The following is a 134,537-nucleotide window of genomic DNA, read 5'->3' as shown; positions in this document are numbered from 1 at the left end:
AAAGTTTTGCCCTTTTATTCGTTCACAGGACACTCCCACAAGGCATGTCATTCATTCGAGTGACTTCGATTATCATCAATTACCAAGGATTCACCAACTCTGTCTCCAGCCCAGATTCTCTTTGAGGTTCCAGACTCAGGTTGACAGGTGCGTCCTGACATTTCCTGCCTTCTCACAAACCATGCTGCCTCTGAGCTCACCAACTTCCCCCAGACTGAGTGGCGGCCATATGGCCCAGACCCCTGGCAGCGGTGCTCACATTCTCCCTCCCCTTGCCCCAGTGACAAGTCTGGCCTCTTTGCCTGGGCATCTCCCCAGTCTGTTCCCCAGTTTCCACCCCATGCTCCCCACCCTAGCTCAGGCCTCGGCCCCTCTCCTGTGAACCTTCATGCCAGCCTCCTCCTGGCCCCCCGCCACCTCTGGCTGTTTACCTTCAGTTCATCTTCCTTCATGACTTTAGAGCGGTGTTTCTAGCACCCAGAGCTCATCCTTAAGTCCAAGCAACCCAGCATTCAAAGTCCTTCTCCATCTGGCCCGTCAGATCCTCCAGCAACTTCTCTCCTCCTTCCCAGACACACACATTTCATGGTTCCCTGGCTATGACATGTGCCTTTGTACCCCTGGGCCTTTGCATATGCTGTTCCCTCTGCATGCAACGCCCTTCCCCTTCCTGCTGCATCCCCTGAGGCCTTCCCTTCTCCAACAAGCCTTCCCAGATCCCAAAGCACACCTGTGCCCCCCTGATCCCCCTTGCTATCTCACTGAGGTCTGACTCCTCTACTCAAAACCTTCCATGCCTCCTCTACTCAAAACCCCCCATGGCTCCACAGGGCCCAGGCTTTCACAGCCCCATGCCTTCTTGCACTCTGCACTCCAGCCATAATGAAATTGGCACCACTGCCCACACCAACCCAGAACTCTCCTTCTTGTGCTCAGATCGCAGCCTCCTTGCATCTCCAAGCTTTGGCCCCAATCTCACCTCCTCCAAGACCCTCCGCCCCCATGAGCTCTCATGGTCTCCACAGATCTGCTTATTTTAGGACTCTCATCATCAGAATGACCTGTGTCTCTGTCTGTTCCCTGAAAGCCTGGCCTGAATCCAACCACTGCACCATGCATGCACCCTGTGAAGCTTTCTCCTTTACAATATCCCTCCCACCTCCTTCAGCTAGTGAACTCTTCATCCCTCAGGACTCTAGCATCACCTCCTCCCCTGGGAAGCCTTCCTTGACTGCCTAGGGCAAACATAGTACCTTCTTGTGTGCTACCCTCACTGTATCTGGGTCTGTTTCACCAACAGAGCAGATGGGTTCTGATATACCAAACACCAAGGGAAGTTCTCTGGACAATTGGCTGACAGAACAAATCCCTGCCCTTTCCTGCTTCAAGGGCCCCACTCTCCTTTTCTGCTTTTCTTACACCCTGTCTCTAGGGGTGGGGGGTACATATTTAGGAGGATGTGATTGGGATGCTTAGCCCCTAGGATCTCACCTTGGTTTGGGGCGCTCCTCTTCTAGTGGGGAGATACAAAGAGATAATTAGCAAGAGTTCATGGGGGTGGGCCTGATACACCCAGAGGAGGGAACTCCCCTCCAAGCCATAGACCCCAGGAGCAGCTCTGGGGGAGAGGCATGAGTAGGGGGGGAGAAGAGGGAACAAGGGAAATCAGGAAAAGGAGGATCACACGCATCAGATATACATTCAGAACTGGTGTGGGGTCCCCCTCCCACTTCTCTGGGAACCCAGGGCTCCAACCCCCCCAGACCTTCCTCTTACATACCAAAGCTCCTGCTCTTCTGCATTTACACCTAGCACTTCAGGGTGCCCCCAGCCCCTCCCCTCTGAGGACACAAGAATCCAGACGCCCAGGGAGAGCCCTTTCTGCAACTCACACCCCAACCTTTGAATGTATATGAAGGAGAAAAGTGACAGGGTCGGGGACTTAGATGGGGGTGGGGGGGGGTGTCTGTCCGCAAACATCCAACCCTTCTACAAGAATTCCTCCAGGCTGGGGAAGAAGGCTTGGGTGTCGGTCCCTTTAAGAAGGAAGGGAATGGGTTAAAGCCTCGGCGAGGCCGTTTCCCTTCGTGGACACCAGAGGGCGCGCGAGCTCTCCGGGGCTTAAAGGACCGGGCCTGGGCGGGTTATGCGGGCGCAGGGGTCCTCGCAGGGCTCGGGGCCCGAGGAAATCCGTCTCGGGAAGCGAAGCAGCCGCGGTTACCTCGCTCTGCCACGGGCTCCGGCTCCTCGGCGGCTGGGGAGGAGGAGGCAGGGGGAGAAGCGAGGAGGGGGTAGCGAGGGGGAGCGGCCACGCCGGGGTGCGGGGGGTGGGGGGGGGCAGGGAGGAAAGAAAGGGTAGAGGCTGTTAAAGGACCTGAAGCCGGGGCGGTCGGGAGCCCCGTGCCCGCCGGCCCCGCCACGCCCAGCGCCCCCTCCCCACCCAGCCCCGGCCCCGCGGGGCTGCCTGGGCCGCAGACCTGCGGGTCCAGGCCTCACCTTCCTCCTCCTCCTCCGCAGCCTCCTCTTCTGGAAGGGCAGGGGGCAGAAAAGGCAGGGTTAGAACCCCACAAGAGAGCACGCCCAGGGTGCTGCGACCCCGAGGGTGGCCGCCCAGGGGGGCCGGGGGCGATGGGCGACCCTTGTCCTCGGGCCTCCCGCGCGTGTCCCCAGGCCACCGAGGGCCACCCACTCCCCACTCACCTTCGGGCTGCTCCCTGAGGACACAGGAAGAGGACAGAGAGGCAGGGTTAGCGTGTTGGAGGTGGGAGAGGGTCCCACCTCTCCATACCCCAGCCCTCCCACCAGCACCACTCACTCCTCATACTCCTGCTCCTCGGTGTCCGACATCCTGTGTCACCTAAGGACCAAAGAACATGCGACTGAGGTGGGGTCCCGATGGAGGAGGGGCTGGGGGCCAGAGTCCTGGGTCTGAGGGAGGAGGGAATGGGGGCCTGAAGTCCTGGGTCTGAGGGAGGAGGGAATGGGGGCCTGAAGTCCTGGGTCTGAGGGAGGAGGGCCTGGGGGCCTTGACCCCTGGGTCTGAGGGAGGAGGGGCTGGGGGCCTGGACTCCCCAGTCTCAGGAAGGAGGGGCTGGGAGCCCTGACAGGGAAAGGGCTCTGGGAGGTGTGGGGGGAGCACAGCCCCAAAGCTGCAGCTCCTGCCCCTCCACCACCACAGCTGTCCTCCTTTGTCTTATGACATGTCCATGGGAACCTGATCTGAGTGGAGATTAGGAGAAGGTATTTGGGAAGGGACTGTGGCCTGAAGACAATAGCTGCCCCACCCCCCAAAGGCTATTTTGGGGGGATGTCGTAGATGGTGAAACAGAGGACATTTCCTAAGAAGGGATTCAAGGGGGGAGGCTCCTGGGAGAATTAGTCACACAGGCTCCCTCTCCACCCCTCCCCCTCCCCCTATCTGGTTATCTTCCCACCTGGCCCCTCCTGGCCCCCTACCCACAGCCTTGAAGGAAGCTGGATTCATCAAGAGCAGTGAAGTCCACACATCTCACCCTGACTCCTACATAGACACCACATCATCTTTGGGATTCCCCCAGGACCAACAGTATCCAGGTTAAGAGCACCCCCAAATCCTGAGACCCACAGATCCTGAGCCCCTCCAACTGATGATGCCCCTAGTTTCTGGGGACAAGCAAGACCTCATGTCTCCAGATTCTGAGAACCCCATTCTTGAGATTCCAGCGTCTGGGCTCAGACATCCCCAGATCTTGACACTCTAGGTCTCGACACCTACATTCTAAAGCCTCAACGTCTTGAGACCCCAAAATCTAGACGCCCAAGCTCAGAGGTACAATTCATGTTGCCCCAAAATTTGGTACCTCCAATCATATGGCTTCAGACCTGGAGACCTCAATTCTCAAATCCCCAGAGTCTGAGGCTCCCAGTCCTGACACCCAGCCCATAAATGTCCAAGCCCAGATATCCCCAATTTCTGAGATTCCCTCTGAGCTCCTAGGTCTGAAGGTGTTATATTCTGGGACACCCCAATCTCGGCACCTCCAGACTCCATAACTCCCAAATCCTAATACCTCTGTCCTCAGGCCTCATAAAGCCTGAACTTCCCAGGAATTCCCAAGCCTTAAGTTTGTACCACCTCCACCTCAGTAGCCACCCCTCCTGTCGTCTCCCCCCCCACACCCCACCCCCGTCTCCCCCCAGTACGAAGCTCCTGGAGACCATTACCTAAGGCTGAGTCTGCAGAGTCGGTGAGCAAATGGGCAGGGCAGATCTGTTGCTGACCCAGCGAGTGGAAGCACCCCTGGTTTATAGTGGAGTCTCAGCCCCGCCCCCCAGGGGAGAGGGAGGGCCTGAGAATTCCTCTCTCAGACCCAGAGTCCAGCTCAGAGGCTGCCCTGCCCCCGCTCTGGCTGCATATTCAGGATCCTGGCACCTCCTGGGGGTCTAGGGACCCCTTCACCCCATCAGCATGGCCTCACACCTAGACTGGGTCAGGTGACCTCCAACCTCCGGGCTCCCCACCTCCCTTACAGCACGCTGAACCCGATGCTTTGAAGTCCCTGGGCTTGGCACACAGTAGGTCCTCAGAGAATACTTACTGACAAAAAGAGCACAAGGGGTGCTTCCTCTTATAAGGCTCTTGTCCCAGTTTCTGTGTCTCTTCGGGCCTCTCTGCATCTCTGATACTGTCCATCTCTCCTTTGTCTCTGGGACCCTCCACCTGTGTGTCTCTGTCTCTGTCTCTGTCAACCCCCTCCCACCCCCACCCCTTTGTCTGCCACCAGGATTCCATCCTGGTGACAACAGGCGCTAAAGCCGGGAAGCAGGTGTGGGTCGGGGGAGGGGAGAGGGTGTGGTGTCAGGCCCATGACCTCACACTCCCCCACCTTCATCTGACACTGAGCTGTTGGGTATTCCTGCCCCCCTTACCCTTACCCACAGCCGGCCACGACCTTGAACCCTAAGGGAGCCAGCCACCCCTCCTGCTTCTCAGTGTCTCTGTCTCTCCCTGCCTATCATCTCTGTTTCTCTTTCTGGGCATTTCTCCAGGGGCTGTCTCTCTGGGTCTCTCCGAGTCTGTGTTTTCACTCCCTGTGTCTCCCCATGCATTTTTGTCTCTGCATTTCTGGGGGTGAATCTGTCAATTTCTGTGAATCTGTCTACTGGCATATGAATGTGTGTGACCTCATTTATGTCTTTCTTTGGCTCTGCATCCGTGTCTTCCTCCATGTCTCTGCATTGTCCCTCTTTCAGTCCCTATTTCTGCCTTGTTTGGTGGTCTCTGATGTGCTTTGTGCACATCGGCCTCTCCATTTCCCCTTTCTTTGCAGGTCTTTCTAGGAATCTCTGTCTTTTCTCCCTCTCTGTGGGTCTCTGGCTGTCTCTGTGTGTGTGCATGTCTCTCTCCTTGAACCTCGGTCTGGGCATCTCTGCACACCCTGCGTGTGAGGCATAAGAGCTGGGAACGCCCCCTACTGCAGACCCAGCTCTGCTCCTGCTGTGTGGTGTGGCTTTGGGGGACTCTCCCCTCAGTCTTCTCATCTCCCTCACACCGGACCCCCAGGTAGCAGACTTGCAGCCATTTCTAGCTCAGAGAGAAACTTTATTCCTCAAGGACACCTTCAGGGCCAGGGCAGGGGGCAGCCAGCTCAGCCTTCAAACTTTTTCTTGCGGCCCTCCATTCCACTCAGCGCATCGATGTTCTTACGCCAGTCTCCCACCTCCCGGTTTTCCTGGAGGAATGGGGCCAGGAGTGAGGGCTTCTCTCCCATCTACACTCTCTCAAATAGCCTCCCCCCAATCTTTGGCCTGCTGGGCCACTCTGCTTTGGATGTCCATTTTGAGATCTGCTTCTGGAAGGCTTCTCATCCCCTCAGGCGATCCCATCAAAGTTGCCCCCATGCACATCCTATCTCCCTCATGCACTTCTGGCCTCCTTGCTACTTCCTTTCTCCCTAATGCACTTCCTGGCTTCCCCTTCTACTTTCTGGCTTCCCCTTGCACTTCCTATGCCCCTCCTATACTTCCTATTGGGGACCTCTTACCAGATTCTTCTCCCCATAACTCCAAGTAGCATCTGCCCTGAGCTTAGGCCCAATGACTGTTATGTCCCACACCCTCTCCTCTGAGCACCCCCTTTCCTGGCTCTAGCCACACTCACCTTCTCTGTGTCCTCCTTCTTCACCTGCTTGAGGTGGGCCCGCAGGTCTAAGGACTCCTTAGCCCTGGTGCCCAGCAGCGCCTGCATCATGGCATCTGCAGAGATCCTCACCCTCCGCAGGGTGGGCCGCTTAAATTTGCCCCGAAGGTCAAAGATCTTCTGGGTCAGATCTGCTATCTGGGGGCAGCCATAAGGGAAGGTAGAAACCTCCACCAGACCCATTCTTCCACCCTATACTTCCCTCTGCTCTCTTTCCAGGCCTATGGAGGTCTCATCCAGGCTCCTCATCCAGTAACTGTAAGCCCTCCCGACGGGCCCAGCCTCCTCTCTGAAAAACACTTGACACCTCCTGGTGCTGCTGCATGCATCCCACAATTTCCTGACCCATGCCTGAGCTCACCTATCAACAACACCCGATGCTCCAGCTACACATTTCCACGAATACAGCTTCTGCGTTCCCAACTCCTGGCTTTTGTGTGCTATTGTCCCCTCTGCCTGGAACAGCCTTCCCTAACCACTTTATACTCATTCTTCTGCCCCATCCCTGCCAGGCCCAGCTGTCCTGGATCTCCTGGTGTCTGCAGTCAACAGCAGCTGCAAGGGCGTGGACTGAGACCACAACCCCCCGGCACCAGACTCTACCCGAAGGGACCAAGACTGCCCAGGGCCCCCCACCTCTGTGATGTTCTTGGTGACTTTCGCCTCCACATCGTATCTCTCTTCATCCACTTTGTCCACTCGGGCGTGGAGTTGTCGGCACAAGTCCTGGTCAAGAATGTGGTATGTGTGGTTGGGGGGCCGGGGTACTCTGACTCCTGAGTCTGAGGGAGGAGGCCCTGGGGGCCTGGACATCTAGTCCTAGAGGACTCTGGGGCAGCTGGAATAAAGGGTGCTGGGAGCCAGGAGTCCTGAGAATCTGACAGAATTGGGGCTGGAGAGCCTAATCTCTGGGTTTTGAGACTGTAGGCAGCTGCAGGCCATATTTCTGAACTCCTGAGGGTAAGGATTAGCAGACTGGATCACAAGGTCCAGAGCAGAGGTAGGGGACAGTGACTAGACCGGTGAGTCCAAACCATGCAGGAGCGGACACTAGGTACCTCGGATCCCCATCTGGGCAGGAGTCCCTGATGAGAACGGTACCTGCAGCTCCGCGAAGCCCAGCCCGGCTAACTCCAGCGGCTGGCACCGCGTGCTCAGAGCGCGCCCTTTCTCTCCGCGCCGCTCCTCCGCCTCCCTCTCCAGCTCTTGCTTCGCGATCTGCAGCATCAGGGTCTGCAGAGGCGAGGCCGGGGACCGCAGCCCACCCGGGGAGGCGGATGAGGGCTGCGCGGCATCCGCACCGGGGAAGCCGCCCTGGCCAGGACAGCCCCCCAGTTCCAGGCAGGGTCCGCGGTTTTCCAGAGACGCTCCCCTTCAATCCGAGGCTCCGCCCCCGTGGCGGGGAGGGGGTGGGTGCTGCTCACCACAAGCCACGCTCACTCCCCACTGAGGCCTCGTCCTACCCCCTCCCGCACCCGACCCTCCAGCTCCACCCCCTGAGGACACCTAGGCGCCCCCTCCAGGCCCACCAGCACCTTCAGCTGCAGTTTCCTCGAGGCGGAGATCTTGGACTTTTTCTGCCGGGGTGACATGGAGCAAGGAATAATCAGGGCGGGGAGTAGGAGACAGATGGTCGGGGGCATGGGTAGGTTCCAGATTTGGACTCGCTTCCCGCTGAAACTGAGCCCCTCAGCCCCATCCACCAACCCTGACCCCTGACTGCTTAGGCAGTTCCCATAGGCAACGAACTCCGCCCATAGGCAGGCCACACCAATCCGAGCCCTCCCTCCGCAAAACCCCGCCCCTAGGGCGCAGCTTCCTCCTAGGCTCCGCCCACAGCCAAAGCCCCGCCCCAGCCAAGGCTCTGGCACCGCCCCTCCACCCCTGGGTCCCGCCCCCTCTGCGGACTGGGAACCGAGCCCCGCCAGCCCCAAGCTCACCTTGGCGTGCGGCTCCGTGGCGTACGCGCGGTAGTTGGCGGAAGACTGGCGTCGGATCGGGGCCGGAGCGGGGGGCGGGCACCCCGCCTGGGGTTGGGGGGATGGAGCCACGTCACTGCGGCCCCCCCCAGCGCCCCTCTACGGGTGGAGCTGCCACCTCCCGCCCCAGGGCCCACCCTGCGGCTCCCTCCCCTGCCGTGGACCCCGGCCTGCGCCTCCTCTCACCGCATCGCCGCTCCTGAAGGAAGAGACCGGGAAGGGGGGGTTAATGGTGGGCCTCTGTCCCGTCCAGTCTAAGGGACCCCAGGGGCCGCCCACCAGCTGCCCAGTCCTCGGGTTCCAGGGAGTCTGGTTCCCAAACCTTCCTTCGTGCCGATAGCCAGGAGTCTGTCCCCACCTCCCTCCTCAGGCCTCACAGGCCCACGTCCCACCGCCTCGGGCCCTGCAGGTCCGAGTTCCCTAGATGCACTCACTCATCCGCCATGCGCAGACTCAGGCCAAGGCTTGCAGGAGGCAAAGAAGGGCAAGGGGCGATTGGAAGGTCAGTGAGGGGGCATCCGGGATGACCTTGAAGGCCCCCAGAGCTTCAGTCTGTCTGCACTGCTCAAGCTTCACTGAAGACACTGAGATAAGGGGCGTGGACTGAGACTAAATATACTGCTGCCACCTCCTCCCCCTGCCCAGGATGTGAGATAACCGGGGCGCGTGAGGGGTGGGGTGGGCTGTGCTCCAGCTGGATCACCCTTCCACCTTGGAGGCCTGGAACCCAGCCCCTCCTCCCTCACACGCAGGGGTTCAGGCCCCCATTCCCCTCCTCCAGCAGACACAGGAGATCAGGCCCCCAGCCCTTCCTCCCTCAGATGCAGGAGTTCAGGCCCCAGCTCCTTGGTTCTTCAGACCCAGAAGTCTGGGGCTCATCCCCACACTAAACAGTGATCTCCATGAGAGCTATGATCACTTTCTGTGTCCCAAACCTGTTAGCCACTCAATAAATTTTGTTGATTTATGTGACGATCCAGGTATGGTCCAGACTCTCAGGCAATAACAGCCCAGAGAAATCCACTTGGAACTAGGTCTCCTCTCTTAACCACCCTAGCCCCTTCCCTGTCCCAGCCCTGGAGACAAAAGTGAAGACAAAGACACAAGGGCACATGAAGAAGAGGACACCACTCTTTTTATCTGGACTATGTGGGTGTGGACCAGCCCTGGAAAGCAGATTCCCCCAACCCTCAGGTAAAATAGGACCTCTGAGGACAAGAAAACCACATAGAGGGCCTGAGACTCAGGGCCGGATCTCTAGAGTCTCAAGAATGGAATGTGGAACCCTGAAAGAACACTCTAGAATTCTAGGAACAGAATATAGAATCCCAGGAAGGTAATCTGAAATTCTAGGGACACCGCTGGAGCTGTTGGAGAATATTGAGAGTATACCCGAGTGAATATTCTAGAGGCAAGCTCTACTTCCAGGACCTGACCTTAGAGGTCAGAGATGGGGGACTGGATATCTGGGAATGGGGTCAGACTCTCTGTGGGTGGAGCCAGAACCTTGGGGAGTAGAGCTGGAGTTTGAGGGGTTCTGAGCGCAGTTTGAGGGGCTAAGAGGGTGGGGTCCCGCCTTTGAGAGGCTGACTCTGGTTCTCAAGGGCTGGAGCCAGGGTGTCAGGGGGCGGAGTCATGGATTCCGAAGCTGAGTCAGTGTGCTGGCCAGCAGAGTCCAAGGCTTTGCAGAAGCGCGCAAAGGTCTCCGAGGGCCTGGCCTGGGGTGGGGGCGTGAATCCAGCCGCCTGAGCTAACTCTCCAACCCGGGCAGCAAAGCCCTGCAACTGCTCCTGCCTCAAGTCCACCAGGTACCTGAAACAAGGAAGGGGTGTGTTAGGGGGTCCCCGGCTGTGAGCCCAGGGCTGGATATTCCCTGCCCTGTGCTCCCACTGGCTGGCTCACCGGGCCAATTCCACCACCAAGCGTCCTCCGGGGGCCACACAGGCCCCGAGATCGGGGCTGAGAAGATGCACCATCCTGAGTAGAGAAAAGTGAGGGCTGAGGGCTGAGACTTAGACTTTCAGGTCCTGAGGGAGTAGTGGGGCCAGGGAATCTGGGTGCTGACTGAGGAGGGGCTGAGGGCCAGGATTCCTGGGTGTGAGGGCAGAGAAGCCAGAGACCTCTTTCTTACCCACAGGCCACATAGAGCAGCTGGAACCGTCCCTTGTAGCAGCTCTTGTGGTGAAGGGTTTCTGCAGAGCCGAGAGGCAGGAAGTGCACAGTGAAGAATCCCGGGGCAGAGGCAGCTGGGGATGAACCCACAGTTAGGCAGGCACACCAAGCTTGGAGATAATGCTCCTTGCCTACGTGTCTTGAAGCCCTTTCTCATCATCTCTTGTAGATGGATTCCTGGAAAGTTCTAGGAAGGTCAGCCCAGCAAGCAGAGATCCATTTTACAGACTAGGCAACTGAGGCTCAAGAGAGGGAAAGAGCGGGTGGCCCATGGCCATAAGGGTCATCCAGACACTCAGGAAGAGCCAGGTTAGGTGATGGTTACCAGGGCGCAGGACCAGAATCAGGGCAGGGGAAGGGTCTCTCCACGGGTGGGCTGGGCCCCAGCATCCTGTTAGAATACTCTAGCCGCAGGTAGGATTAGAATTCTGTTGGAATTCAGAATGATAACAATGGTGTCAAGATTGAGGAAAGGGAAAGAAATACAAAAAAAGAAAAAGACATATCAGGAACAGGAGATCACTTGTCCAGTCGTTGGAAACCATATCATTACGCACTTGGAGCTGAAAGACCTGGAACCTAACGCCCAGGATGGGGGTCCAGGTCCCACTCTTTCCCTGGGGGATGATGTGACCCCTTTACCACCCAATTCGCATTTCAAGGGGGTCAGCGAACCAGGACGCTTACTACGCTCTGGGCTTGCAACCTCGCCATCCTCGCGATCCCCGCGATCCTCGCCCTGGCACATCTGCTCGGGGTTTCCCTGGGTGTTTCTCGGGCGCCCCCAGGCGGCCATCTCTCGGAATAGCTCCGTCACGTTGTGCTGAGTGATCTCCCCAGCAGTCTGGGGAGAGAAGGGGCGCAGCCAGGATGACGCGGCTGGGCCTAGAGTACACCATCCCTCCCCGGAACGCCCAGTGCGAGGTGTGTGCTGGCGAGGGGAGCGGTTAAAGTACAGAGGGGCGAGGCCTCGAAAGCCCTCCCTCAGCCCCAGCACCTGCAGTCACACACCTTGACCGGCTGTCCGTTGCTGGTCCGCAGGAGGCTCTCATCGTCTGTTTCGATGCCAAAGGCCACGAATGGCCCCGTGGCGATGTCCCCCCAGTAACCGCGTGCTGCGATACGCTCCCCGTGCTGGAGAGAAAAGGCACGTGAGGTCAATGTTGGAGACCCCGGTTCCCGTGTCACTGAAAAGAAGCACTGGCCCGGGCAGGGAGAGGACACGTACATGGCTCAGGAAGCGACCCGACGCAAGGGTCCGGTTTGGCACATGATAGGCGCTGGAGTCTCTGAGTTCAAAGGCGACACCCGTGTCCCTCCAACGCCGGAACTCGCGAGTGTGGATGACTCGGGCCTGGATAGAAGGCCCGAACGAACAGGTCTAAGCAAATCTGGTATATGGGCCCCCAGTCCCACCTCCCTCGGACCCCGGAGTCCGGGCCCCCAGCCTCCCAACCCCCTCACCCCGCGATCGTGCAGCTTCATGTGCAAGTCCCAGTCGCTGACACCGTGCCGGGCGTCGTAACGGGAGCCCAGGTAGTGACGCAGCCTGGAGTCCCAGAAGCGACTCATGGGGAAGGCTTCGGGCTCCTTCTCTCCGCCCGCCCAGAAGCGGAACACAGCCTCCAGGGCGTCGCGCTCACGGAACTGCACGGCCGGCACGCGGGAGGTTGGGGGGCGGGGAGAGAGTAAGGGGGAGGAAGCTGCAGGGAGAGCCGGATCTTCTGCTTTACCCTCCCTCCCACCCCAGGGCGCGAGGAGGATTCTCCCATTTCTCAGAAGAAACTGCAGTTCCGAGAGTAGAAGCCACCACCTAGGTCACATCCCCCAGTGACAGCTGGGGGGCTGGGGTTCGAACGCCATCAACGAAAACCCTTTTGGGCTTCCCATTTCCATTCTTCCCGTGGCCATCGGGATCCTGGGCAGTGGCGGCACCTTGAGGGCGCCTAGGCTGAGCCAGGGCAGCTGCTCCTCCAGGCGGTCGGGCTCCGGGACCAGGTGCGCCAGGCGGTCGGCTTGCGCGCGCACGAAGGCGGCCACCTGGGGGCGCAGCAGCGCGTTCCCCCACACCTCCAGGAAGGTCTCGCTTCTCTCTGGGGTAGGGGTAAGGGGGCGGGAAGAAGGAGAGAGGGTTAGTGGACAGAGCAGTCGAGTGAACCCAGAAATGAGACCCGTGTGGCTGACGCACACCCTCTTTAATCTTATTATGTCATAGTCATGTGAGTATAAGGGACACTGGCCAAATCCCCATCCATCCCCCAGACTCTAAGAGTCACTTACACCCAACCTAAGTCTCCTCCTAGTCTTCCCCACCCACCAGATGAGCCCAGTCCTGCAGCTCATGTTTGAATTTTCCTCACCTTATAAAAGAAAAAGTTATGTATAGATGGAGATGGAAATGGAGATTTATGCATGTTAAAATATTATAGTGTTAAATTGTTCCTTTTTAGTTAGGAATCTTACCAGAGAACTATTCATCTTTAGTTGTATACAGGTTTATATCTATATCAATGTATCTCTATCAATATGTAAATTGTTTCATTTAGTGGTTTAAGAATCCTGTAATAGAGAACTATATACCTTTAGTTAGATAGCTAGGCTCAGAGCCTTTTATGAGGTACACTGTGACATGTGTGCAGTGTATTCTGAATGCTCTGAGCTATTAACAACTACCCTCCAAGGTCGTGAAAACAATGATGATCAGTAAGAGGTACTGATCCTATATCATAAGCCAGGAGCTATGCATTGTTTTTGGTTTTGGTTTTTTTTTTTTCTAATTGAATCCTCACAAGAACTCTATGGGGAAAGAACTTTTAGGATCTCCCTTTTATCAATGTAGAAACAATGTGGGCCCAGAAAGGGACAGATAGTAGCCCCAGGTCACTCAGCAAGCAGAGCCAGAATTTGAACAGACTGTCTCAAGTCCAGACTTGGCTCCAGACACTGGGCCAAAATCATTGCCATCATGAGATCATGATTCCTGCCACCCTGCCCCTTCTCTTCGTCCTCCTCCTCCCAGGGCTGCGTCTTCAAGGCAGACTCCCTGAGATTCATGCCTCCAACTGAGGACATTCGGACCTGTAGGAAGGCTCTGAAAAGGACTGAGCTCAGTTCTGCCAAACCTTCCCCACATCTGGGGGACCCACTACCTCTTAAGAAGTCCTTTGATTTCTTTTGGTCCTCTCCTGTGCTAGGAGCTTTTGAATGCTTACCCTGTGCCATGCATTGTGCTGACAGCTTATGTGCATTTTCTCCTGGAATCCTCTCTCTCTCTCTCTTTTTTTTAAAGATTTTATTTACTTATTTATTCATGAGAGACACACAGAGAGAGGCAGAGGGAGAAGCAGACTACCTGTGGGGGAGCCCCATGTGGGACTCGATCCTGGGACCCCAAGATCACAAGCTGAGTCAAAGGCAAATGCTCAACTGCTGAGCCATCCAGGCATCCCTGGAATCCTCTCAATGGCTCTAGGAGGTATATTTAGCCCCATTGTACAGGTGGGAAGAGTTGAAGCCCTAAGCCTGACAAACTAGTGAACAAGTGATGCAGTAGGTAGCTAAAATGTTTACATATTGATATGCCAGAACCCCTGCAGGCAGGGGGAAGAGGCTGCGGGCCAGAATGTCTGGGTCCTTGCAACTGACCTTGCAACCCCATCTTCTCAGGTTCCTCTAAAGCTAGGCTGAAGATCAGCATGTGTCGGGCCACAGCTTCCAGATTATTCTCTAGCACATAGAACTGGAAGATAGATAGAGCAAAATGACTCTGAGATCTGTATCCCTGGCTCCTTGGAGACCCAGGGATGGAAGACTTCAGCCTCCTGCCTCCAGAGGACCCAGGCATCCTGTACACTGGCCCCTTTCCTTCAAACACAGGAGTCTGGGCACTCAAACCCTCCTCCCCACCATTATTCAGGGACCGCGAATCCTTAGGCTCTTCCTCCCACTTGAACTCGAGTCCCCAACCCTGAAGTCTAGGTCCCCAGCTTCTACCTCCCTCAGACCTAGCAGTCCAGGCCTCCAGCTCTCTTTCCCTTCAAGGACTCAGGAATCTGGGCTCTCATCTTCATCCTCCTCCCTCCCCAGAATCCCAGCTCACGTGTAACCTCCTGCGAGGCCACAGCGCCGCCCGGGCCAGGGTCCGAAGCAGGTGCCGCCCATCCACGGAGCCCACGAGCAGTACATCTAACTCGGGGGTCCTGGGCTCGGTATTGTCCCGCAAGTCTGAGTCCACAGGAGGACCTGGCAAGATGACACGGGCTGGGGTCTGTGGCCTGAAGAGTGCCCCAGAACGGTGGACTACAACTCCCAGTAGGACTCGCACGCCTGGCCTACGTTCCCAAGGGAGCTGTGCCTCTAAGCATTCTGGGACTCGTAGTCCTCAGAGGCCACTTGGGCTGCCCAGTGAGGGGCTGCGGCGCCATTGGAGCCTCGGAGAACGTTAGGGCGCCGCCTGCCAGGCTGGGAAGGCAGCCGCCTTGTCAGATATGGTCCAGCGTGGGGACTCACTCTCAGCCTGCAGGTCCAGCGCCGGGGACAGGCCCCACCAGGATACGGAGCCGAAGCCTGCGCCGGAGCCCGCCGGCGTGGTCATCGCCCTGCAGAACAGACATCCTGGGAGTCCCCAGACATGATCCTTGCGTCGCCCCGCATGCCCCTCTCACCGCCCCTCACGTCTCGGCCCTCTCCTCCAAGTGACACCCCCCTCACCTCTACCCTTCCAAAGACTCCCTCCCTGCTCGGTGCTGCGCTCGGTTCCGCACCGCGTACACACACTGCCTACCCCCCCCTTCCTTCTCGACCAATCAGCCAATGGGAGTACGCGGGTTGGCACCGGTGCGATCAACTGACCAATGGGAGCGAGCGAGGCACGACTGCTATGAACTTTTGGCCAATGGGAGAGCTCGCGGACGTGGAGGGTGTGTGGACGCGGTTGTCATGACGATGGCGCGGGCGAAGAAAGAGGGGGGCCGGGGGAGGCTGGGGCGGGGCCTGGGGAAGTCCACATCTCTGAGATGGAGAAGGTAGGAGCCGATTCAAATTGATACACAACTGAAAAAAAAAAAAAAAAAGAACTGAACAGAATATTGATTAATTCAAATTAAAGTGAGGCTGCCTGGACCTCCTCTGTGTCCCCTTCCACCCCACACCGTGATCCTACCACCCAGGCGGGAAATGCAGCAAGGTGCTGGTGTTAGCTAGACTGGCCCCTGGCTGCTCAATTGTCAGGAATTTTGCAACCTGGCTGTTACCCACAGTCGTTGCTAAAAATTAAACTGACTTACTAATTCCTAAAATTAAACTCAAATTAAATGCATTATCTTAAAATAAAGGCAATACAGGGATCCCTGGGTGGCTCAGCCGTTTAGTGCCTGCCTTCGGGCCAGAGCATGATCCTGGAGTCCGGGGATGAGGGATCGAGTCCCACATCGGGCTCCCTGCATGGAGCCTACTTCTCCCTCTGCCTGTGTCTCTGCCTCTGTGTGTGTGTCTCTCATGAATACATAAACAAAATCTTTAAAAATAAATAAATTTTAAAAATAAAATAAAGGCAATACATACTCAAAACTCATCACATCTTATTTTACTATATTTTCCTATTGCTGGTGGTCTTAAGGTTTTTTTTACATCAATTGTATTCAAATGAAGGAAATAATATTTTATTTTAACGCAATCGTTTTAAAAAATCAAATTGGCAAACTAGGACCACTGGCTGCCTATTTTTCTAAATAAAATTTTATGAGAACCAGGGCCAGGAGTAGTATGAAGAGGAGTGGTCCAAGTGCACAGTCAGACCTTGTCTTTAAAATTTTTATATTTTATCCATCGTTGATTTCTTTCTTTTTTTCATTTTAAGTTTTTATTTAAAGTCACTTAAGTTACTTTACTCCTGCATCTTCTCAATGGTTTCTTCCTTATATTTGCCCTTTTCCTCTCCTACTTGGCGAGATTTGGCTTTATGCTCAAGGATCTTTTTGCGGTCTTTGTCCAGTTTTAATCTAGTGATAACCACTTTGCTAGGGTGAATGCCCACGTGGACAGTTGTGCCATTTGCCTTCTCTGCTGTACTTGTTCAATGTAGATGACATAATTCTTCCTGTAAACCTGAACTATTTTGCTGATTTGCTGACCTTTGTAGTGTCCTCGCACAACCTGCACTTCATCATCCTTCCGGATGGGCATGGACCGCATGTTGTACTTCTGCCTTGGCTCTTTGGAAAGCGGGGAAGACATGATCTTCCTGCGAATGTGGGAAGGCGCATTGAAATGCCGCTTACGATTTTTGCTTCGGTCAGAAGTCACAAACGGATTGAACTTCATATTGGCCGCTGGCGCCTCGGCGATGGCCGCCCATCGTTTATTTCTTTTCCCTTTTTTTGCGTTTTTTTTTAATTTTAAAAATATTGTATTAAAATTCTATTTATCTTGATGAATGGTGTTGTTTTTCTTTTTTTAAAGAGTCCATGCGGGACTCCATCTCAGGACCCTGGGATCAAGTCCTGAGCCAAAGGCAGACGCTTAACCACTGAGCCACCCAGGTGCCCACCACTGAGCCATGCAGGTGCCCCTGAATGGTGGTTTTGTTTTGTTTCCTCAGCTTTGCCTTAAAATGTGGAACCTTTATCTTGACCCTGGGAAATACTATGTTACTGTATGATAGAATACTAATAGACATCACCTCTGGACTTTATATTCAGTGACTTCATTTAGACAAATCAGTCACTTTTTCTGTGCCTCAGTTTTCTGCTCTGTAAATTATGAATGGTAACATGCAGCATGATGTGATGCATTGAAAGGGGTCCATCTGAGGACAGAGGACACTCTGAGGACAGTTCTGGGCACTGGGAAGTGAAGCTGAGGTCTCTGCACACCATGCAGGACTCACTGGCCTTCTGGCTCTTTTGAGAACACACCAAGCCTGTTCCTGCCCCAGGGCCTTTGCAATTTAGGGTTCCTTCTGCCTGGAATTCTTTTTGCCTTCATCTTATTCTTATTGTGGTAAAATACATGCAACATAAAACTTTTTTAAGGATTTTTTAAATTTATTCATGAGAGATACACAGAGAGAGAGGCAGAGACACAGGCAGAGGGAGAAGCAGGCTTCCTGCAAGGAGCCTGAAGTGGGACTCGATCCCAGATCCTGGGATCATGCCCTGAGCCAAAGGCAGATACTCAACCACTGAGCTACCCAGGCATTCCATGCAACATAAAGTTTAATGACATTTAGTATATTGACAATATTCTGCAGCCAACACCACCATCTACTTACAGAGCTTTCTCATCGTTCCGTAAGGAAGTCCTGTATTCATTAATCAGTCACTTTCCATTTCTCCCTCTCCCTAGTGCAGCAAACCACAAACCTACTTTTTTTTCTCTCTGTGGATTTGCTTATTCTGAATATTTCATACAAATGTAATCATATAATCTGTGGCCTTTTATTTCTGACTTCTTTTGCTTACAATCAAGCTTCATTTTGCTGTACCATGAAATTGGTACAAACATTCCTTTTTATGACTGAATAATATTCCATTGTATTCCCCTCTTATCTTTGCAAGCCTCATTGCTTCTTGTCATTCAAAGCACAGCTCAAACATTACCTCTTTAGGAAATTTGTCCCTGATTGCTCTTTCTAAATTATCTCAGCTCTCACTAGTTTACTTCCCAATACAGTCCACTATTTGTAATGATTTTATTTTTCTCACTTGTCTGCTCTCTTGAGACACAATACCAGGGCCCCCAATGTCATCATTTAACTCAGAACATATTCGATCCCAAGATTTAGAGACAGATTTCCTGGCTGTATGAGCCTAGGCAGGTCCTGTTACTTCTCTGAGGCAATGTCTTCGTTTGTCAACTGGGAATAATAATCATGTCTATTTCATGGGGTGGTTGTGAAGATTATTATTAGCAGGAGTAGCAGTAATAGTAACAATAGTAATACCTCATGTTGTTTTCATAAAGATGTCCCCTCATTCACTCATACATGAGAAATTACCGCATTTGGGATGCCTGGGTGGCTTAATGGTTGAGCGTCTGTCCCTGGCTCAGAGTGGGATCCTGGGATCCTGGGATCAAGTCCTGCATCTGGCTTCCTGCAGGGAGCCTGCTTCTCTCTCAGCCTACGTTTCTGCCTTTCTCTTTCTGTCTCTCATGAATGGATGGATAGATAGATAGATGATGATAGATAGATAATCACTGCACCCCCTTGAAGAAATTTCTTAAATCGCATGGACATCACAATCTGTAACTGACCAGATTTCCCTTTTCCCTGATGGTTGGCCATCAAGGAGCTCAGTGCAAATTAATACTTTGCCCTTTCTTTAGTACATGGGGCAAACTTTTGTCTCATTTCCACTTAACCTGCTGGTCCAAGAGCTCTCTTGCCAAATTTCATGGACCTTTATCTACCACCTGAAAACCTGTCTGAGATGAGAGGAGGGAGAGGCCAAGGAAATGACTGTCTTTCCTAGACACAGGTTAGGAAGCAGAATTTGTTGAAGGAAGGAAGAGGTGGAACTGTTGGCTTTCCCTGCATAGTTCTGTTATTTCTCCCAGTCTCTGGGTATTCCCAGACTCTGCATATCTACTTTGTCTCGGTGATGAGAGTACATCGCTTGGAGGTCAAGTCCAGATCTACAACAACTCGGGGTTTCCAGCATCTAACAGAAGCTGCCACAGTGAAGATCTCGGAAAACAGAATGGATGAATGATGGAAGAAAGAAGGGAAGAGGGGAAAATATGAGTATGAAAATCTTTTTTTGGGCAGCCCAGGTGGCCCAGCAGTTTACCGCCACCTTCAGCCCAGGGCCTGATCCTGGGGCCCCGGGATCGAGTCCCACATCAGGCTCCCTGCACAGAACCTGCTTCTCCTCCTTCTGCCTGTGTCTCTGCCTCTCTCTCTCTCTCTCTGTGTCGCTCATGAATTAAAAAAAGAAAAAGAAAAAGAAAGAAATTCTTTTAAAGATTTTATTTATTCACGAGCGATAAAGAGAGAGAGAGAGGCAGAGACACAGGCAGAGGGAGGAGAAGCAGCCTCTATGCAGGGAGCCCGATGTGGGACTTGATCCCAGAACTCCAGGATCAGGCCCTGAGCAGAAAGCAGACGTTCAACCGCTGAGCCACCCCGGCGTCCAATGAGTATGAAAATCTATGTAAGGTACAGGTGTGGGAGCGGACTAAATTTGTGAGCAGTAAATGATTCTCATGGACTCCTCATAACAAACATACAGGAGGTATTGTTACAACTATTTTTTCACCGGAGGAAACCCAGGCTCCGAGGGATGCTTGAATGAATAAATGAATACATGGATGATGGGTGGGCAGGCCAGGTTCCCTCAGTATGTTTCCAAGATGGGCAGCCCATCCTTGCCCTTGGGGGATCCCACTCTCTTGTTCCCCTGGCCCCTGCCCTGCCCCCTCCACCCCATCAGTAAGCACCAGGCCAGGCCACCAAAGTTGCTGAGTATTTATTTGGTCCCAGGAATGGTGTAGAAATCTGACTAGGGATGGGAGCGGGTGATCCAATGCAGGAAGAGGGGCACTGGGAGCAAAGGGGGTAGTAGGCTGGGTCACTGATTGTCAAAGCAGAGAGTGGGAGGCTGGGGTGGGGGCAGGCCAGACTGTTCCCCTCCCCCAGGGGTCCCTGGGGCTTCTGAGTATGTGCTTGGTGGGAGAGTTGGCAAGTCACTGCGACTGGTACAAAGGGGAATGGGAAGGCAGGAATGGGGCAGGTTCGGCTGGTCAGCGGTCAGAGAAGGCTTCAAAGTAGACCTGGGTGTGGCTCTGGCCAGGAGTCTGAGATCAGGGGCTCAGTCCAGGCTTGGCAAGGGGCTTGAGGTGGGGATCAGGGTGCAGGCAGCGGCCTCACTCGGTCAGGGGGCCGCAGAGAGTGCCACTGGGCAATGGGCCGCCGGGGGTTGGCCAGCATGTCTGCCCAGTGCCGCAGGCCAGCTCCCCCAGCCGCTGCCCCAACAGCCACCCTCCCGATGGCCTCGTTCTTGCCTAGCTTGTCATAGTCCAGCACAGTCAGCTCCACCTGGACCTTCTGGAGACAGGAAAAGACAGGGTTTGGGAAGAAGGCATGGCAGAGAGGGGCTCAGGTATCATTGCCAAGGAGACCCTGTCCCTAACAATCTGAGGTCTTAGGGGACTTGTTAGCACCCTGAGCTAAGGCCTGTCAGGGGACTCTAATGGTGGAGGGGATGGGAGGTGAAAGGAGGGACAGCCTCTATTACAGGGATGCTCTGGAGTCTTTCTTCCTCTGCCATGAGACTTCAAAGGAGCTAAACCCTCAGGACCCCATTGGTAAGGGGTTGTTAGGAGCCTTAGGGAACAGTCCTAAGGGGGGTAAACCTTCAGAACTCTGAAATATGTGCAGTGGCCAGGCCTGGGTCCTGGCTAGGCCCTGTTCCTGAACAGTTGTGGGGAAATCTTTTCCTTAGTACCCATAACTCCTGAGGGGGGTGCCCTTGGGGTGTAAGGCATTCTGGTCTTGCTGGGGGTCAAGGTATCCTGGTTTTACTTGGAAGTGGGGCATCCTGGTCTTACTCGGAGGTGGGACAACCTGATCTTGCTTGGGGGTGGGGAGCCCTGGTCCTCTGAAGAGGAAACTGACTTCAGAAACACAACCTCAGGCTCCCAGGACCTGGTTTTAACGGTTGTTAAGGAGTCTCTCTTTCAGGCTGCTCTTCCAGGGGCTTTGGGTAGGTCTGAGCTCACCTGCACCTGGTCACAGGGCACTTCGAAACTGAAGGCTTCATTGTAATAGGGGTTCAGAGTGTTCTTCTTGATGGTGGTTTTCTTCTTACGCACCTTTTTGCCCCCCTGCAGCAGATGGACCTTGACATACGGATCTGGGCAGAAAAAGGAGTCTTATAGTCCCCCAGCTACAGAGTCCCTGGGATCATATTGAGGAGGATGCATGAGACTCTGCTTTGGAACAACACAGAGACAGTCTGTGCACCCCTCAGCTCTCTCTTACTGTGTCCAAAGCAAATCCATATCCTCCAGGGCAGTCTTGGACTCTCTCCACCAAGGGACTCCCAGGACCCAGAAGCTGCCAGAACCTTTGCTACAGAGCTCCCCATTACCACCATTTCCTTGCTTCCCACACACCTGAGAGCCCTCCTACGTCCATCTTCTTCAGGTTCTTAGCCTCCAGGACAATGACGGTAAGCTTACCGGCCGTAGGGACGTAGCGGAGGGAGAAGCAAATGTCACCTAGTTTCTCCTGCTAAAAGATGGAGAGGGACCCATCGCTGGAGCCCTGCTTCACGTCCATCCCCTCTCGGACCTTCCTTCCCTCCCCCTCGCCTTAGAATGGAGTGGTCCAGTGAAGACCACAGTGGTACAATCCAAGGAGAAGTGGAGATGGTGACCTACCAGGACAGGCCCTGGGACTACCATCCGCATCAGGTGTAATGACTGGAGCCCTGAGAGGCCTCTGATCTGATTGGCTGGGCTCACAGTGGGCTGGCTCAGCCGTGGGAGCATGGCCACACGTGCTCACCTCCTCCCGTGGAGCAGCCTGCAGCTCGCGCCAGGCCAGCACTGGCCGCCCCAAGTCCACCGAACTCATGGGGACCCGCACCTCCCCAATGGCATCATTGCGGGAGAAGCGATCGAAGTCGTACACTGCCATGACGAGTACCCTGCCCCCCAGTTCCACGTAGGGGACCTAGATAAGGGGGCCACAGAGAAGAGAGCACAGGTGAAGAGTAGGAAGTAAGAGGGACAGGAAGCCGGGCACAGCACATCCAGGCAGAAGGTGGCAAGTTGGGCAATAAGGGTTCAAGAGAACAGTTGGGCGGAAATCTGTGGAACCCAAATGGGACAAAGGAACAGCCTGGGGGTCAGTAGTGCCCCAAGGGGACCGGGTCCTGTGTAAAAGTTCTCAGAGCTTGGGCAGCCCAGGTGGCTCAGCGGTTTAGTGCCGCCTTCAGCCCAGGGCATGATCCTGGAGACCAGGGATGGAGTCCCATGTCAGGCTTCCCCGCATGAAGCCTGCTTCTCCCTCTGCCTGTGTCTTGCCTCTCTCTGTGTGTGCGTGTGTCTCTCATAAATAAATAAACAAAATCTTAAAAAAAAAAAAAAAGTCCTCAGAGCTGGTAGCTGCTATCTGAGCTGTGGCTGCCTCCAGAAAAAGCTGAAGGGGTCGCTCCCCAGTATCTCAGGGACTGGGAGCAGGTTGCCAAGCCTGGAGCACAGAGGCCAGGAGCTCACCTTGAAGGCAAAGTTCTCCCCAAAGTGTGGGTTCAGTGTCTGCCGATGCACCTTGGTCTCATGCCGCCTCCGCTTGTCTGGCAGCAGGTACACCCTCACGTAGGGGTCGGAGGAGCCACCCAGGTCCAAGGCAGCCAATCCCTCAGCTTGTACAATGCCCACCAGCAGCTGAAAGGTGATGAGGGGACTTTAGTCTCGGCTTCCTTTCTGGAGCCTCCTCTAAAAGGGAGTTAGAACTCTCCGACCCTCCCTTCCACACCATCTCCCTCCTCCACACCCACCTGGCCACTCTGGAAATCATAATCAAGTGAGTACTGCAGCCGTCCTAGCTCATGCTTCTCTGCTGCCTGTGACCCTGGCCCAGATGGTGCTGGCTCCAGCTCCTCCACTTCTGGCTGCACCTTAAGGAGCCAGGAGCAAGAGTAGGTGAACTCTTCCCTTGATAGTGGTATCCTCCAGGCCCAGAAGCCAAGGGAGACTCACTGATCCCTCAGGCTACTGCTGAGCCCTTGCAGGCTAAGCAGAGCCAGTGTTTGATTAATGATGTCTGCCACAGGCAGGGCCTAGTCATAGTAACATGGATGCAGTACTTAGTCGAAGTTTGATGAATGACATCTGCTATGGGGGAGAACAGATACAGTGACATGTATTCAGTGTGTTTGTCATGCCTAGACTAGAAAAACAAGTACCAATCACACCTTGTTGTGTACAAGAAGGAGGCAGAAGATTTTATTTCACATGCTAATGGATGTACTAGGGTTGTTGTCCAAGTTGACATGTTGATTAATGACCTTGTCACAGAAAAACATGAAGGAGAAATGGTATATTTACCCTGTATTTGCCATTCTTTTTTTTTTTTTTTTTTTGTATTTGCCATTCGAAGCTAGAACAAGACTTCTCCTTAACCTAAGCCACCAATTTTCAAAATTCAAGTGATCAGAATTTCCCTGAGAAATGTGGTAAAATGCCTTCACTTAGAGATTCTGATGCGGTAGGTCTGGAGCAAGACCCAGAATTTGTGTTTCCACAAGAACCTGAGGTGAGTCTGGCAGGTGGTCTTTGGACATCATTGGCTTGAGGGACAGGGATGGAGGCTGGACACCAGGACCCTAAAGGGTGATATTTACAACAGCCTTATGGGGTTATAATTACAACAGCTATTTGTTATGAAGGGAAGAGGGGAGATACTGGTTACAGACCATGAATGTGAGGCTCAGAGAAGGATAGTGAATTCCCCTAGGTCACAAAGCTGGGGGAGTGGTTTTTCTGGGTTGGAAACGTAGGATTGCCTGGTTCTGTGCTCAGACTCTTATATCTGTAACCTCTAATTTTCCACTCCGGTGGTTTCTTCCAACTCATGTTTCTTTCATTCTCTTGGGGCTGCCACACTAGCCTCTTCCCTGGCCTCCTTGCCCCAAATCTGGGTTCCAGAGGATTCATTCCAACACAAATTTTCTATGGTTCCCAATTGCCCTCCTGACATGGGACCACTGAGCTCTTCAGACATCTATTCTAGGGTGCAGTATATTTATATTCTGTGCTCCAGCTATTGTGAGATGCCTCAACATCTAAATTCCAGGCCTTGGCTCATGTTCCTCCCTCGAGCTACGATGTCCTTTCTGTTCTTGGCTATCTGTGTGTGTTCCTTGGGTCTCAACACAGGAAATACCTCTCTTTGGGAAGCATTCTTGTGCTCTCTAGGCTATCAGGTGGTTTCTCTGCACGCCGATACGCTCTGAGCTATCCCTAATGTGGCACATAGCACCCCGAATTGTGAGTGTCTGGCTTCCCCACCAGACTGGTTCTCACGAGAAGTGACTAGATGCAGCCCAGCTACAGAACCCCAGGGTCCAGGTCAGGGCTAAACACCTGGGGAGATGAGTGAATGAGGTGGGCATAGGAGGGAAGAGTGCAGGACAGGGCAGGGCTGAGGGGCCAGGCCAGGCCACACCTTGTCTATGTAACTCCGGCCCAGTTCTTTCACTTCCTGAAGGTGGACCTGGGCTTGGGCCTGGCTCTTCTTGCCCAACCGCCTCCGACAACGCTTCCGGTAGAGACAGAAACAGCAGCCAAAGAGGAGGAGGCCTGAGACCAGAAGGATGGCAGCCAGGGCCCAGGGTGGTACTGCAGAGGGCATGGAGACAACACTCATTGAAGCCCTAGGAAGCAAGCTGACTGATTCAGTCCGAATTACACGTGGAAGCTGGAATCCTGGCCTTGCTTCCCCTCCAGCCATTTCCAGTCCGTTATATTATCGTGTTTTCCTTCCCACTGCTCTCACCTCTAAAGCGATTTGATACCCTATTCTTGGCTGACACTATCCAGATGTTTTTGCCTGTTACCGGCACCTCCCCTTGCACCCCCATTCTAATTTCTACTCAACCCCTGACGCTTTTAAAAGCCATGCCCCTCCCCTGCCTCAGTTTCTCTATTTCTAAAAGAAAGCAAAAGTGACCCTTCCAATTCACAGTTCAAGATCCCATTCCATTACACACTCTGATTTGGTGCTCGATTTCCTTGCAAACCTGTTCCTTTCTACTTGACTTAGAGTCAAGTCCAGGATTCCGACGGCAATACCATTCGGATTTTCCCCGCCCGCCAGCCGAGTCCGAATCCCGCCCCCGAGAATCCCAGCCGGGCTTTCCCTCCGCTCTGGCCCCGAAACTCGCTCACCTGGGCCGTGGCGGATGCGACTGGAGTCAGGAGGCGTGTCGGGCGCTGGAAGCCCCGGGGTTGGGGGCTCCGAGAACATGGCGGTGGGGTCCTACGGTCCCTTCTGCGGAGGCACCCAAGAGCCCTAGCCCCCCACGCCCACCCCGTGCATTCATTGAAGCCGAACTGCGTTCGGAACAACGCGGGACTCCAATTCCCATCAGGCCCCTGGGCGACTGGCCGCCTAGGAATTAGCCAGCAGCCGCGAGGCATGCTGAGGGTTGTAGTATCAGCCTTCCCGCGGCGGAGGGCGGGCGCGGGGGGCAGGTTCCAGGACCTCGTTCCATCCCACAGGGACGCCCCCGCCCTGCCAGCCCCCCAGGAGTCCCGCCGACTTCTACCGCTTCCATTCCCTTCCACTGGCCTGAACCGGAAGTGGGCGAAGGCAGGCGTGGGAACCGGGGCCCTGGGTCGCCCCGAGCAACGGGTGGCTGATTCGGGCGGGGCCGGAGCTAGGATGGTTGCCCTGGCTGTTGCCAAGACAACGGGCGGGGCTGACGTACAGATGCAGAGTCCAGGCGCCGCAGGCTCGCTCCTCTCGCGGTCCGGACCCCAGCCCCGGACCCCGCGCGGAGCGAGCGTGGGGAGGGGGCAACCTCGGCCGTCTGTCCACGCGCCCACGGCTGGCTCCTCCCCGCACATCTGGCCCTGCGGGCGGAGCCTCGGGCTCCCCGGCCTCTCCGGCTCTGCGGAGGGCTCCCTGCCTCCGCTGCCCCGGCGGGGGGTGCGGTGGGGGGGTGCATGGTGGGGGACGCGCATCCTTCCCGGCCTGCTGTCTCTCCAGCGCATCCCAAGCTCGGTCTTCACACCTGTCCTCGTGACCGCCTCGGCGCCCACCCCTCTCTCTCCATTCCCTATTTCTGTCCATTCCCCCACCCGCCTCTCGCCGCTCCTGTCTCTGTCTCCCTTGCTCTCTGCCTGTGGTCCGGGCTGTGTCTCCAGGGGTGTCCCACTCTCGCCCCCTGCCTGTGCCCCCTTCCCCTCTGCTCATTGTCTCCACACACCTGTCCCTAAATCCCAATCTTCCCTTTGCAGTCTCCAGCCCTCCCACGCCCTCTGTCCCCCCACCTCGCGCATACACACACACACACACTCACGCCTCGTCTCTCCAGGGATGGGGATGAGGAAGGGGCTTTGGGAGGGGGTCCCCAAGACTCCTACCTGCTCGGCGGCTGGACTGGACCTTCTCTGGAGACACTCCGGCGCCAGCCCCGCCCGGACCCCGCCTCCGCACGCGGGCGGATGGCGCTGTCCTGGGTGCTGATCGCTGAACTCGGTGGGGCGGGGGCGCGGCAGAGCGGAGCCAGCCCGGGAGTGGTGGGTGGGTGTGTGTGCGCGCGCGCGCGTGCGTGCGTGCTAGGACTCGGGTACTGGGAGAGCCCCGGCCCGCCCCTCGGCCCGCCCCCAGCCAGGAACCACTAGGGCGTCCACGGATATTTTTCCTGGTCCCCGAGGATTTTCTGCTTTCTGATCCAGCTGTCTGGCATCCAGGCCCCATCTGCGCACCTCCACCCTCACCCCCGCCAGAATACCTGGTCCTAGGACCCCGGACACTCTCTCCTAGGACCCAAGGAGTCAGATATCCACACAAGACTGAGACACAAGACTCAGCGCGAAAGCCTCCAGTGAGTCTACCCCAGACCTCACTCCAGCACGAGGCCCAGGAAGCAAGCCCCCTATGTTCCTACTCAGGAAACGGCGTCCACACTGCCCAGACCCGGGACACAAGTGTGGACCTCCAACCCTCTCTGAAAGACTCAACCATCCAAACACATTTTTGGGGGGTGCAAAACTGTGGATCCCTCTAGCTATCCCCTAGGACATTTACCTCAGTTCCTGAACATTGGGAATCCAGGCCCACTCCCACCCCAGTATTATTTCTAGACCCAGAAATCCACAATAGCAAGCATCTGTAGGGAGAATAGTGATTTAATAAATTATGGGATAGAAGAAAAAGATATGTACAGGCAGTGGGGTGCAGGGAAATCTCTGATCCTAGAAGACTGATATGGTTTCTGAAGTAAAACATGGCATGGATCCTGCCTACCCTTGGTCCTGGGGGTAGCTAGCATTCCAGACTCTAGTTTCTTCTTTCTTCAGGATGCAGCTTACATCTCTAAGACCCTACAGCCTAGACCCCAGCCTCCTTCTCTCTCAAAGAATGAGGAAATCCTAACTCCCATCCCTCCCTCCTTTGAGGAGTCAGGAATCCAGGATACCTGCTTCCACCTGCCCTCTCTCCTCTAGGGAAACAGTTGAGGCTGTTCTCTACCCTCAGGACCCAGGAGTTTGGGAACCCAGCTGTCTGCTCTGCTGTCCCAGAGCTCCAGGAATCTGGGCTGAAGTGGGGATCCAGAGTTTATGTTTGGCTGGGCTGGGGTCTCAGCCTTCCTGAGGCTCAGATATTCTTATACAGTGGGTTTTCATATGCGGCCCCATTTTCTGTCAGGGCTTGGTCTGGCTGCTGGAGAAATCGTAGGATGCACTGGTGTAAGAAGACATACTGGGCCTGGGGAAGGACACGGGGTAGGGGGTGAGCCTTGGCCTGCTTTCCCCCAGGGCTCCCTCACCACCCGCATTGTGCCCTCAGAAGCCCCATCACCTCGGTCTGCACCATTAGAGGCCGGCTTTCCCTCATCTTCCTCACATAGTTGAAGGGCCTCACACATCGATCACGCTCCAGCTGCCGCAGCAGGACATCCAGGGCAATGAGAGTGCCCGTGCGGCCCACACCAGCACTAGGCAGGAACAAGAAGGGGTCAGGCCCCAGGAAGGGGGAGTCTTGGCTGATTGGAGGGATCTGTGTTTGGAGCTCCCAGAATCAGGGTATTGCTCAGCAAGGTAGCATTCTGGGGGATACGGTGTGAGTGGAGGTTATTTAACCGAGCGAAAACCACTGTGTATGACTGTGCTTTGAGTTCTTTCTGCCTGCTCGGTCTGGCCTCAAGTGCCCTAAATGCCCTTTTCATTTTCCTTGAGAAGTAGGAGCTGCCAGCACGACCATTCTACAGATGGGAAGTGGGGTCTGAGTGACAGGAAGTCACTTCTCTGTCCTGGGTCAGTCAGACAGTAAACCACAGAGTTGGAGTTCACAAATGAGAAAAAGAACTCCCAAGCTGATCATTCAAAAAAAAATGTTTAAACATGTTAAAGAAAACAATTCTGTGGCATTTACGATATTCACATTGTTGTGTGACCACCAGGTCTAATTAGTTCCTAGACGCTCCCATCTCCCCAGAAGGAGACCCTGTACCCATTAAGCAGTCGGCTCCCCCTGCACAGCTGTCCCCATCCCCTGGTGACCATCAACCTGTTTTTTGGCTCTGTGTGGATTTACCTATCCTGGACATCTCATGCAAATGGGATCCTACTATGTGTGACTGTTCATGTCTGGCTTCTTTCACTCAGCATCAAAGTTCCTCCACATCGCGGAGTGAATCAGTATTTCATTCCCTTTTAACGGTTCAAATTAATCCTCTCAACCACTCTGCAACGTCCCTTCTGTGCTTGGGAGGGGGTTGGGGTGGGGGAAGGATGACCCCCTGCTGGGGACACCTCCAGAGGGCACTCTGGGGACAGGGACGGTGTTAGGACACACTTTAGCAGAGTTTAAGAGTGCCACCACGGGCCACTCCCTATCAGCCTCGAACCCAAGACGAGCTTCCTGACTGGGTTTTCCCAGCCCTGCTGTGGGGAGGAAACCCTTTTGGTCATGAGGGTGCCCTGAGGACCAGGAAGACTGAGGCTGGCACGTGGTATGTGTTGTAGAAGTGCTGGCTATCATGGCAGCCAAGACCCCATTGCAGAGTCTGTCCGCCACTCTGGAGCAGGTCCCTTCTATTCCCCCCATAACCTCATCTACAGAGGCTGCAGGGTCAGTATCAGGAGAATGGCTGATGGGGTGAAGTCCTGGGCCTACACTGGAGGTGTTTCAAATGTTCCTCTAAACCTCTGGCTGCTTGTTCCTCCTGCTCTTCACCCCCATCTCCTGCACCCCATTGCCGCATTCCTCTCCTTGACCTTTCCATCTGGCTTTCTTGTCTTGTCACCCATCCTCATTTCCCTCTGCATTGCTGCCCCTTCGCCTTCTGCCTCCACCTCCTCCATCCTCCTTCCATCTCCTGTAGAAATGCCCAAGGACCCACAGAACCCCGGTTCCTGGGTCCCACAGGAAGGGTGCTCTCCCAGCGAGGAGGTCCTCACCTGCAGTGAATAATGGGAGGACCTCCCCCCACAGTCTGGTCCAGCCACTGCCGGAGCATCTTCCAGAAGGCCAATATGGGGTCTGGGGAGTAGGGGACGCTGTGGTCGGGCCAGGTCATGTAATGGAACTGACGTATGTGTAGCATCTTCTGCTCTTGCATCTGGAAGGAGAATGGGTTGGGGAGGGAGAGCTCAGGACCCCAGAGAGGGCTGGTTTTAAACCAGTGGGGGCAGCTCTGGGCACATTGTGGTCCCCTGGGAGAGTGATAGAAGGCTCGGCTTCACCACGGTTTCTGAGGAGCAGAATTAGGAGGAGGAATTGAAGATCAGGACACGGCTGGCAGAGAACAGCAGACTCACGTGCCAGAGCTTCAGGTCCCGGACTGTCCAGTTCTCCAGCACCTCCTCACCCTCCAGGGTCACTTGGAGATGCCCATATGTGCAGGGCTTGGTGTCTAGAGGCCAGTAATGCTCACACTTCACCTGAAGGGCAACTGGGAGGTCAGGAGGCCCCAGAGAGCCCATCCAGGTACCCATCTGCACTGTGGCCTTTGCATTCAGTGCCTGGTGATAAGGCAAGACCTTCGGGAAGCCAGGTTAGATTCACCCCCGCCAGGAGGACCCCTCCTTCTCAAAGCCATTGGGGCATATGGACTAATGGATGGGCTTGGGGGTCAGATAGGACGGAATCAGCGAGATCTAGGTCAGGGTCGACAGTGGGATCAGTTTCGGGATTGGAGCTCTGGGGTCACCCACAAGACCCTTGCAAGTCTCTCACCTGGCCGGATTCCACACAGTTGGTCAGCATGACCAGGGTGTGGCTCTGCTGCTCCCACACCAGGCGCCAGAAGTCACCCACCGTCTGGGGCAGGGGCCCCTGGGCGGCAATGAACTCTTGGGGATTCTCGAGACCCTTGTGGAGGGAAACAAGCAAGTCGTGACGCCCTCCAGCTCCTCCCTTGTCAGCATCACTCAGCACCCTCCTGGCTCCCAATAGCAACCTTACAGGCATGAAGCTGGCGTTGATGTAGTCAGAGCCTGGCTCATCCTGGAGGGGCTTCAAGGACACACGGGACCAGTCATCTAGGGGAAGAGGCCAGCATTTGTGAAGCGGGGCAGGGGGGTGGAGACCCAGGGACAGAAGTCATGCTGAGGGCAGACAGGCATTGGGAGCTCTGAGAGGGGCCAAGGGACCTCATCTGGGAGGACTGGGCCAGGGGAGCAAGAGTTTTGTGTCTCACAGGGGATGGGGATGGGGTCGGGGATGGAGTGTTGACAAAATCATGGCTGGGGATTAAGTCAGCAGAGGCTTAAGACTCACAGGGCAGCACGTTTCTGTAACGGTTCTTGGCACCATTTTCAGGAGCTGAGGCCACCGTTTGAGACTGGTTGTGGCTCTCCAGATACAATTGCTGGGGGCAGAGACAGAGGGGGTGGACAGGCATTACATTTTCTCCACCTTCCTCCAAGGATACTCCCCCTCAGCACACCCAAATCACCCCCCACACCCTGGAATTCTGCAGCACCCACAAAAATAGATCATGTGGACCACCCTCACCGTAGGGCACTTGGGAGGATTTGGAGGACAGTGGGGACTGGGGAGGTAGTGAGAGAAGAGGCATCAGGGGAAAACCAAGATGTTTCTTTAACTGACCCAAGGGCCCATCATAGTGTAAGATTTCCATGAGGAAAAAAAAGAATCTCTCATTGTGTAAGCATAAAAATAGATGGGGCTGCTCTTGTAGAATTCCAAAAAGGTGTGGCGGGATCTGGGGTGGGCATGTGGGGCTCAGCTCAGCCCCTTTGCTTCTCACCCACCTGGTATTCCTTTTCAAAGCCATAATTGCTGTCCATCTCATTTTTCCTGATGTGGTCAGCAAAGTCTTCTGCTAGGATGTCCTTTGAGAGGCTGTAGGAAAGGGGCAGAATTAAACTTCCACCAATCCTGTGATCTTGGAGTAAAAGAAAAGCCTGTTTCCCTCCCTGGTTGTTGTTAACCGCCCCAGAACCTATATGCAGCTTTTAAATGGAAGTTTGCACCTTCTGAGCCCCTTTGCCCAAGTCACCAGCCCTCCACCCTCTGCCTCTACCAACCAACATCTATTTTCAGTTTCTATGAACTCAGGGTTTGTTTGTTTGTTTGTTTGTTTTTAACTTCAAGTACAAGTGATGTCATGCAGTATTTCTCTTTCCCTGTGTGACTTATCTCACTTAACATCATGTCCTCCAAATCTGCACATTTTGTCACAAATGTCAGTATTTTCTTCTTCTTTTTTTCAAGACTGCATAAGTACGGGGATCCCTGGGTGGCTCAGCAGTTTGGCGCCTGCCTTTGGTCCAGGGTGTGATCGTGGAGTCCCGGGATCAAGTCCCACATCAGGCTCCATGCATGGAGCCTGCTTCTCCCTCTGCCTGTGTCTCTGCCTCTCTCTCTCTCAGTCTGTGTCTCTCATGAATAAATAAATAAAATATTTTTTTAAAAAAGACTGCATAAATACTCCATATATATACACCACATTTGCTTTATGCACTCACCCATCAGTGGCTACCTAGGTGCCTCCGAGTTTTGGCTCTTATGCTTGATGCTGCATCAAACGTGAGGATTGCTATCATTGAGATAGTGATCTCATTTCCTGAACATAAATACTCAGAAATGGGGGCACCTGAGTGGCTTAGTGGTTGAGTATCTGCCGTCAGCTCAGGTCATGATCCCGGGAGCCTGGGATCGAGTCCCCGCATTGAGCTCCCAGCAGGGACCCTGCTTCTCCCTCTGTCTGTGTCTCTGCCTCTGTCTGTCTCTCATGAATAAATAAATAAAATCTTTTAAATAAATAAATAAGTTCTAAGAAGTGGACTTGCTGGATCAAAGCGGTGTTTTTGATTTACCAGTTCCATTCCTGAACAGAAAGCCAGGTCTCAAAGAGACAAGGGTGCCCCCATGTTTGCAACAGCATTATTCAAAGAGCAAAGGTGGAAGCAGCCCAGTGTCTACCCTTCATCCACTGCTCACTCACTCATCACTTCGTTTGTCAGTGGAGGCACCGATGGACAAAATGCAGTCTGTACAATGAAATATTACCCTACCTTAAAAAGGAAGGATGTTCCAACATAGGCTACACCACGGATGAACGTGGAGGACATTATGCTGGGTGAGACAAGCCAGTCACAAAAGGACAAATACTATAGGAGTCACTTCTCTGAGGTCCCTGGAGGAGTCAGATTCATAGAGACAGAAGGTATAGTGGCACCAGGGGCTGGGGAAAGGGGAAGGGAAAGGACGTTTACTGGAGACAGAGTTTCAGTTCTGCAAGATGGGAGAAGTTCTGGAAACGGATGGTGGTCATGGTTGCATGACAGTGTGAATATGCTTAACACCACTGAACTGCACACCTAGAATCAGGTAAGATGGCCAAATTTATGTTATATGTATTCTACCACAATTAAAGTGGTTTAATTTTTAAATGATAAAAAGGAAAAAGGTGCTTCTTCTCCCATTTCAGGCCACTCCCGGGCTCTGATTCCTTCCACCCTCCTCAGCATCCAATCCTCCTTCTCATCCTCCTTCTCATCTGCATATCTACCCTGTCCTCTTCCCTTTAGCTGGTCAACATGCTAATCTCGATTCTATATTAAAATAAAACAGGCTTTTGACATCATATAGCTCCAGCTCTAACTCCTTGTCACTCCTCTCCTTGTAAGAGAGCTTTATGAACACTGTCTTGACCCAGTTTTGAGGCCAGATGAGAGGCCAATCTGTCCCCCTCCTTGAGCAGTGGTTAAACCCACACACCCACCAGCTCCTTCATGGGGGCCTCACGCTCTCCCCCACGGGGACCAGGCACCTGACAACCGAGGGTAGCCTCTGTACCCCAGAGCTCACCAAAGTGAGTAGTACTAAGCCCAATTGCCTGGTGTTGACCATTCCCTCTCACAGAATCCACAATCGAGTCCCTTGCCCACATTTCCCTCACCTCCCCTACCTCCAGACTGAGCCCACCCCTTCTCTGTGTAGCCCTCTCTTGGGATCTGCCAGTATAATAGACTATGTTTTCAGTGGCAGTCATGAAAGTGGCTGCCATGTCTCACTGGCTCCATCATATCTACACAACAAACCCTGTTAAAGCAAACACCTATACACATTCAAACTTCTGCAGGCCAGGTTCCTCTGCTGCATTTATGCACTTCACCAAGGCCTGCTGTCTGCAGCATTAATCCACGTAGTAAGGACATTTTTCCTCAGAGGCCCCTATTTTATCTGACTCCTTCTCTCCAATTCCAAGGGTCACCTCTGTCCATTGTTGGAGTGACTGCTCGGCAGCATTTAGCTCCACAAACTGCTCCTCCCTTCTTCCTGGACCCTCTCCCCTGCGTGTCACCACCACCATGCCCCTGGCCGCGACTTCTCCATCTCCATGGGCCCTTCTTTCTGCATCCACAAGATAAGGTGGATGCTCCCGAGAGTCCGAGTCTGTCTCCAAGCCCGTTTTCTCTCTGCACTCACATTTCTCATGGGGTTTCATCCATTCCCATGGCTTTACTTTCGAGCTCTACACTTGGGATTACAAATTCCATCATTAGTTCCCACTGCTCACTCTTTTGAGCTTCCGATCAACATGCCCGCCTGCTGCCTGGAACCTGATCCTGACATCCCAGCGGATTATCACTAGGACATCCAGACACACCTATGGAAGTTGCAGATGGCAAAGCGCTCAACATAGAGACAGTGCCAGGTTTGGAATCCAATGAATCGAGTGGTTTGTTGCAGATGCCAAATAGGGCAGGTAAGGTGGGAAGAAGTCAACTTTATGAATGGTGGGACACTGGCCAGAACAGGTCCTATGGCAAAGGAGAAACTGGACCTCACCTTTCCCCACACCTCATGTATATGCTTCTGATGACACCTCTTTTTGTGGACAGGCTGTCACAGCTGTTCTCCCAGCTTCCTATCTCTCCTCTCCTCTGTCAATCCCTGGGGATCATTCTAACCTAGAGATTCGATGATTGTTGACCTGACCCAAACAAAACACAGTACAATAAAGAGATTTGCACAGAGCTTCTCTTCAACTGTTCATTCACCTGCTCCATCAGGAATGTCTCTGCGTAGATGTCCCATAAGTACCCCCAAATTAATGTGTCTATAACTGAGGGGCTGATACTTTCCCCCAAATCTCCCCCCCCCCCCGCCAGAGTCATTACATCTCAAGCAATGGTGATTCCAGTCTTCCCACTGCTCAGGATGAATTCCTTGGGCTCATTCTTGAGCCCTCTCTGACTCCCAAACTACATGCCCATTCTTTAGCCAGATCTGTTGTTTAAAGACTCAAACCATATCTAGAATATTGACTACCTCTAGCCATTTTCAGGTCCAAAACAATAATCTCTTGTTTGAATTTTTATATACCTCTTCCTCCGTCTCTCTGCTCTTGCTTTTGCTTCTTAAAAAGGTTAGATTGGATCACCGAGTCTATTCAAAAGCCTACAAAATCTTCCATCTTCAAAGGAAATCAAACTCCTTACTTGTATCTGGAAGGCCCTACCTGACCTGGTCCCACCTCAGGGACATTTCCTGCCCTACCCTCCTTCATTTATTCTGCTCAGTCTCAGAGATACCAACATTCTCCAAGCATGCCCCTGCCTCAGGGCCTTGCATTTGCTGGTCCCTCTGCCTAGAATACCCTTTCCCAAGACATGCACAAATGAATTCCTCTTAGTTGTCTTAATCTTCCTTTTCCTGGACACCTGTCTACAATTTTCTCTAATTTTAACACCCAATCTAAAATACCCTTCTACTCTTCCTGTGCCTGACACTGCTCAGTGAATATTTTGTAGGATGCATAAAGTCCCAGAGCTGGAACTAGGATTGACTCCAAAGCCACTGGCTCAAGTTATGGAAAGCAATGGAACACTTGTGATCCCTTGGGCAGAAGGCATTGTGTGGGTGGGTTCACTGAGCCCACCCTCTGACCTACCCAGTGACCAGCAAACACACCTTGATTTGACCTGACAGCTATTCTTCTAGATGCTCCCCCAACATGTACTGTTTACCTGAAAACGAGACCCCTGGGTGCTGGTTCCCTCTGGCTCTTATTGTGCCTGGAAAAAAGACATTGCAATGGAAGGCTCAGGGAGTCAGACTGGAGCCAGGGATCCTCACACTCCCCCTGGCCCCCACTCCATGTGGTCAGTCAGCGCCATGCGGAGTCCCACCTCTTCTTCAGGAAGAAAATCAGCAGACCCACCAGGATGAGAAACAGAATGACACCAAAAATGGCTCCAGCAATCACCCCTGGAGAAGAAGGCATGGGGACCTGTTAGAATCAGCCTCATCCACTGGCAACTTGTCTATCCTACCTCTGTCCTTGCTTAGACTGTGACAAGAGAGCCTACAGGGCTGATGTGAGGGCAGAGACGGAGATGATAAAGCCTCTGGATAGAGCCCTACCTCCCACTCAACCTTCCCAGGAGCCCGGTCCAAAGACATCATTTGCTCAAGTAGCCTGGATGCCAGAGTGACTCTACCACTCCTTGGACTAGACTAATGGTTCTCAGCAAGGGCAATTTTGACCCCCAGGGCACATCGCCAATGTCTGGAGACATTTTGGGTTGTCACAAATGGAGTGGTGGTGCACTGGCTTCCAGCAGATGGAGGCCAGGGGTACTGCTTCACATCCTACAATGTACAGGACAGCCCTCACAGCAAAGAATGATCCATCCCCAAATGTCAATAGTGCCAAGATTGAGAAGCCACTATCTGACATTGATGGCATAGATAGCATTGACGGTTCGCCTCAGAATGAAGGCTCATCTTCTCAAAGTCCTGTTTGCTAACAGAAGGGCTCTTCTGCAGCAATGGTGCCAAAGATCTTGGCCTCAGGCTCTAATGGGCACAGATTTCCCAGGATCTATCCTTAGATGCCTGGTCTTGGGGCAGACTCCAGCCCACAGCCTACCTCCATCTGATGTGGTAGCCCCAGCTTCCCGACAGTCTTGATTACTAGGACCTGTCAACAGGCTCTGGTAGAGTCTTACACAGCCTGGTGGGGTGGCCCATTCTCTTCATGGACCTGGTTCCACACAATTAGACAAGAGGATCTTTCCTCCCAGGGACCTTGCTTTCTAAGCAACACACACTCCTGGGCACTAAGATCCAGAGAAGCCCAGTTGGGAGTAGAATCCATTTATCGTTGCCTCAACTGGCAGCCTCTCTCCAGATCAGAGTTTTTTTTTTCTTAAAGATTTATTTATTTATTCATGAGAGACATACACAGAGAGAGAGAGAGAGAGGCAGAGACACAAGCAGAGGGAGAAGCAGGCTCTCCTCAGGGAGTGCGATGTAGGACTCAATCCCGGATCCCGAGATCATGACCTGAGCCAAAGGCAGCCGCCCAACCACTGAGCCACCCAGGCGTCCAACAGATCAGATATCTAATCTTTTAAGAGGTCCTGATTTGTAGGAAGTGACGAGGGGGCCCAATGAAGCCTATGACAACAGTCAAAGGTATATGATCAGAGATTTCCCAAGTGTGAAGCTCAAACTTCTCTGAAATACCCCAATGATGAAAATGGTATAGCCACATTGGAAAAAAGTTTGGCAGTGCTTCAAAGGACAAACACAGAGTTGCCCATTTGATCCCTCAATGCCACTACTGTGTATATACCCAAGAGAAATAAAAATGTATGTCTGCACAGAAATGTGTACATGAATGTTCATAGCAGCATTACTCACAATAGCCAAGATGTGGAAATCACCAACTGATCCCTCCGCAGACAATGGATAAATGGATAAACACAACATGGTCTCTCCATGCAATGGAATATTATTTAGCAATAAAAAGGAACAAAACACTGACACATGTTACAACATCAATGAACCTTAGAAACGTTATACCAAGTGGGAGAAACCAGCCACAGAAGACCACATATTGTTTGATTGTATTTTTAGGAAATGTCCAAAATAGGCAAATCTGTAGGGAACAGAAGGTGAATTTGAGATTCCCTAGCCAGGTTGGTGGGAAGTGGGAAAATTAGGGGGTGATGCCTTAAGGGAGCAATCTTTCTTTCGTGGGTAAGGAAAATGTTCTACGTGAAGGTGACGGGGTGGCATAGTGCTGTGGATATACTGGAGACATTAGCTGTATACTTTAAGTGGGTGCATTGTATGATATGTGAATTGTATCTCACACTGTTTCAAAGAAAGCAAAAAACAGGGACGCCTGGGTGGCTCAGCAGTTGGATCTGCCTTTGGCCCAGGGCGTGATCCTGGAGTCTCAGGATCAAGTCCTACATCAGGCTCCCTGCAGGGAGCTTCCCTGCTTTTCTCTCTGCCTCTCTCTCTCTCTCTGTCTCTCTGTCTCTCTGTCTCTCTCTGTGTCTCTCATGAATAAATAAATAAAATCTTTTTTAAAAAAAGAAAGCAGAAAACAAAGCAGACAAACATACAGGACCCTTTGGATGGGTAAGATTGCCTCACAACAGAGCCTAATGGGGTCTCCGTAGCTCTATCCCTGCAGGGCTCTGCTCACCTGCATTGTCGGTGTGGCAGGTCACAGAGACAGACGGGGCCCTCATTCCATCCCAGATAGTCGTGACGGTGGCTGGGTAGGACTGGGCCGGCCTGAGATCTGAAACAGACACGCTCCTCCCACACGAGGACCTGTTCTGGGAGTCCCTCTGTCCACCCACCTGCCACTCAAAGGCCTCGTAGCCTCCCTGGGGGCAGGACCAGGTCAAGATGACCCCGTAGCCTCCAGAGGTGCTGATGCAGGACATGATGGTGACCGGGCTCGGGGCTGGGTGGAGGGGACAGGAGGACTCAGTAGGAGCCATACAGGGTGGCTTTCCATCCCCCCCACCGACCCCCACTTCCCACCTGTGCTGCCAATACTCTGAGAACTCGCCCATCCTTTCCTTTCCAACACCAGAACACCACTTCATCTCTCATATTCTGTCCTCCCCAAATAGACATACAACAGACCCCCTTCAAACTACAACTCCCATGAGCCCTTGGATGCTCTGCATCACTATAGCTTATAAGGCCATGATGCCATGACCTCATGGGATTTGGAGTCCACTCACCTCCCACTGCCCCCAGGTCTGACCTAAACTCCTACCTGCTGGAAAGGGGGCCCATCTCACCTGTGGATGCAAGGAGGCTCTGTGCCCAACTGGTCACATTGTTCCTCTCTGCCCACACGCTGAGGTTGTACAGGGTCCCAGGTTCCAGGGCCTGTACCTCATAGCGAGTCTCATTGGTTCTGCCTATCTGGCTGGCCTGATGTTCTTGGGGGTCTTGCTCTCCCTGGGGATGTCCCCCAGGGGCCCACTGGACCCAGTATGTGTAGGTCTGAGAGTGGAAGTCTGTGGGGGCCTTCCACCCCAGAGTGATGGAGCTGTTGGTCTGAGTTTCGTTGTGCAGATCTGTGACCCTGTTGGGAGCTGACAAGTGGGGATAGAAGCTCAAGGAGGTGTACCCTCAAGGACCCTTGAACCCGGGCCTGCTCACCTCCCCTGATTCCTTGGTCACCAGATGTGTCTACTTCCTAGGGCCAGGTGCAGACCAGGCTTGCCTGGGCCCTCTCTGTCTTGAGTCTGTAGTACTGGGTCCCACACATCACTTTTCTCTACACTATGTCCTGCATGAGCTAGCTTGAAACAGGGTTCTTCTTTACTTCTGGACACTTCTTTCTAGACAGAGCTGCTGACTTCAGTCTTCTTAGCCCAAGTGGCCAAAAACTAATGAGCTCCAAGTTCTCTCCACCCACAGAGAACCTAGTTCCTGGGATAATGTTGGTTCCTGTCATACTTGGGACCCTTCATATAGAGGATGAGAAGAGGGCCCCTTTGGTTCAGCAAGTACACTGGGTTGAGCTGTACACTTCTGGCTTTGACTCTGTTGGTTCCTAAGGGGTGGTGCTGGGCAGTCAGGGACTCATACCCAAAGACAGCCTCATGATTGGAAAGACCTGGCTGCTGAAGACAGATTCTTCCTAGGAAGCAGATCTATAAGCTCAAGGTCTAATGAGGCTGGATGGGGTCACCAAAGTTTCTCCAGCCCTCTCCTTCACCCATGTCAATAGTACTGAGTCTGTCTAGAACTAGCCCGAGTCTTACCAGTGGCTTCAGTGAGTGTCCTGCTGTCACTGCTGACTCCATTCCTCTCTGCCCAGACAGTGAAGGTATACAAGCTCCCAGCTTCCAGTTCCTTCAGTGTGATGCTGGTATCTGGGGTGTCCTGGGTGTTAATGGCAATAATGCCCTCCTTGACCCATGAGACCCAGTAGGTGTAGGGAGGTTGATCTGGGCCCAGGGGAGCTGTCCAGCTCAAGGTAATGGAGCTATTGGTCTGGTCTTGTGTCCCAAGACTTGTCACTGCATTGGGGACTGGCAGAAGGAGCAGAGAGTTAGAGTTTCCAATCCCTGATCCACAAGAGTCCAGAACACAGCCTTCCTGTGCAGCCAGACTTATAAAGGAACACTTCCTAGAGATGGGGCCTCAAGAGGCCCAGGTGCCTGCAGCCCTAAGTTCAGCAGGAGATTTCTGGACAGGTCTGTCCCCAGGAATGGCCTTCCATTCCTGAGTTCCTGAGTCTGCAGGAACTTCCTGCAGACTCAGCATTTGGGTCGGGCTGAGGTCATAGAGACAATGGCTGGATCCCAGAGCCCAGAAGAGGTGCCATCTTGGCCAGTTCTTAGCCTCTCACCAAAACAGAGAATAGGCATTGATGCTTATCATCTGTGGAGTTGCTGAGGTTCTGACTGGAGACAGGTACTTCATTCTTTTTTCCCACACAGTTATTTTGTACAAGATCCCAGTTTTGGGTCCCTCTGCTGGGAAATTAAGGCTGGCTGAGTGTCGGGTCTCAATTCTGTCTCCCTCTCTAGTCCACTGGAATCAATACACATGGTCCAGAAGGCCAAGGGCCAGGGACACCACCCAGATCAGGGTGATGTAGCTGATAGTCTGAGCTTCCATCCTCAAGACTGTGGCTTAGGGACTAGGAGAAGACTCAGGGGATTGGAATCCTGAGGGGCTCCACACATTCCACACCCCTCATCCCCCCAGAGCTGAGACAACATGACTTTGCTCCCTACATAGCCCTGGTTGCTAAGGAGAGTCACCCTCTAGGCTTATGGTCTGTATTCTAAAGGGTCCTAGGGCCTGACAATCCCAACTCAGAACCTGTGACGTTCTTTCTTCATCTCCTGCTCAACATGACCCATGATCCAAGGAGACTGTGAGTTAGAAAATCTGCTCCGTTATCCTGGCAATTCTCCACCACCACCTATCATCCCTCTTTTAGAAGAAGAAAAAAAGAGAGAGAGAGAGAAAACAAGAGTGGCAGCTGCCTCTCACCTGTGGTGGCGTTGCAAGTCTTGTTGGAGCTGCTGACTCCATTCTTCTCTACCCACACGACAAATTCATACAAGGACCCGGGTTGCAGTCCATCCACTATGACACTGGTGCTGGTTGTGCTTTTGGTCTCATTATCAGTCCACTGGATCCAGTAGGTGTAGTTACTAGGGTCAGGGTCGGCCGGCTCTATCCAGCTCAGGGTGATGGAGCTGGTGGTCTGGGCCTCCACACTCAGGTTTCTGACAGGGTTGGGAGCTGAGAATCAGGAAGGAGGGTCCAGTGTGAGCAGGGGAGCAGCCAGTGCTGTCTCTTCCACTACACCTAGTCTTATGGTCTCCTGCTAAGGAGAGTCACCCCCTAGTTCTATGGGCTGTACTCTAAGGGTCCCAGACCCTGACTGATCCCAACTCAGAATCTATTATGTTCTTTCTTCATCTCATGCTCAACGTGACCCAAGGAGACTGTGAGCTATAGAGGCTGCTGCGTTGTTCTGGCAATTCTCCACCACCACCTATCACCTCTCATTAAAAAAAAAAAAAAAAAAAAGGAGAAAGAACAGGAGTGGCAGCTGCCTCTCACCTGTGGTGGCATTGCAAGTCTTGTTGGAGCTGCTGACTCCATTCTTCTCTACCCACACGACAAATTCATACAAGGACCCGGGTTGCAGTCCATCCACTATGACACTGGTACTGGTTGTGCTTTTGGTCTCATTACCAGTCCACTGGATCCAGTAGGTGTAGTTACTAGGGTCAGGGTCGGCCGGCTCTATCCAGCTCAGGGTGATGGAGCTGGTGGTCTGGGCCTCCACGCTCAGGTTTCTGATAGGGTTGAGGGCTGAGAATTGGGAAGGAGGGCCCAGTGTGAGCAGGGGAGCAGCCAGTGCTGTCCCTTCCACTTCCTCCGACTCTTGCCTGAGTCCAGAAAGGACCACCTCCATCAGTGCCAACTACGGATCACCCTGCCCTCCATGGGGCCACCCCTGCACCAGAGCTCATGGGGGTTGAGTGCACCCTCACCTCTGTGTAGGGTGTCGACTCAGCAGGGGTCACTCACCAGCCACCCTTGCTCCTGTCCAGCTGCACAGGCCCTGGGGAGAACCCAGAGGGAAGAGTCAGATCCTTAGCCTCATCTTCCTTGACTCAGGGGAGACAGTGGGGCTGGGAGGGGCTGACCAGTGACCCTCTTGTGCCCTGCCCCCACCTTGCAAGTCTCTGGGGCCTGAGGGAGAAGAGGGACAGGTGGAGTTGTCTCCTCCCTCCAGACTGGGCTCTAAACAAAAGTCACCCCAATGTCCCTCTTTCTTCTTTTCTGGGTATGTATGTGTTGAGGGGGAGGAGGGGGAAGTGTGGCAGGAGCCCGGCTGTGTTCCCAAAGGAGGGGCTGGGGCCTGGACTCCCCAGTCCGAGGGAGGAGGGGGCTGGAGAACTGCACTTCTGGGTGAGCCCAGCTGCGTCTTGCCAGAAACCAGAGTTCACTCAGAGTGGATGGCCTTATCTGAGAGCCCAGGTGTGACTGGCTGATAACCCAGGAGCCTGCTTACTAGTCCAGAAGATCATCAGCCCCTCAGGACCCTAGCTCCCTGCCCCTGTCTGGGAGCACTCACCAGCAGCACCAGGTTCCCCCAGGTCCTGAGGTCCCCTCTGGTCCCCTTCATGTCTCCAGACACTGCAGATGGACCCAGGTGTCCCAACCCGACCTTTCGCCTGCTGGACTTTAAACGCAAGAATTTCCACTTTCTGAGCTGCACAGTGAGGCCACCGGCCAGGGCGGGAAGGGAGGAGGAGGAAGTAGAGGCTCCCAGCCCCACCCCAGCCCTCAGCCCTGGTTCTGGTCTCTGGAAGCCCCTGCTCCACCCCTCCTCAGGCCATGGGGTCTCCCCTCCAGCTCCTGGCTCGCCTTACACTATTCCACCAAAACCACCTGGATAAGAGGCTATTTCCCCGCTGCTGCGTGGATGGGCAGCACGGGTCCTGGATGGTCGGAGCTGGAGGCAGCCCTGGGGCCTTGGGCCCTGTCTCTCAAGGGGACCAGGCTGAGTGTAAACCCCTGTGCCACAGTGGGCTCTGCCCATTGACCCAGGTCCTGACACGGCTCCCTGTCTCCACAAGACTAGAGGCCCCCCCACCAGCAGGAGCCCAGGTCACTCTTACCTGCCTGTCTGCCTTTGCATACGCAGACTCCCCACCAGGGGCACCATCCTTTCCCTCATCCCCCCCTGCAATCTCATTCCCACTCCTCCCAGATGGATCACGCTGCATCCGACACCTTCTTAGCCCCATCCGACACCTTCTTAGCCCCATACACCCTAGGCTGTATCTGTCACACATGCCAGACAGTCAGTATTTGCTTATTCACCTTGTCCATTCTACATGCGACCTTGAGCAAAGTGCCTTAAACTCACAGTGACTCAGATTCATCAGCTATTAAAAAAAAAAAAATGAATACAACCCCTTATCAACATCATGTGAGTAATAAATGAGTCCATACATAAAATCTGAGAACAGTGCCTGGCTCTTTTAAAACCCTTGACAGATTGTAGCCGCATGTATTTTGGTTCATCCCTAAGACCTCCTGCGCCCAGAAGGGCTTCACAGGGTATCTTAGGGACTTACTAGTTATATACACATGCGGCTGCCTTCACCTCACAGGCAGCATGAAAGGAAAAACAAGTCTTGGAGTCACATGTCTGCATTCCTACCACTACCCACCTTTGTGACCATACATGGCGTCCAGCCTCCCTGCATCTCTGTCTTCTTGGTTTTGAGATGGAATCGAAGACACTGTCTATCGCAGATCTGGAGCAGCTGTCTGCTTCTGGCCAGTTCTGGGCCCCAGGCATCCCCAGGTCTTCTATTTGAGAAAAGGTTGCCTCTTCTCTGTCTCAGAGATAAATACTACCTATGTCAAAAAGCCATTGTTATAGTGAGCTGACACGTCTGTATGAGCTACCTACTGCTGTGTCACAAATCACTCCAAGACTTGGTGGCATAGATGACGGTGAACACATCCCATCTCTTGAGTTCCGCATGCCAGGAATTCAGGAGTGTCCTGGCTGGGTGGTTGTGGCTCATATTTTCTCCTGAGGATGACACCAAGATGTTGATGGGGGCTGCGTTATCTGAAGGTTTTTGACCATGGCAGGAGACTAACTTTCAGGAGGGTTCACTGGCATGGCTGTTGGCAGGAGACATCATGTCATGGCATGTCCTGGGTGTCCTCACAGCATGCTACCAGCTTCCCCCAGAGTGAGTGGTCTGAGAGAGAGCAAGACAGAAGTCACAATATGTTTGCCGACCTTGCCCCCAAAGGCACACATCATCATTTCTGGCACATCCCACTCATTACGCTGGTCAGCCTCTTTCGTGTGGGGGGACCCCACAAGAATGTGAGAGCTGGGAAGAGTGGACCATTGGGGTCATCTCAAATGCAGGCAGCAACCCTATCCTGTGAGCACACAGTGATCATCTAGTAGACATGGCTGTGTTTACTACCTTCTCTCTACACAGGACAAAGTGAGAAGGAGGAACATGCCACTAGTACTCTATTGCTCGCTCTGGAAGCATCTGGGGGCTTTGACACCTTCCCCACCACAGAGGAGGAAGAGGAGACTCTGTGCTGAGTCCCCAGCATCTCGTCAGCCTGTTTCTTCTACAATGAGACTTCCTTAAAGATGTCCCCAGAGGACCCAGGGCATTTGTACCTTCCCCATTTTTAGTGACCATGGCCTTGACAGTGAAGTTCAGCTAGCTGTTCATTCCAGGTTCCTGTCCCATGGGGCTCTGCTCACCTGCATTGTCGGTGTGGCAGGTCACAGAGACAGACGGGGCCCTCATTCCATCCCAGATAGTCGTGACGGTGGCTGGGTAGGACTGGGCCGGCCTGAGATCTGAAACAGACACGCTCCTCCCACACGAGGACCTGTTCTGGGAGTCCCTCTGTCCACCCACCTGCCACTCAAAGGCCTCGTAGCCTCCCTGGGGGCAGGACCAGGTCAAGATGACCCCATAGTCTCCAGAGGTGCTGATGCAGGATGGTGACCGGGCTCGGGGCTGGGTGGAGGGGACAGGAGGACTCAGTAGGAGCCATACAGGGTGGCTTTCCATCCCCCCCACCGACCCCCACTTCCCACCTGTGCTGCCAATACTCTGAGAACTCGCCCATCCTTTCCTTTCCAACACCAGAACACCACTTCATCTCTCATATTCTGTCCTCCCCAAATAGACATACAACAGACCCCCCTTCAAACTACAACTCCCATGAGCCCTTGGATGCTCTGCATCACTATAGCTTATAAGGCCATGATGCCATGACCTCATGGGATTTGGAGTCCACTCACCTCCCACTGCCCCCAGGTCTGACCTAAGCTCCTACTTGCTGGAAGGGGGGCCCATCTCACCTGTGGATGCAAGGAGGCTCTGTGCCCAACTGGCCGCATTGTTCCTCTCTGCCCACACACTGAGGTTGTACAGGGTCCCGGGTTCCAGGGCCTGTACCTCATAGCGAGTCTCATTGGTTCTGCCTATCTGGCTGGCCTGATGTTCTTGGGGGTCTTGCTCTCCCTGGGGATGTCCCCCAGGGGCCCACTGGACCCAGTATGTGTAGGTCTGAGAGTGGAAGTCTGTGGGGGCCTTCCACCCCAGAGTGATGGAGCTGTTGGTCTGAGTTTCGTTGTGCAGATCCGTGACTCTGTTGGGAGCTGACAAGTGAGGAGGGGATGTTGGAAACACACTCCACACCTGCTCTGCCCCAGAGCACCTGTAGGCATCCACACTTGGTGATGGAGGACAGTGTCTCCTGCATCTCAAGGGCTCTGTCTTCTAGTGCAATGTCCATGATGTTGGATCTTCCGAACATGTCACATCCTCCCAGCCCACTGGACCCAGTCATGGAGGATGAGGCCAAAATACGGAGCTGGCCAACTGAGTCTGGAGACCAGAAACCTGGACTCCGATACTTTAGGGTATTTCTTGACTTCTGAAGCTCTAACTCTCAGAGGTAGATCAGGAAAATGTGATGATTGTACATCCTTGTTGCTAAGGAGAGACACTCCCTAGCACCAGGGCTCCTCCCCTTGAGATCAAATGGACACTCCAGTTCCTAGGGAAGATCTCAGAGGCCAGATCAGCCCCTTCCTACAACCCCAGAAGTGCCAAATCCTAAACAGGTATGAGTCTCGTCTGTGGGCATGTCAAAGACTTGGATATTGCTGCTGGCTTCACTCCTTCTCGCCAGGACGGCAAAGGTGTGTAGGGCCCCACTTCCCGGTCTCTCTTCCATGACCCATGTCCCTGAGCTTCTCAGGGTCTCACTGGTGAAATCTGGTTCCCACCACTGGATTCGGTAGGTGTCAGGTGGATGGTCTGAGCCCAGGAAAGCTGCCTGGGTCAAGGTGGCAGAGCTCATGCTGTAGTTCTAAATCTCCAGGTTTGTCTCTGGATCAGAGATAGAGGGAGCAGAGTGGGCATTTCCACATCCCTAAGCAGATGCACCACACCTGGACAGACCTGGTTGCTAAGAAGGGTGTTACCTAGAAATAGGGCCTGGAAGGCAGAAGTCTGATGGGGTGTCAGTCTGGGGCCCAACATTCCTGGATCTTTGAGCCAAGGGCCCCATGGACATCATTTCCTCTCCTCTTCCTTAGATTCAGCTTCAGGGGTGACCACATCTCACCTCTGGACCCTGCCTATCTGTCTCAACAAGGCCATGGGAGTGTGGGCTTCCACCATACTCTACTGGAGCCATGTCTTTACTTTTTTTTCTTTTTAAGATTTTTATTAATTTTTTCTTTTTTTTTAAGATTTTATTCATTTATTCATGAGAGACAGAGAGAGAGAGAGAGAGACAGAGAGAGAGCCAGGGACACAGGCAGAGGGAGAAGCAGGCTCCATGCAAGGAGCCCAACTTGGGACTCGATCCCGGGTCCCCAGGATCACGCCCTGGGCTGAAGGCAGTGCTAAACCACTGAGCCACCCAGGCTGCCCTGTTTTGTTTTTTTAACAAGCATTTGTGTGTGTCATACTTGTGTGTGTATGCAGTGCTGTGCAATTTTAATCCATATACAGAATAGTGTAGTCACCACTACAGTCAAGATAGAGCTCTGCCCTGTCACCAAGGAACTACTTACTCCCTTTTATATTTGACTATTCTCGATCTTTATCTCCTGACAAGCACATCCTCTTTTTTGTTGTTGTTGTTGTTAAGATTTTTTATTTTTTAAGATTTTTTTTCTAATTTATTTAACAGAGAGAGAGAGGGAGAGGAAGAGAGCACAAGCAGGGGGAGGGACAGAGACAGAGGGAGAAACAGGCTCCCCACTGGGCAGGAAGCCTGACACGGAACTGAATCCCAGGACCCCAGGATCATGACCTGAGCTGAAGGCACTCAACCACTGAGCCACCCAGGTGCCCCTATTTATTTATTTTTTACAGAGAGAGAGAGAGCAAGCTGGGTGGAGGGGCAGAAGGAGAGAGAGAATCTCAAGCAGACTCCACACTGAGCTCAGAGCCCGACAGGGGCTCGATCTCACAACCCTGAGCTCATGACCTGAGCCTGTCAAGAGTTGGATGCTCAACTGACAGGACCACCAGGTGCCCCATGTCTGCCGTTTCAAGACCGTGATACACATGGAGTCTCAGAGCAGGAACCACGGCCACTGACACCTGATCTGGTAATCTGGCTTCAGAACCAGGAAACTGGAGCAGAATGGCGTTGAAGGCGCTCAGCGTGCGGTCCAGTGGCTGCCCTTGCCAAGACACACTTCTCCTCACTGGCATTACAGACACTGAGGGCAGTCACTAATGTTATATTAAGGGCTGCGTCATTAAGAACTTAATCAAAATGTGTTTTCCCTTGTGCTAAGCACCCACAGAATATCCTTGAGGTTGCCTCTGAGCCCACAACGTGGTGGTTACTCATCTGGCCCCAGACAGGAAACATTGGCAGGCCTGTGATCCGGTTCCTTTTATGGGAACTTCTGGCTTCACAGCTAACGTGTGAGCAGCAGGCACAGAGGTTTGTCTGGCACGCCTGCTCCCTGCCTCCACCTGGCCTGGCCTCTCTCCCGCTACCACAGTCCCACCATAGCCTTCACTGACTCGTCATCATCACTCCAAACCCAGACTTCATTCCTGTTTATGGTTCAGTAATATTCCACCCTATGGACAGGCCAATTTCTTTATCTGTTTGCCAGATGATGTGCATTTAGGCTTGCTCCTTTGGCTGCTTGAATATTCCCATTACAGACCTTGTGCGGATGCCCGTAGGGTGGCCGGGCTGTCTTTCTTTCTTTTTTTTTTTTTTTAATTTTTATTTATTTATGATAGTCACACAGAGAGAGAGAGAGAGAGAGGCAGAGACATAGGCAGAGGGAGAAGCAGGCTCCATGCACCGGGAGCCCGATGTGGGATTCGATCCCGGGTCTCCAGGATCACGCCCTGGGCCAAAGGCAGGCGCCAAACCGCTGCGCCACCCAGGGATCCTTGGGCTGTCTTTCTACAGCCTCCCGCGGCCACCCCTTCGCCGGCCCCCTCCAGACGCCAACTCCGTCCCCTTCCATCACCAGACCCTGACCCCTTCCCTCTCTGCAGACTTTCTCACCAGTTTTGTTGTTTTATGGCTGTCAGACCCTCTGCTCCATGCGTACCCCTCCCCGGATGGCTCCTTCAGCAACTAAAGCCACCTCCGTTCACCATCTCCAACCAGTCCCCTTGTTATTTAGGGTGCCGTGCTGCAGAGACAGCCAGGGGAGGGCCCCGTGAGATGGACCGTGCCTTGGCCCGGCAGTGCTGGGCACTGCGGAGATGTCTGACGCTCTATAGGACGTGCCCCACGGCTGAGTCTCAATACAAGATCAGGACTTGGTGAGGGGAGGAGTGCGCTGGGAAGGCAGCAGGGGCAGAGGGAGAGAAGAGCCAGGGGTGAACTGGGACAACTCAAGAGACCTGAATGGGGTTTGGTGTGGCCATAGTTCTGCATGGAACAGGGATGTGAGGGGGTGAGCTGGACCTGGGGGGCAGGTTTGCAGGGCCCCAGCCTAGTCTGACTAGTCAGCGTGGGCTGGGCCTGGGAACGCCTGGCAGTTCAGGGAGAGAGCATGCGAGCCTCATGTGCTTTCTCCCGAGCCTGGCCACGAGCATCTCTTCCATCTGGCAGCTGTTCTGAGTTGTAGCCTTTTGTCCTAAGCCCGCGATCTCGTGAGGGAAAGGTTTTCCCAGTTCTGTGAGCCACTCCGCTGCATTAATCAAACCCAAGGAGGGGGGCGTGGGGACCTCTCATCTGTATTCCGTGGGGTCAGAAGCCCTGGTGACAGCATGGACATGGACTGGCCTGGGGGAGAAAGTCCTGTGATGCAGAATCGTCACCTGTGAGATGTGACACTGCTCCAGGGAGCTAGTGCCAGAACAGACTTGAATTGTAGGACCCCAGCTGGGGTTGGAGAACTGCCTGGTCTTGTGGAGGAGCCCCCACATGGGAATGGAGTAGAATCCTAATTATGTATCCTTGTGAAATAATGAAAGCAACCCAAATCCCAAAAGATTGGTAACACATTTTTTTTTAATTTATTTATGATAGTCACAGAGAGAGAGAGAGAGAGAGAGAGGCAGAGACATAGGCAGAGGGAGAAGCAGGCTCCATGCACCAGGAGCCCGATGTGGGATTCGATCCCGGGTCTCCAGGATTGCGCCCTGGGCCAAAGGCAGGCGTTAAACCGCTGCACCACCCAGGGATCCCCTGGTAACACATTTAAAGACGAATTATGCTGGTGGTTGCCCTGGCCTGGAGGGGATGAATGGTCCGGGGTGGAGGGTGAGGCTGGAAGGCACACGGTCTCTTTTTTGGGTGAAGGCTCTTCGAGTGTGGTGATAGTTGCACAATTCTGTGAACATACCTTAAACCACAAACATCCACACTTTTTTTTTAAGTAAGCTCTACGCCCAACGCAGGGCTTGAACTCAACACCCTGAGGCCATGGGCCGAGGGTTCCACCCAGCCAATCAGGCACCCCATCCCGCATACACCTTAAGTGGACGGTTGTGTGGAATTTGAAGAGTATCTCAACAAAGCCATGACCAGGATAGTTTTTTTCTGGACTCAAATAGAAACAACCTCCAACAGAACATGGTCACAGCATAGCACTGATGGTCAACAATACTGTATTATAAGGCTCGTAGTGGTTAGGGGACCAGATCTACTTGTTCTACTGCACACACAAAGGTAAAGAGATGATGGGACGCAGGCGTCAGTGAACGCTGTGCGGGCAATCACGTTACAACACATAAGTGTGTCAAATCAACATGCCTACACCTCAAACTCACACAGCGCTATATGTCTAGCACCTCTCAATTAAAAAAAAGGAAGATGTTCTTTAGACAGATGGAAGCAGGAAATGTCCCTCCTTAGTTCTTTCCACCGGGGTGGAGGGTTGTTCTGGGGTGGGGGGGCGCTCTCCGGGGGAGGAGGCAAGATGCTCACCTCATCCCCCCCAGTTAGTGTGTTCTGAGCCTCTGCTGCTGATGGCTGGCAGGGCCATCAGGACCCCTACATGGGCTCAAGGCAGGGGCACGCGCCTGGCCTCTGCGGTTATGTGGAGCAAGGCACAGCTCCTAGAACACTCACCTCTGTCTGGGTTGTGCATGCACGCCTCATGTGGCCCAAAGCCTTCAGGTACGGTGGCCCGAAGGCAGGGTGGGGATTGAAAAGCAGGGGTGGCCTCCAAGAACACAAAAGTACAGACTCAAAAGCACTGAATGTGTTTTTATGATCATTCCCCTGATAGAAACACTGAGCTGGACCCTCATAACACCACATGTACAGAATAGAGTTGCTGACCATGGGCAGGCCTGGCACCCTGGGCTTAAGGAAGGTGGAATTCCCCCAGCGTCCCCAGTCAAAGTGGGTCCACCCCGTCCTCCACCCCCAGCAGTGACCTCTACACAGCAATGACAGCAGGAGAGGTGCACCATCAGGTGCACCCTGATGTTTACAGCGGCGGCAACATAACCCAATATGGAGATGGCCCACAGGTCCTCTGACTGATGAGTAAAGATGTGAGATACATGCACAATGGAGTATTACTCGACCATCACAAAGGAGATCATGGGGTGCTCAGGTGGCTCAGTCGGTGAAGCGTCTGGCTTCAGCTTAGGTCATGATCCCGGGGTCCTGGGCTCGAGTCCCGGGTCAGGCTCCCTGCTCAAGCGGGGAGTCTGCTTCTCCCTCTCCTCTCCCTCTGCTGCTCCCCTTGCTTGTGCTCACTCCCTCCAATAAATAAATAAAATCTTAAAAAAAAAAAAAAATGAAGGGATCCCTGAGTGGCTAAGCGGTTTAGCACCTGCCTTGGGCCCAGGGCATGATCCTGGAGTCCGGGGATTGAGTCCCACATCAGGCTTCCTGCATGGAGCCTGCTTCTCCCTCTGCCTGTGTCTCTGCCTCTCTCTCTGTGTCTCTCATGAATAAATAAATAAAATCTTTAAAAAATGAATGAGATTTTACCATTTGCAATGTCTTGGATGGAGCAAGAGCATGTTATGCTACGTGAAATAAGTCAGAAAAAAAAAAGAAGTCAGAAAAAGACGAATAGTGTATGATCTCCGTCATATGTGGAATTTAAGAAACAAAACAAACGAGCATAGGGATCAAAGGGAGGGAAGCAAACCAAGGAAAAGACTCTTCACTAGAGAGAACACACTGCTGGTGACCAGGGCAGGGGTGGGGGAGGGGGCCAGGGGAGGGGGAGGAAGATGGTGCTTGTCCTGAGGAGCACGGGTGACATCTGGAAATGCTAAATTACTATATCCTACACCTGAAACTAACATTACACTGTATATTAACTAAGTGGAATTAAAATAAAAACTTAAAAAATCAGCAGTGGGCTGTGGTCCCTAAAAGCACCACATGGATGTAGAAGTCCCCCTCTGCTTTGAGAGTCCCTAAACGCAGGGATGCCTGGGTGGCTCAGCAGTTGAGCATCTGCCTTTGGCTTAGGATATGATCCTGGGGTCTCAGGATCGAGTCCCGCATTGGGCTTCCTGCATGGAGCCTGCTTCTCCCTCTGCCGGTGTCTCTGCCTCTCTCTCTCTCTCTGTGTCTCTCATGAATAAATAAAATCTTAAAAAAAAAAAGAGTCCCTAAACGCAAAAAAGGTGGGCATAAGCATCATTAGCATAATGTGCGTGTGTACAGACATGTCTCCTACGTGCTCGTGGGCAACCTCATGCTTGCTTAGCACGCACAGAATGGTGACTCCACTTCTTAATATTCCTCCAAACCCTAAAACTCACCCCTTTCGGGCCGCCTGTGAAAGATGACCTTGTTAGGCACCTCTCCTGCTGTCATTGCTGTGTAGAGGTCACTGCTGGGGGTGGAGGACGGGGTGGACCCACTTTGACCTGGGGACGCTGGGGGAATTCCACCTTCCTTAAGCCCAGGGTGCCAGGCCTGCCCATGGTCAGCAACTCTATTCTGTACATGTGGTGTTATGAGGGTCCAGCTCAGTGTTTCTATCAGGGGAATGATCATAAAAACACATTCAGTGCACAGCACAGTGAATGTACTTACCTGATGGCACTGAATCATACATTTAAAAATGGTTAAAATGGGATCCCTGGGTGGCGCAGCGGTTTGGCGCCTGCCTTTGGCCCAGAGCGCGATCCTGGAGACCCGGGATCGAATCCCACATCGGGCTCCCGGTGCATGGAGCCTGCTTCTCCCTCTGCCTGTGTCTCTGCCTCTCTCTCTCTCTCTCTGTGACTATCATGAATAAATAAATAAAATCTTTAAAAAAATAAAAAATAAAAATAAAAAAATAAAAATAAAAATGGTTAAAATGATGCTCCGTTGCTTAAAAAAAAAAAAAAAAGGGGGGCACCTGGGTGGCTCTGTCAGTTGGGCATTCAACTTTTGATTTCAGCTCAGGCTGTGATCTCAGGGTCCTGGGAACAAGCATCAATGTTGGCTCCACACTCTGTGTGGAGTTGGCTTGAGGATTCTCTCTCCTCCCTCTCCCTCTGCCCCTCCCCACCGCTCTAAATAAATAATCTTTTTTAAAAATTAAAAGAAGAGGGTCACCTGGGTGGCTCAGTGGTTGACCATTTGCCTTTGGCTCAGGGCATGATCCCGGGGTCCTGGGATTGAGTCCCACATCGGGTTCCCTGCAGGGAGCCTGCTTCTCCCTCTGCCTGTGTCTCTGCGTCTCTCTATGTCTCTCATGAATAAATAATAAAATATTTAAAAAATAACGATAATAAAAAATACAAAAACAAAGAAAAAAATAACATTTACTGGTATTGTTAGCACTCCTCCCCCACATAACAGAGATGTGACTGTTTTAGTGTCCACTTTACTTGGGCACAAAATAGATCAGGGCCGAGGAGAGGAGGGCAGGTGGAGGCAGGTGAGAGGCTGTGGGGGTAGGGTCTGGAATCCAGAGTCAGAACAGAGGGAAGGTGGCAGGGCCTTGGCAACAGACGTGGATTTCCACATACGGTTCTCACCGTGTCAAGTGGTGGGGCCGGTCTGGGAGCCCCAGGATGTTGCCACCCCAGTCAGGTGGTCTTGAGCCTGCGGCTCTGGAAGGCTGACAGGGTGATGAGGAGCTGGGCAGCATAGTAGGTGGTCATGACCACCTGGCGGGCGTGGGGCAGTGGCTGGACGAAGGTATCCCAGGCCAGCACTGAATCCGAGAGCGTGAAGAGCAGGGCACCCCAGCAGACGGTCCCACCTCTGGCCAGGCCGCGCCACAGCATGGAGGCCAGGACCAAGGAATAGGCCGCCAGGGCCGGGACCATGCTGGCTGGGAGGTGGAGCAGCAGGAGGCCGTAATACAGGACGGAGACCAGGGCGACGGGCAGCAGGAGGCCTGGCCGCAGGGGAGTGAGGCCAAAGGCCCAGAGGTAGAGCAGGTGGGCCATGGTGAAGGCAGCCACACCTGGAGGAGACAGGACCTGTTGCTTGCTCCCACGTGGCCACCTTGCAGCTCAGAGCCTGAGGAAAGGACTGCCCCTTGCAGCAGCATGCACCCTGGCCACACCATCCCCATCTGCTGGGATGGTACCAGCCCCCATGATGCAGAGCTCTCCTCTCCTTACAGCATACTGCATCCCATCCTCACTCTGCTTACAACTGTCCCTGTGTTCTGCTCCCCACTCGGCTCTCCCCACCCACCTGTTCTGACCTGCCAGCAGTCCCACCCCAGGGCCTTTGCACTTGCCAGTCCCTCTGCCCAGACCATCCTTCCTCAGGTGGTTCCTGCACTCTTGAGACATTACCTCCTTGGTGAGGCCATCCTTGACCAGCTACTCAAGACTGCTACACCTGAAGCCCCTCCTTGCTGTCCCTCCACACCACTCCCACCTCCTAAGGCACTGCTGCTTCCTGATACCCTAGGGGAACAAGGGCTCTGTGAGAGCAGGGGTTCGTGTCCAGGTGGAGTCCAGAAACCGTAGTGCGGCCCCACTCACCATAGAGAAAGGCCTCAGGCCAGATGAGGCAGGCATCCCCCACAGCTGAGGACAGGAGGGCCCCCTGCAGGCGTGTGTGGTAGCCCCTGCCCCCTCGCACAGCCTGCAGGGACACCGCCAGGCACAGCACAGGCAGGCACTTGACGAGGGCGCTGACCCAGGATACCTGGTCTTCAGGGATCCAGAGGAGGAAGTAGACAGCACAGGTGAGGAAGAAGGGGCTCAACCACCAGCACAGGCGTGGCTGCTTTGAGAGACAAGGGGGTCATGGAGTCCCTAGAGCCCAGCCAGCTCCGGGCCCCTGGGGGGCAGGCCCCAATAGCCAGGACTAGGTGGTGGGGCCCCACTGCACCCTAACCCAGGAACCAGAGTCATGCTGTCTGTTGCGGGGAGCTTCTGCTCAGGGACCAGGATGTCTAGCCTCCAGAGAGGGCAGGGCCCCCTGATTCCCACAGGCTGCTCAGGTTCCCCAGAACCCAGGCCTAACCCCCTCCCACACCCGGCATCTCACTTGGACTAAGAAGCAAGGCTTTCCCGGCAGACCCTCTTCCCAGGCGTCCATGTCGGTCTATGACTACCCAGAGTAGCGTGTGTGTGGGCACGGGTGGCTTTGGGGGTGGAGGGGACAGTGTGTGGTTACACGTTAACCCGAGGAGCGTCCTGTGGACTCTGGGACCGATAACAGGCCCGAGGAGATGCTGCCCCCGCCCTGGGGATGGCCCCACCTGGCACCGCTGATAAGGCAACCACGGGGGACCCAGGGGTCCCTCCTCCCCCACAGTACCCTGCCCCTGCCCACCAGACCTGGCTTCCTCCCTGGCTGCCTGGCGGTGGCAGGAGGGCAAGGGAGGCACAGGTGCGTGGCCATCAATGCCCTCCCCTGCACCTGGGGTCCCCTGAGCAGGGCAGCACCATCATCCCTGGTCTTAGGTGGCAGGACCACTCTGCCTGGAGGTGCAGGATGGAAACTCCCTATGTCCCTGCCCACCGTCCCCCAGAAGGCTGCCCGGGGGCCACACCTCACGCTACCCTCAGCTCTGGCCTCAGGCCCCCAGAATCTGTCCACAGACAATCCAGAGGGATCAAATGCCAAGTGCTGGGTTGTATAGTCATCGCTCCATGCTGGCTTGAGTTGCATGTCATCCCAACAGACTTTTGTGCAAACCTGCAAGTGCACTGGGCCCGTGCTCAACTTCTGGTTTAGAAGGAATGGATTTACTGGGTACTCACCTATCTCGATGGGTTGGCCACCCACAGGCACCCACCGCTCCACTACATGCGACAAGGTTCAGAACATCACTGCTGCAAAGTCGCCCAGCCATGTCACCCCCACCAAGACTGGAGGTATGTATGGACCCGGGATACACAGGGCTGGGGGGCATGGAGGGACTCCAAAAACAGCTTGTGGGGATGAGGCAGGGCTCTGCTCCTCCTCCCGGGACACCCTTTCCTGGTCTGAGCATAAGTGACCCCACCCTCAGCAAATCATGAAGGTCCAGGAGCCAAACTGCACTCTGAGGGCCATACCCAGGGGCTGAGGGAAGGCCTGGGGTCCTGACGGCAGGGTGCAAGGGCAGCTCAGAACCCCCAACCCCAGATCCCAGAACTCAAGGCCAAGGCCAGAGTACAAGAGCGGCTCAGGCCCCCACCCCCGACCCCAGATCCCAGAATTCAAGGCCAGAGGCCAGAGTGCAAGGGCAGCTCAGGCCCCCACCCCAGATCCCAGAACTCAAAGCCCGAGGCCAGGGTGCAAGGGCAGCTCAGGACACCCAACTCCAGATTCCAGAACTCATGGTCTGAGCAGGAATTTAAACTGTCTTTATTTATATTTGCAATATGAAATAGAAGCTCAGCACGAACACACGCACACTCACGCCAGCCTGGGGAGAGGGAGCTGGGACAAGGTCACTTGGCAGCTGGGCTGGACCCCAGACCCTTGGGCATAGGAAGGGGACCCCAGCCAGACCCCCGCCAACTCCCCACCCCCGGGGTCCATGGGAGGTGCAAGAGGGGGCTCTCAGTGAGTGCATCAGGGCCCCATGGGAATGTCACCGGAGAAACCCCCTGGATGGGGACTGCCAGCTCCCACAGAGCCAGCAGAGCCAGGTGGGTCCTTTATCTCCCAGCCAGGGTCAAAGTGCAGGGTCCAGGGCAAGGGTTTGGGCAAAGGCACGGCCCCCACTCGGGCCCTCCCCCGAGGTGGACCTGACCAAGTGTGGGTGTGGACATCTGCACTGGAGGCTGGGGGCATGGTGGGAGGGGAGAGTGGGCAACGGCCCCAGGACCCTACACAGCACCCCCATCCCCCACCCCACCGGGATGGGAAGCAGGTCCCACCAGCTGCCCTGCCTGGCCGGGCCTGCTCCTGGCTCTCCATCCACCCACTCTCTCTCTGTATATAATATATAATATAGGTCTCTCTCTCTCTCTCTCTTCTTTTTCTCTACTCAACTCTGTTTCTTTATTCTAGGAGACAAAACTCCATAATTTCTTTTCTCAGTGCAAATGGAGGTGGGTAGGGGCCTGTCTCCCTGGCACCGGGCTCCTGGGAGTCTAAAGGAGAGAATGTGGGGGCAGAGAGGGTGGGGACAGGGTGATGGGGCAACAGGGCCACTATGGGCCCCACCCTGCCCCCACTCGGGCAGGGTCCACGTGGAGTACAGAGGATTTAGCCGCCACCACCGGGACCGGGCAGTTACCTGGGAACCAAGAGATACCCATATGAGAAGCCCGCTATCCCCCAAGCACCCACCTGTGCAGCCCCAGCCCACCTACCACCCATGGCCCTTGCCACTCACTGGGAACCCAGGGACGCTGGCCCTCCGGGGGCAGAGCCATTGGGCATTGGAGGTGGCTCAAGGGCCTGGGCACTGTCAGGAGATAGAGACACAGAAAGGTCAGTGCCTCCCCCCACAGGACACCAGCTACCCTGGAGGCTGCACGGCACTCACCTCTGGCTATGAGGGAGCCCTGAGGGCTCTGGGCTCTTCTCCCCCTCTGTGGTCTGGGGGTGCTGGCAGGCCCCGGAGGCTGGAACAGAGGTAGCAGGGTCTCTGGTTGCACTGTTGAGAGTGGGGTGGGCTGGGTATCAGTAAGGTTACCATCACTGACATTCCGCTAGACCCTCCTATCAGAGACCCCTGGGAACCACCCCAGGCAGGAGGAGCTCAGGGTTGGATGAGACGCAGGCTCCACACACTGTCTATCCCCTTCTGGAAGCCATCTTTCCCCCGGGGGCTGACTGGGGAGATCTGGGCACCCACATGTGGGTATGGGCACAGCACAGGACCCTCAGCTGCCCGGAGGCCCTGAGTGGTGCAGAGACAACCCAGGGGCCAGGCTCCACCTGCCTCCCCCTAAAGCAGCTGCTCCCCAGTCAGTCACCTGTCCAAGGAGCTGGGGGTGGAGCATGTCCCTCTGAGTGTGGCCTGGAGGTCCCCAATGCTGACCAAGGACTGGCAGGGGGCTGTGAAGAGAAAGGCCAGGGAACACAAGGCTCAGTAAGCGTGATGCTACTCTTGCACTTCGCCCCAGTGTGCCAAGTGTGCACCAGCCTGGGGGACAATGGGGAGCGCAGGTGGGGCTAGGCGGCAGCGCTCACCCGAAGGCTCTGCTACTTTGCTGCCATCTGTGGCTTCCTGAGGTGCTGAGGGGGACACGGGGTCCTGAGACCTGGGGGCAAGAAAAGCAGCCCGAGGGCCAGCAGGGGTCAGCACTCCAGCCTCAGTGAACTGGGACCTGGGTACCCGTCTGCCTGAAGCCTCACCTGAGCTGCAGGGTGGTGCAGGCCACAGGGCCGGCCAGGCTCAAGGCAGGGAGGTCCCGGGGTATGCTGAGGGACCCCTGTGGGGCAAAGAGCCCAGAGCTCGGCTCCTTCTCCCCAGAGTCTCGGGGGCCGGTCAGGGTATCTGTAGGCACTGAGTCAAAGGTGGCTGTCCAGCTGGGGCCTGGGGGGAGGGAATGGAGGGGCGGGGTGAGCACCGGAGGCAGACACCCCATGGGCACCCCATTGCATCCCACCCTGTGCCTTCACCCACCCGGAGGCTGGGGGCCGGGGCTAGGATAAGAGGGGGGCCCGGCGCCCCCACCAGCCACACGGCCGTCACCGTCGTCCTCGTCCTCCTCGTCGTCATCCTCCTCTTCCTCGCTGTCTGTGCTGCCCCCACTCCTGCCCAGAAACCACCTGTCAGCGGCTGTGCTGCCAGAAGGGATGGAGGAGGGTGGATGGCTGGGAAGCCACAGGACAGACAGGTCATGGCCTACCAGGGCCCAAGGTATGGCAGGCAGGTGGGCGCCCTGAGTGCCCTACGGAGGCGCTGAGGGCCGACCTGACACCCTCCCTCCACATGGGAGCTTGGGCAGACTGAGAACAATATCTAGCCACTCCAAAATTATGGTCTAGGTGTTGACCAATGCTCGACCCGAGCCCCTGGGGAAAGTCCGACTGGCCTACATGGCCACTAACTGCGAAACAGCTAAACAAATCACGAGGTTCCCAGGACGCCAGATGCCCGCTAGAGCTGGTGGGAACTGTTTTTACAGTTGCTGACAGAAAAGGAACCCGTGTGCAAACAGGTGAACACAGTTGAAGACAAATGAAGATACCCGCCAAACAGGAGAGAAGGGGCATCTCCCAAAGCCACAACCAACACCGCACTCAGTGCTGGAGGACCAGCTGTCCCCCCGGGGTCAGGAGCAAACAGATGCCTATTCCCCACTCTGTTCAGGACCGTACTGCAGCCCAGAGAAGCGAGAACATGAAAAGAAAAACATCCAGACCAGAAAAGAGAGTAAAACCCAATATGCAGATAGCCAGGCCATATAGAAAAGACCCCAAGGAACCCATTAAAACTGTCACAGTGTGGGGGAACCCTGGGTGGCGCAGCGGTTTGGCGCCTGCCTTTGGCCCAGGGCGCGATCCTGGAGACCTGGGATCGAATCCCATGTCGGGCTCCCGGTGCATGGAGCCTGCTTCTCCCTCTGCCTGTGTCTCTGCTTCTCTCTCTCTCTCTCTCTGTGTGTGTGTGTGTGACTATCATAAATAAATTTAAAAAAAAAATTGTCACAGTGTGTATGAGTGCCGCAAGCTGCAGGACACATCTCATCCACACGTCCACTGCATTTCCACGCTCGGGACAATCTCAAAATCCCAATTACATAAAATACTCAAAAAAAAACAAACAAACAAAAAAAAAAAACAAAGGAAGCACAAAACTTACACTCTAAAAAAGACCTAAGTAAACGGAAAGACATTCCAAGCTCACAGACCGGATGACGGGATACGGTTCCTAGGTCGTGAGGTAACCCACAGGTTCAGGGCAAGCCCTCTCACCCAGCCAGCGTCCTTGTTGAAATGAACAGGCTGACCTTACAAGTCCCACCAGTCCTTCAAAAGCAATGCTGGAGGACTCACTTCCTACTTTCAACCCTTCCTACAATGGTCGTGGAGATAGGGAGGTCCTGCCATGAAGACTAGCAGCCCCGGAGTTGCCAGAAACCAACTCACACAGGGATAGCTAAGTGCACCCAGTGTCTCCCACGAGAGGTGCAGGAGGCGGCGCCGGACCCCCACCTCACAATACACAAACAGAGCTCAAAACAGGATCGAATGGGGAAACGCAAGAGCTAGCACCATCACACTCCTAGAAGAGCACATGGAGTGAACCATGACCTTGGGGTTATCGGCTTGGCCACCCAGCAGATGGAGCAAGGCACAAACACAGCTACTGGGGCGGTGGACCTCACAAGTGCAGGAAGTCAGGCCAGTGCCAGCCTAGGGACACACGGGGGCTGTCTGGGCACACTGTCTTGGGCACACTATCTGAGCACACTGAGACCCTCAAGCCAGAAACCACAGGGGCAGAGGCTCTGAGATGCTGTTCACAAGGCACAAGCCCACCGAGTCAGGGACCGTGGGGCCAGCCAGCACCACAGGCATCTAGGAGCTGGCCACAGCTTACCCACACTCAGCCCATCTCTCCCATTACCAGGAAGAAGAGACAGAGCTGGTGGGAAGCTCTAAGTACGAGCTGACCTAGAGGAGCAGAGGGGAGCACCGGAGACATGCCTGGGCCAGGCCGCAGGTCTAGGACTCATCGACTTCCCAGCCCCACACAGGCTGGTACACTCCTGCCTTGGCATCTGAGCTACCCTGAGCTGGAGAGGCACCCCACCTAACACACACATTCCCTTCTTTCTTTCCTCCTCTACTCCAGCTGGTGAAAAATAGGTCTCATGGACTGCACAGCCCCACTGCTGGGGAACTCACCGCACACCCGGGGGCTGGCCGCGGCGGGCTCCTCTGGCCAGCTGGCTGCCCTGCCAGGCGCCATCCTCTTCATCAGACTCCCCAGAGCCCTGGCCCTCCTCCTCATCCTCATCCTCGTCGTCAAATTGCTGGATGCGGTCCTTGTAGCATATCTCCAGCAGGTTGGCATTGGGCTGCAGGGTGCAGGGTGGGAGGGTGGGGTGGGTGGCGTGGGTGGCACTATCTGCAGCCCCCCACAGCCAGGGATAGAGCACCACTCACGTTCTCGTCGTCAGCATTGAGGGAGAATGTAATGTTAGCTGTCTTGTCAAAAGGCGCACTAGGAGAGAAGCACAGGGGCAGTGAGGAGTGGTGGGTGAGACCACAGCCCTCAGGAAAGGGGTCAGCCAGGTTTCTCCCGCATCCACTCAACACACTCTCACTGCTCAAGGTCCCACATCTGCACATCCACCCACTAGCCAAAATTCAACTGTAGCTTCAAATCAATGCCCATGACCTGTTGCAGTCATCTGTGGAGTGGCCCAACAGGCACCTTGGCAGCTGATGTCCAACACAGACATGCTCTGCCCTCCCATCTCAGCCTTTCCACAAAGACACCCCCAGGGGACAGAGCCTCAGCTCTAAGTGGTGGCAGGGCAGCCCTAGGCAGGCCACAGAGCACTTCTCATCTCAACCTCCTCCTCTCCATCCTAAGACAGAGATAGGATCTCCCTGCACACAAGTCACTGTGAGGACTTCAGGCTGCCATCAGGGTGAGTTCCTCACATAGAGGAGCCCCCTTCCTCTGGGAGCGAGGGTTCAGTGTTTGTGGGGACTTCACCCATCATGGCGGTAGTCAGGAAGCGAGCCAAAACCATGTGCGGCTCATCAGTCTGTTCCCAACTCTGTCCCGACTCTGTTCAGGAGCCACAGGCAACTGAAGCACAAGTCCACGACACCACGGTGAAGGAGGCCACTTCATGGCCATGACCGAGCAAGCTGTAGTTGTCACCCTGACCGTCTCCAGGGGGAGCCCGGGCTCCCCAAGTGCCCAGACACTGCTTGCTGGTGGGTGAACACCCCTCCACCAAGTGCAGGCCACAACACACACAGCTCGCCTGTCTGCAGCTGGGATTCTGAACTTGAGGCCCCAAAGTGACCGGCAGGGTGGCCCCGTCTTCCATCGAGGCCGAGCATACCCGGCACCCTCTGTTCCATCCTCTTTTGGAAAGCCTCATGGAAGCACAAAACCCATGCTCAGAAATTCAATCCATGGGTTTTAACTATGGACACAAAGTGCCAATGAGAACCTGGCTTCCACTCCACCAGAACACACAATCTTCCCACAGTCTCTGACTCATGTTCCCTAGAGCCGTCATCCGTCTGTGGGGTTGGGGGGGTGGGGTCCCACTGCCCTGTGTTCATCTGTCTAGTTCAGGAAATACATGGCCAGCAAGCTCCATGGACAAATGGGACCAACCACCCAAATGCCGCCTCAGCGTCGGACACCGCACAGACGCACTCACACCGCCTGCTCTCTTCCTAAAACTTGCAGAGCCCAGCACTCAGGTCAGGCTGGGGCAGTCCAGGGGCCACATGAGCCCTGTAGGGCAGCATATTCAGCATAAAAATTATAAAAATATTCATGTATTTTTCATTTTAGAATGCTTCATGGCTTTCCAAAGTTTCAAGTTTTTAACCACACTGCAAATTATCTGATGGAGAAGACAACACAATCCATGGAACAATCAGTCTGTCCTCCTGTGGGAGGGGCTTCTCCAGGGCCCCAGGCCCCCGACACATGGCCAGCACTGCCCGGCCTTCCATGCAATGGGCACTGGGCTGGGCAGAGCAGCAGCACACACAGGTCTCTGTTCCCAAGGCAACCTCTGTCTGGCATGAGAAAGGCCAGCAGCTGAGCACAGCCCATCATGGTGCCTTCACCCTGAGCCACACAGGGGCGATCCTGCTCCCACACCGACCAGCATGTGTCTCAGTTGCCCCAGAGACTCCGAGCCCAGAGCCAAGGATGATGGTAGACACACAATAGGAAGACCCCCCGAGATGTACCCAACGCACAGGGGATGAAGCAGATGGGGACCCCAAGGGGCAGCTGAGGCCCCTCCTGCCTGTCCCTGGACTCCACCCCTTGGCTACCCCCTGCCCGCCCTCCAGTGGTCCCTCTACTTTCCCTCAAGGCATTACCAACTCCTTCCTCAAAGTCACCCCTTCTACTCCAATGGCACTTCCTCCAGGGACCTTACAGAGGATGGGCTCCCTCCCAGACCACCTCCTGGCCAACCTCGCTCCCACCCCGACCCGAGCTCCCCTCCAGCTTTGCTGCCATAAACTTGCTCATCAATTTGCAAAACGGTAGAAAACTCTATTTTTTTTTTTCTGACTACAAAAAGAACAGATGCCTGTGGTAGAAAACTTGGTAACTAAAGAAGAAAGTTGATGACTGCAACACCAAGTTAAATTGCTATTGCTCAACAAAGCAGCTGTAGAAGTCACCGAAAGCTCAAGTTCTCCTGTAAGCACAGGGCCTGGTGGAGGGCTGGGGGCTGCTCTGGCATCAAGGGGTCATCCCACCAGCTACACACGCAGCTGACTCCCCAAGGAGGGGACAGAGGAGCCCCAGCTGGTCGCTCCCCATGCTGAGCCCAAGTGCCAGGACTGGTGGGACCAAGGAGGACGCAGGAAGCCTGGCAGAAAGTGCCACAGGGCCAGGGAGTGCTCGTGCTCCCACCTGCTGTGTTCTCACCCCTGCTCGCCTACAGAAGAGCACACTCACTTCACGCTTTCTTCCTGCTCCCCAAACTCCTCATCATTGAAGCCAAAGTGGTCGATGAAGGCTGAGGTCATGCGCTGCATCTGGAAGTCCATGAAGGCCTGTGGAGGAGCAGTGGTCAGGGATGGGTGGGGCCAGGCAGAAAGGGGCAGGCCCCTGGCCCCCAGCCCACCTGCTGCAGTACTGCCTCCTCGGGGAAGTTGAACTCCTTGAGCCGGTCGTCCTCATCATCGCTGGAGGAGTGCAGGTGGTGCGTGCTCACCTGGGGCATGGGGGCAGGCAAGGGGTGAGGGCCAGGATGGCAGGGTGCAGCCTCAGGGAGGTGCAGGTGGAGAACAGAACCGCGGCAGAGAGCTGCGGTGCCTTACCAGGTCCACCATGTTCTTCTTGTTCGTCTCGGCCAGGGGTCCGGCCACAAAGGCCTCCCACCGCTCCTGCTGCTCACCCGGCAGTTCTGTTCAGCACAAAAGAGACAGGACGTGAGGCCCCCCCCACTACAGCCAGCAGCCCTGCCCCCAGCCCTGGGGCGACACCCTCCCGGACCCTCACCCTTCAGCAGCTGCCCCAGCTGCTCAGCATTGGGCCCCTTCTCCGTGTTCTGCACCAGGGCGTTGGCCAGTCTCGTCAGGTGGCCCATGTAGCCTTTGCGGGGGCCCCCGGTAGACCTGGGCAAGATCGGAGGCCGCAGCTGGACATGGGCCCATGCGCCCCCGCCCCGCCCTCCCCAAGGGCAAGAAGTCCAGGGGCCGCTCACTGCACAAGGTCGTTCTCTTCCCAGGATGTCAGGATGCGCTCCACCAGGCGGCACTGCTGCAGGAGCTGTGAGGGCAGTGGAGACAGTGGGGGCACCGGGGACATGGGGGCAGGGCCAGGACGTGCCCCTCCCAGCACCCAGGGGGATTTACAGAGGAGTGGGAGGGGGGGTGGGGGCCATGTCCAAGGCCCTAGGCTATAACCCAGGAAGTACCTCCCCTAGAGTAGCATCTGTCACCCCAGAGGACACTGCTGCCCCCTGAGGGCTCCCGTCTGCACCCGCCTGCACATCATCCTCCATTTCTCCCAGACAGACCTAAGGACAAGGCTGAGCCCCTGGCCCCCAGCATGTGAGGCCACCTAGAGAAGGCAGAGGGATACAGTGGGTGACCCACAGGAACAGAGTGGGGTACCCGGGAACCCCAGCTTACATGTTTCACAACGGGATTTGGGACAGGCATCTCAAGGCTGCTGTCGGAAGGAGGCCCAGCACTGAGCATGGCACTCACACAGAACTCCACTTGGGCATGCAGGAAGTTGTTGAACATGTAGTGGAAGAAGAGGTCCTGGGGGGCGGGCAGTGGAGGCTGGCATGGAAAGGCCCCTCATCCACCCCTGCCCAGGGCCCCCTCCACCCCCTCATCCCCATCCCGCCCTTCCCCACCCTGCCCGGGCCCTCCACCCCACCCCACCCCACCCCCTTCTCCGCACCAGCATGGTGTTGGGCACATCCAGTGCCAGGAGCTCCTGCGTCAGGGCTGGGTCGTTGGCGCTCAGAGCGCTGGCCAGCAGCTTGACCACATGCAGCCGAGTATTGCCCAGAGGCGGGGCCAGGTTGCCCCAGGTAGTACGCAGTGGCTCCAGCTACAGGCACATGGGAGGCTCAGTGCCACCTAGAACCGTGGGGCTGCCCTCCCTGCCACCCTACATCCTTGGACTCCCAGCCTACCTCAGGGGGCTCAAGCAGAAGCTGGTGGAAATGGCTGAGCCGTGGGCGCAGGGCGTGCAGGGCGCCCACACTGGACATGCTGCTATCCAGGGTCGCCTGGGCCAGAAGCTCCAGCTGCCCATCCACACTGCTAAAGAAGTTGTTCACGGTCACAGACTCGGACCTGCAGGGGGGACAGGATGCAGGGCCTGTGTGCACGCATATGCATATGTATGGCACATGTGGAAGGGAGAGACAAGCTGCTTCCTGTGGAAGTACAGCGTGCACGGGGGGAGGGGGGGGGATGTCCAGGGATCATGGGCCTATAGGGCCCTGGACTCGGCCAGTCAGCTCAAAGCTACAGGTGGTTTACATGGCCTCAGACAGGAACTGAGAACTCCTCTCCCAAGACCCTAAGTGGTGGGATGCCTGGGTGGCCCAGCGGTTGAGCGTCTGCCCGACTTGGGGTGTGATCCCAGAGTCCAGGATTGAGTCCCACATCGGACATCGGGCTCCTGCGGACAGCCTGCTTCTCCCTCTACTTGTGTCTCTGCCCCTCTCTCTCTCATAAATAAATAAAATATTTTAAAAATACAAAAAAAAAAAAAAAAAAAAAAAAAAAAAACAGATTCTTTAAAAAAAGACCCTAAGTGGCCACCAAGAAGGGGATGCTGCTTGTAGATGACAAGTCCCCACAACCTTCACCCCTAAAAAGAAGGAGAGGGTCTCTGGGGGATGGCAATAGCTGCCTGGGGAGGCAGGGCCCCCTCACCTTGGCCTTCGGGGTTCCAGCAGGGTCAGGAGCACCTGGATCCCGCTCACAATGACAGACTGGCTCTGCTCTCCCTCCAGCATGTTGCTCAGGAGCTGTTCAATCGTCTCCTGCCTGGAGCAGGGGTCGGGACAGGGGATGAGGGTGGGGTCGGGGTGGGGGTCATGGTGAAGGGCCCCGGACATCTTCCCGCCCTAGGCCTTGGAACCACAAACCCACTTCTCCAGGGTGGTCAACAGCTGGTCGGGCTCTAGGCTGTCTTGGACCTGGATCATCTGCTCCCGGCTCAGGCGGATGATGTCGCACAGGGATTGGGATGCATTGGAATGTTGCTGGGGAGGCAAAGAGAGAGCTGAGGATGCCAGCCCAGCACCTGTGCCCTTCATGTCCTGGAGCTGACCGCCCCACCCTTAGGAAGAGGAGTGGAGGATCACACAGACAGGGAGACACAAGTGCCAAGGCAAGGAACACAAGGCATCAAATATCAGGAAAGAAGACGGTGAGAACCTGGGAAACCAGGAAAGTTTCCACACCATTTGCCGTAGCCAAAGGAGGGAACAACCACGAGGTCTACCAACTGGTGAGCACACAAGCTACTGTGACTCGTCCATGCACCAGCACTCCACTGCATGGATACACACGGAACACCCGGTGCTGACGCAGGGGCTACACAGCAAGACCAGGCACCATGTGATTGCATTTACAATAACAAGTCCAGCAGAGGCAAACCCCAAGGCAAAATGCACCCTGGGAGTGGTGGGCCCATGAGGGGAAGGGGCAGCTAAGGAGCACAGGCTTTCCTTCGTGGAGTAAGGAAAAATTATTCCCAGATCCACAAGGTGATAACCAGACAATTTTGTGAACACATTAAATGCTGCTCTAGGTTCTTTATTTTAAACATGTGACCCATATGGTACATAACCCTCTACCTTCGGTGAAGATGTTACAGGAAAAAAACAGAAAAGAACCATGAGCAGAACTCCCAAGTCTAACCCTATACGCAGCTACCAGGGCCCACCTGCACAGACCCCAGAACCCTCCAGGCCATGGGCCACACTTCAGAGCCCCTCCCAGGGCCCCTGATCCCTCTGCCCCTGGGGGCCTGCCTGGGACAGGCAATGGGTCTGCCTGGGACCCACACCTGTGGACCTCTGTTCTGTAAGCCAGCAGCACGGGAAGATAAGGCGAGGGCCCCTGCGCTGCAGTGAGGATGTGGGGCCTCTGAATGGATTCTCTGAAGGACTAGCAAGATGTACCAAGGCACAAGAGACATGAAAACCTGCCAGATCACAGTCAGCAGGGGAGTGGGGAAGGGTCCCCTAGAAAAACTGGCATTGAGGGGGTGGAGCCTGAAGCTGCTGGCCAGACCTCTGACCTGTCAAGAGACGCTGGGCCAAGCTCCTGGCTCAAGAGACACGTTCCCTGTGGGCAGCACCCCTTTGCTACTTACAGCAGGTGCCCTGTCAGTGAGCGGCTGCAAGGGCCAGCACCCACACAGCATCTCCTCAGTTCACCTTTTAGGAAGGGAGGACGGGGCGAGGCTGGCGTGAGGAGCAGATGTGAGGGGAAGAGACCGGGCCACAGGTGTGACAGCAGGCGAGGAGAGGACACTCACATTGTCATCCTTCGACGGGTGGATCTGTTCTATGAGCCGCTGCACAATCTTCTCCTCGTTGAGCCACTGGGGGTGAGAAGGTGGGCCTCTGCTCACTGCCCCCTCCCTCCCCCAGTCCCCACCCCCCTCCCCAAGCCCCCACACTCACGTTGACCACATCCTGCCTCAGCTGTGGCCGCTCCACGCAGGTGAGGAGACGCAGCAGGAGGTCCATGATGGCTGAGGTGCCAATGTGCTGTAGCAGCAGGTCAACGAAGTCATCCTTCTTCCGCAGGAAGGACACAAGCTGGGGACAGGAGGGACAGCACATGTCACATGGCAGGACCAGGGCCTGTGCCCACCAGCGCACCCACCCGCCTCCCGCCCTCACCCCAGGTTGGCAACGGTACCTGGTCTGTCTTGCGGTTAATGAGGATGCCCATGACCTTGCTGAAGAAGCTGGCCAACAGTGGGTTGAGGCTGCCGCTGCTCTGTAGGAAGCCATAGAGCCGGTTCAGGAGGGACTCATCAGCACCCAGCGCATCATTGATCTGGGGCACATCTGAGGTCAGGATCTCACAGGCCACACTGGGGTACCTGGGGAGAGGGGGGAAAATGCCAGGGAAGCTGGCTGGGTCCTCCTCGCCACCACCCTCCATGCCCTCCTTATAGAACCCACTCGTGGCTCCCACTGCCCCTGAGGCTCCAGCCCACCTCCTGAGCTTGGGCCCCACCCTCACCTCCTCCCAGACTCCAATCCCTTCTAGTCTGGCCAGGCCCATCAAACTGGCCAGGTGACCTTCTCTAAAATCTAACTTCAACCCTCACCTCCGTGTCCCCTACCTGCACGGGGCCCAACACCCCACATCGGAGGTGGCAGTACCAACAAGTTGGGGCAGCGGTAGGGGGACAGAGCGGGCAAGGGCTCACTTGTAGCGCAGTCGCTCCTCGCCACTGGCTGGCGGCTCCTGGGTGACCCAGGCCACCATGGCCTGCAAGTGCGGTGGCTGCAACAAGAAGTCCAGTAACTTGCGGTTGACGACCTTGCACTCCTGTAGCACGTCCTCCTCGTCCAGTAGCTCAAGCAGGCTCAGGTCCTCCCGCTCCAGCAGCGTGTCGAGGTGTGAGCTCGTGTGTAAGTCAAACTTCCAAAACATGGCGCCCTGAGGGCAGGGGTCTGTCACACAGCAGGCTGTGCTGGGACTGCCCTACTCCCTCCTCCACCTTGGTCACCCATCACCCAGATGACCGCGAAAGCTTGCGAGGAGGTCACTTCATACCAGAGGCCAATCACCCTGACCACCTCTTGGCCCCCAGGTCCCGGTTAAGTCTTGGGTGGGGGGCAAGAGGCATGGCATACACCAGGCCCACAAGGAGACCCCTAAGGCTGCACACGGAGCCATGGGGATCCTGTCCCCTCCAGGGCCTGTGTCCTCCGTCCCACATCTGGGCAGGGACCCCCAGGGGTGGAACTGTGGAATAGTCCAGTGGAATACTGAAACCTCTGGCACTGGACTCACTTCACTCTATTTACTGAGCAAATTCAAATGGCCAGTACGCAGCTGCCAGCCAGCCCAGCAAATCACCATGCCACGTGCAGGGTGTGGGGCAGTGGCAGAGGGAAGTCTGAGATGTCCCCAGGCTGTGGCTGTTGCCTGGATGCTACATACACACACACAAACACACCCAACCCCCCCACCACCACCCAGTGGCCAGACAAGGAAGAGGAAAAGTGGGGGAGGGGGGGTCTTTCAGAAGAGCCACCGATTGGGGCCCAAAGGAACAGGATAGAGTCACTGACTCAGTGGGGAGGAGGACAAGGCTGTCTCCCACCACCTGAAGGATGGCGCCCTTCATCCCCACCAGCACCGAGACCCTGTGTGCCCGGCTGTAGTGCCACCCTGACCCACCCCAGCACAGGTAGCTAGCTGCCATCAGGAGCACCATGCCAGGAGCACTCACTAGGCGCCAAGTGGGTCTGAGCCCCCGATGCGCACACACTCAGCTGCTCCTCTGAAGACACCTACAGGCTCCCAGTCTGATCACCTGGTAGGCCTGCCCTGTACTTGCCGTCAAGCTCCCAAGCCCTGTATTCCCCACTCTGTCCACTGCGTAGAGCACCCACATCCCCCTCTGAGGGGCTGTCGCCACCCCTCTGCAAGGGAAGGTGGGGGCTCCCCGGCCACCACACAGGCGCCAACCACAGCTCCATGTATCACCTGCTTTGTGAAGACCACCTGAGGCAGAGGCCCCTCTCAGACCCACAGAGGCTGGTCCCCCTCCTATGTGCTCACCCTCACCTTCTCTGCCCCATTACCACCTTGACCACGGAAAACCTATCAGCCACAGATGGAGCACCAGCCCAAAGCAGAAAGCAGCTCTGACTCAACTCTCAAAGCAGCCAGGGCTTCAAGCCAGGGCAGAGTGGGGGCACATGTGGCCTCAAGCAGGACTGGCCTTCTGAGCCTGGGTGCTGGGGGCCGTGTCCCCTCAAGAGACGGCCCCCAGCACCCAGCCCTCCTTTCCGGCCTCCACAGGAGACCACTCACCCCCCAGCATGCTCCCCACCCTCCGTGACCAGAATAAGTGGCTTTAAATCTGCAATACCTGGGATTTTGGCCCAAGATGACTACAGGTGGAGTGGAAGACAGACGATCATGGAAGACAGCAGCGGACGCCAGGCCCCAGCTGGGGTGGCGAGGGCATCCTTACCGGCCTCCAGGCCCTGTCCTACAGCACACACCAACTCGCCCCTTAGCCCTACATCCTTCACCCCACATTGGCCACTTTTCTGAAACACAAACTTGAGTGCCTGATGTTCACTCCTGGCCAGAAGCCCAAAAGGGATTCTTGGGCCTCCACATTCGAGACCCCACAGGCCCCACCAGCCTTCCAGCGCTGCTCTGGCCAAGTCCAGCCTCTACCTGGGACCTCTAGCTCCTGTCATATGCTTGCCTACTGCCCAGTCTGCACACCTGGCTCTCTCCCACCTGCCCCACACCTGCCCAACCACTCAGAACCCCACCCCCAAGCAAGCTACAGCCAGGCTCCTCATAAGTCGACCTGTGACTGCCACTGTGGGGCATGCCTCCCTCAGCCTTTGGCTCTCCTGAGGAGCTCCCTGCGTGACATTACCACCCCACCACCAGGCCGGACATCTAGGCCTCCTGGCACCATGCTGGTGACATCAACAAACCACACTGGCTGTGGTGCTGACAGTGCTCTCAGGATTGTCTAATCTCAACCTACTCTCACAGCCACCCCCAAGGAAGGTGCTGAGGGCTCTATTTTATGGGTGAGGAAACTGAGGCACACCACAGCAACTGCCCACCCAGGCCCCTGGAAAGTAAAGTGTCAGGGCGTCAGGTCCCACCATAAACACAGAGAATGGACAGGCGCAGGCCCCAGTTTGTGCAGGGCTCTGGGCCCTAGCTCTGGCCATCCTCCCCCAGGCTCTGACCTGCCAACACCTCCACGTAGCTGAAGGCCAGGTCCTTCCTGGTCCTCCTCAGTGAGCAGACACCTCTAAATTCAGAGAGGAAGGCTCGACCTGGGCTCCTCACAGCCCTGCTGCACCAGCACACCTGCCCATCACTCAGCCACTGGAGGGGGGAGCTGAACCAGAAATCGAGGGGCTTCTCTCAATTTGCATGACCCTTTCTCCGACCAGGCCATCACCTCTCCAGACCTGCCCTGTGTCTCTCCGCGTAACACTCCATAGGCACGCAGACAGAGCTGGCGGAAATGGAACCTGACCACATATGGTCTGTGCTCAGGCACCCAGGGCTTCCTCCACTCAAATACCTCTAAATCCTGACCTGGCCGTTCCTCATCTACACTGGACACACTGGCCTTTCTGTTTGCAGAACACACCAAACCTGGGCTCTTCTTAGCCAACTTTGCTCTTGCTGCCTCGCCTGCCTGGGACATCCCAGGAACTGGCTCCTCCTTATCCTTGGGGTCTCCTACCAAGCACCTACCCCCAGAGGGGCTGAAGCAGTCCTCTGGCCCCACCTCTATCCACCAGCTCAGGACATGCACCCTGACCTGCAAGATGAGTCCTCCATCACACAGTACACACGCCTGGACCAGATGATGGTCCACCCAGCAGAACCCTCCTTACTGGGCAGCCAGGAGTGCCCGGGACAGCACTTAGCACAGACCCTGGTATGCAGTTCTTGCCCAGCAACCTTCCTGGGCACATTGGCAATTCCTTCCCCTTTCCCAGATCCTGATCTTCCAAAGGAACCTTTCCATACCTGATGGATGTCCTCCCTCATTTGATGACAAGGCCACGACGGGGCAGCATCACAGGTGAGGAAACTAAGGCCAGCAAGGGGCCTCCCCAGCCCCAAGGCACTGGTGGGCAGCGTGGGCATGCTTCCTGAGCTGGCAAAGCCAGGACCAGAACCACCTCGAGCGGCAAACAGCTCCATGGGGTGAGCACACAATCTCTTCCCACACCAGACACTCTCATGCCTGATGAGGAGACCAGAGAGTTCAAAGGCTACATACAGAGTGAATGAAGCCAGTCACCAAGGACCACGTGTTGTAGGGCTCCATTTATGTGAAATGTCTGGAAGAGGTGGACAAAAGGAGCTGGGAGAGACTGGGGATGGGGGCAGGGAGTGCCTGCTAACAAGTATGGGACTTTCTTCTGGAAAAAGTATGTTTCAAAAAAAAAAAAAAACACCAGTCCTGAAAGTTCTGAAATTGTACGCAATTTTGTCAATTATACCTCAGTGACAAAACCCCACTACAATGATGGCTGCACGGTTCTGAATACACCAGAAACCACTGACTTGTGCACTTTAAATAGATGAATCACACAACGTATGAATTACATCTCAACAAAAACTATTAGCAAAAACAAAACCAGAGTTGCCCAAGGCTGCGGTGACAGAGCCGGCTCAGACCCTGCTCCAAGTCCAAGTCACCCGGAGCTGACAAGATAGCAGCTGCCAGAAGAGCTGAGGCACAGAAAGCCTGCCCAGGTTCCCCTTCCCAACTATCAATGTCCCCAAAGGGGCAGGGTAGGGATAGGGCCTAGCCCCCGTCTCCTGAAAACCTGTGTAGCCGCATGGGCACCCACCCCATCTCGGCACCAATACAAGGAGGTGAAGCTTGGCATGGTTCCCATTTGACAGACGGGACACTGTGGCCGAGACGAAGAACCAGAACTCTGCCTGCCCTGCTCTCCTCACTACAGTTGAAAATTCTCAAAGTGGAGCCGTGCCCACTTCTGAAGCACCTACTTAAGAGGGCACGGGCTATGGGAACCACCCCAACCCCCCCTCAGATGGTCCACTTGGGCTGGCAGACAGGGCTTCCTTCCCCACGCAGCCTTTCCGGAGAACTGTTATGGGGTGGGAATGGGTGAGGCCACCCATGATAAGACAAGAGGGTGCTGGGTGGTGCAGGTACAGGCCCCAGGGGCCTAAGACCCAGGTGGCCCCTCACACTCTCCCTCAGGTCGCTCCTCCAAAAATCAGAGAAAGTTGCAAGGATCAGATGCAAGCAAGTGGTGCCGGGTACCGTACAAACATCCCTTCACAAGCCATACACAAAACAGAGCTGCAGATATGGCAGCTAAGAGTTCATGGCCGACCCCATCTTCGCAGGTATAACTTGCTGGAAGCCCCAGGAGTCTGATAGACAAGAGAGGGAGGCTCCATTCACACTCTCTAACGGGGTGAACCTGGGCCAGGCACTTGGCATCCTCGTCTGTGAAATGGGGCCACGCTGTTGGGACAGCTAGCTAAGGCAGGTGCTCCACAGGTGCAGGGCCCTTCCTGGGTACCCCTGGCCACATGGAAGCCCTGACACCCCTAGCAGAAGGGAAGGAGCTGGCCACTCACCCAGGAGTGACAACTCTAAACACAGAACCCAAAGAAAGACTGCTGGGCAACCCAGGTCATTCAAACACTCTGGCAGGCACCACACACACCCCCACCCCCACCTCATGCAACTTTTAGCAACCTTCAAGAAAGCGGAAGTGACTAGCAGTGGCTCTCAGTGTCAGTTTGAAAACCATGACTCTGGTTGCAAACGGAAGAAGGGGAAACCGTAAGCAAGAAAGGAAGCCATTAAACACGAGAACCACCTTTCCCTCTGCCAGCCTGGCACCATCACCTCGGGTTTCTTGCTCTACTGGATCGCTCTTAGGCTCTGACACCAGCTGCCCTCTCAAGAGTATGCCAGCCCTTGCCCGGGCTCCGAAAGGGCCTGGCTACAGCACCCAGAGTGCTATCCCCACGGTGCCGCTGCCGCCTCATAATCTAGGTCTATCCAGACACTGCTCTGCCTGCCAGGGAGCCTTTAGGCAGAGCCTTCATCTTCCACCCCTTCCTCGCCTGCCCTGGCCCCAAAGCACCCAGAAGTGGAGGTCAAGGGTGCAGAGGCCTCTGGGAGGGCCTCCAGGGTGGCCACCTGAGCTGCCACCTCAGCTATCACAGGCCCACAGGCTGCTCTAAGAGAGACCCAGGCTAGGTGAACCTACAAGGGGACAGAACCCACTACCAAGGGCACCTGGGTGGTTCAGTGATTGAGCATCTGCCTTTGGCTCAGGTCATGATCCCAGGGTCCTGGGACTGAGTCCCCCACTGGGCTCCCCACAGGGAGCCTGCTTCTCCCTCTGCCTATGTCTCTGCCTCTTTCTGTGTGTTTCTCATGAATAAAATACATAAAGTGTTAAAAAAAAAAAAAAAAAAAAAACACTACCAAAACGCCAGCCCCAGTCCCTTGCAGGGCTCAGCAGGCCCAAGGATGGGGAGACCACCTCCTTCAATTCATCCCAACCATCAGCTCTCCAAATCTGGAAAGGGGTAGAGGACTGCCATTCTTTTTTTTTTTTTTTTTAATTTTTATTTATTTATGATAGTTACAGAGAGAGAGAAAGGCAGAGACACAGGCAGAGGGAGAAGCAGGCTCCATGCACCGGGAGCCCGACGTGGGACTCGATCCCGGGTCTCCAGGATCGCGCCCTGGGCCAAAGGCAGGCGCCAAACCACTGCGCCACCCAGGGATCCCGAGGACTGCCATTCTAAGGACGGGGTAACAGTAACGGCAACCTCATGGCCTCTGGGGACCCAACGTGTGTGCTGGCTGCAGAACCCAGCACACACCTAGCCAGGGAGGCAGCAAGATATCCGTTAAGGACAAGGGACCACTGAGGCCAGACCCACAGTGGATGATGAGCTGGGACTTTCCCATGGCTTGGAAAAGCCTGGGAAGGGTCCCCAGTTAGAGGAGATCCCAAAGCACTCTCTCCCAGGGGAGGTGGCTGTTCTAGTCCACCCTTGGGGAGGGACTAATTAGGAAACACAGACACTACAGACCCCAGGCCCAGGACCGAGGGACCGGAAAGCTCACACTTAGGACCATCTCCTGGATCAGTTATGGGTTCCAAGGAGGAAAGGAAGGAACTAACAGACTCTGGAACATAGAGGAGCAGACTTGCTGTTCTAGGCTAATCCAAAATCAGAAGAGCCTGGGTTCCAATCCTGCCTCTCCAAATTTAATCCCTGTGGCCTTGGATCAGCTTGGGGTCCCACCAGCACTGAGCCTCAGTCTTCTCACTTGGGAGACACCTCATGGTGACTGTAGGACCACACCTCCCTCAGGAAGACCTATAAAACAGTGTTCAAAGAGAAAACCATGCTTTGGCCTGGAAAGGAGGGCGTGTCCCCACCCCCCATGTGCTGAGCCTGCCCCAGAGCGCTGGTGAGCCAGGAATGCCAGGAAGGCCTCTCTCACCAGAACTCCCAGGTCTCTCACCTCATCTCTTGCTGCAACCCGCATGGCGCTCAACACTCCCTCCACACCTGACTGCTCATAGGCACCCTCGCCTCTGCCCTGGCTGGCTGCTCCCTTTGCCTCCCCTCCAGCTCTTTGAGCCTGACTAGCTCCTCCTGGGTCCTTCAGGCTTCAGCACAGACACCACTTCCTCCAGGAAGCCTCCCCTGACTGTGTTAGGGGCCTGCTCCACGCTTCCACAGCTTCCGTGGTCACCCTGTGACAGCATCTGAGCGCTCTGTGACAGGATTCACTTGTACTGTCACCTGCCTCCCTCTGCATAAGACCAGGCTGACAGCTAGAAATAAATACGTGTTGAATTAATTAAAAACTCAAGTCCAGAGAGGAAAAAGGAATTGCTAAAGTCATTTCCCACAGATCCTGAGAAAAAGTGTTGGTGGTGGAGAGGTGGGGGTGAGGGGGAAGCCAGCAGGTTCTCCTTTGACACAGAGAAACAGTAGATGACCCAACAAAAACGACAGAAAACACGAAAGTAAATCAAAATACGCCACACAGCCACTCATGGGTGGCAACAGAGCAGATGAGACCAAACCATCTACGACACCCAAGCAAGAGAGCAGGGCTTCTCCACCGCAGCACTACTGACATTTGGGGCTGGAAAATACTGGAGGCGGGGGGCCACCCTGAGCTGTGCACTGTGCCATGGCAGCAGCATCCCTGGCCCCTACCCACCGGGTACCTGGAGTACCCTGTCATGTAACAACTGCTGTTTTCTGCCATTGCCAAATGTCCCCTAGGGGACACAGCCCCCCTGAGGACCGCTGCAATAGGTAACCCCAAACCTAGTAATGGTCCTGGAGCCCTTCCTGTGCCTTCTACAGCCTAGTGAGTCCCCTGAGCCACTGGAGAGGAAGAGCACTACCCTCAACACCGCCTTACAACTCGCTCAAGTTTCTTTACAACTCAGAACTCCGCACCACACCTGATTCATCTCCCTTTCCAGAAACATCCTGCCTCTAGGGCTGGGGTTCATGTGCTGTCTGTGGCCTCCGGCCGCAAAGAGGTGTGAAGGAGCCAGGGAGACCCTGAGCAGGAAGTCCACCGAGAAGGGGTCCTCCGCCGCCCCCAACGTCCGCCCGCCCGCAGACCAGCCCCAGAGCCCCACCTTCACAGACTTGCACGTGCTGTTCCTCCCACCCGGAAGGCCCTTCCTCCCACTCTCCATCTGTCAAGCCGGCACTATCCCTCGCGGACAGAAAGCGCCTCCGCCGAGCCAGTCCCCCCGGCGCCCCCTCTGCCGCCCGCACGCCCTAAGCCATCTCCATCACAACACCGCTAATTGTGACCGTCGGGCGGGGACTTTGTGCCCTCCCTCCCCCGCCGCCTACCCCCACGGCGACGGGGCCGCTCCCCAAGACCCCCGCACACGCCACGCCGGGGATGGGAGCTCCGGGGCGGGGGGGGTGGCAGGAGGAAACGGCGGACCCGTCCCAGGACGGGGATGGAGGGGCTCGGTCCGCGGAGGGGAAGTTGGACGAGAGGAGACTGGGGAGGGGCTGCGGCGGGGAGTCTAGGAACTAGGGGCGGGAGGAGGTTGTCCGGGAGGCAAGGGGAGCAGGCGTGGGCGGGAATCCTCCCCCAGCGGGGGCCGCTCACCTGCGCTGGGGGGCGGCGGCTCCTCGCACTCGGGGCTCATCCGGGCGCCCCCCCCGCCCCGCCGCCAGCGGCTCGGGCCCCTGCTGTGGAGCCCGGTTTGAGGGGGCGGGGGGCGGCCGCGGGGACTCGCGCACGCGCCTTCGGGCCTCGGGGCGGGAGGGTCCTGGCGCGCCGAGCCGCGGGGTGGCTGCGAGCGGACCGACGCGGGGGTCCGGGGCCCGCCGGCAGCCGGGGGTCGCGGGGAGGTCAGCGCGGTCTCTAGGCCGGCGGAGGCCCTCGGCGGGGAAGTCACCCCGGCTGGCCCGGCCCAGCGCCGCGCGGGAAAGCAAAGGCCGGTCAGGGAAGACGTCTCCTTCCGCAGTCCCGGCAGGCCGCAGGGCTGAGCAGCGGCCGTCGGAAGCCGAAGCCCACTTCCTCGGCCGCCCCCTTCCTCGCACCAGCTGGGTTTTCGGACTCTGCAGTCTTCTTGGGGCCTCCGCCGCCCGGCTCCGTCCGCCACTATCCCACAATCCCCTAGCGCAGGGGCACGCAGGAAGCCCCGCCCACCCGCCGCCCGCCTGGTGCGCGGAGGCCGCGCGCCCAGGACCGGCAGTGCGCGTGCGCTTGGGGGCCCGGCCGCTCCCCACCCGCCCAACCAGCCCACGGCCCCAGATGCGCTTGCGCTGGTTTGGGCCAAGGCTCTCTCCCCGAATAAACCCAGACAACCTAATGCGCAGGCGCCGTGTTCCTCTACGACTCCGTTCCAATGTCCAGAGATAATTCTGCTCCAGGATTTCTCTACCCGCTTGCTCCTGGAAATCTGTTCGCTACTCGGTCTCGTCAGATTATAATCCTGCTTCGGCTGGGGTCCAGCTCCTGGGGAATCCATAGCAGGTTTTCTCCCCAGCCGAAGTTGCGCGGTCCGCTCCCGCGCAGTTCTCGACCTTGTGTGCTGCACGCGCTTACCCAGGCTTTGTCTTCCTGTTGCCTCAGTTTCCCCAGCTTTCATGCCCCTCCCCCCCGCCCATGTTACAAGCCCACTGTAAGGATCAGACGACTGAGTGTGTGTACTGACAACTTTCATTTTTTTAACCTGCTCACACTTATTTCAGAGACACTTTACTGAATCGTATGCTTACGTGCATTTTCCTGTTCTGTTTGTTCTCTATTTCAAGGATGCCAGTTATGCATTTGTCCTTCACATCTCTTAATTTCTATCTGGTTGCTTTAATCTTTGTCATTTCCACCTGTATGTACTTATTATCACATGTCTCTTCCGGGACCTTGCTATTTCCAGGGTACGGGATGCACGGGATGTTTTTTGATCCTTGTTATCAGCCACCGACTGCCGTGTGACAGTCACCACCTCGGCAGCATGTGTCAGGTTCGCAGCCTGGAGCTGCCGTTGTAAAGGGTGGCAAGGCTCGTTCTTACCATGTCTCTTATATTCTGGCACCACAGGCTACCTAGAGCACCATCTCATACGGAAAGGCAGAAGCATCCGAGTCAAGCCTGTTAGCACGTTGCACAGCCTAGGTTGCCTCTTACCTGCCACCATCCGTTGGTCACAGCAAGTCACATGATCAATACCAAAGTCATGGGGCAGGAATTGACTCTCCACAGCCCACGGGTTGGGACAGTACTCTTCCAGAGGTGGAATGGGAGGAAGCAAATATTTTCCTGAGCGAGCCACCACAGCCCTCTGTTTCCTTAGTTTGCCTATTTTACCTTTTCATCTTTGAGGTTTTTTTTTTTTTTTTTTTTTTTTAGGTTTTATTATTTATTTATTCATGAGAGACACACAGAGAGGCAGAGATATAGGCAGAGGGAGTAGTCACAGAGAGCCCAATACAGGACTCGATCCTGGATCCCGGAATCACGCCCCCTTAGCTAAAGGCAGACTCTCAACCGCTGAGCCACCTAGGTATCCCGAGGGTTTGTCTTAAAATGGACTCAAGCTCCTATTGTTACTCGGCTTGAAACAATTGTGAGGCATTTCCTTCTCTTCCTTGAGTCTTTTCCTCTGTCACGTTCTTTTGTCTTCTACTCAGCATTTTGCTTCTTTCCCAGTATGCTTGCACAGCTGCATATTATTTTAACATAGAGCTCAGGAACTGAGGGACATGGAGTAGCCATATTCAACCACCAAGTGAAACCTGAGATATTGACATGGTCAGTCTGGATGCTGCAGGGGCTCTAAGGAATGAAACCTGTCTCCACCCTCTCAGAACTCACAGGTTGACCATACTGTGTGGGACCGAGGAAATTTAACAAAAATCCCCTACCCCTGGACAAGCAGAGCAGGACTGACTCCATTTTGTGCTGCAACGGCCTAGTGCTGACCTGCTTATTGCTTAGGGCGCTGCCCCACCCTAGTCAAACCGCAGGGCACACCCTAATCAGAAATCGGCTCAGTGATAGGCCAGTTCAAATGGATACTTTAGGGTAAAATTTAATTCAATCGGCCATGACTGTGCAACTTTCTGCATATCCCATTGGCCACTGGTCCCTATAAAGCTGCTACACCTCTTAGTCTTGGGGTCCAAATCGCTGCTCTGCTGTGTTGGGTGTACTTGGACCCAAGCTCAAGCTTGTAAATAAACCCTCGTGTGTTTGCATCGGTGTCGGCTCCTCGGCAATCTCGGGCACAACAACTGGTATGTGTATTAGAAATGGAAGGGGTGGGGTACGTAGGTGGCTCAGGTAAGTGTAGGACTCTTGGTTCTGGCTCAGGTCATGATCTTATGGGTCATGGGATTGACCCCAGCCAGTTTTGTGCTCAGTGGGAACTCTGCTTGAAATTCTCTCCCTCTCTCCCTCTGCCCCTCCGTCACTTGCACGTGCATGTATGCACATACGCGCTCTCTAATAAATCTTTAAAAAATTGGAAGAGGGACGCTTGGGTGGCTCAGTGGTTTAGTGCCTGCCTTAGGCCCAGGGCGTGATCCTGGACTCCCAGGTTTGAATCCCACATCGGGCTCCCTACAGAGAGCCTGCTTCTCCCTCTGCCTATGTCTCTGCCTCTCTGTCTGTGTCTCTCATGAATAAATAAAATTTAAAAAAAAATTGGAAGGGACTTCTTAAAGTGTCTGGTGGGAACACCCATTCCCCATTGTCCACATTTCCATGTAAAGGAACTTCAACCATTTAGTGTGTCTTCTTCTGGCCTCTCCACCCCTTCCAGGGGCTGAGGAACAATGTACCAGGTTGGATGGGCATCGTGGCTCACCCCAGCTCCCCCTCTCATAGCCAGCCTACCCAGGGTCTGGCCTGCTGCACCCAGAGGAAGGCCTGTGTGTATCCAGTGCTGCCTGTGACAGGAGAGGTAACCCTGTCTAATGCAAGACTAAAGCCATTTCTTCTGATCGCTAATGGTAATAAAGGTGATACTTTATCTTCAATTCTCAAATCCTGTACCTACCTCTTGATTTATGCTGAATTTGGGAAGAAGGGTGAAAATAACTGGTCCCTCCCAAATCCCTGGAGTACAAGTAAATTACACATGAGAGGAATTCATCCACATCAAATGCAGCTAGGAAACCAGAATACGGGAGGAGGCGCACAGCTTTACCTGAAACATAGGTTTGTTAACTTTTGCCCACAGTTCAACCACCCTGGGCTGATTCCTCATCTGAAGATCAGCAGCGGCTGCAAATGATGAAACCACCTTCAGCTAACTGACAAGGAATTCATGAAAGGAGCTGAGGCGTGTCTTCCCACCCTAATCTCTGAGACAGCTGGAGATGGTGTGGTGCTTTGCAGTTGGTCGAAAGGAGGCCCAAGCTCCTGGCACACACACACCCTCGGTGCCCGGGCTCCCACCACCACTGCCCAGAAGCCTGCGCTGAGCTTTAATTGGCTGAGCTGAGGTCACATAATGCACCTCCGCATGGGATGCTGGGAAATAACGTGGCTTCTGCCTCAGGGCAGGCTGCCTGAGTGCTAAATTTGAGGGTTCTTCAAACGGAGAAGCAGGGGTGGATGAGTGAACCGGAAGGAAGGAGGGCGGCCCACCACCCTCCCTGTCAGGAGAGACTGCTTAGGTGAGCAACGGTGGCTCTGGATTTGAGAGCAGTGCGTTCATGTTCAAGCTTGGGCACCCCAGACCCCCTAAGATGGCACACCTTCCCAGGTAGGGCGCCCTCCAGGGGAGATGACGAAGGCCGCAGCGAAGGAGCTGGAGGAGAACACCTTTATTAGAGAACAGTGTGGACACGGAAGGGGGTACCGGGAACGCAGTGCGGAAGGGGAAAGTGCTAGCGTGAGGGGTGGAGCCCAGGGGCCGGCGCCTTCTTTGGCGAACCGGGTTAGGCCGCCCTGGCTGCGCACCAACAAGGCTCTGCTCTCCCCTGGGAGACAGGGCGCCTGGGGTTCCCACAGAGAGGGGGTGCTGAGCCACCGGGGTTCACCGATCCATGCTGTCGTCCGTCGGGCTAGAGAAACAGGTCTGTAGCAGCTTTTCGCAGAACTCCAGCTCCTCCTGGATCAGGGGGGCAAGAGCAGGAGCTCTGAGTGCACAGGCGGGGCGGCTTCCAACATGCTCGGCACCGAGATAGCCTCTCTGTCCTCCCCAGTGCTGGCCCCAGAAGCCTCCAGGGGTTCTCTGACTCAAGCTGAGATCCACGGCTCGCTGTTTCCTTTCTCATCTGTACCTGGATTACTGAACCAGAATGAGGGCCTCCCAGTGTCTCTGATACCCCACTGGTCTGTCCTCACCTCAGCCCCTTGGGCTCTTCATTTCCCCAGGTATGACCGACCCCTACTAATCCCCACTTAAAATTAGAACCTTCCACAGGTACAAATCCCGGAAACCAAGAAAGAAGCACTCCTAGGTTGGGCCACATGAACATAAAAGGTTTCTGCATGGCAAAAAGAAGCCAGAAACAAAAAGAAAAGAAAAACAATTTGAAAAATATTTGCAACTTGTCGGAAAAGGCTAACACATTTAATACTTCAAGAACTTTAATATATTGATTGAAAAAAAAAAAACTCACCACCCAGTAGATAAATGGGCAAAGGATATGAACAATTCACAGGAAAGGAAAGCTCTCTAACTTTCCTCCAGGGAGAAATGCAAATATAAACTGATTAGAAATACCACTTTTCACCAATCAGCTTGGAAAAAAAAGGTCAAATGGCTTGAGGTACTTTTGAGCACCTTCACAGTTGGAGAGTCAACTGGTTCAGCCTTTACAGAGAGCAACCAGGCAATAGCTAGCAAAAATGGCCCTAAGCTGTATAACTTCATCCTTAACCTACCTTAATCCAGCTTTTCCCCTTTTGCAAACTATTCTATAGACATACTCACACATCTAAAGAAACCTATGTAAAGGTTTATTCTTTCAGCAGAGTTGGTAGCAGCAGAGAGGGGTCATGACACGAAAACAGCAACCTACCTTGCAGCCATGGCTGCCCACACACAACACACTCCTTCTGCACTCTTCCCTGAGATATTATGAAAGGGAACGAGGCAAGGAGCGACAAAGTGGTCAGGACAAGTAGATTTTACACGGAAGGAAGGTAGAAAGGAAGAATATATACACACATTTGCTTATGTGCACAGACTATCTTAGGAAGGCCACACACAGAAGTGGGGAAGGTACGGGGTGATTAGGGGCAGGGGCAGCAGGGAGACTTCTCACTTTTGACCTTCCTATGCATCTGGAATTTTGAACCATATGACCACAGGACCTTTTCATGAGAAGGCATTCATGAAATTTAACACTTCAATTTACCTACAAAAATACTTACAAAAGAGTTAGAAAAAAGAACTAAGTCACGATAGAATCACCTTACAGAATACCATCCCAATTGCATTGTTCAGTTATGCTAGAATTAAAGCAGACCTCTACTTAAGTATCTGGAAAGATTTCCAAGACACATAGGAAAGAAGGCCATATGAAGAGACTGGAGTGGCATATCACTAAGCCAGGGAATGCCAAGGAATGCCAGCAACTACTGGCAGCTGGAAGAGGAAGTATTCTTCCCTAGAACCATCAGAGGGAGCATGGCCCTGCAGACACTTTGACTTCAGACTCCTAGTCCCAAGAACTGCAAGAGAATGCATTTCTGTGCTTAGCCACCTGGTCTATAGTAGTGTTACAGCAGCCATCAGTACCGAAAATATCACTGCCCAGCCTTCTCTGTTCCCTCACAGGTTGTTTCCTTCACTGTAGTTATAACTTCCTGCTGTCAAACTATACAAAACAATGTTAAATTACACAGATACAAATATTGCATGTACTATACATGCATATACACACACACATACACACACTAGGTATTTGTAAATACATGCTTCTGTTTATTTGTCTACATGTTTCTCTATCACCCCTGGAAGCCCTGAGAACCAAGACTGTATCTTTTTTGCTCCTCATCAAATCCCCCAGTGCCCATATCCAGGCCTGGCACGTGGGTAAGCTGCCCCTGACGAATGGAGGGATGGAAGGATGAGGTTTTCACAGGTGTATTCTTATGTCTAAACTTTTCACATGGCACACTTCTAAGAACTGGAATTTATTATATGATAGTTATATATTATATGATACCCCAATAAAGTTGCTAAAGTTTTTTTGGAAGAAAAAAAAGGAGTGCTGGTCACTTTGCTGGAGGTGTCCCTCAACAGTGGGCCCTGGCATCACCTGCCCAGGGTCTGGCATGCCAGTGGCGCAGAGAATGAATGTCCCAAGACAGCAACAATTGACGTGCTCCCCAGCTGAAAGCCCAGGCTAGGCCAGGCTTAACCCGTGGGCACAACCCATGGGCATGTTTTCCACGTGTCCTTGTGATGAGGTTGGGGCAGGCACCTGGGGTTGAGCAGTGTGCCTCTCCTGGCCCTCCCTGCTCCTCAATCCTGGCACCTCTCTGGAAATGCTCGACAGGGTCACAGAGGAATGGACTCAGTAGAACAGAAGTCCTGGGAGGGTAGCACGTCTGCCATGCTCAGCTTTGCTAAAGCACCAACATCTGGGTGCTACTTAATCATCAGTTAGCTAAATCACTTCATTGTTTAGATAACTAAACAACTATATGAATATTCATTCAGTTGCTCTTTATCACTAATTTGTTACTAATTACCTAATTATCTGAATTATCACTTACTTGTTACTGATCTATTTAAATATCTAATGAGCTATTTATTACTTGTTATTTATTATCTAATTAAATATCTGAGTTGTTTATCTATTTGCTACTCATTATCTACTTAATTACTTACTTTTTATTTAATAAAATATTAAATTGGTTACCTTTTATTACTGATTTATCAGTCTAATAAAAATAATTATTAAGTATCTGATAGGATGTAAACACTTATAAAGTTTAGCTAATAAATAACTTCATTAAGCCCTTAAAACACTCCAATTCATCATTCTCCCGCTGGCCTGTGGTGTTCATACAGCATGAGGCACAGGGGAGGGGGCAGTAAATGTCTGCTGGATGGATGGCAGAAGAAACACAGGAACGAAGAGACAAGGAGACAAACGTATGGATGAAAAGACCACACAGGCCCCGTGGGCAGTACCTGATACTCCTCGTGCTGCTGCAGCAGCTGGCAGCGGTGGCGGAGGAGCTCCTCCAGGCCCAGCTCGGGCTCCCGGCACTCCCGCACGCCCTGGGGGAAGTCTGTCACCAGGCTGTAGGAACAAAAGAGCAATCCTCAGGACCTTCAAAGGTGCGCCCTTGCACTGCTCCCACAGGAGCCCCAGGCAAGACAGTTCCCCAGCTCAGTTTCCCCATCTGCAATACAAATTTCACAGGGTCCCCACCCACATCAGGGCCTACAGTGAGATGCGTACAAAACAAGGCACCTAGCACAGAGCCTGGCCTGGAGCCCACTCCACACACCAGAGCTGCCACCTGCTCAATTGTGTCTGTCATCTTTTCCAGACGCTAATCTGCTAGTTCTGGGTGCAGGGGGAGCGGGGTCAGAAAGACTCTCCCTCTCCTCCCAGGCTATTGTGTCAGCCCCCTACACACGAGGAAACTAATGCCCAGGGAGCGCCAGCACTCAGTCCTGCCCCCTTGGTGGGAAAGGCCTGAACTCCTGAATCCTAGAAGGGAGGAGGCTGGAGGGCTGTAGCCCAGTGATGTCAGCCTGAAAAATGGGAGCACCTGCCCCAGGCCTCGTCCTCTCAGAGGCCCCAGCATACCTGCACAGGGCTCCAAGCACATGCTCATGGAAGGGGCTGTGTTCTGTCCGGATCAGGGCCACCAGCTGCTGGACCATCCCCATGGAGCACAGAGTCCCTGGGGGAAGGGGCTTGGGGGTCAGAGGGGTGGTCCACACCCCTCCCCAGGCACACCCCTCCCCCACCCTCCCTTGGGCATTGTCCTGGGCCCCCTGCCCTGGCCGCCCCACCTTTGTGTTCAGGGTGGCCCACCAGCAGGTTCTGCAGCAGGAATGCCGACTTGACCTTGAGCTTTTGCACCTGCTGCTGCATGGCCCGCATCAACACAGAGAAGCCATCCAGGCGAAGGAACTGCAGCAGCCCCACCTCCTGCTCCCGGACCAGGCCTGACAGGAAGGGGGGGAGAGAGAGAGAGAGAGGCCTCAAGGTCACCATTGTCACCACGAGCCTCACCACTATCACTTTCAACTACTATGGGCCTGGGTTTCATAAGCACAATATTTTTTTAAAGCATTGTTTTACTGAGATATAATTAACATAGACTATTAGAAGAAAATTTTGCCCCGTCCCTCCCCAATCCTGCTCTGGCTCTTGGTATGTCTGGGGAACTGAGGCTGTCTACCCTTTGTGGCCAAGCCTCCCAAGGTCTGTCTGTCCACCTATCTCCTCAGTTTTGGACATGATCTTCCTGATGTCACCTGCTCCAGGACTCTTTCTCTCACCTTTACTAGAGTTCCTTCCCAGCTTCCCTGTTCTTTTTCCCAGGGCCAAACTGTGACATAAATATATATCTGGTCTTTGCCCCCATTCCTGACACTAAGCTCTTCAAACCCGCGGCGCTTCCTGGGTGATAAGAGCATCTTTTGTTCCAGTGAGGTGACTCCTGGTGGGCTCCTGGACAGGGTTTACTTCTCAGAAATACCAAGCCATGATTAGAAACTTGGAACCTCCAGCCCCACCTCCCAACCTCCAGAAAGGAGAGGGACGAGAGTGGAATTAATGATCCATTATGTGCACAGGAGGAAGCCTCCACAAGATTCCCTAAACGGTGGGGTTCACAGACCTTCTGGGTTAGTGAACACGTCCTTGTACCAGAAGGATGGCACACCCCAACTCAGGGACAGATGTTCCTGTGCTCGGGACCCTTCTAGACCTCGTCCTATACACTGCTTCATCTGGCTGTTCCTATCTTTTTTTTTTTTTTTTTTTAATTTTTATTTATTTATGATAGTCACACACAGAGAGAGAGAGAGGCAGAGACACAGGCAGAGGGAGAAGCAGGCTCCATGCACCGGGAGCCTGACGTGGGATTCGATCCCAGGTCTCCAGGATCGCGCCCTGGGCCAAAGGCAGGCGCCAAACTGCTGCGCCACCCAGGGATCCCCTTTTTTTTTTTTTTTTAAGATTTATTTAGGGGATCCATAGGTGGCTCAGGGGTTTAGCGCCGCCTTCAGCCCAGGGCGTGATCCTAGAGACCCAGGATCGAGTCCCACGTCAGGCTCCCTGCATGGAGCCTGCTTTTCCCTCTGCCTGTGTCTCTGCCTCTTTCTCTTCCTGTCTCTCATGAATAAATAAATAAAAATCTTAAAAAAAAATTTATTTATTCATGAGAGAGAGAGAGAGAGAGAGGCAGAGACATATGCTGAGGAAGAAGCAGGCGCCTCACAGGGAGCCCGATGCGGGGCTCAATCCCAGATCCCGGGATCACCACCTGAGCCAAAGGCAGGCATCTAACAACTGAGCCACCCAGGTGTCCCTGTTCATATCTTTTATAGTAGGCCACTAAACATAAATATTCCTCTGAGTTCTGTAGCTATTCTAGCAAAGTATCAAACCTGAGAAGTGGATCATGGCAATGCCCAATATATAGCCAGTAGCTAATAAGTACAGGAAGCTCTAATTTCTTTCTTTTTTTTTTTTTTTTTTTTAAGGAAACTCCAGCCCCAACATGGGGCTCAAACTCCCAACGCTGAGATCAAAAGTTGCATACTCCATGACTGAGCGAGCCAGGAGCCCCCAGAAGGCCCAAACTTTCCACTGGTGTCTGCAGGAGGGACCGTCTCTTAGAACTGAGTCCTTAACCTGTGGAGGTGTGCCAACTCTGAGTAGTCAGTGTCAGAATGGAACTGCAGAATGCCCAGTTGGGTGTCCAGAGAATTGGAAAACTGACTTATGTAAACTCCTGCACACACATTTGGTGTCACAAATGTCATGAGTGAAAGAAACAGGTTTTCCTCCAACTTGAAACAGATGACACAGGGCTGCCATAGGACCCAGCAATTCCAACCGCAGGTGTGTACACCCAGAAGACAGGAAAACACACGTCCATGCAAAAACTTGTCCACGTGGTTCACAGCAGCACAATTCTCACAGCCAGAGGTAGAAACCACTTGATGCCCAACCAATCAACTGATGAATGGATAAACAAAATGTGGTCCCTTTATAAGTGACATATTACTCAACCATAGAAAGGCATGAAGCATTGGCACAGGTTATAAATGCAGATGAAGCTGCAAAACATGATGATCAGTAAAAGAAGCCAGACACACACAAAAGGCCACATGGTGGACACATCCAGAGCAGGCAAATCTGTGGAGATGATAAGCAGACTGGTGGCTGCCTGCAAGGGCTGGAGGGAGAGGGTGAGGCAGGACTCCTAACAGGAATGCAGCTTCTTTTGGGAGTGGGGGAAATGTTCTGGAGTTAAGACAGTGGTCATGGCCACTACACAACCTACTGAATATGCTAAATTGTACATGTTAAAAAGATAAACTCTATAGCCTGTGAATTCTATCTCCATAAGGCTTATTTAAAAAGGAAACAGTAGGGATCCCTGGGTGGCGCAGCGGTTTGGCACCTGCCTTTGGCCCCTGCCTTTGGCCCAGGGCGCGATCCTGGAGACCCGGGATCGAATCCCATGTCGGGCTCCTGGTGCATGGAGCCTGCTTCTCCCTCTGCCTATGTCTCTGCCTCTCTCTCTCTCTCTATCTCTGTGACTATCACAAATAAATAAAAATGAAAAATAAAATAAAATTAAATTAAATTAAAAATTAAAAAAAAAAAAAAAAGGAAACAGTATCAAAAAAAAGAAGAAAACGGCCAGTGGGGGCCTCCAGCATGGCACACACACAGACAGGAGCCCAACCCACAGTTAAGAACATTCCCTGGGCTCAAACCCCACATCTGCATGTCCTTGCAGGGTGCCCCAGGCTGTCACCCGGTCCCTCCTCTAGGTGGATTTGGTCTCCCTACCTCAGAGGCTGTGCATATGAACTAAACAAGTTAACACTCTCACAGGGCCTGGCATGGGGCCTGGCATAGAGTGCCCCACAGGCACTGGAATCATCCTCGTCCTGGCACCTGTTGCCCAGGAGGCAGCCATTAGTATCTCTAACAGGTAGAGAGGCTGGGGTGCCGCTTAACACCCCATTACACACAAGATGGCCCCCTCCTTACCATGAGTGTCAACAGCACTGAGGCCAAGAACCCTAATGCACATGAAGCACATAAGCTGAGTGGTGCACCTATGTCATCAGAATCTGGCTCTCTGACAAACGAGGGGTTGGCTGGCTCACCACCCTGTCCCCAGTCTCCAGCACAGTCTTAACTGGCTATGGGAATAAATAAACAATTATGGCTCCCCTCCATCTGCCCCTGAGCAGATGCCAGCAGGGCCCCTGCCCCTCCCTGGCTGCCCCAGACACTCACAGGAGATGGCAAAGAGGGCCTTCACGCGCACCAAGTCACAGGGGTCCCGGTCAAGCAGCCTCAGCAACTTGCGCAGGGCACCCAGGCCCAGCACTTGCTCCTGGATGGCTGCCACATTCTGGCTGCATGTGCCGATGAGCTGTGCTGCTCGCCACCTCAGCCCTGCAGGCCCTGCCTCCAGGTAGCGGCCCACCAGCAGGTGCATGCCTGACAGCTGGCAGAAGTCTGTGCAGAGAGAGGAGAGATGAAAGTCCAGGTGGAATGGGCTGACTTATGCACCACCCCCCACCCAAAATCCACATGTTGAAGCCCCAACCACTTGGGTGTCTCAGAATGTGACTATATTTGAAGATAGTCCTTGTAAGAGATCATCCAGGTAAAGTGAGGTCATCGGGATAGGTCCTAATCCTCGCAGTAAGACTGATGTCCTCATAAGAAAAGATCAGGACACAGACACACAGGGAAAACCGTGTGAAGACACAGGGAGAGGGCAGCCATCTGCAGGCCAAGGAGAGAGCGCAGGAGAAACCAGCCCTGCCCACACCTGGGTCTCAGAACCCTGAGAAAATACATTGTGTTTCAACCCCCGAGGCAGTCAGCCCTCACAAGTGAACACAGCAAGTGAGGCCAGAGGGGTGGGCTGGCTCCCAGAGCCTGCCTCAAGTGCAGGATCCGTCAAGCACCCAACCAGAGGTCCCTCCAGGGCCAGCATGCCTCAAAAACACCAGCATTCAGGCGGTTAGGGTTCCAGAATCCAGCACACTACATCCCAGTACCAACCCCCAATCTTTGTGACAATCAGAACACCCCTATGGGAGAACAGTACACTAGACCAGGGCTCGGCAAACTACAACCCACCACTTGTTTCTGTCAATAAGGTGGTAACCAGCGAACTTGGCAGTTCCTCAAAAAGTTAAACACAGAGTTATCATGGGTCCACTCCTACATAAATATCTTAAACCACAGAAAGCAGAGACTCCAATAGACACTTGTACCAATGTTCAAAGCAGCATTATTCTCAATAACCAAAGGGGGAAAGGACCCAAATGCCCATCAGTTGCAAACAGATAAAAAAAACATGAGGTCAGGGCAGCCCCGGTGGCTCAGCAGTTTAAGCGCCACCTTCAGTCCAGGGCATGATCCTGGAGACCCAGGATCATGTCCCACATCAGGCTTCCTGCATGGAGCCTGCTTTTCCCTCTGCCTGTGTCTCTGCCTCTCTCTCTCTCTCTCTGATGAATAAATAAATAAAAATCTTTAAAAAAAAAAAAAAAAAAAACATGAGGTCAATCCACACGATGGAGGACTAGCCATTCAGAAGAATAAAGCTACAATACAGGCTACAATGTGAGAGAACCTTGAAGATGTCACACTCAGGGAAGCCAGTCACAAGAGATCACATACTCCACGATTCCATTTATGTGAAACATCCAGAAAAGACACGTCCACACCCTCCACAGCTACATCATGCCCCTCCAAAAGAAATGGAGGATGCTAAAAAAAAAAAAAGAAAAAGAAAAAGAAAAAGAAAAAGAAAAAGAAATGGGGGATGCTGACCTTCTATCAGCTCCTCGGCACTTAGGACAAAACCCACAGCACCTACTTCAGCCTGCAAGGCCTTGCATACCCAGCAGCACCTCCTACCTCTTGCCCCTCCCTCACTGCATTCTGTCATGCTGGCCTTACTGCTGTTCCTGCACATATAAGGCATGTATGTGTACCTCAGGGCCTTTGTATTGGCCTATTCCCTCTGCCTGTTATGTTTTTCTCATGGCTGTTCCCATAACCTGCTCATTCACTCCAGGTCTCTAATCAAATGGCACCCCTTGGGGAGGCCTTCCCTGACCATGCTGCCCAGAACCACCTCCTCATTCATATTCTAGGCAGTGACAGTGCAGTCCCAAGAGACAAGGGAGAAATGACCAGTTTTGGAAAATGTTACGAAGGTAGACCTGATACCAGCCAGGCTGGTGGGGTAAGTGAAAGTCCCTTCCTGGTGGCAAGGGGACCAACCAGGAAGAGATAGGACAGTCCCATCTGAGGCCAGAGTTGAAGCCAGACAGGAGAGGGAGAGGCTGGAGGCTAGAAGGGTGGGGAAGAGTCCGATGGTGTGGTCCCCAAGAGAAAAGACAAGGGCTGAGCCACAGCAGGACATGGGGCTGAGAAGGAAGAAAGAGCCAGAGGATGCTGAGGGGCAGCCGTGGGTGGGCCCAGGTATACCTGCAGCATTGTCCATGTTTTCACACAGGTCGGCCAGCAGCTCCAGGGCCCCCTCGCGTTCCTGCTGGTCAGTGGCCAGTTCAGCCTCAACAGCCAAGGAGGGTATAGGCTGGGACAGCACTCGAAGACAGTTCTTCATCTGCTCGACTTCTTCCCGCTGGCCCCGGAAGGCTGCTGACACAGCCTCCTGCAGCCACTGACGCCTCTGTCAGGGCAGGAGAGTGGGGGAAAGAACCAAACCTCCGTCAGTGATGAAATCATAAATACAGTTGTTACTAATAACAGCCAACATCTGAGACCTAACCTATCATTCCTTCAACAGCTACCCACTGGGTATCTCTTCCACTGAAAATTTTCTAGATACCAGACTTATAGAGAGACTGGGGCTATGGGGTGTGAAAAAAGGCACTCTCAGATTTCTGTCCTGAGCAACCAGAAGGAGATGAGGACAATGGTAGGAGAAGCAGGTATGGAGCAGGAGTAGTAAAGATGAGAACTCATTTTCTACCATGTTAAGTTCAAGGGCTCTATTATGCGCACAAGGTAAAATAGTGAGTAGGCTGCCTGAAGCTCAGGGAGGGGGCCCAGCCTAGACTTGGCTTTCTCAACCCTGGCTCTACTGACCCTCGGAGCTGGAGAGTTCGGGGGTTGTGGGGGAAGGGCAGTCCCATTGTTCTGCATGTTATAGAATGTTGAGAAGCATCCCTGGTCTCTACTCACTAGATGCCAGTAGCCCCCACCCCACCCCAAGTGGAACAACGAAACATGTTTCCATGCATTGCCAAATGTCCTGAGGGGGATGAAATCAGAACCAGTGGTCTAGAGATGTAAACTGGAGAGTCATCAGGGTAAATAGTCTCAACACATGAGATCACCAAGGAAGTGAGCAGAGGTAGGTACGAGGAGAGCCCTGGGGTGTGCCATCATTCAGAGGCTGAGGAATGAGGAAGAGTCAACTGAGGAAAACAGGAAGGGAGAGCCAGTGAGTAAGGATGAAAACAAGGACAGTGCTCTAGAAACCAAATGAAGAAAGAAGGATGCCTGAGGGGCTCTGCATTTGAGTGTCTGCCTTCAGCTCAGGTCATGATCCCAGGATCCTGGGATCGAGTTCTGCATCAGGCTCCCTGTGAGGAGCCTGCTTCGCCCTTTGCCGATGTCTGCTTCTCTGTCTCTCTCATGAATAAATAAATTTTTAAAATCTTAAAAAAGAAAGAAAGAAACCAAATGAAGAAAGAGATCCATTGTCCAGGTGGCCAGTAAATCAAATGCTGCCTATTAGGTCAAGTAAGTTGACAGTTCAGAGCTGGCCACTAAATTTTATTTTCCCATCGGGCCTGTTAGTGCTCATATGTGGGCTCTATAGTCACAGTCCTGAACAAATTTGGCCAAGACATTCATTTTTCTGTGCCTGTTCCCATTTCATTAACCTAAAAGTTCGATGACATCATGGATGTCACTGGATTAGCACGGCATTTTGTACACTGGAAACACCATCGCCAGCTAAACACATATAACAGATGTTGCTACTCATCTCCAAGACAACCTTCCAAGTGTTACTGTCAACCCCACTTCACAGATGAGAAAACTGAGGCCCAGAAAGGTTGTGACACACAAAGGTCACACCGTCGGCCATCCACAAAGCCTTAAGTCACACCTAAATGGTCTGTCCACAGAGCCTGCACTCTTCATGAGAACAGCCTGATGCTTGCAGGAGCCTGGCCTCTCTGACGGTGTGCCCTGAGTCCTGTGTATCTTCAGAAATATCTGGTGAAGGGCAGCCCTGGTGGCTCAGCGGTTTAGTGCCGCCTTCAGCCCACGGTGTGATCCTGGACACCAGGGATCGAGTCCCACATCAGGCTCTGTGCATGGAGCCTGCTTCTCCTTCTGCCTGTGTCTCTGCCTCTGTCTCTCATGAATAAATAAATAAAATCTTAAAAAAAAAATATCTGGTGAAGTACATGTTACTAGTCTTATTGTCATCATCAGTTTGCAAATAAAGACCTTGCCATTCAGAAAGATGAAACAATATACCCAAGGTCACACAGCTGGATATTGCTGGAACCAGGATGGCAGGGTTCTGAGAATCCTCCCTCCTTCTTTACTTGCGGAGCTACTCTGCATCCCAGTGCCGTATCTGCCCTCCCAGACACTCGTGAGACCCGACCTTCAATCTACAATGACCCAGCTAGGACAAATACAGCCTACTACTCTGCCTTCACACCTAGGCGCTGCCTCTGCCCAGGGCACTCTCCCCCCAATTCATCGGGTCCCTCCATCTTTACCTCCTCACTCATGGGTTCTGGAGGGGGGTCTGGTTCCTCAGAACCCGCCGTGATAGCCATCTGCAGCAGGCCTTGAAGGTTTCGAGGGGGCAGAGGATGGCCCGAGTTCCCCGCAGAGGAGCCGCCGCCCCCGGATGAGCAGCCCTGGGAGGCTGGGGGCAGCGCCAGAGGGAGGCGGCTGCCCCCCGAGCCCTGGTCCGCCATGGGCCGTTTCTGAAGGGAAGACTGTGTTTGGGGTAGGAGGTGGTCACCGCTGAGGTAGTTCTGGCGCCCGGATGGGTCGACTCCTGGGGGTCTGCTGAGAAGGTGACGTTTTAGGAGAGCTCCGCGCCCGCCCCATGACCCCAAACCACTGTGCCCGCACCCACTTTAACCACAGCCCCGCTTTCCTTCCTTCATACCAACAGGACCCTTCCCCAAAGTCTCAGTCCCTCCTTCCTCCCTCGCAACAAGCCCCACCCACTCCACCTACCAACCCCCTCCCCCATCTCCACTAAATGCGTTCCTGTCTCTTAGCAACCCCACTGCCCTGCCTCCATAGCAACAAGCCCTCCCTTTGGACGTCTTAGCAACAAGTCTCCTCCTTCCTCTCCAAAGAGGGGAGTCAGAGAGAGGTGGACCTCACTTCCCCGGGCCTCACCTCCCCCGGGCCTCAAGTCGCCGCCGCTACTAAAGATAGAGTCGCTGCCACCTGACTCTGGTGGGCGCCGCCATTTTGACCGGAAATGCGCTGGTCTCGCCCGGAAGTTTCCGGCGCCCCCTCCCAACCTCCCAACCTGGGGCAGTACCTGAGGCTGAGACCGCGTGCCTGTCTCTTAAGCCCTTCCCACCTGGCCGGATACTGCGCTCGGCCCCGCCCCCCGCCCACGCTCAGCCTAAGCTCCGCCCCCGACCCGGATCCAGCCCCTCAGCGAGCTCCGCCCCCTCGACTTCCCTTCAAGCTCCACCCTCGCCCCGCCCCCAGTCAGCTCCGCCTCGGCCAGACCCCGCCCACACCTATGTTCCCGCCCCTCCCTGCTACCTCAAGCTCCGCCCCTATTCTAGGCCTTTCGGCCTCTCCCAGCTTAGCCCCGCCCCTGACCTAAGCCCCGCCCCGTGCTGGTGCCCGGTAGGCCCCACCCCCTCCTTGCGGGTAGTGCAGGCCCCTCACCTAGACCCCTACCCACCTTTTCCTGGAGCCCTGGCTTGTCACCTCTAACATCTGACGTAAGCACCCTTGGCCCACCTCACCCCTCTCTTGGCTTCAGTTTCCCCAGTCGTCAAAGGGGGCTACCTGGTCCTTGCTGCAGCTCCTGTGCAGACACCTGTTACCATCCAGGCTCTCGCTCTTGGAATCCTCCCTGAGACCTGCCAGATGCATGGGAGGGGATTCTTAAAAGACGAACCTGAAGCAAAATGCCCAAACAAGGTGCCCTGGGAGGCGAGCCCACTGTGTTCTCCGCTTTTGGGGTTCAGCTTTGGGAATACGCCTGGCCTGAGAGAGGTGTTTGCCTTGAGCTGGGCTTAGAGAAAGCCCGGTCCCAGTCTCCCATTAGAGGTCCCGCCCCGTCAGGAGAAGGCTGTACTCAGCCTCCGGTGCTGGTGTTCACTGCCAGGCCTGGTGTGTTCCAGGTTATATTTGGGGCGGAAATAGGAAGACAACATAAAAGCTACACGCACAGTGGGCAGTGTTTGTAGCACTGAACAGAATAGCTCTCATCTGGGCTCCCACCCCCAACCCCTGTACCCTATTGTATTAGTTTTCTGTTGCTGCCTTTAAATTATAAAAAATGTGGTGGCATGGGGACACCTGGGTAGCTCAGCGGTAGAGCTTCTGCCTTCAGCTCAGGGCATAGTCCCCTGTCCCAGTATCGAGTCCTGCATCAGGCTTCCTGCGAGGAGCCTGCTTCTCCCTCTGTCTATGTCTCTGCCTCTCTCTCTCTCTGTGTCTGTGTCGGTCATGAATAAATAAAATCTTTAAAAAATTTTTGGTGGCTTAAAACAACAGATTTATTATCCTATAGTTCTGCTGGTTAGAAGTCCAAAGTGGTTCTTACTGAGTTTGAACCAGGGTGTCGGCAGGGCTGTGTTCCTTCTGGAAGCTCTAGGAGAGAATCTGCTTCCTGCCTCTTCTGGCGTCTGGAGGACACCCACACGCCTGGGGTTGTGACTGCATTGCTTTGGCTTCTGCTTCCACCATCATCCCATCTCTTTCTCTGACTCTGCTGCCTGCCCCTTAGAAGGACCCTTGTGATTACATTTAGGGTGCACCCCAATAACCAGGATCATCTTCCCATCTCAATATCTTCAACTCAATCACATCTGCAAAGTCCCTTTGGCTCTATAAGGTGATACATGCACAGGTTCTGGGAATTAGAATGTGGGCATCTCTGGGGACTGTTATTTACCCTCCCAAACTTATATACACCTAGGTACAAGTCAGTTTATATTATTTACAACATGTAAATGTTGCCTTTACCTCTGCCACTCCCCCTGCTTGTGCTCTCTCTCTCAAATAAATAAATGAAATCTTTTTTTTTTTTTAGATTTTATTTATTTGAGAAACAGATACCGAGTGAGAGCAGAAGCGAGGAGGAGAGAGAGAAGCACGCTCCCCGTGGAGCAGGGAGCCAAATGTGGGGCTCAATCCCAGGACCCCAGGATCATGACCTGAACCCAAGGCAGATGCTTAACCAACTGACCCACCCATGGGCCCCTAAATTTAAAAAAATAATAACTAAAAAAAATTACAGAATACCAGGCATATGGTTACCCAGCTTCTTTTTAAATCTTTTTATTTATTTTTTTTTATTTTACGATAGTCACATAGAGAGAGAGAGAGAGAGAGAGGCAGAGACACAGGCAGAGGGAGAAGCAGGCTCCATGCACCGGGAGCCCGACGTGGGATTTGATCCCGGGTCTCCAGGATCGCGCCCTGGGCCAAAGGCAGGCGCCAAACCGCTGCGCCACCCAGGGATCCCCCAGCTTCTTTTTAAAAAAAATATTTTATTTATTTATGAGAGAGAGAGAGAGAGAGAGAGGCAGAGGGGATCCCTGGGTGGCTCAGGGGTTTAGCGTCTAGACGCCTTTGGCCCAGGGCGCAATCCTGGAGTCCCGGGATGGAGTCCCACATCGGGCTCCCAGCGTGGAGCCTGCTTCTCCCTCCACCTGTGTCCCTGCCTCTCTCTCTCTCTCTCTCTATGTCTATCATAAATAAATAAATATTTTTTTAAAAAGGAGAGAGAGGGATCCCTGGGTGGCGCAGCGGTTTGGCGCCTGCCTTTGGCCCAGGGCGCGATCCTGGAGACCCGGGATCGAGTCCCACGTCGGGCTCCTGGTGCATGGAGTCTGCTTCTCCCTCTGCCTGTGTCTCTGCCTCTCTCTCTCTGTGTGTGACTATCATAAATAAAATAAAAAAAAATTAAAAAAAAAAAAAAAGGAGAGAGAGAGAGAGAGGCAGAGACACAGGCGGAGGGAGAAGCAGGCTCCATGCAGGGAGCCTGACATGGGACTTGACCCTGGGTCTCCAGGATCACACCCTGGGCTGAAGGCGGCACTAAACCGCCAAGCCACTGGGGCTGCCCGGTTACGCTGCTTCTAAGGCCCTATATGATCTGTCTCTTCGCCTCATTTTCTCTCTCTCTCCCCCTCACTTGCTCCCCTCTGGCCACACAGGGCCTTCAATGTTCCCACAACACACCAGGAACACTCCCACCACAGGGCCTTTGCATTTGCTATCCCCTACATGGAAGGTACTTTGTCCACACAGCTCGGACCCTCATTTTCCTTCAACATCCCCACACTGGAGGAGTCTTTCTTGGCACCATATCAAAAATCATACTCTACCCAATGAACACTTCCTGTCCCCCTCCCTGCTTTAATCTGCTCTTTAGCACTGGTCTCCACTGTCAAACATACCAAATATTTTGCTCATCTTGCTTATCACTCGCCTCACCCACTGCAGTGGGAGCTCCACAGGGCAGGGATCTTGATTGATTGGGATAGTTGCCGTCCCCTCAGCATATGGATAGTGCCAGCTCAGATTTACCACTCAATAAAGGTTCATGGAATGAAGGTGGTTGACTAAGAGAATAGAAGCTCTTGGATCCACGTTCTAGGGGACTTAGGGATTAAAGGGATGCCTAACACCTTTGGGTACTTGATATGGGGGAGTCCTGGATTATGTGGATATCTATGTGATGTGCCATGGTGGGGGGGTGTATAATTATATGAAGGCCCATATAAAGATTGAGGAGACCCTCTTGTGGGCACAGAGAATATTCAGGGGTCTAAACACACAGGGACCTAAGGGAGTTCTGGAAGGTTCTCAACGGGAGCATTGAGAATCCTAAATGGAATGGATGGGTCCCCTAGTGCTGGTGGGGAAAGGAGGCCTGGGGGTGAGGGCAGGCTTGGAGGCCTGGAGAAGCAGGGATGAGTCTTAGTCGGGCAACTCCCAAATTATTTCCCTCTTAGTCTGCCCCTGCAGTGTGTCCCTGTGTTCCCCAGCATGTGCCCTGCACCTGTGCACCTGTGGACCGGTACCAACACCACTGTGGGTTTAAGGTTCTCCTCGCCATCGCTCTCCCTTTCCACCTGTCCATTCCTCTTCCTGACCCCCATCCCTTTCCACCTCTCTCCCACTCTTCTCTCTGACTCTCCATCCTTCTGTCTTTCTTCCACATTGTTCCCGCCTTGTCCCTGTCTCTCTGTCTCCCCGCCCGGTTCTCTCGGTATCGCTGTCTCTCCCGGTCCCCATCACATCTCTTCCATCTCCCTGTCTCTGTCTCTCCAGCTCTTCGTCCCTGCCTGCTCTTCCGTCTCTGCCCACCGCTGCATGGTCCCTTGCCTGCGCCAGCGCTGTCGCCGAGTGTCCCCGTCTCTATTTCAGACTCCCTCTCCCTTTGTGCGGCTCCATCCCTGCCCTGGTCTCTTGGCTCCGCATCTCGGTCCCTTGCCTCTCCTCCATCCTCTCTCCTCCTGCATCCCTCCATCCTCCCTGCACCCTCCCACCTCTTCGCCATCCCTCCGGCGCCCAGGCCCGCCCCCTGCCCCGGCTCCCCCTCCCCCCTCCGAAAGGGTTAACTTTGGGGAAGGGCCCGGAGTCCCCGGATGGTGATGTCAGCGTGCCGGAGAGAAAGGACGAGGTGGCGGGGGGAGGAGGAGAGGAGGAGGAGGCGGAGGAGAGAGGGCGCGTGGGGGGGTGGGGGGGACCTCGGCCTGCAGCATCCGCCGGCCCGCACCTCAGACCCCCCCGGCGGGGGGAGGCGCAGGAAGGGGGGGGCCGGCCAGGGACGGGCTGGGGAGGGGGGGCCGCGCAGCCCCCCCGGGCCATGCTGACTCCCGGGGCCTGACCCCCCCTCCCCCGGGCCAGCCCCCCCTCCCCCAGCTCCGCGGCCCGCCGACGGGGGGGGGCGCCCAGCCCAGCCCCCTGGGGACCCCCGGAGAGGTGGGGAGCAGCCGGGGGGGCCGGGACGGAGCTGTCGCCGGCCCCCACCGGAGGGACGGGGCGACCTGCCGCAGGGGGGGCGGCCGGGGGGCCGGTCGGGCCGGGACCAAGGGCACCATGTCGTCCGGGGCCAAGGAGGGGGGCGGGGGTTCCCCCGCCTACCACCTCCCGCACCCACACCCACACCCACCCCAGCATGCCCAATATGTGGGCCCCTATCGCCTGGAGAAGACGCTGGGAAAAGGACAGACAGGTGAGCCTGGGGAGGGGACACCTGGGGCGGGGGGCTGGAGAGCTGGGGGCAGAGGGCGGGACTCATGGGTATTCAAAGGGCAGGGGCCGAATGCCCAGACCCAGGGTTCCCTCACAGAGAGGGGACTTGGGGTCCAGTGTGCTGGGTCCCGAGGTTGGAGGGGGCTGGGGGCTTGGACTCCTGGAGGGAGGTGCTGAGGCCCAAAGGCTCCCACCTCATGGGGGTCAGAAGTTGGAAGGGCTCCAGGGCCACGATGGGGAAGGGAGGCCGGCCTGCAGCAAGGGATCATCAGCCTGCACCAGGAGCTGAGGTGCTTGCTGCAGTACGCCACGGGATGGGGGTGCACCCCGGGGCAGCCGCTTCCCTCTGCACTGCTCTCTGGCTGAGGAGGGCCTCAGGCTCTCCTGGCAGGCTGTCTGGGTGACCAGCAGTGAGGCTCGGGTGATGGGGTCTGCAGCATTCTCCCCATTCCAGCATGCTGGCTCAGTGTGGGGAACAGAAATTGACAGGGAAAGTCAAATCTCCCAGGAGTGCTTGTGGAATCAGGGGTCATCCTTTGCTGTTGCTAAAGGCTGGCTCCAGTCGGGGCCTCTTTCTTGCCAGGTGGAGGGTGGGTGGGTGTGAAGCAGGAGCTGCACACCCGTGTCCTAGGCAGGAGGCCCAGGGGTGGGCCCTCAATCTCTTGTGAAGCTGAGGTTCCAGGGCAACAGGGAAGGGAAAGGCTCAGACCTCAGGATCCTAGTGGTAAGGGTGTGAAGGTGTCACTGACCTGAATTCCTGAGTTATGGAAGAGGAAGGGGCCATGGGCCTGGACTCCTGGGTCTGAAGGAGGAGAAGCAGAGGGACTGGGGGCCTGGGCTTCTTGGTCTGAGGGAGGAGGGGGCTGGGGGCCTGGACTCCTGGGTCTGAGGGAGGAGGGGCTGAGGGACTGGGGGCCCAGGCTCCTGGGTGAGGGGGACTGAGGGAGGAGGGCTGGGGGCCTGAACTCCAGGATCTGTGGCTTTGGGCCTTACCCTTGGGAAGTAGGCATACTCTTGGGGTTTGCATGCTCCCAGCTACAGCTGCTACTAAAACCAGATTAAAGGAGGGGATTAAAAGGTCAGGGTTTAGGAGGAGGTGGAGGAGGATGGTCTGGGAAGGGGACAAATGTGAAAGTATATTCCTTGGGAGACATGGAGTCTCCAGAAGATTGAAGAGCAGAGAATTTAAGGAAGTGATGGGTTGAGAGAGAGAGAGAGGGAGAGAGAGACAGGGTGAATCAGGCAGGCAGGGAGACAAAATTATGGAGACACAGTGAGGAAAGATTCTGTGGAGAGATGGATTTGAAGGGGTACATGAGGACAGAGAATCAGGGAGAGAATCAGGAGTGGCTATGGAGGTGATGGCAGGCAGAGAGGGACAGACAACCAGAAGGGACAGAACAGGGGCATCTGGCTGTCGCAGTCAGTGGAGCCTGCAGCTCTTGGTTCTTGGTCTCGGGGTTATGAGTTTGAGACCCACGTGGGTGTAGAGACTATCTAAAGGAGGGGGGGCGGACAAAACAGAATGTCTATGTCTACAGGCAACAGCAAGAAGAGAATGTGTTTTGTGGGAATGGTAGCTGTCAGAGCCCTGGGAGCCCAGGTCAGGGTGATTCAGGCCAGCAGGGAAAGGAGGAGGAAAGGGGGTCATAATGGAGACTCAGGAGCCAGAGGCTGGGCGAGGGCTCTGGGACCACCCCCCCCCAGTTTCAGTCCTGCTTCCCCAGGGCTGGTTAAACTCGGGGTGCACTGCATCACGGGCCAGAAGGTCGCCATCAAGATCGTGAACCGGGAGAAGCTGTCGGAGTCAGTGCTGATGAAGGTGTGTGTGCACTGGAGGAGGAGATCCCTTTGGGGCTGAGGGGAGGGATGGGGGCCATGCTGACCTCCATTCCCATGTCCCGTGCTCCCCCCAGGTGGAGCGGGAGATCGCCATCCTGAAGCTCATTGAACACCCACATGTCCTCAAGCTGCACGATGTCTACGAGAACAAGAAATATTTGTAGGTATTTATAGACACCCAGCCCCCCATTCACCCCCCACCCCAAGTTCCTAGGGTGGGACCTTTCTGGAAACAAGTCCTGGAGGGGCCTGGAGAGACTTAAGGTCTCCTGACTAGAGTCACGGAAGGGCCAGTCTGTCCCTTTGCTACTGCACAGAGGCCCTCCCACACATACATACACACACACATAATCCTTGCTCCCACACCGACTGGCCTAGACTGATGCGAAGGGCCAAATATGCCCTAGCAACAGGACAGCCGCATCAGCCATCCTGAATGGGGGACAGAGATCCATCCTGGCCCTTATTCCCAGCCTCAGGCCCCCACCATACTGGACTACAGGGAACATTCTCTGCTAGATAATCTGGATGCCCTCAACCAGATCCAGCTTGCTAAGGGCAGATCCCCACCTTACTCCTCTTCACTGAGGCAATGGGAGTTTAGCAAAGCCTGAGGCTCAGTGAATCCTCCTTCCTAAACCACCCCTCTCCTGCTCCCTCATAACCATGGGTGCTGTGATGGACACCCCAAAAATGGCCTGCTTAGGAGTTACGAGTCTGTGTCTCAAAGTTGATTACCCTCCAGGAAGATGGGAGTGGAGTCCAGCTGCCTACGGTACAGACAATAGGCCTTTGTCTGACTCTGGTGACCCAAGGGACAGCTGGGCTAGGCAGCGGTGAGGGGCCAGATTCCTGCCCCCACCACAGAGTCCCCAGAATGAACTGACTCCATCCAATACCCATTAGATGCTGGGCAGGGTTTCCCCAGGCAGGAAGCGGCCCGGCCCCAGGGGCTCATGGGAATTGTAGTCCTCAGGCTGCCCCAGGTGTGGCAGCAGGGAGGGGCTTTGTCACCAACTGCTGGAGCTATCACTCCCACTCCACCTAGGTAGATAGAGGGGGCCCCATGGGAGTTTGGGTTTCACAGAGGACTATCAGCCTTCCCTGAGCTCATATAAATTGAACTCTTGTTCCCAGGGGCTGGTGGGAATCAGAGTTTAGCCTCCCGGAGCCTGATGGGATTTGGAGTCTTAGGGGTCCAGGTGCTGATGGAAAAAAGAGCCCATGTCCCAGAAACTTCTGAGAGTTGGGAATTTTTAAACCTCTCAAGAGCTAATGGGACTTGTAGTCTTTTACCTTATGGTCGTTGACTTAGATTGGTGCACACTGCAGTCGTTATTTACCAGGAATTAATGAGAATTCGAGTTTCTACCTCCCAGAGGCTTACAGAAATGAGAGGCTCGGCTTTCCAGAAGCTGATGGGAGTGGAGGACGGGGGTGTCTTTATGTCCCAGCGTCCTGTGAGAATTGAGGTGTTTCTATCCTCCAGGTGCTAACAGAGTTGTCGTTATCTCCTGAAATAACTAGGAGTCAGAGTACTGATACTCCTAAAATTGCCATGGGAGTTGGCTGCCTAGAGCTGGGGGGAATTGAGTTTTCGTTTCCCAGAGGCTTGATGGGAATTGGAGTCTCTTTTGCTGAGGGACTCATGGGAATTGGTGTCTTCTTCTCCCCCTCCTCCCAGAGACTCATGGGAACTGGAGTCTTCTCCTCCCGGGGACTCATGGGAACTGAAGTCTCCCCCCACCCCCACCCCCACCCCCACCCCCACCCCCACCCTGTCCCGGGTCTCAGGAGACGGGATTCTTTGCTTACAGTGGGATGGAGGTCTTGTGCTGCGGTCCAAGGGCTTTTGAAAGAGGGAGACCAGGCTCTTTGGTCCTCCACATGCCCCTTCCAGCCCTCTGGCCCCTCCACGTCCCCCCAGGTACCTGGTTCTGGAACATGTCTCCGGAGGTGAGCTCTTTGACTACCTGGTAAAGAAGGGGAGACTGACACCCAAGGAGGCCCGGAAGTTCTTCCGCCAGATCGTGTCGGCGCTGGACTTCTGCCACAGCTACTCCATCTGGTGAGGGGGCAGCGGAGGGGAGGCTGGGATGAGCGCTGCCCACAAGGCTGACTGGAAGCCAGTGTGGTGCAGCCCCAAAATAAATCTTTATTCCTTTTTAAAAATTGAGATGTAACTCATGTATCATAAAATTCACCCTTTTAAAGTATAAAATTCAGTGGGGTTTGGTGGACCCAGTGTTGTGCATTGCTGCTATGTAATTTTAGAAGATTTTCCTCACCCCCAAAATCATCACCTTGTACCCATTAAGCAGTCACACACACACCCTCCCCCCAGCCTCCGACGACCACCAATCTGCTTTTTGTCTCCATGAGTTTGCCAATTCTGGACATTTCCTATAAATGAAACCATAGTATATGTGGTCTGTGTCTGGCTTCTTTCACTCAGCAAAATGTTTTCAGCGTTCATCCATGTGGTAGCATGTGTCAGTACTTCCTTCCTTTTCATGGCTGAACAGTATTCCATTGTGCAGATATGCCATATCTTGTTTATCCATTCCCCAGCTGATGGACACTTTAGTTGTTTCTGTTTTTTGGCTGTTGTAAATAACATGAATATGGGAACATTCAAGTGCATACCTGTGTTTTCAATTTTCAGGTACATCTCTGGGGGTGGAGTAGTCAGGTCATGTAGGAACTCTGCTTAGCCTTTTGAGGAAGTGCCAGATCATTCTCCAAAGCGACTGTACCCTTCACCATCCCCGCCAGCAGTGCATGAGGGTTCCAATCTCTGTATGTCCTTGCCAACACTTGTTATCATGTCATGTGACTTTTTAAAGAAAAGATTTTGGGACACCAGGGTGGCTCAGCAGTTAAAGTGTCTGCCTTTGGCTCAGAGCATGATCCTGGAGTCCCGGGATCAAGTCCCACATCGGGCTCCCTGCATGGAGCCTGCTTCTCCCTCTGCCTGTGTCTCTGCCTCTCTCTCTCTCTCTCTCTCTCTCTGTGTCTCTCATGAATAAATAAATAAATAAATAAATAAATAAATAAATTTTTTAAAATATATTTTATTTATTTATTCATGAGAGACACAGAGAGAGAGAGAGAGAGAGAGAGAGGCAGAGACACAGGCAGAGGGAGAAGCAGGCACCCCGCAGGGAGTCTGATGCAAAACTCAATCCTAGGACCACAGGATCAGGACCTGAGCCAAAGGCAGATGCTCAACCACTGAGCCACCCAGGTGCCCCCATTTGACTTTTTGATAGCCATCCTAGCGGGTATGAAGTGGTACCTCATTGTGGTTTTGATTTGTATTTCCCTGATGACTAATGATGTAGAACATCTTTCCATGTGCTTATTGGCCATTCATTTATCTTCCTTGAAAAAAATGTCCATTCAGATCCTTTGCCCATTTTTTATTGAGTTGTCTTTTTATTATTGAGTTGTAAGAATTCTTTATTCTGAGAAAAGATAGGTCTAGGAGTTACTCCTAAGGGTTCTTTATTCTAAGAACAAATATTTTATTAACTGTATTTTTCAAGTTTTTTCTCCCAGTCTGTGACATGCTTTTCAGTTTTAAATTTTTTTAATTTAATTTTTTAAACAACTTTTAAAAATTCTTTAAGTAATCTCTACATCCAATGTGGGGCTTGAACTTAGGACCCCAAGATCAAGAGTTGTGCGCTTGGGGCACCTGGGTGGCTCAGTCAGTTAACCATCTGACTGCAGCTCAGGTCATGATCTTATGGTCCTGGGATCACCCCATGCTCAGCAGGGAATCTCCTTGTCCCTCTGCCCCCCTCCCCCGCCATGCTCTGTCTCAAATAAATAAATAACCCCCCCCCCAAAAAAAGAGAAAAAAGGTCACACACTGTTCCAAACGAACTAGCCAGGCACGCCACTTTTGTGTTTTTGTAGGAATGTTTTTTGAAAAGCAAGTTTTAAATTCTGATAAACTCAAGTTGGTCAATATTTTTTGTACAGTTTATGCTTTTTCTGCCCAGTCTATAGATCCTTGCCCAGCTCAAGGTCCCTAAGGCTTCCTCTTACATTTGCTTCTGGAAGTTATATAGTTTTAGCTCTTGCATTTAGGCCCATGATACATTTCAAATTAATATTTGTCTGTGATGTGAGGTAAGGGTTGAAGTTTGTTTTTTTGGCATGTAAATGTCCATAGGAAAATACCATCTTTTTCTCGGTGAATGGCCTTGAGCTTGTCTTTTCAGCCTTATTTGTTTGCACTCCTTCAGTCTCTGGGATAGAGATTGGGGTGGGTATCGGGGCAGAGGGGCTCAGAGTTCCGCAGGGAGTAAAGATTGGTAATGGAAAAGCATCCCATTTAAATTGTCAACACCTCCCTATGGACAAGACCCTGTCAAAATCCTGACATTAAAAACACTGACCTCTAGGGGGCAATAGTCAACATGTTTAACAACAGGTATGACCCAGTTACTGACCACTTCCAACAGAAACTGTAGAATCCTCAGCGCTCCCCCACCAAGATATCAAACCTTAAAACTTGAGGAATTTTGCTCCAGGGGAGAGGGCAGGTGTCTCCAGGAAGGGACCAGTGACTGGCTTGGGGTGACCTTATTATTATTATTTTTTTTTTTTTATTATTATTATTCAGTATGGAAGTAGCTCAACATTAGCCCTCTTAACTCAGAATATCTCACTTAGTACCTATTCAAATATTTGTGGATAAAATCATATACTATCTGGGGTCTCCTATTAAATAATCCAGTGGAGGAAAGAGAGTATGTATGGGTGTAGATAAGGCCTGAGTTGGTAACAGATTTGCCCTGAGTTGGTAACAGATGAGGCTGGGGGATGGGCACATGGGGCTTCCTTATAGTCTTCTATTTGGGAGCATGTTTGAAATTGTCCATAATAGTTTCCAGAAGGGCCCACCTCTGAGATATAGTAACCAGGGCCTCGGCCTCTGGGAGGAGACCAGAGGCCTGAGCCCCACCTGCCTGCCTCAGCCACAGAGACCTGAAGCCTGAGAACCTGCTTTTGGATGAGAAAAACAACATCCGCATCGCAGACTTTGGCATGGCATCCCTGCAGGTGGGGGACAGCCTCCTGGAGACCAGCTGTGGGTGAGTGGGGGCCTGGCCTCCGTCGTCCCGGGGAGGGAGTGAGAAGCCGGCCAGAAGCTCACACCACCTCTCTCCCTCAGGTCCCCCCACTATGCATGTCCAGAGGTGATTAAGGTGAGTGAGCAGGTGGAGAGGAGGGAGGCATGGCAGGAGTGTGGTGGACAGACTCAGTCATGGCAGGGCCTTCTCCTTTCCAGGGGGAGAAGTATGACGGCCGCCGGGCAGATATGTGGAGCTGCGGAGTCATCCTCTTTGCCCTGCTTGTGGTAAGGTGCCCTTCACCTCTCCTGCTCCGTCTTCTAGAACAATCCTGCCTGGTGGAAGCATAGAACATGAAGTTCCATCCTCCCCTTGGGGGTTGTCTTCCAAATATTTAACTGGTAACAGGAAGGTGGGAGGTATTAACCATCAGACCAAGATCCTGGAGCAACCCCCCATACCCCATCTCTGTGCCCAGAGCTAGCCAGTCAGAAAACCGTGAGCCAGTCCAGGGTGTTCCAGAAAGGGATACGGCCACCAGCAGCCCTGGAGGGGCTTGGGACAATGGCTATTCTCAGGTGTTTGTTGCAATATGGTAGTAACTAGTATAACCAGACCACGCCTGTCGGCCTGGCCCTTCCCCCAGGGCCTTTGCACCTACTCTTCTCGGCCTAGAATGCTCTTCCATCCCTACTAGTCCCATTGCCAATCTGGCTCACACCTAGACTGTTCTTCACCCTCAGTTCAATATTCATTTCTTAAGGAAGCCTCCCTTGTCCACCCCAACCCCTCATGAGGTCAGGCCCTCTGGGGGAGGCTCTGTCCTTCCTGGCAACTCTCAGAGTTGGCCATTGTGTGTTGAGCTATGCAGTTCCTTGTACGGTGTCTCCTTTTCTTTCTAAATCATCAGCTCCCAGAAGTCAGGGCTTTTGTCTTTGTGTGTTTTGTTCCATTGGCTCAACATGGTGACCTGGGTTGGCACAGCAGCCCTCATGAACTTACATGGGACAAATAAATTGGCAGCTTACTCTGTGCCAGGCACTGTTCCTCGTGTACTTGTCTCAAAAGCCCTAACGAGAAGTGACTGGCCCATGGGCACATGCTTACCAGTGGTAGGGCTGGGATCTGTGTTTGCTCTCATCACCACTAGCCTGTGTGACAGAGGGGACTGAGGCTGAACAGGCATGCCCAGGGCTCCCAGCTCCCCCTCTCCAGGAAGGTGGGGGGATGCCTGAGAAGCGGGTGCAAACACTACAGGCTTCAGCCCTCCTGCAGCTGGCTACTCTGGAGCCCACCCAATTGAGTTCCAACCCCTGCTCCACCACCTTGAGCAAGCAAGTCAGTCTCCCTCTCTAGGCCTGTTGCCTCATTTACCCAATGGGGGTACCTACGGTACCTGGAGTCACCAGCATTTCCATAGACTGTTCCACAGTCAGCCCTCTGAGCAGCGCTCAATTATTAGTTGTCATACTTCATTACTATTATTATTACAGCTGATCCTTATAATTTCTGGATTATGATCCTCCATATTTGCAAAGTTGCATACTCACTGCGGTTTACATCCTCAAAATCATCACTGCTCTTGGTGTTTTCAAGGTCATCCTCAGACTTGCACAGGGTGGAGAAAAATTTGAGTCCCTGTCGCATGTGTTCCTGCCGAGGTGGCACAGGGCGACCCTGGGCTTTTTTTTTACCCTTATTTCAGTTAATCTTGTGCACAGGTGTGTTTTTTGCGGTCTACTGAGTGCCGCGTTTTGTTTTGTTTTGTTTTGTTTTTTGCTTTTTTGCGTTTTTTTAAAAAAGATTTTATTTATTCATGAGAAACACAGAGAGGCAGAGACAGGCAGAGGGAGAAGCAGGCTCCCTGCTTGGAGCCTGATGCAGGACTCAATCCCAGGATCCCAGTGCGGACTCACACTGTCACCCCTGCAAGTCTATGTCCAGCATCTTCTCCCCCTCCCCAACTTCATTGCAAAACCCGGCTCCCCTCTCACACTGCCTGCTTTCTTGGCCCTGTACTTCCTCATCACATGCACTCCCAGCTGTCTCATTCCACGTGTCCATTTGTTGTTTGTCCTCCCCACTACTCCTTCAACAACCATTGCCTATTTTTTAAAAATTTTTTTATTTATTGAGAGAGAGACCAAGCATGAGCAGGGGGCAGAGGCAGAAGGAGAAGCAGACTCCCCACTGAGCAGGGAGCCTGACACAAGACTTGATCCCAGGACCCCAGGATCCTGACCTGAGCCAAAGGCAGATGCTTAACTGACTGAGCCACCCAGGCCCCCCTCAACCATCATTTATCAATTCAGGCATTATTCTAGACAAAGCTCTTTGGGCACAGGGACCTGGTGTGTCCCCTGCTCCATCCCTCTCAGCCAGATCAGAACCTGAGAGACAGCAAGTGTGCCCTCATGACATAGCTCCTAAAGTTCATTTACTCACCAGGGTCTCTAGGGTGTGAGCTCTAGGAGGGCAAGAGCTTGTTTTGTCCATCATGAGATCCCTGACCCCAAATGGATGCTCACCTTTTGTTGAATGAATGCATGAGGATTACCCCTTCTGAAAGTGGTCTGGGGAGAAAACTTTTTAAGATGCAGCCTCCAGGATCCCTGGGTGGTGCAGCGGTTTAGCGCCTGCCTTTGGCCCAGGGCGCGATCCTAGAGACCCAGGATCAAATCCTACATCGGGCTCCCGGTGCATGGAGCCTGCTTCTCCCTCTGCCTGTGTCTCTGCCTCTCTCTCTTTCTCTGTGTGACTATCATAAATAAATAATAATAATAAAAAAAAAAAGATGCAGCCTCCAAGCCACAACCCCAGCCTCTTAAGCACTGGGGCCTAACTTGTCCATTGCCAAGTCCCTGCTCTGTCACTCACCAGCTCAGAGGCCTTGGGCAAATTGCTGGATCTCTGCATGCCTCAGTTTCCCCATCTGTAAAGTAGGATAATTATAGTCCCCTCCGTCCTAGTGCTTGTGGTAAGGACTTGACATGTCAGTTTGCCAAGCGCTTAGGCTTTCAACTGATACATCCTAAGCTCTATGTGAGGGGTCCTGTTATTTCTCACTCAGGGGGCTCTGCCCTTTGATGATGACAATCTCCGCCAGCTGCTGGAGAAGGTGAAACGGGGCGTCTTCCACATGCCCCACTTCATCCCTCCAGACTGCCAGAGCCTCCTGCGAGGGATGATTGAAGTGGAGCCTGAAAAAAGGCTCAGTGTGAGTTGGAATGAGCGGTGGGTCCTGAGGACAGAATCCCTAGGGGGCGGATGAGGATGGATTTCCAGGGTCTGCAAAACTATCCACTCCAAACTGGAGAGGACCCCCTTGGCAGGAGGGATGCCACCGTGCATGTGGGCCTTGTCCTCCCAGTGCTATCTGCAATAGTGGTAGGTTGAGGTGCTCAGTCTCCACTAGGGGAAGACCTAAACTGTCATCCTGCCCCTGGTGGAGAGGAGGGGCACTGCCACGGACCCCCAATGCCTCCTCATCAACTTTCCTTGAGGCCTACTGTGTTCATACCACCTCACTTCTGCTTCTCTACACCCACCCTCCGTACAGCTGGAGCAAATTCAGAAACATCCCTGGTACCTGTGAGTATGGGGACCTGGGTACCTGGTTCCCTGGGGGAGGAAGGGACGGGGCCCAAATTTCAAGGGACCCCAGCAGGAGAACCAGCCAGAGGCTGGGATGCCAAAGTTCCTCAATGAGGAGGGGCTAGGGACTCGGGTTTCTGGGTCCTGGGGGAAAAGGACACAGGCGGAGCAGGTTGGGACCCAGAATACCTGCATCTTGGGTGGAGAGGGCTCGAATCCCGGAAGCCCGGCCCCCTGTAACCTTTCTCCCTCTCCCCAGGGGTGGGAAACACGAGCCAGACCCCTGCCTGGAGCCAGCCCCAGGCCGGCGGGTGGCCATGCGGAGCCTGCCATCGAATGGAGAGCTGGACCCCGACGTCCTGGAGAGCATGGCTTCGCTGGGCTGTTTCAGGGACCGCGAGCGGCTGCACCGCGAGCTGCGCAGCGAGGAGTAAGGCCCCCTGCCCTCAGCATACACCTGCTGCCCAGGTGCCCTCGTCCGGCGAGCAGCGGCAGCGCCCCAGATGGCCAGCAGACGGCGCGCCCAGGCCCCGCGCACGCGCAGACTCCCTGAGGCGTGGCACTCAGGCTGCTAGACAGGGAGGGCGTAGCCTAAAGCTCCCAGATGGTGCTGTTCCCGGAGGAACCACGAGGGGGCTGAAGGGCCAGTGGAAAAAAGGCAGACCAGATGCTGAGATGTATCAATAGGTGCTCAGACAGACTTAGTGTCCCACTGAGCGCTTACAAATAGTAAGTGTGGAGTTATTAGGTATTATTATTATTCCTACTACTGCTATTATTGTTAAGGAAGAGTCAGATGTACCCCGACACAAAAAAACTCACCATATTGATACCTAGGAAGATGGAACCATGGACAGAGATACTGGGTGTACCAAGCCCTCCGGGAGCCACAGCTGCAGGGAGGGGGTGAGACCTCTGGAACCCGACCTCTGACCCCAATCCTCTCCTACCCCCTTATTCCCCTTCCCCGTCAGGGAGAACCAGGAAAAGATGATATATTATCTGCTTTTGGATCGAAAGGAGCGGTATCCCAGCTGTGAGGACCAGGACTTGCCTCCCCGGAATGATGTCGGTGAGGAGACAGAGCTGGAAGTACAGACCCCAAATTCCAGGGGGAGGAAGGAGCTGCAAGCCCTTAGCTTCTGGGTTTAGAGCTCCTGACTTGCTCTGTGACCTTGACACAACTCTCCGTCTTGGGCCTCTGTTTCCCTGTGTGTATGAATGCCATGTACAGCTGGACCAAGACATCTTCTGATAGAGTTAAAACTCTCTTTGCCCTCAGATCCTCCTCGGAAACGTGTGGATTCCCCCATGCTGAGCCGTCATGGGAAGCGGAGGCCAGAGCGGAAGTCTATGGAAGTTCTGAGCATCACAGATGCTGGGGGCGGTGGCTCCCCGGTGCCTACCCGACGGGCCCTGGAGATGGCCCAGCACAGTCAGAGGTGGGAGCCCCTGTTTCTCCAGTGGATCCAGAGTTCTAGCCCCAATTCCACCTCAGTGGTCCCTCTCTAGGCCTCAGGTCCTCATCTCAAAGGCACGAGGAAGGGAGAGGACATCTGAGCCTCGTGAAACCCATACACCTGTTTGTTTGTTTGTTTGTTTGTTTGTTTAATCTCTCCTGGAAACAGATCACGTAGTGTCAGTGGAGCATCCACCGGTCTGTCCTCCAGCCCTCTCAGCAGCCCAAGGGTAAGGCCAGCTCCCCAATTAAGAAGGAGCAAGGGGGTGAAGACACTGGAGCAAAGATTGTGCAGCAGAAACTATAATTCCCATGAAGTCTTGAGGCATTGCCTCTTTGTCCCTATAGGGCCCCAATCCCAAAGCCGCATGAGTAGTTGGGCATTTCCACCTCCTGTAGGATTGGGTTTTTAGTGTATGTCGAGGGTTCATTTATTCACTTAACAAAAGCTAACTGAGCACCTCCTTTGTACCAGTCACTGTGCTAGGTCTATAGCAGTGAGCATGGTAGAAAAAGTTTCTGTCAACCTAACACTGGGTTGGGAGGGGAAAATAATTGGACTACAAGTTCCAGCAGGCATCAGGACCCACCTCCGTAAGTATGTGCGAATGAGGCTCCTAGAGCCTCCTGGGAGTTGTAGTCCGCCATCTCACCCATCTCCACTCTTCCACAGAGTCCTGTCTTTTCCTTCTCACCTGAGCCCGGGGCTGGCGATGAGGCTCGGGGCGGGGTCTCCCCAACTTCCAAAACGCAGACGCTGCCTTCTCGAGGCCCCAGGGGTGGGGGCGCCGGAGAGCAGCCCCCGCCCCCCAGTGCCCGCTCCACACCCCTGCCTGGCCCCCCAGGCTCCCCGCGCTCCTCTGGGGGCACCCCCTTGCATTCGCCCCTGCATACGCCCCGGGCCAGCCCCACCGGGACGCCAGGAACAACACCACCCCCAAGCCCCGGCGGTGGCGTGGGGGGAGCCGCCTGGAGAAGTCGTCTCAACTCCATCCGCAACAGCTTCCTGGGCTCCCCTCGCTTTCACCGGCGCAAAATGCAGGGTATGGAGTCCCTGAGGGTGCAGGGGCTGGGGGCATGGACTCCAGAATCCTAAGATGGGGAAAGAGCTGTGGGCCTGGATTCCCACTTCCTGTGAGCAAATGGGGTTGCGAGTAGAGAGAGATTCAGGCGTTGGGGAGAGGGGCGTGGCTTCCAGCTCTGGAGGAGGAGCCTCTCAGGGACACACCCCTTCAGGCCTGGCTCATCTTCCCATTGGCTTATAGCTAGCAAATTCTACCCCTCAGGAGGTGTGGCTTAACAGATGGGCCCGCATCCCTGGAAGGACCACCAGTCAGCATGCCATTTGGGGTTTAGCTACTGGGAGATGAATGGGCCCTGGGATCTGAAACCTCTGGTTGGAGGGTACCGCTGGCCCGCGTGCTGGACCCCAGGATGATGTGCAAGTGTTGACCATATTCTCCCCTCCCTCACCGCCCCCGCCAGTCCCCACTGCCGAGGAGATGTCCAGTTTGACGCCAGAGTCCTCTCCAGAGTGAGTCTGACAGGGAAGGGAAGTGAGAGGATGGAGGGAGGTATTTATTCCCTGAGCCCCTGACCCCCCTGCTGACCTGCCTCCAACCATTCCCTTTTACTCAGGTTGGCAAAACGTTCCTGGTTTGGGAACTTCATCTCCTTGGACAAAGAAGAACAAATATTCCTTGTGCTAAAGGACAAACCTCTCAGCAGCATCAAAGCGGACATTGTCCATGCCTTCCTGTCGGTGAGGGGACCTGGGTCTTTCCTGTGTCCTAGCCCGCACAGGACTACAAATCCCAGCAGCCCCTGGGGTCCACCACCATTGCTCTGGCCTGGCTTCCTCCTGAGGCTCATGGGATCTGTAGTTTACCATTCAGAGTTGGGTTTGGTCACTGTCAGGGCAGGGAGGTGGGAGAGGTGCCCTGGGGCCTGGAGGTGATGGCATGGGACAAGTCTCTAGAGTATTGATCAGTTGCCATTCCATGACCACCACGTCTGAGATTAGCAGAAGGAACCACTTTTCCCACTGGGTCCTCTGGTTCTTTGCTCTAGGAGCTAGTAGGACTTACAGGGGTTTTTGTTTTTGTTTTTGTTTTAAGATTATTTATTTATTTATTCATGAGAGACACAGAGAGAGAAGCAGAGACGTAGGCAGAGGGAGAAGCAGGCTCCACACATGGACTCTGATGTGGGATTCCATCTTGGATCCCGGGATCATGCCCTGAGCCAAAGGCAGACACTCAACCGCTAAGCCACCCAGGCATCCCAAGACTTACTGGTTTTGAGGCTGATATGACAATGCCTGTGGAGACAGAAAAGTTTGTGTCATGTGATTCTGGAGCCTAGGGCTGATACCTAGAAGCAAGAGTCCCTGGGACTCTACATGGGAATTCAGTTGTTCAGCCATTCTTGAGATACGTTTAGAGTTGGACAAGAAAACTACTAGTCCCAGCAGGCAGTGGGGTCTCCCAGTATCTCCTCGGTTATTTTTTTCCCCCCAGTGGCTGATGGAACTTTTAGTTCCTTGGGCAGATGTAGTTGTGGGGTTGGTTAACCATTCTCTGGAATCAGGTCACTGGAATCACCCCCTGCTTCTGTCCCCCACCTGTCTCAGATCCCCAGCCTGAGTCACAGTGTGCTGTCACAGACCAGCTTCAGGGCTGAATACAAGGCCAGTGGCGGCCCATCCGTCTTCCAGAAGCCTGTCCGATTCCAGGTGGATATCAGCTCCTCAGAGGGTCCAGAGCCTTCCCCACGACGGGATGGGAGTGGCAGTGGTGGTATCTACTCCGTCACCTTTACGCTCATCTCCGGTAAGTTTCCCTCAGCGAGGCTGCCTACAGCCTAGTGTTTGGGACACTCAAGACAACTGAGTTAGGATAGTGGCCAAGGTAGCAAGAGGGAGGAAGAGGTGGTGCCCAGCTACTGCTGACTATGTGAGCCCCCTCCTCACTCAGACCCCTACATTCTGTCTACCCTTTTTCTCATGGACATTTCATGGACATTTGTGATGTTCCCAGTGCTTTACGTGCACTGTTGTATTGAAGCTTCCCAGCAGCCTTTGAGGTATTAGTGATCACCCACCTTACAGAGGAGAAAACAGAGTCCTATAGAGGTAAATTGACTTGAGAGAGTCAGACTGCAAACCACGACAGAGCTGGGCTCAGCCTAGCCCTGCTGACCTCGAAGTGCAGAGCTCCCTTCCTACTTCCTTAAGACAGGCAAAGACATGGCTCACTGAGATCCAATGTCATTCCTGCACCCAGAGCAGACATCACCAGCCAATCACCGCACTTCGTCCTGCTGAGCTCAGCAGCAGCCTCAGAAATCGCAGGCAGCCATGACAATCAGGAGTTGGCACCAGAGATGAAAACCGCAGAAAAGCCTTCCTTCCCATTCAGCTTGGTTTCTGAGCCCTGATGACAAGGGTTTGAATAACAAGGGATGCTTCTGTTCACTACCCTTGTTAGCAGTCTTAATATGTCACAGTTGGGAGATGAGCTTGCTCCCAAGTTTCTATACCAGCCTGCCACAATGTTACATCACTAAGATGAATTATGATGCATTTTTCCCCTTTCCTTTAAAGACTGATATGCAGGACTTTCTTGATTTTAAGGGTTTTTTTTTTTGTTTTTTGTTTTTTGTTTTACTTTCCATTTATTTTTCTTATGTTTCTGGCTCTTCATGGCCTCAACTAGAAACTAGCAAGTAGTACAGCTTCTTTCAACAGAAAACCACACCCATCATTATTTCAGTGCCGATCTTTCTCAGCCCCAGCTGCAAAGCGTGGGTTTATGCCTGGCCCCACACAGGGCGAGAAATTGAGACCAAGAGGAAGAGAGTCCTTTGCTGGGTTCCACAGGGTGGGAGTGTCTTCAGTATCTCTGTCCTCAAGTTCCATGTCCATGTCCGTCTCCCCTCCAGGTCCCAGCCGTCGGTTCAAGCGAGTTGTAGAGACCATCCAGGCACAGCTGCTGAGCACTCACGACCAGCCCTCCGTGCAGGCCCTGGCAGGTGGGAGGCAGGGGCCGGAGGCGATGTCTGCTTCTTTTATCCTGTGGGCTGGAGGGAAGACCTCCTGCTGAGCAGGTGCCCCAGGGCTTCAGTTTGTGGGCAAGGATCACAGGTTCTCAGAGAGGCTGGGTCCTGAGCTCCATCCAGGGAACCAGGCCATCCCAACCTGAGACGGCCTTGTGGCTAGGGAGGGCACCTCCGGGGATCCCTAAGAGGATGACCAGTCTCTGTGTCGGGGATGTGGGATTTTCTGCTAACAAAAATTCTGAAACTGTTCTGGAAAAGAGTAATCAACCATCCAGATCTGTTCAAACCCCCCCTCCCCCGCAAAACAACCCACTATAGGCTCCCCTGGGCCCTGTTGCCAGGGAACGTTTCCTGTGCTACCCCCACAACCAGGGTAGCAGAAGGGGACCAATCCTTCTTGCTGTAATCTAGGGATGCGAATCTGATTAGCTGCTGTGACAAGCTGTCTCTTAGCGCATGATGTCATAGCCAGAGTCTATGAGAATGCCCCCTGAAGGTGGGCCTCTGGGACTGACTTGGCCCAGTTTCCAAAGCCACAGAGGTTGGGGGGCCCAGAATGTATGACCCGCCATCCTGAGGCTGCCAGGTGTGGCTGCAGATGTGAGTCCTCCTGGCAGCCATCTCTGCAGGCTTCTAGTCCCATGATGGGGGCCCTGGTCTCACCATGCTGTTGCTGGAACATATTCTTTGGGGTTGGCAGCCTTGAGGTTACTGAGGCCACACTGCTTCTTCCTCCGCAGATGAGAAAAACGGGACCCAGACTCGGCCTGCTGGCACCCCACCCAGAAGCCTGCAGCCCCCACCCAGCCGCCCAGACCCAGAGCTGACCAGTTCTCCCCGCCGAGGCCCTGCTAAGGACAAGAAGCTCCTGGCCACCAATGGGACCCCTCTGCCCTGACCCCAGGGGGCCAGGGAAGGAGGGAAACCCCCTCAACCCCCCTTCCCTGCCCCCTAACTGTGAATCTGTAAATAGGGCCCAAGGAGTATATAGGGAGGGGAGAGACACAACAAACCCAGCCTCACCCTGCAGGGATGGGGCTCAGGGGGCCGTGCCCAATGGGGGGTGGTTCTGGGGGGGAACTGAGGGCGGGGGAGCTGTTTCTATTTTATTTATTGATTAATTTATTATTTTATTTATTGATCAATCTCTCGGTGGGGTGGGGGGAGGGACGGGGGCTGGTTGGGGTGGCTTAGCAGATCCGGACGGAGAGGGCCATCTGTCCTTGTGTCCCCAACTCCTCCTTCCCAGGCACCCCCCCTTCCCCAGCTCTCTCCTCCCTTCAAAACCTTCTGTACGGATTTGCTCTCCGGAAGGAATTCTGGTTTCGCGTGACCCTGCCTGCGTCCGTGTCTCTGATTCCGCCGGCGGCAAAACAAAACAAAAACAAAAAAATTAATAATAATAATAATAAATAGCCTTGAGCAGGGATGGTTGGCTGGCCTTGGCCTCTCACTTCCCAGGTGGCCCTGATCGCAGCACTGGCGCCAAACCACACCAATCGGACTGCCATTCACAGGGGGACCTGCAGGGAGATGGGGGAGGCCGGTGGGGGGCTGAGGCTGGGGCCCGGCTGGAGACACAGGGTGCAGCCGTCCAGGCAGGAAAAATCCACCGCAAACAGGCCGAAGAGCATGAACAGCAGCATGGCGATGGCCCACTCGCAGGCAGCGGAGGCCGAGCGCAGCGGCCAGTGGTGGAGGATGACCACTTTATACCAGGGTCAAGGGCCACAGCAAGCAGGAAGGGTCCGGGAGCCTGCTGGGTCACTGTTGCTGGGTGTCCTACACTGGCGGAATGGCCTCCAGCCGGCCACCCAGCTCCCAGACACTTACAGGGATGCCTTCCGACCCGTCCAAGGCCGTTTCCCAGATGTTCCACTGGCATGTTCCTCTCGCTCCTATGGCATTTCCAACATCCCAAAACAAGGTTTTTGTCTTACCCTCAATCCTCCCTGACCCCATCAGGGCTCCACCATCACCATCTCCCACTTGCCTTGTTAGACAAGCAGCTGCAACTGCTTCTTCCATCAAATATTCAGGGTTTCCTAAAGACACCGACCAGGGCGCTGGCCTTGGGCTCTGTTGGCAACTTTCATCCCCCACCTGTGGCACACTGGCCACTCCCACTCACCCCCTAAAATATGCTCCTCTTCCTGGTGTTCCCATCTGATGACAGTTCTGCCACCCACTCACCCCCTCCCCTTCCTCATCCCCATGGCCAGCTGGTGGCCCAAGGTTTATCCCACTGGCCTAGCTCATCTCTTTCTGGTCTGCCCTGTCTCATCTCCAGTCCTCAATCCCCTGCTCCTGAAAACTTCCTTTTCTTTTTCTTTTTTCTTTTCTTTTTCTTCTTCCTTTCTTTAAGTAAACTCGGCACCCAATGTATGATTTGAACTCACAACCTCAAGATCAAGAGTCACATGCTTTGCTGACTGAGCCTGCCAGGTGCTCCCTGAAAACCTTTTCAACCACCAGCACACACACACACTCCAACCTCAGACTATCAGAGAGGTCCCTGATTTTCTGGGGCCCCCTCACTGCAACAACCTTTCTGTTTATCAACCTAGCTAGCTCCCACCCACTCCTAGATCAGTTTAGACATTTCATTCATTGAAGGATTTTTAGGCAGCGAATAAGGCCAACATCACCCCGACCCCATGAATTCTAGAGCAAAGGAGACATGAGAGCACCCACACACAAGGTGGTTACCCCCAGAAATGGCCTTATTCCTCCCCTGCTCATAAGCTTTCCATGGTTCCCTATTGAGCCATGCAGAAATGAGAGCCTTTAAAACCTCACCTGAGCACTGGAGATGCTTGTCTCAGGCCCTGCCAGCAGCTTCATCTCCAAGCTGATTCTCCCACCCTCAGCATGCACCTGTAGTGTCTCCCCAACCTCCCAATGCAGGCAAAAAGCTGGTTCTGCAAGACCAGTTCAGAATCTGCCAGTTCGCAGACCCATCCTTGCAGACCCCCAGCTCCTATCACACAATGCTGGCCATCTTCAACTAGTAATAATCAAGCCTCAGATAAACCTCACTGGCTGCGATACTGCCACTGCGCAAAGCTTGCTGGCTGTCTTTATGGTCGGTCCATCTCCCTGCTCCAGGGCCAAGGGATACTTGAGCCCCACAGAATAAGGACCCTGTAGCCTAACTGATTATCAGCCCAACTGGGGTTTTAAAAGGAGCCAGCAAGGAGTACCTGAGCCATTCAGTTAAGTCACCAACTCTTGGTCTCAGCTTGGGTCATGGTCTCAGGGTCCTGGGATGGAGCCTCATGTCAGGATCTGTGCTCAGCTCTTCTTCCTGTTCTCTCTCTCTCTCACTCACTCTCTTTAAATAAATAAATAAATAAATAAATAAATAAATAAATAAATAAATCTTTTTTAAAACAAAAGTATAATAAAATAAAAGGGGCCAGCTGGATCTTATCACCAACAGGGCCTCTGCAGAGGAGAGATGTTGCTCATATGGCTGGAGTAGCTAAAGGCTTAGCTGAGGGGTCAGCCCGTCTCACCTATTCCATGGGATTCAGTTTGCTGCTCTGGGAGATGGGACTGCCAGCTCCATTTGTAGGGATAACTCCAAATAAGCAGATGTCCTCGTGCAGAGAGCACAGGACCTCAGCTTGCTTCCCTCTAGCCTCTTCTGAACACCAGTAGCTTTCTGGTCTCCCTTCCACCCTCCCCTAGGAGGATATCAGTCAGGGAGACTGAATTTGCCTCCAGGCCTCTCATCTCTCAGGGCACTTCACCTGTCAGTAATCAAAACAACTCCATTTTATAGATACGGAAACTAAAACACAGACAGTGATTTGAGCCACCCAGAGGCGTGTCGTGCTATGGAGACTAAGAACTGGGCTGGGTGGAGTCTTTCCCCAGAAGTAGGCATGATGGTAAATGGTTAACTACCAGCTCTGATTTGCAGCGTTGGCCAATTTCTATGTTGTGAAGACTCTCACCAAGGTCAGTGGTAGCACAAAACATGGAGTTGGGAAGAAATACGAACTGGTCTCAAGAGCTGGTGCAAGCTGCCTTCCGCCTACCACAAGTTCCACCATTGGACTTCATGATGGGTCTTGGCCAAGAGACTCCCTGCTATCTGAACCTCAGTTTAGGCCTCAGTCTTAGCCAACATGATGCCTGGCACAGGGCAGGTACCCCAAACAGACCACTACCACTGGTTTTACCATCCTCCCAGAATTTCTTGGTTGCTCACTATGCTGGAAACCCATCTAAGCACCTCACAGGTATTACTTCCTTCATTCTTTACAACTCGGGGTGGGAGAGCAGCCCTATTATTATCCACATTTGACAGCTGAAGGAGCACAGGGAATGAAAAGTTCAGCCAATGGAGGGTCCCCCCCCCCCCCAGCCCACAAGCTGGTACTAGGGGAGGTGGAATCCAACCCAGGCTGCCTAACCCCAGGGTTGACGCTTTCCATTACTCTATCATACTAAGGAGGCTGAGACGGAGAATGGACAGGGCACTGCATATTGCAGGTAGCCAACCCATCCCAATGCCCCTGTCACTGGCCCGGGTAAGGATACTGGCTACCATGAGGATGGTGCAGAGGCTGCAGAGGCCCAGGCGGAGTGGCCTGATCCAGGGGGCCCCAGGTTGGGGCAGGCTCTTCATCCACCAGAAGAGAAAGAGCTGCAGCCAGAAGTACAGGTTGCCCACGAATAAGGCAAAGAAGGCCCCTGTCAGATGTACGGGCAGCTGGTTCTTTTGCTGGAAGGAAAAGGGACCAGAATTGAGAGGAAGATAGATAAATGGGGATGGCAGGGGATGGAGGGTACAAGGGCTGTAATGGGGGGAGGGGTCCTTGACCTACCCAGTGGACTGTGAAAACTGCCATAGCCAGTTGACTGGATTATTGATTAGGTGTATTGGCTATTGTCAGCTCCAGCAGGGCAGGCATTCTAATCTGTTGCTCACTGCTGTGGCCTCCCTCCCTAACACAGGGTCTGGCACATCATAGGCGCTCAGGAAATATTAGTGCAATACATCTTTCATTCTCAACCAGGGTGGGGGAGGGCTGACACTGGCATCCAGGGGGTAAAAATTGGTTTTCAGAGGGTGAAAAGTTCTTAAATATTACTATGGTTTGTGGCTTACTGATACATCGTACATGTTTTTTTTTTTTTTTTTTTTTTTTTTTTTATGATAGTCACAGAGAGAGAGAGAGAGAGGCAGAGACACAGGCAGAGGGAGAAGCAGGCTCCATGCATCGGGAGCCCGACGTGGGATTCGATCCCCGGTCTCTAGGATCGCGCCCTGGGCCAAAGGCAGGCGCCGAACCGCTGCGCCACCCAGGGATCCCCGTACATGTTATTTAATTTTTTTTTTAATATTAAAAGTTTAATGAGGAGAAGCAATGACCAGCGGGAAATGGCTTTAAAAGACTCCTTAGGGGAACGATATAATAATTTTAACAAGTCACAGTTGTGGGGCAGCCCCGGTGGCGCAGCGGTTTAGCGCTGCCTGCAGCCTGGGGTGTGATCCTGGAGACCCGGGATCGAGTCCCACATCGGGCTTCCTGCATGGAGCCTGCTTCTCCCTCTGCCTGTGTCTCTGCCTCTCTCTTCGCTCTCTCTGAATGAATAAATAAATAAATCTTTAAAAAAAAAAAAACAAGTCACAGTTGTGGAGCACAGGAATAAACGAATGAGTGAATGAGCGCTATGCAGAGGGAATTTTTATGAACAAGTTGGAGGCAGCCTCTTATCCTGCAGTATACTCAGCAAGGGCGGGGGGCGGGGGCGGCAGGGGTTGGAGAGACCTCAGTAAAATTAAATAACAAAATAATCAATAAGCTTTCTTCAATTGATCATCCATTCATTTGTTCTACAAATATCAACTGAACTTCAAGGTGAAGAATGTGAGTTCTGGAGTCTATGAATCTGGGTTTATTTCTGACCCCCGCAGGCCAGCTGATTAAAAACAAAAACAAGACAAAAAACAAAATTAAAAAGTTCTGTTTGACCAAAAAGGGTCTAGCTAGAGCCCTTGAGGAGATGGATGAAAATGCATACAACGTAAAACCTAAGAATGAGTGGCTCTGAGTAATTTCATTATTAAAAGGGGAAAGGGGCAAAGAACCGCAGTGAATTACCCCAACCTTCTAGTGTTCAGTGGAATCGCTATACCAAGAGCCTCTGGGGCACTCCATCCAGAGAGACGAGGAGCTCACCTTCTCCCCGGCCCAAAAGCCACAAGAGAAATAGAAGTCCCAGAAGGTATGGGACACCTGGGTGGCTCAGCGCTCGGCGGTTGGCGTCTGTCTGCCTTTGGCTCAGGGCGTGATCCCGGAGTCCCATGATCGAGTCCTGCATCCGGCTTCCTGCATGGAGCCTGCTTCTCCCTCTGCCTCTATCTCTGCCTCTCTCTGCCCCCACCCCCTCTCTCATGAATAAATAAATAAAATCTTTAAAAAAAGAGAGAGAGTCCCAGAAGGCCGTTCGCGGAGGAGCCCACCCCCACCCCGCCAATAGAGAAGGCGGAGGCCCCGGGGGGTGCTGGGAGCTGTAGTCCCAGACTCGGGCTGGTCCGAACGCCCGGCTGGGCTCCTGGAGTGCACGCCGTCTCACCTGGAAATTGCCCACCACGGAGGTGCCCAGGGCACACAGAAGCCCCGTCCACAGGATCACCTGGTTAAACCATCTTCCGACTCCCCAGTCCCGGAGCTGGTGGTAACGGATGATGCAGATCCAGGCGGCTGGGAGAAGAGGGAAGTGGGCGGGCAAGCCGGGCTCGGACTCCTGGGGCCAGGGTGCAGAGAGATTGGGCGTCTGGGGGTGAGGGCCTAGCCCCCACATCTGGGGATGGAGTGCGGAGAGACTGGGCGTCTAGGTATGGGGGCCTAACCCCCACATCTGGGGGATGGGTTGCAGAGAGATTGGGTATCTACGGGTGGGGGCTAACCCCCACACCTGGGCTAACCCCCACACCTTGGCCGGGGGGTGCTGAGGATATTTACCCATAGCAGCTCCCATGTTGAGCAGCTGGCTGAAGATGCAACTCTGAGGGGGGTAAGATCCACAGAGGCTGGGGGAGACAAAGGATCGTCCTGTGGCACCTCGGAGCCAGGCCCCCCCCCTCTTTCACCTTGGAACCACCCTCCTACCCCCTCCTCCCGCGCCATAACTACCTGATGTAGGGAAAACCTTCGGTGAGGTTCACAGACCTGTTGGCTACTGCCAGGGCAAAACTGAAGTACAGGGAGACATCAAAGTGGTTTTAAACGACAGCTTTTCTTTCTGTTACCCACAGAAACAAGGACTTCTAGCTCCCTCCTCCCTCAGACCCAAGAGTCCAGGCCCCAGCCCCTCCTCCCTCAGACCCAGGAGTCCAGGCCCCAGCCCCTTCTCTCTCAGACCCTGGAGTCCAGGCCCCCAGCTCCCTCCTCCCTCAGGCCCAGGGGTCATCCTGCCTCTAATACTCACACGGTCCAGACTCCAGTGATAGCCCAGAGGGCCAGGAAGGCAGGCAGCAGGGACAGGTAGCCCCACATACCGGGCTCTGCAGGAGAAGGAAAGGGACCACAAGCCTTTCTCTGTCTGTCTGCCTCTCTCTCAGGTGAGGAACCTGCCTTAAGAGTCCAGGTGCATCAGAAGGTGGCCTCCTGGCTCTGAGGCCCCCATTGGCTCCTGGGCAGAAGCAGTGGGTGAGGGGTCTGGTCTGATGAAGCCAGATCGCAGCCTGGGGCGCTCTCCCTCCTGGAACAACTGTTTCTCCATCCTGACCTCCCAGTTTTTCCAGGCTGGCCTCCCTCTACCCAGCCTCTGAGCCTCTCCCAGCCAGCCCTCCACTGGTGGCCCCTGGGCTTGCCTGTATGCTCACCTGTGCGAACTCTCCCTCTGGCTCTCTCCGTCCTAGGCCTGGGGCCGTGGGAGAGGTCGGAAAGGGAGAGGGGACATGGGGTGGGGCCCCGTAGGCGGTAGCAGCGTGGCGGAGCCAAAGTCCGCACAGCAGGACAGCAGGCAGACAGACTGTCCCACTGACTGACCTGCCACCTTCTTTGGGACCTCGCCCCTGAACTGCCACTTCCCCACTCAAAACCTTACCAGCAGCACCTCAGATAGCTTCGCCTGGCCCCAACTTCCTTACTCCAGCTTCAGAAGTTCAACGTCCAAGCACCCAGCCCTTGTCTTCCCCAGGACCCAGAATCTGAGCCTCCAGCTCCCTCTACTCTTCCTCCCCTGGGCCCCAGCCATCCAGACCCCAGTCCCTTCTAGAATTTCTACATTTGCCTGGTCCAACCTCCTAGCTCTTACCTCCTCCAGTGCCCCAGAATCCAGGCCCACAGGCCAGGCTCCTTTCTGGGTACAGTTTCTGTCCTTAGGCTGTTGGGTGTGGGGCCCTGGTGACCCTGCTTCCTCCCCCTCACTTGCCTTCCCCTCTCCCTTCCTCTGGGCAGCAGCTGGAATTCCCCAGTGGGTTGGCTCAGGGTGGGAAGGGAGGCCTTGGTGTCGACATCTCCATCTAATGAGCCTCCCCCCCCAAAGCAATTGCTTCCTCTACTCTGATCCTTCTTTTCTCTCTCTGGCATAGCAATGCTCAACTAACTCTGGTTTCCTCCCCTCTTAAAAATCAGGCCATTGGGCCCCAGCCTCCTCCTGCTTCCCCTGGACCCAAGAGTCCAGGCTCCCAGCCCCTCCTCCCTCAGACCAAGAGTCCAGGCCCCCAGCCCCTCCTCCCTCAGACTCAGGAGTCCAGGCTCCCAGCCCCTCCTCCCTCAGACTCAGAGGCCCAGGCTCCCCCCCACCCTCAGACTCTGGAGTCCAGACCCCCAGCCCCTCCTACCTCAGACCCTGGAGTTCAGACCCCCAGCCCCAACTCCCTCAGACCCTGGAGTCCAGGCTTCCAGCCCCTCCTCCCTCAGACTCTGGAGTCCAGACCTCCAGCCCTTCTTCCTCAGACCTGGGAGTCCTGAACCCCATCTCCTCCTCCCTCAGACCTAGAAGTTCCAGCTACCTTCTCCCTCAGCCACCTCTTTTTTTTTTTTTCAATTTGTGCTAAAATTCACAAGACATAAAATTAACTATTTTAAAGCAAACAGTTCAGTGACATTTGGTACATTCCTAATGTTGCACAACTGCCATGTTTATCTAGTTCTAGAACTTTCTCATCATCCTGGAAGTAATCCTCTCCCCACCAAGTGTAGGCACTCCTCATTCCCTCTTGTCCCCCATCCCCTGGCCACAACCAGACTGCTTTCTGTGTCTGTGGATTTGTTCATTCTGGATATTTCATATGTGTTTCAGTTTCATCCACATTGTAGAGTGTGTCAATGCTTCATCTCTTTCCACAGCTGAATAGAAGTCCTATGTCTCTGGGGACTTACGAGTCTGAGAGCTTGGTCATGCTGCCCCAGCAACTAGGACTTTAGGCTGTCAGCTTCCTCAAGAGAGTAGATAAGAAAGTGGAGAAGCAGAGAGATAGACAGTGGACATTCCTTGAGGCAGAGGCAGGCAGCAATCAGCAGAGGCCGAGATCTCATCCCTGCCCACGGTGGCTTCCCAGGCTGGGGGCAGCCTTACTGGAACCCAAAAATTAGAATACAGGTATTATAATGAAGGTGGCACAGGGTAAGGTGGCCCCCAGAAGAGGGAGTGGCTAACTAGCAATCGTGTTTAGTATATTCTAGTTGTGAGGGAAAGCCAGGAAAGTCTCACAAGCCATACTTAGAAGGGAGGTTGTAAGGGAGTTTGCAAGCTGCAGGAAGTGTTTCTCAGTAGAATCCAGGTGGCCCCTGAAACCTGGCCCATAAGGGTCTAGTGCCTTTGTCTGCTGGGTGACAGAGCCAGGCTGCAAAGTTCTCCATTGCCATAAAGGGGTTCGACATTATCCTGAGGATGCTGGGGAGCCATGGAAGGTTCTTGAGCAGAGAAGAGAAGACTGAGGCAGTGGCACTGTGTACAGAAAGGAAGGAGGTATAATGATAATGACCATTAACATATCTTTAGTGCCAAGCCCTGCCCAGCGACCCCAAGAAAAACACATCTGGAAAAAAAAAAAAAAAAAAACACATCTGGAATAATGCCAAGCGTCACACTTCCAAAAGAGATTCCAGAAGATCCAGAGCTTTCAAATCGGCAAGATTTGAGTTTGAATCCCCTCTCTGCCACTTAAAAGCTGGGTGCCTACATGAGCTTCCAATGGCTGCTGTAGGGCAGCCCAGGTGGCTCAGCAGTTTAGTGATGCCTTCAGCCCAGAGTGCGATCCTGGAGACCTGAGATGGAGTGGGAGCCTGCTTCTCCCTCTGCCTGTGTCTCTGCCTCTCTCTTTCTGTCTCTTATGAATAAATAAATAAAATCTTTTAAAAAAAATCATAATAACTCCCAATGGCTGCTGTAACCAAGTACCAAGTATATCATGGCTTAAGATACATGAATTTATTTATTTTTTTAAGATTTTATTTATTTATTTTGAGAGACACAGGCAGAGGGAGGGAGAAACAGGCCCCATGCAGGAAGGAGCCTGACATGGGTCTGGATCCTAGGTCTCCAGGATCACACCCTGGGCTGAAGGCGGCGCTAAACCACTGAGCAACTTGGGCTGCCCAAGGTACACGAATTTAATAGCTCATAGTTCTGGAGGTCAGAAGTCCAAATCTCATGGGCTGAAATTGAGGTGTCCGAAGGACTGGTTCCTCTGGAGGCTCCAGAGAGACTTCATTTTCCTGCCTCTGGAGGTAGCGGCATCCCTTGGTGTGTATCTCTTCCACCATTTGCAGAGCGCCTCATTCTAGCATCTGCTTCTGTCATCACGTCTCCTTCTCTGACTCCAGTAGTGCCCCCTCTGTCAGTTATAAGGACCCGATGACTGCATTGGGCTCACCCAGATAATCCAGAAGTCTCTCAGCTCAAAATCCTTAATTTAATCATATGTGCGAAGTCCTTTTTGCTACATAATGTACCGTAGTCACATGTCCTGGGGATGAAGATGTCAACATTTTGGGGACCACTATGCTGTCTCCCACAGTGTCCCTGGGTAGGGGGCTTCAGTTCCTTCCATATGTAAAAATAGACCACGTAAAATCACTCTGGAGACGGCCTTCCTGGTGGTAGTAAGAAAACCACAGCCTCCCAAATGGTGTCACTTATGGCACGGGCCCCAGTCAGCAAACCAAGACTTAATACCTAACCTAAGAGTAGTTTCAGCCTCTGCCCCTCCCCCATGGTAACATTTAATTAGTCCACCTGGAATCTCGGGTTAGCAGGAGGAAATGTACTGATAAGACCCTTTCATTCCCCTTAGGGAGGGCAACCTTGCCTGAAACAATGCGTTCTTTGCTAATACTTTTCTTTGTTCTGGTCCCTATCTACCTTTAAAAACCCTTTCTTTTGGGTGGCTGGACAGAGCTCCCTTTCCTTGCTAGACAGGATGCTGCCCGATTCATCAATCACCTAATAGAGCCAATTCCAATCTTTAAGAGGAACCTGGTTAGGGGAGCCCGGGGTGGCTCAGTGGTTTAGCGCCTGCCTTGTGCCCAGGGCATGAGCCTGGGGTCCCGGGATCGAGTCCCGCATCGGGCTCCTTGCATGGAGCCTGCTCCTCCCTCTACCTGTCTCTCTCTCTCTCTCTCTCTCTCTGTCTCTCATGAATAAATAAAAAAGTCTTTAAAAAAAAAAAAAGAGGTACTCAGTTAAAGTTTTGCTATTTAAGCTTGTGGTTGTCTCCCCAGCTCTGCCTCTTGTGGTTGGTGTGACCGGAAGCAGGTGGCTTTCTCTCTCTCCGTGCCTTGGTGTCCTCATCTATGAAGTGGGGACACTGAGAGTAAGTACCTCAGGGGCCCGTGGTATGGGAACTGAGAGTCCACGTAAGGTGCTCAGAACAGCATCTGATGTGTTTGTGTTCCTAAGAGGTAGCTGTGGTCAGCATTGCCATTATCTGAGAGTGTGTAAGAATCAAAGGGGGAAAAAAAGGCATGATCGGCCTCTGATGAGGGCCTGGCCTATGGTTCTTGCTCAGTGCAGGACTGTTTCTCCTAGCAGAGTATAGTTTAACTGCTCCTGGCAGAAGGGGCTATCAGAGTTCCTGGGGGTTTTCTTGGTGGTGGTGGTTTTGTGTGCATATGTGTGTGACTGCCATTTAGCAAACACTGATTGAGACCCACTGTGTGCCAGCCACTGTTCCAGACACCAGAGATAGAGCAGTGAACACGCAGACAAAAATCGCTCCAGTGGAGTGAAACAAGCAAGTTCCACCCTGACCCCAGCCCCAAACACCTCTCCTCCCAGTCCCCTCTGGGTTCCAGAGGTAACTGGTAACTGTTACTGTACCAGTTATTGGTAACTGGTAACTGTTCCAGCCAATGGCTCAGCATCTTTCTCCTGAATCCTTCATTCACTCGGGAAACATTCCCCTGACTTCCCTGCGTTCACAGGCATGGATCCGATCTAGCCCCTGCCTTCAAGGGGCTCCCTGTGTATCCCAGGGATCTGTGCCTGAAGGAACACAGGACAACCAAATGCTAACTGGTGCCCACTCTGTCCCCGCACCTTACCCCAACCTTGGCTGTGCCTGTCTAATTTCTACTCCTCTCTCAAAGATGCTAACCTTCAGGTGACCCAAGGCAAGACTCTTCCCCACCTCCCTGTGTTGGCACAGAAGCTAGGTTTACAGGTATCGCTCTGGTGGCTGCATGACATCCTTGGGACATCTGTGAGAGGACTGGTGGGCTACTTTCAATTTGGAAATAGTCCCCTCCCACTGTGTAGGCTGAGGAACTGGATTATTCTGGAACCTTCCAGAAACAGGTGCTTCCTTAGCCAGGCTCAGCCCAGGGCAAGAGGCTGCCTGTGGCCTTCCTCTGGCTAAGATGATACTGCACTTCCGTATTTAGGAAACTGTTTCTGGTTGGTGGTGAGGACTTTTTTTTCCCAGAGAGGGAAAGCTCCCCGTGCAGTGGGTCTCTGCTTTCTCCTCTGTCAAAGCGAGGATCCTAATGGTGCCCCCATCACATGCTTGTGAGGGTTCAGGAGGGAGCCCGTGGGAGTCCACAACTGCCGCAGTGCCTGGCACTTAGTCAATGCTTTCTACAGTCAGGTATTAACATTGTTGGGTCCTCCGAGTCACATTCAGTATTTCTGAGAACTTGTATCACTTCGTAGATGCTTAGAGCTCACAGCATCTTGCTGTGTTAAATTGGCCTCCAGAAGCAAATGTTGCGGAGGTGTTAGCAATACAAAAGATTTATTAGGGCCGGTGGGGGGCATGCCAGTGAAAGATTAAGGGGAGAGGGAGCAGGGCTGTGCTGGGAAGTGGGTCGACCACCTGTGGCATAAGAGGGGGAAGGGAGGTGTGCATAGGAAGAGCTTAAGATGGTGCAGCTCTGAGGAATCTCAGCCAGCACACAGGGGAGGTGAATTGCAAGAATTTCTTTCTTTTCCTTTTTTTTTTTTTTCAAAATTTTTATTGCAAGAATTTCTTGTCACAGGTGCCTAGAAACAGAAAGTAGACTGGTGGTCTGGAGGGAAGGGTACATGAGGAGTGATTGCTTAATCACTTCTTTTTTGGGGCAATGAAAATATCTAGGAAGCAGATAGAGGTTAGGCAGTTGCACAACAGTGTGATGGTACTAAATGCCACTGGCTTGTATGCCTCAAAATGGTTAAAGTGGTGCATTTTGTGGTATGTGAATTTTACTTCCATTAAAAAAGGAAAAGGACGCCTGGGTGGCTCAGTGGGTTAAGCGTCTGCCAAAATTGATTTTGGCTCTGGTCCTGATCTCAGAGTGTTCTGCACTCAGCAGGGAGTCTGCTTCTTTCTCTCTTCCTCTTCCTCTGCCCTTGCCTCCCACTGCTTGCACATGGGCTCACGTGCCTGCACGCTCTCTCTCTCTAAAAATGAATAAAATCTTTGAAAGAAAGTTAGGAAAGAAGAAAAAGAAGAAAGAGAGAAAGAAAGAAAGTTTGCCGTTGGAAGAGCCACATTATTTGGGAATGGCCAGGCCCTAGTACTCCCCCTCCCCTTGCCCTGATGCTTAGTCACGGTTGGGGGCTGCCAGAAAAGAACATGACCTTGATCCAAACAAAATAGTAATTGCGGGTACTGCACCTGGGGACCGTCCTCCAAAGGCACTCTTCACAGCTGATTAAGTTCTTTCTTCAAGGGAGATCCACCATGGCTACCATGCTGGCCCAATATCACTCAGCTACTGAGTGGAGGGTGGAGGAGCTGGGGTCAGAGCACAGGTCTGACTGATTCTAAAACGTGGTTCTTAAAAAAATAAAAAAATAAAAATAAATAAAACGTGGTTCTTGGGAACACCTGGGTGGCTCAGCAGTTGAGTGTCTGCCTTCAGCTCAGGTTGTGATCCTGAAGTCCTGCCATCAAGTCTTGCATTGGGCTCTCTGTGGGAAGCCTGCTTCTCCCTCTGCCTATATCTCTGCCTCTCTCTGTATGTCTCTCATGAATAAATAAATAAATAATTTTTTAAATATGGTTTTTCCCTTTTTTCCATTCTCCTTAAATCTCCCATCCTTGGGATCCCTGGGTGGCACAGTGGTTTGGCACCTGCCTTTGGCCCAGGGCGCGATCCTGGAGACCCGGGATCGAATCCCATGTCGGGCTCCCTGCATGGGGCCTGCTTCTCCCTCTCTCTCCCTCTCTCTCTCTCTGTCTCTGTGTGTGTGTGTGTGATGTGCCTATCATGAATAAATAAAATCTTAAAAAAAAAAAAAAAATCTCCCATCCTCTCATCTCCCTTTTCATTCCCAGGCCATGAACATGTTATGTATCTTCCTGTTTTAGACCTTTGAGGTCTCTCAACAAGGTTTTTACAGATTTTCCTTGAAGACGTCTTGTATATCTTTTGTTAGATTTATCCCCCCTTGCTGGATATTTATAAATACCCTCTAGCCATATTTATTTAAATTTTTATTTTAGAACTGTTAGTTGTACAGAAAATGGTTAACTTAGCAGATCTGAATCAGCTGTCCCACTTGCAAGATTTGCCTTTGGCTGGTGTCTGGGTACTTGGCTGTTGAACTATTCTGTGTGGCTCACTGTGCCTGGATTGTTTGTGCAAATCATGTGGTTAATGCTGAATGCCTGCTTTCCTTCTGGGAGTCTAGAATTTTGGTGCACCCTAGTGATCAATCATCAATAAAAAAACCTTGAGAGCTGAGTCTAATAGGCTCCCTTAGGCAAAAAACATCATACACATTTTTCTGCATTAAAAAAAAACAAAAACATTTAGGGGATCCCTGGGTGGCTCAGCAGTTTAGCAACTGCCTTCAGCCAAGGGCATGATCCTGGGGTCCTGGGATCAAGTCCCGTGTCGGGCTCCCTGCATGGAGCCTGCTTCTCCCTCTGCCTGTATCTCTGCCTCTCTCTCTCAGTCTGTGTCTATTATGAATAAATAAATAAAATCTTTAAAAAAAATTAAACATTTATTTCTTTATTTTAGAGAAAGATAGAGTGTATGTGAGGGGTGGGGGACAGAGGGAGAGGGAGAGAATCTCAAGCAGACTCCATGCCCATAGAGGAGCCTGACACAGGGCTCCATCTCATGACCCTGAGATCATGACCTGAGCTGAAACCAAGAGTCGGATGCTCAACCAACAGGGTCACCCAAGCATCCCATGTTTTGTTACATTTTTGTTTGCGGAAAGAGTGAGCTCTATGTGATCCTCATGAAGGGAGAGAGCATGAGGAAAACCGCATATGAACCCTCTGGTCTTGGCCTGTGACTTTTGCTGTAATAAAGCTTAGCCATGAATACAACTCTATACTGAGCTCTATGAGTCCTAGTGAATTTCCAAAAATGGGTGGTTTGGGTGCCCCCAACACACAGGTAAAAAAATAGATAACTGATGTTTATATATTGATTTTGTAACCAGCACCTTGCTAAATTCCATCATTGATTTTGACATTTTATCAGGAGCTTCTTTTGAATCTTCTAGGTACATAACCAAATCTGTGATTTTTTTAAAAAAGGATTTTATTTATTTATTCATGAGAGACACAGAGAGAGGGATGCCTAGGTGGCTTGGCGGTTGAACATCTGCCTTTGACTTGGGTCATGACCCTGGGGTTCAGGGATGGAGTCCCACGTTGGGCTCCCTCGGGAGCCTGCTTCTCTCTCTGCCTGTGTCTCTGCCTCTCTCTCTCAGTCCGTGTCTCTCGTGAATGGATGAATAAAATCTCTAAAAAAAAGAGAGAGACAGAGACACAGGCAGAGAGAGAAGCAGGCCTGATGCAGAACTTGATCCCACAAACCTGGATCATGACCTAAGCCAAAGGCAGACACTCAACCACTGAGCTACCCAGGCCTTCCTCAAATATGTGATTAATAGCAGTTTTGTTTCTGTCTTTTCCATTCTTATACCTTTTTTCCTGTTTCTTGCCTTACTACACTGGCTGTGTCTTCAGAACAGTGCTGAATGTAGTGCTAAGGGGACATCCCTGTCTATTTCCTGATTTCAAGTAAAAAGTTTTCAGTGGGGCAGCCTGGGTGGCTCAGCGGTTTAGTGCCGCCTTAAGCCCAGGTCATGATACTGGAGACCCGGGATCAAGTCCCACATTGGGCTCCCTGCGTAGAGCCTGCTTCTCCCTCTGCCTGAGTCTCTGCCTCTCTCTGTGTGTGTCTTTCATGAATAAATAAATAAAATCTTAAAAAAAAAAAAAAAGCTTTCAGTGTTTCCCCATTAAATATGAATTTTCTCTAGAAAATTTTTAAAATTGTGGTAAAATATACATAACATAAATTTTGCCCTTTTAACCAATTTGAAATATACAGTTCAGTGGCATTAAGTACATTCACACTGTTGTGCAACCATCCCCACCATCCATCTCCGGAACTTCTTCATCACCTCAAACAGAAACTTCATACACATTAACTAATGACTCCCCACTTCCCTCCCGCAGCCCCTGGCAGCCACCACTCCACTTTCTGTCTCCATAAATTTGGTGCTACCAGGTACCTCATATTAGTAGAATCATACAATATTTTTATATGTGTGTCTGGCTTATTTCATTTAGGAAAGTGTTTTCAAGATTTATCTGTGCGGTAGCCTATGTCACAATTTCCTTTCCACGTTTTGTTTATTCATTTATCAGTTGATAGATACTTGGGTTAGTTCCACCTTTGGCTACTGTGAATAATGCTGTGATAAATATCCACATACAAGTTAGTTCTTTCTTTTTTTCTCTCTTTTTTAAAGATTTTATTTATTATTTGAACTCCAATAAAACATTTTTAAATATATATATATATTTTTGTTTTGTTTTGTTTTGTTTTGTTTTGTTTCGTTTTTTTTGAGAGAGAGAGAGAGAGGGAAAGCACAAACAGGGGAGAGGGCAGAGGGAGAAGCAGACTCCCTTGCTGAGCAGGGAGCCCGACGTGGGCCTCCATACCAGGACCCTGAGATCATGACCTGAGCCAAAGGCAGATGCTTAACTGACTGAGCCACTCAGGAGCCACCCCAAACTTTTATTTTTTAGACTTTAGTTTTAAGTAGTCTCTACAGCCAATCTCGAGATCACAACCCTGAAATCAAGAGTTGGACGCTTCACCCACTGAACCAGCCAAGCACCCCAACTTATACATATTCTTTATATATTCTAGATTACAAATCTGTAACCAGATACATGATTTGCAAAAATGTTCTCCCATTCCATGAATAACAATCCTCTTCTGAGGGCCTCTCTCTTTCCTTCAGAGTCAAGCTTCTTTCATTGTGATTTTTTTTTTTTTTTTTTTATGATAGTCGCAGAGAGAGAGAGAGAGAGAGAGAGAGAGGCAGAGACACAGGCAGAGGGAGAAGCAGGCTCCATGCACCGGGAGCCCGATGTGGGATTCGATTCCGGGTCTCCAGGATCGCGTCCTGGGCCAAAGGCAGGCGCCAAACCGCTGCGCCACCCAGGGATCCCTCATTGTGGTTTGTTCAATCATTCATTAAATCTTCATCAAATGCCAGCGGTGTCCCAGGCACCACCTTTGACATTGAGAACTCAGCTGTGAACAGAACAAGGGCCCCTGCCCTCCTAGAGCTTCTGTTCTAGTTGGGGAGAAGGACAGTGAACAAATAATGTCAGGTAGAGGTTGGTGCTGTGCAATACGGGCTTTGTAGGCATGTGAGCTATGAAGTGGTGCAGGGCCTAACATTGGTTTAATACTCTGCTGTTACCATCTTGAAATTCTTAGAAATTTTTAGGGCAGCCCGGGTGGCTCAGCGGTTTAGTGCTGCCTTCAGCCCAGGGCGTGATTCTGGAGACCTGGGATCAAGTCCCATGTTGGGCTCCCTGCATGTAGCCTGCTTCTCCCTCGGCCTCTGTCTCTCTCTCTGTCACTCACGAATGAATAAATAAATATATATATAAAAAAAAGAAATTCTTAGAAATTTTTGAACAAAAGCTTTGAATTTTCATTTTGCTCTGGGACCCACAAATTATGTAGCTGGTCCTGGGGCTCTGAGGCAAGAGAGCAGAGTAAGGGGATAACTGGGGTAGTTGGGCTCTTCCAGCCAGACTCTTAGGGAAGGTCACCTTGAGGAAGTGACATCTGAGCAAACACTTAAAGCAGATGAGAGAAAAAAAAAAAAAGCAGATGAGAGAGTGAGCCCTGCAAATAGTTGTAGGAGGTAGATTTTCTAGCAGAGAGTACAGCAAGGAAAGGTCTTACTTCCATCAAGGAGACCAATGGGATAATAACAGGGTGAACAGTTCAGAGAATAGTTAATAATTAAGATCAGAGGAATAATGAGGGGATGGGCACCGTAAGGATGTTGGATTTTAATCCAGGTGCATATCTATTAACCATAGTAGCATAAAACAAAAAGAATTTGTCATCTCACATAGTTTCTGAGGGTCCAGAATTCAGGAACAATTTAGCTGGCTGGCTCTGGCTTGGGGTTGCTCTTCAGGTTGTAAGCAAGATGTCGACTGGGGAACAGTCTGGAGATAGGAGGATCATTTCCAGGGTGGTTCACTCACATGACACTCAAACTCTTGACAGGAAGCTTCAGTTCCTCTCTGGCTATTAGCACAAACTTGGTTCCTTGCCACATGACCTTCTCCATAAGGTGGACTTGACAGCCTTTCGGCATGGTGATGAGCTCCCCCAGAGGAGTAATTAAAGAGATGGCAAGGATGGAAGCCATCATGTCCTTAGTGAGCTAGCCTTGGACATGCCATTGTGTTTGCAATATCCTTTGCATGGCACCAGCCCAGCCCTATTCAGAGTGGAAGGAGGTGCACAAGGTTTTGAATTCCACTGCGGGTCACTGGAAGTCATCTTGGAAGCTGACTAGGGGTCATCTTGGAGGTCACTGGGGGTCATCTTGGAAATGTGAATACACCAAGGTGTGAATTCATTGCAAAACTTTGAGCATGATGACAATGATATAGGTAGATTGAGTCATGTACGTGTACATATGCATATACATAGGTATATACATGGCATAGATGTTTATGAACTAACATATAGTATATAATACATTTTATTCTATCATTATATACATTCAGTCATTACATAAGTCATACATGAAAACAGAGAGATAACTCCCCCCACAACCTTTTTTTTCCCCAGCTTTATTAGAGTATGATTCACAAACAAAAACTGTATATATTTAAAATATACAGTATAATGGCTTGATATATGTACACACTGTGCAGTGATCACCACAATCAAGCTAATTCACACATCCCTTACCTCCCATCACCAGTTGCCTTTTGCCTGTGTGTGTGTGT

General features: G+C 53.5%; 9 protein-coding genes, 2 long non-coding RNA genes and 2 pseudogenes across 44 annotated transcripts; 1 reads left to right on the top strand and 12 right to left on the bottom strand.

The window, feature by feature from the left end:
• Nucleotides 1-2,220: 2,220 nt before the first annotated feature.
• LOC144323944 (uncharacterized) lies at nt 2,221-4,571 on the bottom strand. Its single transcript, XR_013389334.1, has 4 exons — nt 4,204-4,571; nt 2,803-2,857; nt 2,497-2,518; nt 2,221-2,254 (listed from the first exon to the last, which is right to left on the bottom strand). It is a non-coding gene; the product is annotated as an uncharacterized LOC144323944 (long non-coding RNA).
• A 989-nt stretch (nt 4,572-5,560) lies between these two features.
• Nucleotides 5,561-8,760, bottom strand: TNNI3 (troponin I3, cardiac type). The gene is made up of 8 exons (XM_077914910.1): nt 8,592-8,760; nt 8,344-8,356; nt 8,119-8,205; nt 7,714-7,755; nt 7,280-7,411; nt 6,815-6,904; nt 6,140-6,316; nt 5,561-5,711 (listed from the first exon to the last, which is right to left on the bottom strand). The coding sequence occupies exons 1-8, from the start codon at nt 8,600-8,602 to the stop codon at nt 5,628-5,630; spliced, it is 636 nt and encodes a 211-aa protein (XP_077771036.1). The 5' UTR covers nt 8,603-8,760; the 3' UTR covers nt 5,561-5,627.
• A 510-nt stretch (nt 8,761-9,270) lies between these two features.
• Nucleotides 9,271-15,136, bottom strand: DNAAF3 (dynein axonemal assembly factor 3). Its single transcript, XM_077914904.1, has 12 exons — nt 15,040-15,136; nt 14,839-14,927; nt 14,429-14,571; nt 13,975-14,068; nt 12,265-12,422; nt 11,794-11,976; nt 11,558-11,683; nt 11,341-11,463; nt 11,017-11,173; nt 10,289-10,403; nt 10,060-10,134; nt 9,271-9,969 (listed from the first exon to the last, which is right to left on the bottom strand). The coding sequence occupies exons 2-12, from the start codon at nt 14,921-14,923 to the stop codon at nt 9,714-9,716; spliced, it is 1,515 nt and encodes a 504-aa protein (XP_077771030.1). The 5' UTR covers nt 14,924-14,927; nt 15,040-15,136; the 3' UTR covers nt 9,271-9,713.
• A 987-nt stretch (nt 15,137-16,123) lies between these two features.
• Nucleotides 16,124-16,674, bottom strand: LOC144323936 (large ribosomal subunit protein uL24 pseudogene; annotated as a pseudogene).
• A 3,106-nt stretch (nt 16,675-19,780) lies between these two features.
• On the bottom strand, nt 19,781-26,568 carry SYT5 (synaptotagmin 5). Of its 5 annotated transcripts, none has more exons than XM_077914878.1 (9): nt 26,428-26,568; nt 25,225-25,350; nt 24,503-24,675; nt 22,833-22,952; nt 22,552-22,719; nt 21,839-22,006; nt 21,445-21,562; nt 21,049-21,182; nt 19,781-20,374 (listed from the first exon to the last, which is right to left on the bottom strand). In XM_077914878.1, exons 2-9 carry the CDS (start codon nt 25,301-25,303, stop codon nt 20,174-20,176), a joined length of 1,161 nt encoding a protein of 386 aa, XP_077771004.1. In that variant the 5' UTR covers nt 25,304-25,350; nt 26,428-26,568; the 3' UTR covers nt 19,781-20,173. The 5 variants fall into 5 exon arrangements, with proteins under 5 accessions (XP_077771004.1, XP_077770992.1, XP_077771013.1 ...); XM_077914866.1 differs by having other exon boundaries at nt 25,225-25,348; nt 26,425-26,566; XM_077914887.1 differs by having other exon boundaries at nt 21,445-21,559; nt 25,225-25,348; nt 26,425-26,566.
• A 608-nt stretch (nt 26,569-27,176) lies between these two features.
• On the bottom strand, nt 27,177-42,538 carry PTPRH (protein tyrosine phosphatase receptor type H). Its single transcript, XM_077914853.1, has 17 exons — nt 42,423-42,538; nt 41,873-41,906; nt 41,399-41,653; nt 40,820-41,074; nt 39,577-39,846; nt 38,602-38,901; nt 37,989-38,255; nt 35,674-35,752; nt 35,512-35,559; nt 31,285-31,375; nt 30,788-30,878; nt 30,473-30,549; nt 30,245-30,379; nt 29,827-29,949; nt 29,467-29,627; nt 27,866-28,001; nt 27,177-27,772 (listed from the first exon to the last, which is right to left on the bottom strand). The coding sequence occupies exons 1-17, from the start codon at nt 42,471-42,473 to the stop codon at nt 27,662-27,664; spliced, it is 2,484 nt and encodes an 827-aa protein (XP_077770979.1). The 5' UTR covers nt 42,474-42,538; the 3' UTR covers nt 27,177-27,661.
• A 10,538-nt stretch (nt 42,539-53,076) lies between these two features.
• On the bottom strand, nt 53,077-55,918 carry TMEM86B (transmembrane protein 86B). Of its 2 annotated transcripts, none has more exons than XM_077914821.1 (3): nt 54,788-55,918; nt 54,277-54,523; nt 53,077-53,744 (listed from the first exon to the last, which is right to left on the bottom strand). In XM_077914821.1, the coding sequence occupies exons 1-3, from the start codon at nt 54,836-54,838 to the stop codon at nt 53,362-53,364; spliced, it is 681 nt and encodes a 226-aa protein (XP_077770947.1). In that variant the 5' UTR covers nt 54,839-55,918; the 3' UTR covers nt 53,077-53,361. The 2 variants fall into 2 exon arrangements, with proteins under 2 accessions (XP_077770947.1, XP_077770954.1); XM_077914828.1 differs by having other exon boundaries at nt 54,277-54,520.
• Nucleotides 55,919-56,073: 155 nt separating this feature from the next.
• Nucleotides 56,074-77,284, bottom strand: PPP6R1 (protein phosphatase 6 regulatory subunit 1). Of its 9 annotated transcripts, none has more exons than XM_077914695.1 (24): nt 76,773-77,284; nt 68,292-68,524; nt 67,772-67,958; nt 67,531-67,668; nt 67,383-67,448; nt 65,987-66,099; nt 65,768-65,881; nt 65,017-65,179; nt 64,779-64,931; nt 64,499-64,633; nt 64,069-64,133; nt 63,864-63,979; nt 63,683-63,768; nt 63,487-63,576; nt 63,318-63,415; nt 60,806-60,863; nt 60,545-60,717; nt 58,314-58,504; nt 58,043-58,223; nt 57,878-57,948; nt 57,661-57,742; nt 57,228-57,338; nt 57,075-57,146; nt 56,074-56,975 (listed from the first exon to the last, which is right to left on the bottom strand). In XM_077914695.1, exons 2-24 carry the CDS (start codon nt 68,516-68,518, stop codon nt 56,972-56,974), a joined length of 2,694 nt encoding a protein of 897 aa, XP_077770821.1. In that variant the 5' UTR covers nt 68,519-68,524; nt 76,773-77,284; the 3' UTR covers nt 56,074-56,971. The 9 variants fall into 9 exon arrangements, with proteins under 9 accessions (XP_077770821.1, XP_077770801.1, XP_077770812.1 ...); XM_077914675.1 differs by lacking the exon at nt 76,773-77,284 and adding an exon at nt 76,282-76,426; XM_077914686.1 differs by lacking the exon at nt 76,773-77,284 and adding an exon at nt 76,099-76,227.
• Nucleotides 77,285-80,929: 3,645 nt separating this feature from the next.
• HSPBP1 (HSPA (Hsp70) binding protein 1) lies at nt 80,930-93,971 on the bottom strand. Of its 4 annotated transcripts, none has more exons than XM_077914742.1 (8): nt 93,879-93,971; nt 93,091-93,385; nt 90,809-91,013; nt 88,589-88,813; nt 85,111-85,266; nt 84,902-84,998; nt 84,274-84,385; nt 80,930-81,231 (listed from the first exon to the last, which is right to left on the bottom strand). In XM_077914742.1, exons 2-8 carry the CDS (start codon nt 93,292-93,294, stop codon nt 81,157-81,159), a joined length of 1,074 nt encoding a protein of 357 aa, XP_077770868.1. In that variant the 5' UTR covers nt 93,295-93,385; nt 93,879-93,971; the 3' UTR covers nt 80,930-81,156. The 4 variants fall into 4 exon arrangements, with proteins under 4 accessions (XP_077770868.1, XP_077770857.1, XP_077770849.1 ...); XM_077914731.1 differs by lacking the exon at nt 93,879-93,971 and adding an exon at nt 93,731-93,872 and having other exon boundaries at nt 93,091-93,388; XM_077914723.1 differs by lacking the exon at nt 93,879-93,971 and adding an exon at nt 93,731-93,872.
• Nucleotides 93,972-98,479: 4,508 nt separating this feature from the next.
• BRSK1 (BR serine/threonine kinase 1) lies at nt 98,480-116,165 on the top strand. Of its 2 annotated transcripts, XM_077914706.1 has the most exons (19): nt 98,480-98,771; nt 100,519-100,613; nt 100,708-100,793; nt 102,561-102,701; nt 105,625-105,741; nt 105,822-105,855; nt 105,939-106,007; nt 108,791-108,937; nt 109,280-109,311; nt 109,574-109,744; nt 110,289-110,386; nt 110,597-110,756; nt 110,943-111,003; nt 111,447-111,816; nt 112,259-112,307; nt 112,412-112,535; nt 113,406-113,604; nt 114,716-114,805; nt 115,573-116,165. In XM_077914706.1, exons 1-19 carry the CDS (start codon nt 98,636-98,638, stop codon nt 115,728-115,730), a joined length of 2,337 nt encoding a protein of 778 aa, XP_077770832.1. In that variant the 5' UTR covers nt 98,480-98,635; the 3' UTR covers nt 115,731-116,165. The 2 variants fall into 2 exon arrangements, with proteins under 2 accessions (XP_077770832.1, XP_077770841.1); XM_077914715.1 differs by lacking the exon at nt 98,480-98,771 and having other exon boundaries at nt 100,596-100,613; nt 100,708-100,797.
• On the bottom strand, nt 100,328-102,342 carry LOC144323889 (uncharacterized). 2 transcript variants are annotated; one of them, XR_013389246.1, is made up of 2 exons: nt 101,930-102,342; nt 100,328-100,772 (listed from the first exon to the last, which is right to left on the bottom strand). It is a non-coding gene; the product is annotated as an uncharacterized LOC144323889 (long non-coding RNA). The 2 variants fall into 2 exon arrangements; XR_013389247.1 differs by lacking the exon at nt 101,930-102,342 and adding an exon at nt 101,372-101,526.
• On the bottom strand, nt 113,295-133,792 carry TMEM150B (transmembrane protein 150B). Of its 16 annotated transcripts, none has more exons than XR_013389211.1 (12): nt 123,113-123,446; nt 122,679-122,716; nt 122,282-122,357; nt 121,987-122,046; nt 121,816-121,883; nt 121,427-121,554; nt 119,384-119,567; nt 118,795-118,940; nt 118,036-118,166; nt 116,666-116,877; nt 116,120-116,185; nt 113,295-114,853 (listed from the first exon to the last, which is right to left on the bottom strand). XR_013389211.1 is itself a non-coding variant. In XM_077914793.1 (8 exons), exons 3-8 carry the CDS (start codon nt 122,347-122,349, stop codon nt 116,344-116,346), a joined length of 705 nt encoding a protein of 234 aa, XP_077770919.1. In that variant the 5' UTR covers nt 122,350-122,357; nt 128,901-129,062; nt 133,643-133,792; the 3' UTR covers nt 113,295-116,343. The 16 variants fall into 16 exon arrangements, 6 of the variants coding, with proteins under 6 accessions (XP_077770919.1, XP_077770876.1, XP_077770939.1 ...); XR_013389206.1 differs by having other exon boundaries at nt 113,295-116,185; nt 116,666-116,730; nt 116,826-116,877; XR_013389201.1 differs by having other exon boundaries at nt 113,295-116,185; nt 118,351-118,940.
• LOC144289628 (U4 spliceosomal RNA) lies at nt 117,832-117,900 on the bottom strand (annotated as a pseudogene).
• Nucleotides 133,793-134,537: the final 745 nt, after the last annotated feature.

Source organism: Canis aureus, chromosome 1 (genome assembly GCF_053574225.1).
Source record: "Canis aureus isolate CA01 chromosome 1, VMU_Caureus_v.1.0, whole genome shotgun sequence".
Lineage (NCBI taxonomy): Eukaryota > Metazoa > Chordata > Mammalia > Carnivora > Canidae > Canis > Canis aureus.
The sequence above is the reverse complement of the archived record's forward strand: the minus strand, read 5'-3'. Positions and strand labels throughout refer to the sequence as shown.

Bases quoted from the DNA above. Each gene is read 5' to 3' on its own strand.
- TNNI3 (XM_077914910.1), bottom strand. The intron at 6,905-7,279 runs GTACCGTTCTCA...ATTCTTGACCAG, and splicing joins TGGGCTTCGCGGAGCTGCAG to GACTTGTGCCGACAACTCCA. The intron at 5,712-6,139 runs GTGAGTGTGGCT...CCATTCCTCCAG, and splicing joins AGAAGGAGGACACAGAGAAG to GAAAACCGGGAGGTGGGAGA.
- DNAAF3 (XM_077914904.1), bottom strand. From the start codon at position 14,923: ATGACCACGCCGGCGGGCTCCGGCGCAGGCTTCGGCTCCGTATCCTGG. The intron at 11,174-11,340 runs GTGTGTGACTGC...TTCTCTCCCCAG, and splicing joins GCAACGGACAGCCGGTCAAG to ACTGCTGGGGAGATCACTCA. The intron at 10,404-11,016 runs GTAAGCGTCCTG...GTTCATCCCCAG, and splicing joins GGTTGCAAGCCCAGAGCGTA to CTGCCTCTGCCCCGGGATTC.
- SYT5 (XM_077914878.1), bottom strand. From the start codon at position 25,303: ATGTTCTCGGAGCCCCCAACCCCGGGGCTTCCAGCGCCCGACACGCCT. The intron at 22,720-22,832 runs GTGGGTGTGGAG...ATCACCTTTCAG, and splicing joins ATGATTTCCAGAGTGGCCAG to CTGCTGGTGGGCATTGTACA. The intron at 21,183-21,444 runs GTGTGTGGGAAG...TTTTCTGCCCAG, and splicing joins GGACGTAGGAGGGCTCTCAG to ATCCGTATGTCAAGGTCCAT.
- PTPRH (XM_077914853.1), bottom strand. From the start codon at position 42,473: ATGAAGGGGACCAGAGGGGACCTCAGGACCTGGGGGAACCTGGTGCTG. The intron at 41,654-41,872 runs GTGAGTGACCCC...CCCAATTCTCAG, and splicing joins GACAGGAGCAAGGGTGGCTG to CCCTCAACCCTATCAGAAAC. The intron at 35,753-37,988 runs GTGAGCAGAGCC...CTTCTTCTCCAG, and splicing joins CTGCCACACCGACAATGCAG to GGGTGATTGCTGGAGCCATT.
- TMEM86B (XM_077914821.1), bottom strand. From the start codon at position 54,838: ATGGACGCCTGGGAAGAGGGTCTGCCGGGAAAGCCTTGCTTCTTAGTC. The intron at 54,524-54,787 runs GTGAGATGCCGG...TGTCTCTCAAAG, and splicing joins AGCCTTGCTTCTTAGTCCAA to CAGCCACGCCTGTGCTGGTG. The intron at 53,745-54,276 runs GTGAGTGGGGCC...TGTCTCCTCCAG, and splicing joins GCCTGAGGCCTTTCTCTATG to GTGTGGCTGCCTTCACCATG.
- PPP6R1 (XM_077914675.1), bottom strand. From the start codon at position 76,341: ATGGAGAGTGGGAGGAAGGGCCTTCCGGGTGGGAGGAACAGCACGTGC. The intron at 65,180-65,767 runs GTGAGGGGGCCC...TCCCCCCTGCAG, and splicing joins CTGGAACCCCGAAGGCCAAG to GTCCGAGTCTGTGACCGTGA. The intron at 63,769-63,863 runs GTGAGGGTCCGG...TGTGCTGAACAG, and splicing joins GCTGGGGCAGCTGCTGAAGG to AACTGCCGGGTGAGCAGCAG.
- HSPBP1 (XM_077914742.1), bottom strand. From the start codon at position 93,294: ATGGCGGACCAGGGCTCGGGGGGCAGCCGCCTCCCTCTGGCGCTGCCC. The intron at 85,267-88,588 runs GTGAGTGTCTGG...CCTTCCTGTCAG, and splicing joins GGCCCTCTTTGCCATCTCCT to GCCTGGTCCGGGAGCAGGAG. The intron at 81,232-84,273 runs GTACTGCCCACG...CCCCTGATCCAG, and splicing joins AGCAGCACGAGGAGTATCAG to GAGGAGCTGGAGTTCTGCGA.
- BRSK1 (XM_077914706.1), top strand. From the start codon at position 98,636: ATGTCGTCCGGGGCCAAGGAGGGGGGCGGGGGTTCCCCCGCCTACCAC. The intron at 105,742-105,821 runs GTGAGTGGGGGC...TCTCTCCCTCAG, and splicing joins CTCCTGGAGACCAGCTGTGG to GTCCCCCCACTATGCATGTC. The intron at 113,605-114,715 runs GTAAGTTTCCCT...TCTCCCCTCCAG, and splicing joins CACCTTTACGCTCATCTCCG to GTCCCAGCCGTCGGTTCAAG.
- TMEM150B (XM_077914750.1), bottom strand. From the start codon at position 123,387: ATGCCAGAGAGAGAAAAGAAGGATCAGAGTAGAGGAAGCAATTGCTTT. The intron at 121,884-121,986 runs GTAGTTATGGCG...TGTCTCCCCCAG, and splicing joins GAAGGTTTTCCCTACATCAG to CCTCTGTGGATCTTACCCCC. The intron at 121,555-121,815 runs GTAAATATCCTC...CTCTTCTCCCAG, and splicing joins CAACATGGGAGCTGCTATGG to CCGCCTGGATCTGCATCATC.